Source organism: Hypanus sabinus, chromosome 25 (genome assembly GCF_030144855.1).
Source record: "Hypanus sabinus isolate sHypSab1 chromosome 25, sHypSab1.hap1, whole genome shotgun sequence".
Classification (NCBI taxonomy): domain Eukaryota; kingdom Metazoa; phylum Chordata; class Chondrichthyes; order Myliobatiformes; family Dasyatidae; genus Hypanus; species Hypanus sabinus.
The window spans coordinates 2,597,562-2,741,740 of NC_082730.1; the positions used below are offsets into that span (position 1 = coordinate 2,597,562).

The window sequence follows — 144,179 nt, forward strand, 5'->3', positions numbered from 1 at the left end:
GTGTCAGGGAGGTGAAGTATGTGCAGTAAAATTTACAACTGAGAAGGTGCTCAGGAGGCTGAACGGTCTGAGGGTGGATAAATCTCCTGGACCTGATGGAATGCACCCTTGGGGTCTGCAGGAAGTAGCTGGAGCGATTGTGAAGGCATGAACAATAATCTGTCAAGAATCGATAAATTCTGGCAATGTACAAGATGACTGGAAAATTGTAAATGTTACTCCACTATTTAAGAAGGGTGGACAGCAGCAGAAAGTACTTATAGATCTGTTAGCCTGAAGTTGTTGGAATCGATAGTTAGGGATGAGATTATGGAGTAACTGGAGGCATGTGACAAGATAGGCCAAAGGAAAATCCTTCCTGACTAACCTACTGCAATTTTTTGAGGAAATTCCAAGCAGGGTAGACAAAAGAGATGCAGTGGATGTGGAGTACTTGGATTTTCAGAAGGCATTTGACAAGGTGCCACACAGGAGGCTGCTTAGCAAGATAAGATCCCATGGAGTTACAGGGAAATTACTAGTATGGGTGGAGCATTGGTTGATCGGCAGAAAGCAGAGAGTGGGAATAAAGGGATCATATTCTGGTTGGCTGCTGGTTACCAGTGGAGTTCCACAGAGGTCGGTGTTGGGACCGCTGCTTTTTATGATGTATCTCAATGATTTAGACTATGGGATTTAGCGAATTGTGGCTGAATTTGCTGATGATTCAAAGATCAGTGGAGTGAGACTTAGATAGTTTAGGGGAATGGGCAAAGAAATGACAAATGAAATACAATGTTGGAAAGTGTAGGGTTATACACTTTGGTGGAAGAAATAAATGGGCAGACTATTATTTAGATAGGGAGAGAATTCAAAATGCAGAGATACAAAGGGACTTGGGAGTCCTTGTGCAGGATACCCTAAAGGTTAACCTCCAGGTTGAGTCAGTAGTGAAAAAGGCAAATACAATGTTGGCATTCATTTTTGGAGGTATAGAATATAAGAGCAGGGATGTGATGTTGAGGCTCCATAAGGCACTCATGAGACCACACCTGGAGTATTGTGTGCAGTTTTGAGCTCCTTATTTCAGCAAGGATATACCGACACTGGAGAGTGTTCAGAGAAGACTTACGAAAATGATTCCAGGAATGAAGGGCTTACCATATGAGGAATGTCTGGAAGCTCTTGGGCTGTATTCCCTGGAGTTCAGGAGAATGAGGTGGGATCTCATAGAAACATTCCAAATGTTAAAAGGCCTAATAGATTAAATACGGCAAAGTTATTTCCCATGGTAGGCGAGTCTAGGACAAGAGAGCACAACTTCAGGATTGAAGGACATCCATTTAGAACAGGAATGCAGAGAAAGTGCTTTAGTCAGGGTGTAGTAAATCCATGGAATTTGTTGCTATGAGCAGCTGGGGAGACCAAGACATTGGGTGTATTTAAGGCAGAGATAGGTTCTTGATTAGCCAGAGCATCAAGGATATGGGGAGAAGGCAGGGGAGTGGGGATGACTTGAAGAATTGGATCAGCCATGATTGAATGGCCTACTTCTGTTCCTAAATCTTATGGTCTTATGTCTTTATCTTTTACCATTAATATGAGTGGTCCCAGTGTCCCTTCCACGCACAAATGTGACCCAGTCAGATATGAATCTGGTCCAAGAGCAGCAGCCCTGGGACTGTTAGGTCAGACCCAGACTGGGACTGTGTGATGATCCAGAGTGAACCTGGTGCTGGACCTGGGTCTCACCCTCTCCCCACTGAGACATTCCACAGCTCACAGATCAGGGGTGTAAGCAGAAAGCTCAATGGTTCAACATTCAATGTTTAATTTTATATCAGGGAAGGTATACAGTACAGAACCTGAAATTACTACTCTTAACTGACATCCACATTACACAAGGAAACCTAAAGAATGAATGCCAGGAAACATTATAAACCAAAGGTCCCTCCTTTCCCCCCTCACATACCAGAAACAGAAAATCATCAGCCCTCCTCCGTCATATTTCTCCCACTTGTTCTAGCAGAAAGCATCAGCCCCACCACCGCACCACCCACCATGCAGGCGATAGCAAAGCCCTGAAAGAGATCATAAACTAGAGACCATCAGAAACCACTGTTCATCCAACCAGTTTGACCCCCACAGGCTCTCGTTCGCTCACTGGCAAGGGAGAGAGGTATCAGCCCTGCCACAGTGACAGAGGAGGCAAACAGCTTGCTCTTTCAAAGCTGGAGACTGTCACATTGCTTTATTTCAAGCACCCCTGACTCAAGCAAATCCATCCCCCTTCTCACTCCATCCTCCTCTCCCCTCACCCGTCTCTCCTTTTCCCTCATCCCTCTCACCCTCTAATCCTCTCTCCCCAAATGCATTATCCTCCCCGCTACTCCCATCTGCCCTAAGCCCCTATAAACTCCGTCCCATGCCCTTGCCTCTACACCTTTCTCCTCCTGTTACACCTCCCTTTACACCTCCCCTCTCCCCTCCCCTCACCCCACGCTCCCCACTCCCCCTGTTTCCCCTACTCCCCACTCCCACTTCTCCCTCACACCCTCCCCAACTCTACCCCATACTCCCTCTCCTCTGACCCCTATTCCCCTCTCTCCCTCTACACCCTTTCCTCTCCCCCACTTCCCCCTCTGCCCCACCAGTCTCCACCACACACCTTTCACCCTCTTCCTTCTCCCTCAGCCCTTTCCCTCCAGTCTTGTTTTCACCCTCCCATCCCCCATCCCTCTCCCCCATTCTCCACTCAACCCCCAACTCCCACACTCTCCCCCTCACTACCCCTCCCCATTCCCCCTCCTCTCCCTCTTCCCCCTCCTTTATACTCTCTCCCACAATGACTCCCACTCCACACTCTCCATCACTCACATCTCCAACAGTACCCCACTCTCCTCCTCTTCCCCCTACCCTCCCCTTTCCTCCTCTTCCCCTCTACCCCACTCTTCTCTTCTCTCTCCCAAACTCACCCCCTCTCTCCCTTCAACACCTCGCCCCTCTTCTTCCCCTTGTCCCCAACTTCTCTTTCCCCCTCTCCCCCACCACCCAACCCATCCATTTTCTTCCCCCTCTTTCACTCTCTGTCTACACCCTTCAGCCATCTCTACCCTCTCACCTCCTCCCAATCCTCCCTACCTCACTTCCCCCTTTCTGCTCACTCTCCCCTCTCAATCTCCCCCCACTCCCTCTCTCCTCTTGCTCCCTCTTACCATTCCTCTTTCCTCTCCTCTCCCATTGCCCATTCTACTCCTCTCCATCCCCAATGCTCCTTGCTCACTGTCCCCTTAACCACCCCCACTTGCAGTTTGAGATGGAGATACGGAAGTTAAGGCTCAAGAGTCAAGCTTCTGGCTCTAGGGAAACGTTTGTACTGTTTGTTGCCAGTCAGGAAGTTAAATTGGTCCCTCCATTTGATGAGGCTAGGGTTGACAAAGACTTCCAGCATTTTGATAAAGTTGCTCAGAGTTTATGGTGGCCAAAAGAGGGTTGGCCTCTTCGCTTACAGAGTGTAGTTAAGGGTTAAGCTCAACAAGTTTATTCTGTCTTATCAGTTGACGAAGTATCTGATTATCACATTGTGAAGCAGGCTGTGCTTAATGCCTATGAATTGGTTCCAGAAGCCTATAGACAAAGATTTTGAAATTTGAAGAAATCTGCGAACCGGACACATGTGGAATATGCTTATGAGAAGTCTATATGTTTTGAACGATGGTGCACATCTAAAAATGTGGATGGTGATTTAACAACTTGAAAGAGTTGGTTTTAATTGCAGAATTTAAAAGGTGTTTCCATAATGACATAAAGACATTTGGATGAGAAGGATGCTGCCATGTTGCAAGATGAGTTTGCCCTAACCCACAAGGTTAAGTTTACCCCCAGTAAAACCTTCCAAAAGAGTAGCATGGATATTCAGAGTAAACCAGAAATTAAATCTGGGTCTAGTGACAAAGGTGAAGATGAAGGAAAGCAGTTAAAGGAGAAGTATTCTGGTCTACCACTGTGCAGTAGCACACAGCTCAAATCACATTATCAAGTTCACCGATGACACGACCGTGGTGGATCTCATCAGCAAGGACGACAATTCAGCATACAGAGAGGAGGTGCAGCGACTAGCAGACTGGTGCAGAACCGAGAAAGACTTCAGGAGGGAACGGAGCAACCACTCCCTGCTGAACATCAACGGCTCCTCCATAGAGATCGTTAAGAGCACCAAATTTCTTGGTGTTCACCTGGTGGAGAGTATCACCTGGTCCCTCAACACCAGCTCCATTGCCAAGACAGCCCATCAGCTTCTCTACTTTCTGCGAAGGCTGAGAAAAGTCCATCTCCTAAGCCCCCCGCCCCCGATCCTCACCACATTCTACAGGGGTTGTATTGAGAGGATCCTGAGCAGCTGCATCACTGCCTGGTTCAGAAATTGCACTGTCTCAGATGACAGGACCCTGCAGCGGATAGTGAGGTCAGCTGTGAAGATCGTCAGGGTCTTTCTTCCTGTCATTACAGACATTTGCACCACATGCTGCATCCATAAAGCTAACAACATTCTGAAGGATCGCTTGCATCCCTCATACAAACTCTTATCCCTCCTGCCATCTAGCAAAAAATACCCAAACATTCGGCCTCTCATGACCAGATTGTGTAACAGTTTCTTCCCACAAGCCATCAGTCTCCTCAGAACCCAGAGTCTAGATTGACAGCAACTTATTCTCCTCTACTGTGACTATTGTCTTGGTTATTAATTATTGTACTGTCTTGCACTGTTTTGTGCACTTTATGTAGTCCTGTGTAGCTCTGTAGTCTACTGGAGTTTTGTGTTATTTTACATAGTCTCGTGTAGTTTTGTGTTGTTTCATGTAGCATCATGGTTCTGGAGGAACTTTGTTTCATTTTTATTGTGTACTCTACCAGCAGTTATGGTCAAAATGACAATAAAAGGGACTTGCCTTGGCTTACCGGTCACTACTGTAGGAAATCTGGTCATGTTATGGCTGAAGAAGAAGAAGGAAAAGGAGGCTGTCCCAGATGCCTCTGTCCAAAACTTTGAAACACCCATAAATCTAAAGGGTTCTGAACAGTCTGATGAAGGTCTGTCAGAGGCTGAGAGGTCTGACTGAGTTAGGAAAGAATTCGAACCTATTGTGTCAGATGGGTTTGTTGTAATAAATGAAAGGTCCACCCTGGTACCAGTGAAAATTCTTTGAGATACTGTGGCTTCTCAGTCACTTATATTAGACCGTGTTCTGCAGTTTAGTGATGAGACCGCCACTGGTGAGGTAAATCTTATTCGAGGTATTGGGAGTGATGCTGTTTCTGTACCTCTACACAAAGTAAAATTGAAGATGGAGTTAGTTTCAGGACCTGTTAAAAAGGACTATGACCCAGTCTGCCAGTGGATGGTGTTTCTTTGTTGTCGGGGAATGACTTAGCCGGTGGTAAAGTTGTTCCTGTAGTGCAGCTGACAACTATGCCCAGCGCTGAGGATCCAACAGTAGATTTTCACATTTATCCCTCCTGCACAGTAACTCGAAGCATGGCCAAGAATTCTAGCCAATGAAGAAAGGTCTGTGCAGCATAGTTCTGCTACCCATGGCAGCCAAAATAGAGATACAGAATTTGATGACTTGTCAGGGACTTTTCTACCTTCATTGTTTCAGCAAGATCCAGGTATTAAATCTGATGATAAAGATTTATCTCTGTCTAGGAAGGAGTTAATAGCAGAACAAAGCAAAAACCCTGAGATAGAAGCTTTAAGAGAAAAAGCTCTCTCAGATGATGAGATTAAGAAAATGCCATTTGGATAGCACTTCAAAGATAGAGTGTTAATGAGAAAGTTGTGACCACGTGATATTCTTGCCAGTGAAGAATGGGCAATTTTTCACCAGGTTGTAGTTCCTAAAATCTATAAGAATGAAATTATAACTTTGGCCCATAGTGTGCCCTGGGGTGGTCAACTAGGTATCAAAAAAACTGTGAACAAAGTTTTGAAACAATTCTTCTGGACTTGTCTGAGGAAAGATGTTACAACATTTTGCCAGACTTGTTATACTTTGTTAGATTTTGGGTAAACCTAATCAGGTCACTCCAGTGGCCCCACTGCAGCCTACTCCTGCATTTGGTGAAACTTTTTCCAAAGTTATTGTGGATTGTGTTGGCCCATTGCCAAAGACTAAAGCTGGCCATCAGTATTTGCTGACCATCAAGTGTACAGCACCTAGATTTCCAGAAGCCATACCTCTCAGGAATATAAAGCTAAAACTCTGTCAAAGACTCTCATAAAGTTTTACTCTATTTGGTTTGGCTAAATAAATCCAGTCTGATCAAAGAAGTAATTTCATGTTAGGATTATTTCAGCAGGTAGTTTATAAATTGTGAGCCAAACAGATTACCTCATCTACGTACCATTTAGAATTACAAGGGACCTTGGAAAGAATCCATTCTACCCTTAAGACCATGATTAAGCCATTCTGTATTGAAAACGAGAAGGATTGGGATGAGGGAATTTATTTGCTTCTATTTGCAGTAGGAGAATCAGTATAGGAATCCTTAGGCTTTAGCCCCTTTGAACATGTATTTGGACACCAGGTCCAAGGGCATTTGGCATTGGTAAAGGATCAGTGGGTTTACAAAGACATGCATATTAATTTGCCAGACTATGTTTTGAAATTCAAAGACAGATTACACAAGGTCTGTAGCTTAGCAAGGGAAAACTTAAAGGTTTCTCAGGACAAAATGAAAAGCTGGTATGATAAACAAGATTGTATGAGAAAATTCCAGGTGGCAGATAAGGCGCTGGCATTCTTTTATTGTGTTCACCCTCTCCAAACCCTACAAACACCTTTTTTCCAGACTGGATTCCACTTGCCATGTCTGTGCCTCCCTGTCATGACAATCAATATCTGGCTGCAGCCTGCAACTCCCTTCCGCAGGGCTGGGTACAGAAAGTCTTCACTCTGTTCCCCCAGTGGGCTCACTGTGTGATGTAGGAACTGTGGGCTGGGTCTCTCTCAGGGTTGGGAGCCAGGTGATGGCCCACATGGCCGGCTCCTGTAACTGTGATCCTCCCGGCTCTGATTCTGCAGTTACTGAGTTCACCTGCCGACTGTCTCCTCTTGTCTCCTCAGCTGGGACTGGGACTTCCCCTACACCTGTAAACAGAGCTCGGGGACACTCGGCCTCTTTACATCCTGGGATCCCAGTCGGACCGAACGTCGCTGAAGTTGTGTGGAGACGGTTATCACCCAGAAAGGAGATAGTGGCATATTCAAATAAGAACAGTGAATATTACAGATCTGAGGAGTACAAGCGACGGATAACTCTTCATCCCGGGAACTTCAGCCTGGAAATCCATGATCTACAGAGAGAGGACGCTGGTGATTATGAGGTGACCGTTACAGCAAGTTCAGGAGCACAGACTCAGAGAGTAATATGACTGGAGGTGGATGGTGAGTGAGACACCGCGGAAGGCCCGGGTTTCATTAGTTCCTGAAATGTCCTTAATTAAAGGGTGAGGGCAGATCCTTTGTGTTCTATCTCCTTTACTATAGCATTGGGGAGGGATAGGAGCAGACAAGTTAGGAAAGTGTTTAATTGGAGTAAGGGGAAATATGAAGCTAACAGGCAAGAACTTGGAAACTTAAATTGGGAACAGATGTTCTCAGGGAAATGTATGGTAGAAATGTGGCAAATGTTTAGAGGATATTGGCCTGTTCAGAGTCTGGCCCTGAGGATCAGAAGGTTAGGGAAGGAAGGAGGAAGGTAGTAGTGATTGGAGACTCTATAGTTAGGGGGGTCAGACAGACGACTCTGTGGACGCAGGAAAAAAACTCGGATGGTAGTTTGCCTCCCAGATGTCAGGGTTAGGGATGTTTCAGATCTTGTCCTAGATATCCTGCGGTGGGACGGAGAACAGCCAGAGGTCATGGTACATACTGGTACCAATGACATAGGTAGGAAAAGGGAAGAGGTCCTGAAAAAAGACTACAGGGAGTTAGAAAGGAAGTTGAGCAGCAGGACCACAAAGGTAGTAATCTCAGGATTACTGCCTGTGCCACCTGACAGTGAGTACAGTATAGGAATAGAGTGAGGTGGAGGATTATGTGTAGCTGAGGGATTAGAGCAGGGGACAGGGATTCAGATTTCTGGATCATTGGGACCTCTTTTGGGGCAGGAGTGACCTGTACAAAAAAGGACGGGTTGCTCTTGAATCCCAGGGGGACCAATCTCCTGGCAGGGAGGTTTGCTAAGACTACTGGGGCGAGTTTCAACTAGGATTGCTGGGGGGGGGGGGGGTGGGAACCAAACTGAAGGGACTGGAGGAGAGGAGGCTGGCTCAAAAATAGAGAAAACTTGGAAACAGTGCGAGAGGGAGGATAGGCAGGTGATAGAGAAGGGACGCGCTCAGACTGAAGGCTTGAGATGTGTCTATTTTAACTCAAGGAGTGTTGTGAACAAAGCGGATGAGCTTAGAGCATGGATCAGTACTTGGAGATATGATGTGGTGGCCTTTACAGAGACTTGGATAACTCAAAGACAGGATTAGTTACTTCAAGTGCCGGGTTTTAGATGTTTTAGAAAGGACAGGGAAGCAGGCAAAAGAGTTGGGGGCGTGGCACTGTTGATCAGAGATAGTGTCACAGCTGCAGAAAAGGTGGACGCCATGAAGAGATTATCTACAGTGTCTCTGTGGGTGCAGGTTAGGAACAGGAAGGGGTCAGTAACTTTACTGGATGTTCTTCACAGGCTGCCCAATAGTAACAGGGATATCGAGGAGCAGATAGGGAAACAGATCCTGGAAAGGTGTAATAATAACAGAGTTGATGTAATGTTAGATTTTAATTTCCCAAATATCGACTGGAATCTTCCTAGAGCAAGGAGTTTAGATGAGGTGGAGTTTGTTAGACAGACTTACTTTATTGATCCCGAGGGAAATTGGATATTGTTGCAGTCACACCAACCAAGAATAGGTAGAAATATAGCAATATAAAACCATAAATAATTAAATAATAATAATAAGTACATTATGCCAAGTGGAATTTAGTCCACAACCAGCCTGTTGGCTCAGGGTGTCTGACAGTCCAAGGGAGGAGTTGTAAAGTTTGATGGCCACAGTGTCTGTCTCTCTCTCTCTCTCTCTCTCTCTCTCTCTCTCTCTCTCTCTCTCTCTCTCTCTCTCTCTCTCTCTCTCTCCCTCTCTCTCCCTCTCTCTCCCCCTCTCTCCCCCTCTCTCCCCCTCTCTCCCCCTCTCTCCCCCTCTCTCCCCCTCTCTCCCCCTCTCTCCCCCTCTCTCCCCCTCTCTCCCCCCTCTCTCCCCCCTCTCTCCCCCCTCTCTCCCCCCTCTCTCCCCCCTCTCTCCCCCCTCTCTCCCCCCCTCTCTCCCCCCTCTCTCCCCCCTCTCTCTCTCTCTCATCCCCCCCTCTCTCTCTCTCTCTCTCATCCCCCCCCTCTCTCTCTCTCTCTCTCTCTCTCTCTCTCTCTCTCTCTCATCCCCTCCCCCCCCCCGCCCCAACGGTACACAAGCAACTGCCATGGCCTAAACTGAACTGAACTCTTCACCATTGTAAGACTGTATCCATTTACCTCTTGATTTGAAAGAGCCTAGTTTTGTTCCTATTTCCACACACACACATACATATCTATATCATTGCTAACCTGTTTAATATTTTTGCATTTTATAGTACTGTATTGCTTAGTTTACTAATATTTACTAATAAACACTATTAGCTTATAGTAATACCAGACTCCAAAATGTTTTCCATTTCTGCTGATTCTTAACCTGGACATGGGGTAAGTGACAAAATTGGGGCCCTTGTCCGGGATTTTGAACGACAAATTGGGGGGCTGTTTGAATTGATTGGGGTAAATTCCCTTATCTGTTTTGGGTTGCATGGAAAACAAAAGGAACAACAGCAGAAGTGGACATCGAGGGAGCCCACCTCGGGGGCATTAGAGGATGCCAGGAGAGTGGATCCGTTGAGTATTGCAAGAAAGTTGAATCTTTCGAAGGTGAAGATTTCAACTAGGTAGTCAAAGATGCTGAGAGCCATAGCCGAGTATTATGTATCTACGTGGGTGTTTCAAGTAGGGGAGTTGGAGTTGTTTCCTGAAAATAAACCCAGCGCGGTTGAGATTCGACTTCAGATGGAAAGATGAAGGATCGAGACTGAGGAGAGGAAAAGAACACAGCAGTATGAGTTTGAGTTACGAGTAAAAAAAACTGGAGGCTGAAAGACAGAGAGAAGAAGAGGCAGGAGATAGAGAGAGCAAGTAGAAAGACAGAGGCAGTTTGAGAGGGAGATGTGGCGGATAGGAGGACCAGTGATGGACTTTGATGATTTTTATAGCTTGAAAGAGCTGGTTGTAATTGAAGAATTTTAGAAGTGTGTTCGCGGTGTTGTAAGGGAATTCCGAGATGAAAAGGATGCCGCTACCTTGCAGGAGTCTGTTGAGTTGACAGATGAGGTTGTTTTAACTCAGAAGGTTGAGTATACTTCAGATGGGAGTTGCCCAGAGAGTAGCTGGGAGGATCAGGGGAACCTGGAATTTGAAACTGGGACTGGTATAGAGAGCCTAGAAGAGGCAGCTGTCCCGTTTGACTGTGTTCAGGTTGTTGAAGTATCTGTGAATTGCCAGGGTGCTGAACCTTGTGTTAAACTCAGTTAAGGTCTGGGATGTCTGACTTGGTTGAAAAGGAATGCAGTTTTTTTGTGTCAGATGAACTTGATTCTCAAAGTGAGGATTCTCAGCCGTTTGTGTTAGATGGTGTTCTAGAAGTTGGTGATGAGTTGAAAGCTGGTGATGGGAATTTCATGGACAATAGTAAGGAAGGAGCTGTGTCTGGATTTTTAAATAAGAATTGGAGAAGTTTGTCCTTGCAGGACAATGGTCTGTTGAAGAATGTGTCATGTTGTTAAACTCTATTTTAGAAGTTAAAAGACAAATCCAAGGTCATCAGGATGTTGTTCAAGATTGCAATGCAGAGGGAAAAGATTGTTTTGGGTTTGAAAAACCACTTGACTGTGTTACAATGGGGACAAATCAAATTAAAGACAATAGACAATAGGTGCAGAAGAAGACCATTTGGCCCTTCGAGCCTGCATCGCCATTCTGAGATCATGGCTGATCATCTACTATCAATACCCGGTTCCTGCCTTGTCCCCATATCCCTTGATTCCCCTATCCATAAGATACCTATCTGGCTCCTCCTTGAAAGCATCCAGAGAATTGGCCTCCACTGCCTTCTGAGGCAGTGCATTCCAGACCCCCACAACTCTCTAGGAGAAGAAGTTTTTCCTTAACTCTGTCCTAAATGACCTACCCCTTATTCTCAAACCATGCCCTCTGGTACTGGACTCTCCCAGCATCTGGAACATATTTCCTGCCTCTATCTTGTCCAATCCCTTAATAATCTTATATGTTTCAATCAGATCCCCTCTCAATCTCCTTAATTCCAGCGTGTACAAGCCCAGTCTCTAACCTCTCTGCATAAGACAGTCTGGACATCCCAGGAATTAACCTCGTGGATTACGCTGCACTTCCTCTATAGCCAGGATGTCCTGCCTTAACCCTGGAGACCAAAACTGTACACAATACTCCAGGTGTGGTCTCACCAGGGCCCTGTACAAATGCAAAAGGGCTTCCTTGCTCTTGTACTCAATTCCCTTTGTAATAAAGGCCAAAATTCCATTAGCCTTCTTCACTGCCTGCTGCACTTGCTCATTCACCTTCAGTGACTGATGAACAAGGACTCCTAGATATCTTTGTATTTCTCCCTTACCTAACTCTACACCATTCAGATAATAATCTGCCTTCCTGTTCTTACTCCCAAAGTGGGTAACGTCACATTTATTCACATTAAACATCATCTGCCAAGTATCTGCCCACTCACCCAGCCTATCCAAGTCACCCTGATTTCTCCTAACATCTTTATCACATGTCACACTACCACCCAGCTTAGTATCATCAGCAAACTTGATGTTATTCTCAATGCCTTCTTCTAAATCGTTGATGTAAATCGAAAACAGCTGTGGTCCCAATACCGAGCCCTGTGGCACCCCACTAGTCACCACCTGCCATTCCAAGAAACACCCATTCACCGTTACCCTTTGCTTTCTATCTGCCAACCAGTTTTCTCTCCGTGTCAATATCTTCCCCCCGATGCCATGAGCTCTGATTTTACCCACCAATCTCCTATGTGGGACCTTATCAAATGCCTTCTGAAAATCGAGGTACACTACATCCACTGGATCTCCCTTGTCTAACTTCCTGGTTATATCCTCAAAAATCTCCAATAGATTAGTCAGCAAACACGAGGAAATCTGCAGATGCTGGAAATTCAAACAACAACACACACAAAATGCTGGTAGAACACAGCAGGCTAGGCAGCATCTATAGGGAGAAGACGATAGATTAGTCAAGCATGATTTGCCCTTGGTAAATCCATGCTAGCTGGGTCCAATCCTATCATTGCTCTCTAGATATGCCACTATTTCATCTTTAATAATGGACTCGAGCATCTTCCCCACTACTGATGTTAGGCTGACAGGACAATAGTTCTCTGTTTTCTCCCTCCCTCCTTTCTTAAAAAGTGGGATAACATTAGCCATTCGCCAATCCTCAGGAACTGATCTTGAATCTAAGGAACATTGAAAAATGATTACCAATGCATCCACAATTTCCAGGGCCACCTCCTTTAGTACCCTAGGATGCAGACCATCTGGACCTGGGGATTTGTCAGCCTTCAGTCCCATCAGTCTACTCATCACCGTTTCCTTCCTAATGTCAATCTGTTTCATTTCCTCTGTTATCCTATGTCCTTGGCCCATCCATACATCTGGGAGATTGCTTGTGTCTTCCCTAGTGAAGACAGATCTAAAGTACTTATTAAATTCTTCTGCCATTTCACTGTTTCCCATAACAATTTCACCCAAATCATTCTTCAAGGGCCCAACATTGTTCTTAACTATCTTCTTTCTCTTCACATATCTAAAAAAGTTTTTGCTATTCTCCTTTATATTCCTGGCTAGCTTGCGTTCATACCTCATTTTTTCTCCCCGTATTGACTTTTTAGTTAAGTTCTGCTGTTCCTGAAATATTTCCCAATCATCTGTCCTCCCACTAACCTTAGCTCTATCATACTTCCTTTTTTTTTTAATGCTATGCAATCTCTGACTTCCTTTGTCAACCACTGTGGCCCCTATCCCCCCTTTGAATCCTTCCTTCTCCGGGGGATGAACTGATTTTTCATCTTGTGCATTTTTCCCAAGAATACCTGCCATTGCTGTTCCACTGTCTTTTCTGCTAGGATATCCATCCATTTAACTTTGGCCAGCACCTCCCTCATGGCTCCATAGTCTCCACTGTTCAACTGCAACACTGACACCTCCGATCTGCCCTTATCCTCCTTAAGTTGCAGGTAAAAACTTATCATATTATGGTCACTACCTCCTAATGGCTCCTTTACTTCAAGATCACTTATCAAATCCTGTTCATTACACAAGACTAAATCCAGAAATGCCTTGTCCCTGGTTGGCTCTCGTACAAGCTGTTCCAAGAATGCATCCCGGAGGCACTCTACAAACCCCCTATCCTGGGGTCCAGCACCAACCTGATTCTCCCAATTCACCTGCATGTTGAAATCCCCCATAACTACTGTGACATTACCTTTGCCACATGCCAATGTTAACTCCCTATTCAACTTGCACCCAAAATCCATGCTGCTGTTTGGTGACCTGTAGACAACACCCATTAGGGTCTTTTTGCCCTTACTGTTCCTCAGTTCTATCCACACAGACTCTACTTCTCCTGATCCTATGTCCCCCCTTGCAAAGGACTGAATCTCATTCCTCACCAACAGGGCCACCCCACCCCCTCTACCCACATTTCTGTCCCTACGATAGCACGTATACTCTTGTACATTCATTTCGCAGGTCTGACCTCCCTGCAGCCATGTCTTCGTTATCCCAACAACATCATAGTTACCCATTCGCACCTGAGCTTCAAGCTCATCCGCCTTATTTCTGATACTTCGTGCATTCAGATATAGAATTTTTAGCCCATTTCTCCTCTCTCTGTTTAAATCGCTGCCTGTTGTGCTTATCCCAGCTCCCCGAACTCCCATCGGGCTGTACGCCCCTTGAATTTTTTTGTCCTTCCTAAATTTACTTATTCTTTCTGCACATTTAACTCCATGTTCCGTCAGACCATTCCTCTGTACCTGTGTCCTCCTTATCACTTGTTCCGCCTCACCTTTCTCTACTACACAGTTCTGGAATATTAAGTCCCCACCTGTCCTTTATTCTTCATCGCGCTATCCTCTCTCGCATTCTGGATCCCTGCCCCCTGCAAATTTAGTTTAAACACCCCCCCACTGAGAAGCACAGAAGCACTAGCGAACTTTCCTGCAAGAATGTTAGTACCGCTCCAGTTCAGGTGTAAACCGTCCCGCCGGGCACATCCCACCTTCCCTGGAACAAAGCCCAATTATCTAAAAACCTGAACCTAAAGGTCGAAGAAGTGGAATCGATGGATTGTTTGGGAACTTTCAGAATGTAAACATGGTCTTCATAAGTTTAGTGATGGTGTTGAACTTGATAAACATTAAACTGGCTCCTATCCAAGGTGAAATTAAGTCAGCAGAACAGCTAACGAGCAAGCTCGTGGCTGGAACTCACACACAGATATTGATGCAGTTAGCAACAACAGGAGTTTAATTTATGGAAGTTTGTCAGAGACTTTTCTACTTTTTATATTACAGCAGGACTTGGAGAGTAAGGGGGATGACAAGGGTTTGTCCTTGTCGAGGGATGAATTTATTGCAGAGCAAAGTCGAAATTCTAAAAAGGCTGTGTTAAAGGAGACAGCTCTCACAGAAGAGGACGTTCAGAGAGAGTCAGTATGATGTTACCTTAGAGATGTAGTGTTATTGAGGAAGTGGAGACCCTCTACTGTGCCTGCAGATGAGGATTTGGCGATTGTACATCGAGTAGTTGTCCCAAAATTTTACAGGGCTGAGATTTTAAACGTGGCTCATAGTGTGTCTTTAGGTGGACTCTTTGAAGTGGAGAGGACAGTAAGTAGAACTGTGAAGGAATTCTAGTGGCCTAATTTAAGGAATAATGTTGTGAACTTGTGCAGGACTTGCCATACCTGTCAGGGTGCAGGAAAACCTAATCAGCTGATCCTAGCGGTACCACTTAGACCGATACCTGTTTTTGGTGAACCATTCTCCAGGGTCATAGTGGATTGTGTGGGCCCATTGCCAAAGACTGCAGCTGACTACAAGTATCTGTTAACTATCATGTGTGCTGTGTCTATGTTCTCCAGAGTAGTGACCCTCTGGAACATCAAAGCCAAAACTGTGGTAAAAATATTTATCAAATTTTCCACATTGGCAGGTCTACCTAAAGAAATTCAATCTGTCCAGTGTAGGAATTTTATGTTGAGAACATTCCAGGGATTGATTAAAGAATTGAGAGCTAAGCATATGGTGTCACTTTTGACCTTACTCAGACAGCAGTGGTCAGATCAGAATGTAAATGTGATTAAGTGTTATCATGACTCCAACCCTGCACCAATGAGTACTGTTATGACACAGAAGAGATTGTCGTGTCTAGTACTGGAATATCAAACCATCTTACTGAACTCCCTGTAGTTTTCACAAGACTCAGAAAGTCTCATGTTTTGAAAAACATTAATGGAAAAATTCAACATTTGCAGTCAAAGCAGTGAAAACAGCTGAAGAGCTTAATTAACAAATTTATTCCCTGATATTGACTTCAGGAGGGCACGGAGCGACCACTCCCCATTGAACATCAACGGCTCCTCGGTAGAGATTGTAAAGAGCACCAAATTTCTTGGTGTTCACCTGGTCCCTCAACACCAGCTCCATAGCAAAGAAAGCCCAGCAGCTTTATGCAAAGGCTGAGGAAAGTCCATCTCCCACCCCCCATCCTTATCACATTCCACAGAGCATCCTGATTGAGAGCATCCTGAGCAGCTGCATCACTGCCTGGTTCGGAAATTGCACCATCTCGGATCACAAGACCCTGCAGCAGATAGTGAAGTTAGCTGAGAGGATCATTAGGGTCTCTGTTCCCGCCATTACGGATATTTACACTACACTCTGCATCCGCAAAGGAAACAGCATTATGAAGGATCCCATGCACCCCTCATACAATCTCTTCTCCCTCCTGCCATCTGGGGAAAGGCTCCAAAGCATTCAGGTTCTCACAACCAGATTATGTAACAGTTACTTCCCCCAAACTATCAGACTCCTCAATACTCGTAGCCTGGACTGACACATTGCCCTACTGACCTGTTTATTTTTTATTGTAATGCCTGCACTGCTTTTGTGCACTTTATGCAGTCTTGTGTAGGTCTATAGTCTAGTGTAGCTTTCTCTGTGTTTTTTTTTATTATGTAGTTCAGTCTAGTTTTTTATACTGTGTCATGTAACACCATGGTCCTGAAAAACATTGTCTCATGTTTACTATGCACTGTACCAGCAGTTATGGTCGAAATGACAATAAAAATGACTTGATTTGACTTGACTTGATATTCTAAGACTGTGCACAATGGCGGTGCATGACATCATTGTAAAGTCAGCCCAACCAATTGGGCAGCATCCCTGCAGAATGAACTTGGAGTAAAGCAAGCTGGTGGACAAAGAAATTGACTACATGCTAACAGCCGGTATCATTAGGTGATCTACATCGGCATCCCCGTGTGTGATTGTCCCGAAACCGGATGGTAGCGTATGATTCTGTGCTGATTACAGGAAAGTAAATGCCATCACAAAGACCGATGATTACCCTGTCCCAAGGGTAAATGATTGCATTGATAGAGTGGGGAAGGCTAGGTACATCACGAAGACTGACTTGCTGAAAGGGTACTGGTGTATTCCTTTAACAGACAGGGCTCGAGAAATTTCAGCATTTGTTACACCCTCTGAATTGTATGAGTATAATGTTTGACCTTTCAGAATGAAAAATGCTCCAGGGACATTTCAGAGGATGATTGACTCAGTAATTAGAGGTTTAGAAAACACAGGGGCTTATATCGACGACTTAGTGGTCTGGAGTGACACGTGGGACGAGCACATTGTGGCTGTGAAAAAACTGTTCAAATGGCTGTCTGAAGCCAATCTAACAGTGAACCTCGCCAAAAGTGAGTTCGGCCATGCTACTGCCACGTATCTGGGGTATATGGTAGGTCAGAGGCAGCTGTCTCGGGTGAAAGAGAAGGTACAGGCTATTTCTGAAGTTCCCATCCCGACTGATAAGAGAGCTCTGCAAAGGTTTTTAGGAATGGTGGGGTATTATTGGAAGGTTTGTAAAAACTTTGCAGACATCACTCTTCCTCTCACCAAGCTCTTGAGAAAGAGTGAAAAATTTGTATGGAGTGACCCTTGCCAAGAAGCGTTTGAGAGGCTGAAAACAAAATTGTGTTACTATCCTGTGCAGAAAGCACCCGATTTTTCAAAACCCTTTTCTCTAGCAATAGATGCTAGTCATGAGGCTGCCAGGGCAGTGTTGCTACAGAAAGATGGGTACAAAATTGAACACCCCGTGGCTTATTTCTCTAGAAAGTTCAATGTACATCAGAGAAACTATTCCACTGTAGAGAAAGAATTACTATCATTTATTCTGGCATTACAGCATTTTGAGGTTTATATTTATCTGGCACAGAAGCCACTAATAGTTTATACCAACCACAATCCTTTGGTATTTCTGACTAACATGAAGGATAAGAACAGAAGGTTGCTAAATTGGAGTCTGATGTTACAAGAATATGATGTGAAGATCAAACATGTAAAGGGGACTGACAAGGTAATTGCCGATTGTTTATCTAGATGTTAAATTTGAAATTATATCTGTTTTACTTTGTTAATTGATGATTACTTATGTATTGGATTACACTCTCTAATGTACGTTTACATTTAAATTTTTACCCCCGTAAAAATTTCCTAAAATGTTGGGGGGGTGGGTGGTGTAATGAACAAACTGAGGTTGAGATGGGGTCCAGAGTTGGCCCTATGAACTGTGCTGCTATTGAGAGAGAGAGGGTGAGGCATCCAGCGCAGATGTGAGACAGAGAGACATGATTTAATGTTATAGATCCTCAGCTGATGATGTACCTTTGATCCAGGGACACTTTGCCGGCTAGTTAAAATTCCTGCAGAGACGGCAGGGTGGAGCCAGCTTGATGGAAGCTGGTGTCCAGCAAGTGGAGATAAAAAGCAGATCTGCTAGGACACAGGGAGACACACTATGGGACACTGAATGATCTTTGTGCACCCATGTGAAGATGGGGGTTTTGGAGGATCGATTTGGGGAAATCGATCAGTGGCTCACAGTGTGTAAAGGTGTGACCAGTGTGGAACTGTTCATGTGTCCACTCTCGCCTGGGTGACAGGTCCACCACTGAGGAACGGTCGTACTTAGTGTGGTCAAATTCTGTGACCACAACAGGAAGACAAAGGGAAGATCAATGGCAACGGCATCACCTCTCATCATCTCTCTCTCTCTCTCCAATGGTACACAAGCAATGGTACACAAGCAACTGCCACGGCCTAAACTGAACCATTGTAAGACTGTATCCATTTACCCCTAGATTTGAAAGAGCCTAGTTTTGTTCCTATTTCCACACACACATATATATCCATATCTATATCATTGCTAACCTTTTCCATATATTTGCATTTTAAAGTACTGTATTGCTTAATTTACTAATAAACACAATTAGTTACAGTAATACCAGACTACAATGTGTATTCCATTTCAGCTGGTTCTTAACCCAGTAACGGGGTATGTGACACCATAGTAAATTTGCTGATGACACAAAGGTTGAGAGTATTGTGGATAGTGTGGAGGGCTGTCAGAGGTTACAGCAGGACATTGATAGGATGCAAAACTGGGCTGAGAAGTGGCAGATGGAGTTCAAAATCTAGTCGATAAGAAAATAAAAATTTGTGAAAGGTTCAAAAGTCTAGGTAATGATAGAGATCAAGAAAATTATAAGACTAGCAGGAAGGAGCTTAAGAATGAAATTAGGAGAGCCAGAAGGGGCCAAGAGAAGGCTTTGGTGAGCAGGATTAAGGAAAAGGCCCAGACTCTGGAGCTTCCCAGGTTTTGCAACTCAACCCATTGACTACAATTTTGACCTATCATCAACCTCTCCTTGCAAGTAGTCTGACTCTACATTGCCTCCATTTGTAAACCAACTTCTCCATTCTCAGTGCTATCACTCCAGTTCCCATTCCCCTGCCAAATTAGCTTAATTCCCAGACAGAAGGCCTGAACAGATATTAGTCCTCATCCCTTTTGTACATGTCATATCATCTGTAGAAGAGATCCCAAATAAAACATGAGTTGCCTCTTTACCATTCTGTGATGTGTAGAAGCAATTCCGGTATGGTATGCTCCCACATACTCTACCATTCCTTATCCTTGTCTGCAAACCTGACGCGCCCTGGTGATGTGTTGTGGCATCTGGCGGGAGATGAGACTCAAAGTGAAGGTCTCTGTGCAGGGACCTGAGGTGGACAGTGTTGCACAATGTGGTCAGAATCAAATTCATTATTCATTCATTCATTATGTTCTGTGTCATCCAACATGGACGATCATGATCTTGACTATGATTGATCTGGGCAAATTTTCTACTGAAGGTATTTGCCGTTGCCACCTTCTGGCAGTGCCTTTACAAGATTGGTCACCCAACTATTGTCACTCCAGTTTAGAGATGATCTGCCTTGCATCAGTGGATCCATAAGCAGGACTTGTGATATGCACCAGCTACTCATACCAACATCTGCCACCAAACAGGTTTATCATCACTGACAAATGTTGTGAAGTCTGTTGCTTAGTGGTAGCGTTATAGTGCAAGGCTGCCATAAAACAACAATGACACTAAATTACCAGTAATAAATCATGACAAAGAGGAATAGCAAGGTTTTGTTACTGGGTCCATGGTTCAGATATCTGATGGTGTAGGGGAAGAATCTGTTCCTAAGTTAGAGTGTGGCTGTTCATAAAACCATATAAACATATAACAATTACAGCATGGAAACTGGCCATCTTGGCCCTTCTAGTCCATGCCAAAAGCTTAGTCTCACCTAGTCCTACCGACCTGCAGTCAGCCCAATACCCTCCATTCCTTTCCTGTCCATATACCTATACAATTTTTTTTAAATGACCAGATCGAACCTGTCCCTACCACTTCTACTGGAAACTCGTTCCACACAGCTACCACTCTCTGAGTAAAGAAGTTCTCCCTCGTGTTACCCATAAACTTTTGCCCTATAACTCTCAACTCATGTCATCTTCTTTGAATCTCCCCTACTCTTAATGGAAAAAGCATATCCACATCCACTGTGTCTTATCCCCCTCATAACTTCAAATACCTCTATCAAGTCCCCCCTCAACCTTCTACGCTCATAAGAATAAAGACCAAACTTGTTCAACCTTTCTTTGTAACTTAGGTGCTAAAACCCAGGTAACTAGTAAATCTCTTAGTAAATCTTCTCTGTACTCATCTATTTTGTTGACATCTTTCCTGTAATTTGTTGACCAGAACTGTACACAATACTCCAAATTTAGCCTCAACAATAACTTGTACAATTTAAACATTACATCCCAACTCCTATACTCAATTCTCCAATTTATAAAGGCCAGCATACCAAAAGCTTTCTTCACCATCCTATCCACATGAGATTCCACCTTTAGGGAACTATGCACCGTTATTCCTAGATCACTCGGTTCTACTGCATTCTTCAATCCCTACCATTTACCATGTATGTCTATTTTGATTAGTCCTACCAAAATGTAGCACCTCACACTTATCAGCATTAAACTCCATCTGCCATCTTTCAGCTCACTCTTCTAACTGGCTTAAATCTCTCTGCAAGCTTTGAAAACCTACTTCATTATCCACTACACCACCCATCTTAGTATCATCTGCATACTTACTAATCCAATTTACCACCCCATCATCCAGATCATTAATGTATATGACAAACAACATTGGACCCGGATCCCTGAGGCACACCACTAGTCACTGGCCTCCAATCTGACAAACAATTATCCACCACTACTCTCTGGCATCTCCCATCCAGCCACTGTTGAATCCATTTTACTATTTCAATATTAATACCTAACAATTGAACCTTCCTAACTAACCTTCCATGTGGAACCCTGTCAAAGGCCTTACTGAAGTCCATATAGACAACCTCTTTAAAAAATTCAGTAAGATTTGTCAAACATGAACTACCACGCACAAATCCATGTTGACTGTTCCTAATAAGAACCTGTCTATCCAGATAATTATATATACCATCTCTAAGAATGCTTTCCATTAATTTACCTACTACTGACATCAAACCTACAGGCTGTTAATTGCTAGGTTTACTCTTAGAACCCTTTTTAAACAATGGAACCACATGAACAATAGGCCAATCCTCCAGCACCATCCCCGCTTCTAATGACATTTGAAATATTTCTGTCAGAGCTGCTGCTATTTCAATACTAACTTCCCTCTAGGTCCTATGGAATATCCTGTCAGGAATCAGAGATTTATCCACTTTTATACTCTTTAAAAACGCCAGTACTTCCTCTTCTTTAATCATCATAGTTTCCATAACTACCCTACTTGTTTCCCTTTGCTTACTCAATTCAATATCCTTCTCCTTAGTAAATTCTGAAGAAAAGAAATTGTTCAAAATCTCCACCATCTCTTTTGGCTCCATACATAGCTGTCCACTCTGATTCTCTAAGGGACCAATTTTATCCCTCACTTTCCTTTTGCTATTAATCTAACTGTAGAAACCCTTTGGAATTATTTTCACCTTAATTGCCAAAGCAGCCTCATATCTTCTTTTAGCTTTTCTAAATTTTTTCTTAAGATTCTTTTTACATTCATTATATTCCTTGAGTACTTCATTTACTCCATGCTGCCTATATTTATTGCAGATATCTCTCTTATCCAAAGCAAGGTTCCAATATCCCTTGAAAACCATGGCTCTTTCAAACTTTTAAACTTTCCTTTCAACCTAACAAGAACATAAAGATTCTGTACCCCTCAAATTTCACCTTTAAATAACCTCCATTTCTCTATTACATCCTTCCCATAAAACAAATTGTCCCAATCTACTCCTTCTAAATCCTTTCGCATCTCCTCAAAGTTAGTCTTTCTGCAATCAAAAATCTCAACCCAGGGTCCAGTCCTATCCTTCTCCATAATTATATTGAAACTAATAGCATTGTGATCAATGGACTTGAAGTGTTCCCCCACACCTCCCTCCTTCATCTGACCTATCTCATCCCCTAACAGGAGATCCAACACTGCCCCTTCTGTAGTTGGTACATCTATGTATTGCTGCAGATCTGTCTATCCTGCACACATCTTACAGTCTCCAAACCATCCAGCCCATTTATAGAATCGGTTTCCCAGTCGATGTGAGGAAAATTAAAATGTCCCACAATCACAACCTTGTGCTTACTACGAGTATCTGCTATCTCCTTACAAATTTGCCCCTCCAATTCTCGCTCCCCATTAGGTGGTCTATAATACACCCCTATAAGTGTTACTACACCTTTCCCATTCCTCAGTTCCAACCAAATAGTCTCCCTAGACGAGATCTACAATCTATCCTACCAAAGCACCGCTGTAATATTTTCTCTGACAAGCAATGCAACGCCTCCCCCTCTTGCCCCTCCAATTCTATCACACCTGAAGCAATGAAGTCCAGGAACATTTAGTTGCCAGTTACACCCCTCCTGCAACCATGTTTCACTAATAGCTATAACATCATATTTCGAGGTATCAATCCATGCTCTTAGCTCATCCACCTTTCTTACAATGCTCCTAACATTAAAATAAATGCATTTAAGAAATTCTCCACCTCTGACTCTCTGTTTATCACTAATGCTGCAAACAACTTTACTATCTTCTTTTTCTTCCTTCTCCCCTACCTCTTCAATCTGAGTGCTCCCCTTCTCTATCATCTGCCTATCCTCCCTCACACACTGTCTACAAGCTTTCTCTATTTGCGAACTAACCTCCTCTGTCCTAGCCTCAATTTGATTCCCACCCCTAACCATTCTAATTTAATGTCTCCCCAGTAGCCTTAGCAAATCTCCCCACCAGGATATTTCTACCCCTAGGATTCAAGTTCAACTCGTACTTTTTTTACAGGTCACACCTGCCCCAAAGGAGCAGAGAGAGTTACTGGTAAGTATTCTAAGACACCGGATTTATGAGTCCTCTCTCACAGATCGTTAATGCATATCAGTAACAGTTGCCGAACCAGCACCAGCCCCTGTGGCAGACCACTCGCCACTGATTTCCAACCAGATTAACACCCATGTATACCAGCTGTCTGTTTTCTATTGGTTCACCAACCCTCTATCCATACTAACACATCACCTTCAAATCTGCATCCTTATCATATTGATAAATCCTTTATATTGCACCTCAGCGAACACCTTCTGGAAAGCCAAGTAAATAACGCCCAACTGTCCCCCTCGATCCACTGCGCTCGTTATATCCCCAAAGTACTCCAGTAAGTTTGTCAAACGGGACCTACCTTTCCAGAATCCATGTTGTGTCTGCCTAATGGATCCATTTCTTTCAGACGCTTCGCTCTTTCTTCTTCAATGATAGCTTCAAGCATTTTCCCAACTACAAATGTTGAATTAACTGGCCTATTGTTTCCTGCCTTTTGCCGATATTCTTGCTTTGAACAGTGGCGCGACATTCACCGTTTTCCAATCTGCCGGGACCTCCCCAGAGTCCAGAGAATTTTGGTAAATTATCACCAAAGCAGTTATTTCAGTACCCTGGGATGCATTCCATAAGCGGAGTTGTCCCACGTTTGCTCAGCACTACTGTTACGAGCCTGTGGACTGTGGCTTTGAGAGAGAGAGCTTAAGTGAGGCGCGACTGACGGACTCGCAGCTTGTTTTACTTTTAAGCAAGGACACTGACACTCTCAGTCGGAACCATCAGAAGGAGAGTCGGAAAGAGAGAGAGAGAGATGACCTAAACAAGGAAGCTAGTGGCCGAGGGTCAGTGTTTGGAACCCCAAAAGGTTGGGTTAATCAGCAGCACTGTACACTACGAATGTGTGGCTGACACTCTGTATAATCCGAAGAAGTGGATTCTGGAATATTCCCCCCACCCCCATCCCTCCCCATCGACCTCCCTCCAGGCATTTATCCCCGCAAACGGAAGAAGTGCTACACCTGCCCCCACACTTCTACTTCTTCCCTCACCACCATCCTAGGCCCCAGACAGTCATTTCAGGTGAGGCACCACTTCACCTGCGAGTCAACTTGGGTGATATACTGCATCCGGTGCTCCCAATGTGGCCATTTATACATTGGGGAGACCCGCCGCAGACTGGGAGACGATTTCGCTGAACACCGGCACTCAGTCCTCCAGCAGTGGTGGGATCTCCCTGTGGCCACACACTTCAATTCCACAGACCACTCCCACTCCGATATGTCTGTCCATGGCCTCCTCTACCGTCAAGATGAGGCCACACACAGGTTGATGGAGCAATACCTTATCTCCCGCCTAGATAGCCTCCTAATGCCAGCATGAACCTTCAACTCACAGACCTCCGTTGATACCCCTGCCCCCCTTACCCCATTCCTATCTATAATTTTAGTCTGGTTCTCTTTCTCTCTCTTTCCCCCCTCACTATAATCTCCCCCCAGCCCTACCTTTCTTTCTCTTTTATTTCCCATAATTCTCCACCTTCCCACAGCCTATCACTTCCCAGCTCTCCACTTTATCCTTCCCTCCACTTCTTATCCCCCCTCGACCATCCCATGTTACTTCACTCCTGATGAAGAGTTTCGGCCCGAAACGTCGACACTACCTCCTCCCAGAGATAATGTCTGGCCTGCTGAGTTCCGCCAGCATTTTGTGTTTTTATTTATTTCCAGCATTTGCAGATTCACTCGTGTTGCCTTTGGATTCTGTAATATCTTGTGGGATCACTTGATGTTTAATTCTTGCCTGGGTACATTGTGTAATTACCACTAGGAAACGATATTCTGTGGCAGATCACTTGGTAACAAACGTATGTGGATTTGGACGGATTCGACAGATAAGATCTCGGTGATCATTTGTGATTATTGACGAAGAACCTGCGGAGTGCTTCGTGATTAGCATCGCTCTCGTTCCAACGTGGATTACAAATATATTTCTACCTTACTGTGGATTACAGATCTCTCTCCATCATTAATCTCGAGGATTACTGAATTTACCTTAGTAATGAGCCATTTTATGACTTTCAACAATTATTCTTAAACTTTTATAGCTACACATATATACACATAACACTGTTAACTTTTATTTGTTCTATTAAGTTACAATATATTTGAGTAGATACTATTAAATATAGTGGTTTTAACATTGAAAGCGGACTCTGCAATCGCTTGCTGCTGGTTTATTTCTAAAATATTACAGTACTTAACACTACGTCTTTAGAGATAGAGCGTGCGGAGTGGGTGTAGCAGCAGGGAACAGGCAGAGAGAGCGATTAAAAAAAGGCTGTGGACAAAGATAAGGTAACGCAATTTGTCGTAACAGACCGAGAGCGTCGTCCAACTAAATTCCTGCGTTTCGGAAAGGGCTTGGCAGCTGTAACCGGAAAGCTCCCAACAGTCTCCAAAACAGCACTCAGTGTTTTGAAATTCTCTTCAGGATGGTCTGGTCCCTGCTCTGTGTTGCCGTCTGGATCGCCTGTGTGGGTAAGGTCAGATTGTGGTCACCGGTGGTTATGCGAGAACTGGGGGACTAGGTTGCACAACGGTAAGGGTGTGACTGTGGTCTGAGAAAGGAACTAGTGGTCTCTCCCTCCCTTCGCCTCTCATTCCACCCACTGTTCCCCATCTCTTCCTCGGCCACCAGCATCCCCCACCCCCCACGCCCCGAGCTCCAACAATCTCAGTCTCATTTTCTCTCCACCATTTGCAAGGTTTAGTTTCAGTGATCAGCTATACTTGTGGAACAGTGAGTGCGTGAGGTTTTCACTGCAGGCAGAAGACTTTTCTGCTCATTGTGGCATTCTCTGCCAGACCACCATTAAAAACAAACACAAAGCATCCTCTTCCCCTCCTCATTTTTACTGAGAAGCCTTGGATTTTCTGACTCACCCCTCTCTCGTGTTCAGGGAGCTCTGTGTCTCTCTCCATAACCTCAGTCTCTATCCTCCTCTTTCCCTTTCACTCTCTCGTCCTCCATGAGTAATCTAATGATGACAGTAATGATTTACAGGTAACTGTTGGGTTGGAGAGAAGTGTTGCAGATGGGGCAAACATTCTGAGAATAATCGTGCTGTGGGTGTCACTGCCTTTCCTTACTGATTGTGGTCTGCTAGTCAGGAGGTTAAAGATCTAGTTGCAAAGGGAGGCAGGCATCTTTACTGGATGTGGAGTCAAATGAGGGAACAGGGTGAAGAAGCCCTGTAGAAGGTGCAAGCATTGTTTTTGTGCACAGCAGTGAGGGGGAGAACTCCACCCAGCAGGGAGAAGGAGATGGTTTGTCCTGCTGGCCAGGGAGGCTGTGGGACTTTGAGGAAACTTGTAGGCGGTAGTGCTTTTCCCACGTGCTTTTTCGATCTCCTGGTATCGTTTTTCCAATGCCTTTTGTACCCCCATCCTGACTGCTGTTCTGTGGCCTGTACATGTCCCTTCGGGGTCTTGTAACCTTTGAAATTCTTCAACTCCACCCACAAAGGTTCTTCATCTTCAGATCCTTTTATCACTCTGTTTTATGGGTTCATTTCATTTTTTTTACCAACTCCTTCCTCTGCCCAGCCACCTGTCTTTTTGATGGGATCTATATCGTTGGATGTTTAGCTCTCAGCTCTGACCCTCTTACAGCCACATCTCCACTGTGTCCACAAGCTCGTACCCACCAGTTTTGATGATGGCAATACTTGGAGAGTCTATTTCTGGAGGGTCATACCATGAGGCTATGCATTTACAACTTATAAGTAATAGGGGATGATCACTTTGACGGATGTACTGTGCTGTAGGTCTCCAGTAATCAGCAGGAATTAGAGAAGTTACAAATAGCTGTATGAATAATAGGGTTGTTACAGATCCCTGATGGAGACTGGGACTTCCACAGTACCAGAGTATGGAATGGGATGGAATTAGTTTAGTGTGTCCGGTAAGGCCTTCTGAAGAAGTATGTAGATGATCCTCAAGATTCAAAGTAAATTTATTATCTCAGTATGTATATGTCACCATATACAACCCTGAGATTTGTTTTCTTGCGGGCATACTCAGTAAATCTAAGGAACATAACTGAATCTATGAAAAGATGACACCGAAACGATCAATGTGCAAAAGACAACAAACTGTGTAAAAATAGAAATAACAATAATAAGTAACGAAGCAATAAGTGTTCAGAACTTGAGATGAAAGGTCCAGGGCTGAAGAAACTGGAATCTGATAGGAGAGGAGAGTCGAGCATGGGAGAAAGGGAAGAAGGAAACATGCCAGACAGTCAGAGAAATTTACTGGCGCCGATTAGACTTAAACAAAGACACAGACCCCGGTATTCGGTTTAATTTCTTCAGTACGTGATGAAAGAGAGCCCACGAAGAGACTTCGCTAAAGCAAACACAAAGGTGGTCTTTTATGACAAAGTATGTGCAGTTCAGCAGTTTTCAAGGGTCAGGAGTTCCTGTTTAGACCTGATTGACATGGTTCAGGATGCGTCCATATATTACACAGAATTAGACAGAGGATCCCCACATGCACAGTCAATTTCCCATCAAATAGAGGAAACCAAGTCATCAGTCCAATAGCTCTTGGAGGCTGAAGGAACCTCCCCATTAATTATAAGAAGCTAAGTTATTAGTCATGTGGACTTGAGGTCTAAGGGTGCCTCCTTACAGACACCATCCCTGCATATCAGTTCTGCATTACCAACAGAACGTTCTACATCCGAGCTTATCAGTTTTTCATTGCTAACAGAACCTTCCATATCCGTCCATATCAGTTCTGTATTACAAACAGAACTTTCTGCATCCGAGCTTATCAGTTCTTAATTCCTAACGGAACGTATTGCTAATTAGTCTGACTAGGCATGCAGATCCCATTTGCTTCTTAACCTGCCCTGATACCCTCATGTTTTTGTTGATCCTTAACTCTGAGTTAATTTTCTTCCTGAGTTCCCTCCTTTTTGATCGTCAGATCATCTTTATTCCCCCTCACTTTCTGGATAGGGGGCTTCACAACGGGGGGGGGGGTCAGAGGCCACTTGTCTAAACAAGCGTCTTCATATTCAGGATCAAAGGGTTACAACTTCACATTTAGACACATCCCTGCCGGGGCTGGGATACCAGGGCACACGGACATTTAAAGATTCCTAACGCCACTACTATCAATAATAGTATACTAGTATTAACCCCATAATGCCCCACGATAATCACCACCATTCTAAGAGATTCCCAAAAGGCCACAACCCTCCGGGAGGATAATAGTTCTGAAATTCTTCTCCTACCTTACGTATTTCTTGCCTACTCTTCTGAATATGGCCCGCCATATGGGTTATGTTCTCGGTCTCACTGGGATACAGGTACAACGTTCATGTCCTATGATAGCACAGGTTCCGCATTTGTCAGCTAGTATGAAGTCCAGAGACATTCGATTTTGCGGGGCCGCTCTCCTGACGACTGCTCCCTCAGCAGTTAGTGCCTTCATCCGCTGCTGAGTTTCCTCCAGGGACAATGCGGTCTCGCTGTCTATCTATTCCATGGCTGAGGCCATTCGTGTCAATTCTTGAGCCGCTCTGCCTGCCCCGTACGTAGGAAACAATCAGCCAGAGCCTCTCAGCCCGGTGATAGCTCTCTTGATCCCGAGGTTGCGATGCAAGTTTAAGGGATTTAGATGCCTCAAAAAGGGAGCCACTTTGGCCAAATAACAGACCGTGCCCAGTTTCGGGGCAGCCGGGGAAAGACCCGGTAGCCGCAGGCAAAGTAAGTACCGTTATCGGGAATCATATAGAAAATGAGTGCCGTATTTCGAAACAATGAGTGGCATTTCCACTTCGATTTCGATGGGCCGCATCTCCCTCAGGTGTCCTGATTGTGATCTTGCTGCTAAAGAAGAAGAGGCTACCTCCAAGTGGGTGGCTGAAGTCAAGGCTTTGTAGACAGTGCCTGATACCAACTGAGATCGGTTTCCCCGACCCCAGGAGGTGGTTACGCTTTACACACAATTCTCCCACAGGGGTCCCGCTCAATACTCGGAATGGGGGAATGTGGGACACCTTATACCTAGGTTGCTAACATCCCTTAAATTTCTCCGAACTATATCCCTCGTGTGTCCATTCTTCCTTGTGTTTTGTCATATCTACGCTATAACCCTCTCCTTCCCAGTTATCCCACTCCTTCTCGGAATTGGTCCCGTTCTGTCGGAGGACCCATTCGACAGCTTTGTCCTCCTCGAGGGGAACATTCCCTTTGCTGTGCTGAGGAATGCGAGAGCATGTCTAGCGAACAGAAGCATTGAAATGCACCGCAACTTCATAACTAAGATATTAAAAGGTATTATGTAGTGGGGCCTTATTTACATATTAGGAAGTCTGTGCCTGAAAGAGTCCAAGCAATAATATAACAACTATTATTCTTTTGTGGGTCGCCACTCTGTCCTTCTCCGTGCCCGAGCTTGCACCGTGTCCCGTGAACCCAGCTGGGCTCTCCTCCTGCCTTTACTGCATCCTTGTCACCAGGAACACGTGCGAGGCCCCCTTCCACCCAGAGAACGAGAGTCTTTCTGAAGCGTTTTCACATACACATCGTCTACTGGTTTAAAGGGATGAATATTCTCTTCCCGGGTTGAGGTAATACAACTGCCACTCAGCCCTGAATCAATCTTATGGCTTCACCTGAAAATAACAATGTCAATAGTTTTCTCATCGGTCCCCACCGGAGGGGTGTGGGTACTTGTTAAGGGAGGTCCGGATCTGGCCGGCATTGGACTTCCCCTTAATTCTTTGAATGAGGTTAATTTCATTGTCTGATTTACTTGACCTCGCGTTAGGGAAGATGATACTCCTCAATGAAATCTAACGCTTGGTCCAATTCTTTGATTAGTTTACCTGCGAAATGAGTTCCTCGGTCACTATTAAATTGGCATGGTACCTCACATCTGGGAACAAACTCCTTCGTCAACATCTTAACCTCCGTTCGAGTATCATCCTTTGTGGTGTGAAAGGCCTCCACCCACTCGGAGAACGTATCCATTGTTACTAACAGGTATGTATTCCCCCACTGGCAGGCATGTGCACTATCTGCAGATAGACAAATGGTGCCTCCACGTGTAGCAAGTGATCAAATTTAGCAGGTGAATTTCCTCTATTCTTTGGTTGGCAGATTTCACTGCGTCGCCCAAACTGTCCCGCATTTATTGCCAGCCCTGGTGCAAACCACTATTGTTGTACCTGATGTATAATTCCTCCCCCTCCCCTTTCTACGTGACCTTTCCCTTGCACTGACCAAACAAGAGCATGCAGGAGATTTCTGAGGCACACCGGGTGATTGTCCGTATGTCTCCATACCCCTTCAGAGTCCCTGAAGCATTGCTTGTCCCTCCATCCCGACCTCCTTCTTTGGGCCCCATCTTAGGCAGCAATCAAATGCTGCAAAGTAGGAGCAGGAGATGTTGAACTGCATTGCACTTGCATGAGAACCCGCATCGCTTTTTCATCAGAGGCGGCCGTTTTAGCCGTGTATCGGCGTCCTCGTTACCTTGTGCTCTAGGGTCTGGAGTATTAGTGTGAGGTTCACACTTAATGACAGCGAGTTGTTTTCGTAACTGCACTGCTTCCAATAAATTCTCAATGAAGTGCGGGTGTTGTCTCGGCTTCCCCGATGATGTCATAACCCTCTGAGTTGCCTGAGTGACTCAAAGTCATGCACGACCACAAAAATATATCTCGGGTCCACATGAATATTTACCGTGTATCCCTCTGCCGGAATACGGAGCAAAGAGTTCAGCGCCTGAGCGGACGTTCCCTGGGAAGGGCTCCTGCCTCTAACGCCTCAAAACGAGTCACTCTTACATAGCCTGCCAGTACTGTGTGGTCATTCCAAGACGGGCCATCCGCAGAGAGTATCAAGACCAGGTTGTCGAGGAGCACTGTAAATATAACCATGCAACAATTACAGAACGGAAACAGGCCATCTCGGCCCTACTAGTCCACGCCGAACGCTTACTCTCACCTAGTCCCACATACCTTCATTCAGCCCATATCCTTCCATTCCTTTCCTGTCCATATAGCTATCCAATTTTTTTTTTAAATGACAAAATCGAACCTGCCTCTACCACTTCTACTGGAAACTTATTCCACACAGCTACCACTCTCTGAGTAAAGAAGTTCCCCCTCGTGTTACCCCCTAAACTTTTGCCCCTTAACTCTCAACTCATGTCCTCTTGTTTGAATCTCCCCTACTCTCAATGGAAAAGCCTATCCACGTCCACTCGATCTATCCCTCTCATAATTTTAAATACCTCTATCAAGTCCCCCCTCAACCTTCGACCCTCCAAAGAATAAAGACCTAACTTGTTCAACCTTTCTCTGTTGGGTAGGGGTGACATGACAGTTTCGACCACTTTTACACAGTCGTGAGATTCGGAGGATTCTGCCACAGGGACCAGTGTTGCCGGGTTGAGGGCCGGTGCTCTTTTTGAAGGTTAAATTTGATTTGCTGAGCAGCTTGCCTCCATACCCCGTTCGCCGGGCTGTGGTAAGGAGCTGTGCAGCTGCCGAGTTGAGAGTCAGCACAGAACAAGCGTGGTCTGGTACTAATGGTGCGGTCTATTCAACCATCACTGTTGTAGCTGACACTGCCCTCAGACCCCTGGCATTCCTCTGACCACTGGAGGAAGTAGTGTGGAATAGTCTGCCTCACACTGGCAAAAAGCCCTCCTCTTCGTTCCCCAACAGTTGGAATAGTTTACTGCAGTCTGGCAGTCCCAGGGCAGGAGTCTATATCAGGGCACCCTTCAATGCTTCATAAGCTCGCTCCATCTCCTCTGTCCACGATATAGTGTCGGGTCTGCTTGAGGTATGGCGATTCGCAGGGCAGCGTCATAGAGCCGATGCTCAGGGACCCAATGTCTGCGATAGTTCGTTATGTCCGAAAAGGCCACCATCTGCTTCTTGCTAGCCGGCCTGGGAGCCCGTATTCGAGCTGTTCTGCGCTCCAGCCCGCGCCGGTGCGCCTTGGTGTAGCACACACCCCAGGTATGTCACTGTGGATTGGCAGAGCAGCAACTTTGATCGGGATGCTCTGTGGCCTCGAGCTGCTCGGTGATTTAATAAAGTCAGAGTCGGTTCTACGATTATTCAATGTTTGTGACCGAACCGCAAATCATCTGCATTTTGTAACATCATGCTACTTAGGGCAGTAATAAATGTGCCGGATGATGACGGACAGCAGCTGTCTATGCTGCAGGGTTGTCTGTGTAGCCCTGAGGTAACCTTGTCCACGGGTTCTGTCTTCGCGCAGGGGTGTCGAGAAGAAGGCTGAACACAAATCGGCTACGGTGTACCAGCAGCTATAGACGGGAGAGAGGTCAACATCACATCGGTGTCTGGCACTACAAGTGAAATGGGCTGTGTATCTGATCTATAGCTCTCAAGTCCTGTACAAACCGCCACTCATCCGGTTTCCTGGCTTGGGAGTGGGTAATAACAGCGTATTGCAGAGGCTTCCTATTAGTCTGAGATCCCCTTTATGCAATAAGATTTCAATCAGTCGCTTACTCCCATTCATGGCTTCTGGAGATAAACTGTATTGCCTGATGAGGATAATTGGGCATTACGCCTGACGGAGTCCAGATGAGGCTCTGCGGACTTAACGATCCCCACATTATTCTCCTGTTGTGCCCACAACACCGGATCCACTTGACGAATACTGAGGTGCAGAAGGGGTCTTCATCTGATCATTGATGTCAATAGGGATTAGCCCATCTCTGATGGTGACTTCTTCTCTGTAGGCCGACTCATTCTTGTTTGAGATTAGGTCAATCAATGTAGCATCATTGGCAAATTTAATTAGCAGATTAGTGCTGTGAATGGTGACGCAGTCATGGATATACAAGGAGTAAAGGAGGGGACTCAGTACACAGCCCGGAGGGGCTCCTGTATTGAGAGTCAGAGGGCTGGAATGAGTGAGACCACTCTTACCATCTGCCAGCGATCAGGCAGGAAGTCCAGGATCCAGCAACACAAATCAAGGCCAAGGCCGAGGTCTCTGAGCTTCTTGTCAAGCCTGGATGGAATTATGGTGTTGAATGCTGAAATGCTGAATACAGATGCACTGGGCTGTCCGCACCACTCTCTGCAGAGTCCTCTGATTGAGGGAGGTACAGTTCCCATACCAGGCAGTGATGCAGCCAGTCAGTATGCTCTCAGTTGCACCCCTGTAGGAAGTTCTTCAGATCTGGAGGCCCATGCCAAACTTTCTCAACCCCTGAGGTGAAAGAGGTGCTGTTGTGCCTTTTTCACCACACAGCTGGTGTGTACAGGCCACATGAGGTCTTCTGTGATGTGGATGCTGACGAACTTGAAGCTGTTTACCCTCACAACCCCAGATCCATTGATGTCAATAGGGGTTAGCCCATCTCCATCCCTCCTGTAATCCACAACCAGTCCTTTTTTCTTGTGACATTGAGCAAGGGGTTACTTTCTTGACACCACTGTGACAGAGAGGTGACTTCTTCCCTGTTGGCCAACTTATTATTGTTTGAAATTATGCCAATCAATGTAGAGGCATCGGCAAATTTAATTAGCAGATTGGAGCTGTGAATGGTGACACAGTCATGGATATACAGAGAGTAGAGGACGGGACTCAGTACACAGCCCTGAGGGGCTCCTGTATTGAGAGTCAGAGGGGTGGAATGAGGGAGCCCAATCTTACCACATGCCAGCAATCTGACAGGAAGTCCAGGATCCAGTGACACAAAGCAGGGTCAAGACCAAGGTCTCTGAGCTTCTTGTCAAGCCTGGATATGGCGTTGAATGCTGAACTGTCCAAGAACAGCATTCTCACATAAGTGTCCTTCTTTTCCAGATGTGTAAATACGGTATGTAGAGTAGTGGCTATTGTGTCATCTGTCGATCGATTGTGTCGTAGGTGAATTGGATGAAAGTTTAACTGCCTAAGACAGTCGGGTTGTAGCCAAGGGTCCCAATGGGGGTATCTCTGCCTTCTGAGGGGTCTGGTTCTCTTCTTTCTTAGGTTTAACCTTTGGTGGCTGATGCTGTCTTGTCATCTCTTCCCATTTATTAAAACACCACATCCCAGTCTGGGATCCCAAATGTCCCAGTTCAGATCCCCATTTCCAGCTTCTGTTTAGACAGACAGATAGACATACTTTATTAATCCCAAAGGAATTTGGGTTTCGTTACAGCCACACCAACCAAGAATAGTGAAGAAATATAGCAATATAAAACCATAAATAATTAAATAATAAGTTAATCATACCAAGTGGAAATAAGTCCAGGACCAGCCCATTGGCACAGGGTGTCTGACACTCCGAGGGAGGAGTTGTAAAGTTTGATGGCCACAGGTAGGAATGACTTCCTGTGATGCTCAGTGTTACATCTCAGTGGAATGAGTCTCTGGCTGAATGTACTCCTGTGCCTAACCAGTACATTATGGAGTGGATGGGAGTCATTGTCCAAGATGGCATGCAACTTGGAAAGCATCCTCTTTTCAGACACCACTATCAGAGAGTCATGTTCCACCCCCACAACATCACTGTCCTTACAAATAAGTTTGTTGATTCTGTTGGTGTCTGCTACCGTCAGCCTGCTGCCCCAGCACACAACAGCAAACATGATAAAACTGGCCACCACAGCCTTGTTGAACATCCTCAGCATCGTCCGGCAGTTGTTAAAGGACCTCAGTCTCCTCAGGAATTAGAGACGGCTCTGACCCTTCTTGTAGACAGCCCCAGTGTTCTTTGACCATTCCAGTTTATTGTCCATTCCTATCCCCAGGTATTTGTAATCCTCCACTATGTCCACACTGATCCTTTAGATGGAAACAGAGGTCACTGGTGCCTTAGCCCTCCTCAGGTCCACCACCAGCTCCTTTGTCTTTTTCACATTAAGCTGCAGATGATTCTGCTCACACCATGTGACAAAGTTTCCCACCATAGCCCTGTACTCAGCCTCATCTCCCTTGCTGATGCATCCAACTATGGCAAATAGTGTTTCCAGGATGGAATTGCCTTTAGATCAATAGACCCACCGTACAGCCAATCACCATAACTTCAGCCACAAAAATCATGAGAGGCTGTTACAGAGTCAGAATCAAGTTTATTATCACAGGCATGAGTCGTGAAATTCGTTAACTTTGCAGCAGCAGTTCAATGTACTACATAATATAGAAAAATTAATTAATGTATATGTATATTCAATATATTAAAATTGTGCAAAAATAGAAACAGTAAAGAAAAACAGTAATAGAGGCAATGTGTAGTGTGACTACTAACAAGGAGAGGCTGAGAATAGGACAAAATTACAGTCAATAGGATGGGTTGCAAAACCTAGGAAGCTCCAGACACTGGGCCTCTGTACCTCCATCTGAAACTGGATGCTCAGCTTTCTAACCAGAAGACACAATCTGTGCAGATTGAAAATAACATCTGTACTTTGCTGACTATCAACACTGGCACATCTCCGGGATGCATGCTTAGTCTGCACCCATGAGGATATGGCCAGGCAAAGTTCAGCTGCCATCGATAGATTTGCTGATGGTACAACCGTTGTTGACAGAAACTCAGGTGGTGATGAGAGGGCGTACAGGAGCAGCTAGCTGAGTGGTGTTGCAGTAACTAATTTGCACTCAACATCTGTAAGACCAAAGAACTGATTGTGAACTTTAGGAAAGGTAAAACGAGGAAACAAACACTCCTCGGTGAGAGATCAGAAGTGAAGGCAGTGAGTAATTTCAAGTTCCTGGGTGCCAATATCTCTGAAGACCTAGCCTGAACTCAGAATATTGACGCAGTTATCATGAAGGCAAAGTAGCAGCTATATTTCATTTGGAGTTTGAGGAGATTTGTTTTGACACCGAAAAGTGTTGAAAATTTCTACAGCTGTCCTGTGAGAAGCTTTCTATACATATTATACATTCGTGCATACATTTAATGCAATTCATTTTTTTTCTCCCTATTATCTTGTTCTGCTGCCGCAATGTTAAATAATTTCACAACATATGCCGGTGATATTCTGATTATGATCAAGTAGTACATAAACCGCAACCAGTGAAGGAGCAGATAAAATGAGACGTTTAATTTGCAGGCTAGGTTGCTAGTAAGAAAGACAAATGCAATGTTTGCAATCATTTTGTGAGAACCAGAATATAAAATCAACAAGGTAATGCTGACGCTTTATGGTCAGACCACATTTGCTGGCCTGTGAGCAGTTTTGGTCCCGTGGTCTAATAAAAGATGCGTTGGCATTTGAGAGGGTCCAGAGGGGGTTCATGAGAATTATCTCGGCAATGAAAAGGTTCTTCCAGGGTTGAAACTCTCACCACTATGGGGCAATTGATTGTGCAGTTTATTTTCATCACTTCCGTTTCATCTACATTTGGTCTTAGACCCAACATGGTGGAGTTAGCAGTCAAGAGTGCTGATTTTTCTTGCATCTGTTGGTTCAATCTAGAAAATAGGGCAATGTCCTCTGCAAATTCTCAGTCATAAAGTTGCTGCCTCAAAGTCCACTGGATTCCATTTCATTTTTCACTTGTTTTCACTTGAGGGGTGATTTGATAGAGGTGTATAAAATTATGATGGGTATAGATAAAGTGAATGCAAGCAGGCTTTTTCCACTGAGGCCAGGAGAGAAAAAAAGTCAGAATTCATGTGTTAAGGGTGAAGGGGAAAAGTTTAAAGGGAACGTTGGGGGGGGGGCTTCTTTATGCAGAGAGTGGTGGGAGTGTGGAATGAGCTGCCAGATGAAGTGGTGAATGCAGGCTTACTTTTGACATTTAAGAAAAATCTGGACAGGTATATGGATGAGAGGAGTTTGGAGGGATCTGGCCCAGGTGCAGGTCAGTGGGACTAGACAGAAAAATGGTTTGGCACAGCCAAGAAGGGCCAAAAGGCCTGTTTCCGTGCAGTAATGTTTTGTGGTTCTATGGTTGTCTGTTTCATTATCCTCTCTGTTGCCAATAGGAAGAGGAAAGGAGCCAAACATCCCAGCTGCACGCCAGTGTTGACATTGAAGCTTTCTTCCAGTTTTCCCACTTGTACGAGTTTGCATGACATGTTGTTGTTGGAGTTCCTAAATATATTGAAAAACTTCTGCGGTATTCCATAATGTTTCATAAGTTTCCATATGGTGATTCTGTCTGCTATCAAAGGCTTTATTGTAGTGATGAAATTTGATGTAGAGAGAAGTATTCCATTGTTCTCAAAGGTTGACGCTCACCTTTCTTTGGAAGTTTAATTCAGTAAACACACAGGGGAGAGATGTGGAGGCTGAAATTAGATGATGGGAACATGCCAGGTCCACCCTCTAGAGGGCGACGGAGATGGGAGTTCATTGGTAGCCTATGCTTCCCTGGGAGCTAAGGGCCCAAGAAGATGAAGGAGTTGATAATTGATTGCTCTGGGCCTGTACATTTAGAGAATGACGGGGGTTTGTGTGGTGCAATCTCATTGAAATGTATTGAAAGATGCTGCAGATGGTTCTAAATTTAGTCAGCTCCATCTTGGGTTCTAGCTGACAAAATAACCAGGTATTCTTCAAGGAGCAGTGTTTCAGAAAGGCAGCATCCATCATTAAGGACCTCCAGCACCCAAGGTATGCTCTATTTTCACTGTTACCATCAGGTAGGAGATACAGAAGCCTGAAGGCATGGACTTAGTGATTCAGCAACAGCTCTTCCTCTCTGCCATCCGAATCCTAAATGGACATTGAACCGTCAGACTCTACCTCACTTTTTAAATATACATTATTTCTGTTTTTGCACTATTTTAATCAATTCAATATACGTATACTGTAAATTGATGTAATTCCTTATGTAATGCGCTGTGAGGTTTCACTGCTAAAGTAATGGCTTCTTTGTAATGTTCACTGCTGAAGTAGCGGTTTCTCAGTAGCAGGCAATATTTGGGCTATGACTAGAGATAACATGATGCATGTTAGCCAATAGAGATTGTTGCTGTGTCTTGTGAGAGTGGAAAGATTTGTTTTGCGGTCTTTTGTCGAGGAGAGATGAAGAGGGAAGACGTGTGTGGAGAGATCTGGTAGACCACCAGACGGTGTGGACTGGGATCTGAGGGTCCGAAGGTCGGCGACACACAGAGGAGACCGATGGTGGAAGAAGGACTACTGAGTGAGCTCCAACGTGACTTTGACTTGTCTTGGGCCCTTTTTTATTTTCATTACTAACCCTATATTCATATTAAGATTCATAATGCTAAATCATTTAATTGCATATGGTGTATTGTCTGATATTTTGCGTTGTGGGTTTGTAAATGGGGGTGCATTACACAGCATCACACAAATATGATTACCCAGTTTGGCAGGGCTGAAGGCTGTTTCCCCTAGACAAACATGAGCTGGGTGAGCCTGAGGGTTACAACAGTGGGGGCTACGTCCTGGATTGATTCCATTGGATACTGTGTGATTGCCCTGTTTAAATCTGTGCTGGTATGGATGCTGCTGGGGTACAGTAGTGGTGTGCCTCTTTGGGGTTGCTGGTAATTAATGCATCCGTACTGAGTGGGGTGAATATTCATATCCCGGATTAACTGTTAATTTGATTTTTGAGTATGGTTAAAGTTGCTGGAAAAGTTGAAATCGTTGCGTGAAGATTTGATAAAATAGCGGGCTCAGAGCTTGCTTTAGTTCAGACTGGCACTGACGATGGCGGGACTGCCAGCGTCTATCGGTGACCCAGCTGAGGCGGGGCCGTGGCCCGTCCATTCTGTCAGGGAGGAAGAGAAGGGAGCCCAGCAGGCTGGGTCACAAGCTGAGTTACCCACAGTTGGGGGCGGAGATTTCAGAGACAGGGTTCTATCGTTTCTGAGGAGTGGTCAGATTAGGAAAGTTTAATTAGTCCCCGTCCCCCGGTGAAGAGTGAGGGTTTTGAGTTGGCATCAGCCCTCACCTCCCTGGTGAATAAGTGGCGCAGTGGACAGGCAGGGGGTCCCCGCCGGAAGATAAGAATTTTCTCTGGAATAACGCCCTCACCCGAGGGAGAAGAGGAGTATGAGATGAGGGTGGAGCAGAGCTCTCAGTTGTGAGGTGAGTGGCGGTGCTCTGATGACGAAAAATGACAGAGATTAATTGAAAGTTTGAAGGGGTTGGCAGCTGATGTCGTAAGAGCAGTGACAGTTAACCAACCCTCTGCTCCCCTTGCTAAGTATCCAGACACATTAGAGAGCACATTTGGTACAACAGGAAACCCCCTGTAGCTCATAGGGGAATTTCAAACATGCGTCAGGAGAGGGGGAGAAGCTTTCAGTGTATCTTTTTCGGCTAGAGAGACAGCTAATTTGTTTGTGGCACTGAGGGGAGGGGGTTCATTCAGGCGGCTGAGGTGGGTAAGTTAAGGATGGACAGATAGCCAAGAGCGCCCAGCCCTAGGACATGATCGCTTGGGGTCTCCGGCAGTCCCGTAAAACGCGTCCCCTCCCTCATTCGTTCAGCTGATCAGAGAGGTGTGGGAGGAGGAGAACTCGTTAGGGCCACAAGAGGACTCCATCAGCAGGGTGCAGTCCTCCGTAGTAGCCCCTTGTGGTGAAGTGACTGGGGCCCCCCGAACCAGGGAACTGGTAAAGGAGGCGGTGGCAGAGGTGAGAACTGAGATATCCCTGGAGTTAACAGTGGGTGTGTTCCTTCCATATGATAGGACCGGTAGAGGGGGCCATCCCTAAGGTGGCTGGGGTTCCTGCAAGAAGATAAAGAGCCAGTAGCATCTTCTATACCTGTGGGGAAGAGGAACGCTTCCAACAGGGATGTGAGCGGTAGGAAGCCCCTCGAAGAGCGAGCCCCTGAGTATCCAAGTGGGGAGAGGTGTCGGGAAACATGGAGGAGACCCAGTGAGGGAATGACCTGGTGTCTCTGGGGGAACACGTTCCCAGCAATGTATCAAGGAATTCCCAAAAGCGAAAGACCCTATTCCTGAAGACTTACTGGGACCCGTCTCCAGTGTGTCGCTACAGATAGAGGGAATATATAACCATATAACAATTACAGCACGGAAACAGGCCATCTCAGCCCTTCTAGTCCGTGACGAATGCTTACTCTCACCTAATCCCACCAACCTGCACTCAGCCCATAACCCTTCATTCCTTTCCTGTCCATATACCTATCCAATTTTTTTTTAATGACAATACCGAACTGCCTCTACCACTTCTACTGGAAGATCATCCCACACAGCTACCACTCTCTGAGTAAAGAAGTTCCCTACTTTTGCCCCCTAACTTTCAACTCATGACCTCTTGTTTGAATCTCCCCTAATCTCAATGGCAAAAGCCTTTCTACGTCAACTCTGTCTATCCCCCTCATAATTTTTGATACCTCTATCAAGTCCACTCTAAACTTTCTATGCCTCAAAGAGTAAAGACCTAACTTGCTCAACCTTTCTCTGTAACTTGGGTGCTGAAGCCCAGATAACATTCTAGCAAATCTTCTCTGTACTGTCTCTATTTTGTTGACATCTTTCCTATTTTTCTGTGACCAGAACTGTGCACAATACTCCAAATTTGGCCTCACCAGTGCCTTGTACAATTTTAACATTACATCCCAATTCCTGTGCTGAATGCTCTGATTTATAAAGGCCAGCATACAAAAAGCTTTCTTCACCACCCTATCCACATGAGATTCCACCTTCAGGGAAATATGCACCATTATTCCTCGATCACTCATGTTGTACTGCATTCTAAACTCCATCTGCCATCTTTCAGCCCACTCTTCTAACTGGCCTAAATCTCTCTGCAAGCTTTGAAAACTTATTTCATTAACCACAACACCACCTATCTTAGTATCATCTGCATACTTACTAATCCAATTTATCACCCCATCATCCAGATCCTTAATGTAAATGACAAACAACTTTGGACCCAGTACAGATCCCTGAGGCACACCACTAGTCACCGGCCTCCAACCTGACAAGCAGTTATCCACCACTACTCTCTGCCATCTTCCATCCAGCCACTGTTGAATCTATTTTACTACTTCAATATTAATACCTAACGTTTGAACCTTCCTAACTAAACTTCCGTGTGGAACCTTGTCAAAGGCCTTTCTGAAGTCCATATAGACAACATCCACTGCTTTACCCTCTTCAACTTTCCTAGTAACCTCTTCAAAAAATCCAAAAAGACTTGACAAACACGACGTTACACGCACAAATCCATGTTGACCATTCCTATTCAGACCCTGTCTATCCAGATAATTATATATACCATCTCTAAGAATACTTTCCATTAATTTACCCACCACTGACGTCAAACTTACAGGCTGATAATTGCTAGGTTTTCTCTTAGAGCCCTTTTTAAACAATGGAATCACACAAGCAATGCACCAATTCTCCGGCACTATCCCCATTTCTAATGACATTTGAAATATTTCTGTCAGAGCCGCTGCTATTTCTACACTAACTTCCCTCAAGGTCCTAGGGAATATCCTGTCAGGATCCAGAGACTTATCCACTTTTACATTCTTTAAAAGCCCCAGTACTTCCTCTTCTTTAATCATCATAGTTTCCATAACTACCCTACTTGTTTCCCTTTGCTTACGCAATTCAATATCCTTCTCCTTAGTGAATACTGAAGAAAATAAATTGTTCAAAATCTCCACCATCTCTTTTGGCTCCACACATAGCTGTCCACTTTGATTCTCTAAGGGACCAATTTTATCCCTCACTATCCTTTTGCTATTAATATAACTGTAGAAACCCTTTGGATTTATTTTCACCTTACTTGCCAAAGCAACGTCATATCTTCTTGATGAAGGGTCTCCGCCCGAAATGTCGACGTGCTTCTCCCTAGAGATGCTGCCTGGCCTGCTGTGTTCCAACAGCATTTTGTGTGTGTTGTTGTTTGAATTTCCAGCATCTGCAGATTTCCTCGTGTTTACTCATTTCTTGTTTTAGCTTTTGTAATTTCTTTCTTAAAGTTCTGTTTACATTCTTTATATTCCTCGAGCACCTCATTTACTCCATGCTGCCTATACCTATTGTAGATCTCTCTCTTTTTCTGAACCAAGTTTCCAAAATCTCTTGAAAACCATGACTGTCTCAAACTTTTAACTTTTCCTTACAACCTAACAGGAACATAAAGATTCTGTACCCTCAAAATTTCACCTTTAAATGACCTCCATTTCTCTATTACATCCTTCTCATAAAACAAATTGTTCCAATCCACTCTTTCTAAATCCTTTCACATCTCTTCAAAGTTAGCCTTTCTCCAATCAAAAATCTCAACCCTGTGTTCAGACCTATCCTTTTCCATAATTATATTGAAACTAATGGCATTGTGATCACTGGACCCGAAGTGCTCCCCAACACATACCTCTATCACCTGACATCTCATTCCCTAACAGGAGATCCAACACTGCCCCTTCTCTAGTTGGTACCTCTCCATATTGCTGCAAAAAAACTATCCTGCACACATTTTACAAACTACAAACCATCCAGCCCTTTTACAGAATGGGCTTCCCAGTCTATGTGTGGAAAATTAAAATCTCCCACAATCACAACCCTATGCTGACTGTAAATATCATCTATTTCCTTACAAATTTGCTCCTCCAATTCTCACTCCCCATTAGATGGTCTATAATACACCCCTATAAGTGTTACTGCACCTTTCCCATTCCTCAATTCCACCCAAATAGCCTCCCTAGACGAGCTCTACAATCTATCCTGCAAAGCACCGCTGTAATATTTTCCCTGACAAGCAACGCAACACCTCCCCCTCTTTCCCCTCTGATTGTATCACACTTGAAGCAACGAAATCCAGGAATACTTAGTTGCCAATCACACCCCTCCTGCAAACCTGTTTCACTATTAGCTACAACATCATATTTCCAGGTATCAATCCATGCTTTAAGCTCATCCACCTTTCTTACAATGCTCCTAGCATTAAAATAAATGCATTTAAGAAATTCTCCACCTCTTACTCTCTGTTTATCCCTAACAGTGCAAACAATTTTATTATCTTCTTTTTCTTCATTCTCCCCTACATCTTCTGTCTGAGTGCTCCCCTTCTCTATCTCCTACCTATCCTCCCTCATACACTGTCTACAAGCTTTCTCTATTTGTCAACTAACCTCCTCTCTCCTAGTCTCTTCAATTTGATTCCCAACCCCAACCATTCTAGTTTAAAGCTGTACACTAAATGGCTTTATACACAAATACACTAAAACCATACTCAACAACAGGTCGCAGGTCACATTACTGTATGGTTCATTTTACAACCAGTATCTGAAGCATTTACCCTTGAGACCATTTAGTTCATTGGAGATTTGGGGTCTCAGTGTTGGTGATTATCCCTATGATGGTTATTTGGCAGTGAAACCGGAGTTTTTGAATGGAGTGACTGAGGTTCTTGATACATTGGTGCTGATTTGTCCGGACCCTGTTGAGTTGGGCAACGTTTCAATTCCGCTGGGGACCACCACCTTTCTTGTGAGGAGTCTCATGGGGGTCTGTGAGGAGAAGGCTGGCGAGAGCTGTTTGGGGACATTGTCTCTGCACCCGGGGTATCGGGCAGCTTTTGAGAAAGTGCGTGGCAGCATTGGGCAAGATACTGAATTTAAACGAGGGACTGTGTGGTTCACCCAGTCGAAGCCTAGGGTGGTACAACCCGAGGAAGCAGTGAGGGTGATGGGGACATCCAGATTTCCCAGAGTGCCTGAGGGCGAAGCTCTCTTAGCAGACGCTCCGGAAGACCATGAGAGGGAGTCGGGATTTCCTGCTGGTGTAGTGGTGAGGCTCGAACTGCAGAAGCCCTCGGTTGATCAGGCGAACAGGATGGCAATGATCATCAGGTACACTACAAAGAGGGTGGTCACCTTCAAGTGGGGGGATGCCCCTGGCGCATTTGTTTCCAGTGACGGTAATGTCTAGTAACCCTGTGAGGTGCGCCAGAGAGAAACTATTGGAAAAGTGGGAAAAGTTGGCAGCTGAGTCATTGAACTTCGAGGACTCCCCTGTGCCACTGTGTTGGAAAGGGAGGCTGGTAGAGAAGATGTTGAAGCTGGAAGGTGTCTTCCATTTGCGAGTTTGATGTGTGTTGTTCCAAGAGCACTTGTCACATCATCTGGGTGACCGTGGACACCCCGTTCAGAGAGAGGTTGTGGCGACTGGCCCCTGCAGATGTGGAAGACGTGCAGCAGCATTTTGTGTAAGTTAAAGGAAACTGCGATCATCACTGAGTCCTGAAGCCCCTATGTGTCCTCAATAGTAGTGGCCCAGAAGAAGAATGGGAAGGCATGCTTGTGTGTGGACTATAGGACTCTGAAAACATGCACCGTCCCTGACCAATATGCATTCTCGAGGGTCGAGGGCGCGTTGGCCTGTCTGAGTTGTGCGAAGGGGTTTAATATGCTGGATTTAAGCAGTGGATATTACCAGATCCCAATAAGTGAGGCCGACAAAGAGAATACGGCATTTACATGTCTCCTGGGATTCTTCCAGTTCGAAAGGATGCCCCAGGGCATATTGGGAGCCACTGTGATATTCCAGAGGGTCATGGAGAAGACGATGGGGGATATGAACTTGCTTAAGGTGTTGGTGTATTTGGATGACCTCATAGTATTTGGATTCACCTTGGAAGAACTTGAAGTGAGGCTGCTGAAGGTGCTCGGCTGCTTGAAAGCTGAAGGGTTAAAACTTTCCCTGGACAACCTCCAGTTTTGCAAAACATCTGTTAGCTATGTTGGACACCTAATATCATGAATTGGAGTAGCTACAGACCCGGCTAAGATAGAAGCGGTGACCACTTGACTAAGGCCCCAGACTGTGAGCGCTCTGCATTCGTTCCTTGGGTTCTGTGGTTATTATCAGAGATTTGTGAAGGGCTTTGTCAAAGTGACTCATCCCTTGTATCAGCTTCTGTGTGGTTACCCTCCTTTGGGGAAGAAAGGGAGGAGGAAAAGGACAGGAGGGTGGAAAATATCCAAACCCACTGGAGCCCTTTGGACAGAGGTGGGATGTAAAATGTGAGGAGGCTTTTCAGTCACTGAAGGAGTTGCTGACCCAGGTGCTGGTGCCGGTGCTGGCTTTTGCGGACCCCCGAATACCATATGTACTGTGCACAGATGCCAGCCGAGACGGTTTAGGGGGCATCCTGTATCAGGATGAGAGCACTGGGTTGAGCCCTGTGGCGTTTGTCAGCCAGAGTTTGTTGCCCTCCGAGAGAAACTATCCCATGCACAAATTGGAATTCCTGGCGTTGAAATGGGCAGTGGTGGATAAGCTGAGTGACTACCTCTACGGGGCCAAGTTTGAGGTGAGCATGGGCAACAACCCGCTAACTTATATTCTGACATCGGTGAAACTGGATGCCATGGGCCATTGATGATTGGCAGCGTTGCCTGCCTATGATTTCAGCCTGAAGTACCAGCTGGGGAGCTAGAACGTTGATGCAGATGCTTTGTCCCGACAGGTGCATGAGGGACTAGACACGGACGAGGAGTGGGAGGGTGTTCCTGCCCCTGAGGTGAAGGCCATGTATCAGTTTGCCATTGCCATGAAGGCCGAGTGTAATGAGAGGCCGGATCGAGCAGTGGATCAATTGGGGGCTTCTGATGATGTTATGTCCCAAGTTTACGGTAACCTGGCTGCTCTGAAGACGAATCAGCTGCCAGAATTGAGTTCTGGGCAGGTGGCAGCTGCTCAGCGAGATCGGTACTATTTGGGCAGCAGTAGAAAAGGAAGACATGGCTCAGGCAGAGAAGACGAAACACCCTTTGGTGCCTCAATACTGAAAGAATGGCCTCGGTTGGAGTTGTAGAACTGGTTCTGATACCGGGTCACATCAGCCCCTGACCGACCTCGGCGTTGCCAGCTGGTTCTGCTTGAGAAGTATTGGAGGACTTTATTGAAGTCACTTCATGATGATTCTGGACATCTGGGGGTGGAAAAGATTTATGGATTGCTCAGAGACCGGTTTTACTGGCCCTGAATGAAGTCAGAGCTTGAAAAATACTGCAAGTTGTGCATTCACTGCACTCGGCGAAAGACACGGCCTATGTCAGCCCCTCCTTTGTACCACTTGCAGAGTGCAGGGCCCCTGGACCTGGTGTGTATGGATTTCCTGTCCATAGAACCCGATACCAGCAACACGGTGAATGTCTTAGTCATCACGAACCACTGCACCAGATATGCTCAGGCTTTTCCTACCAAGGACCAGAGGGTGTCTACAGTGGCAAAAGTGTTAAGGGAGAAGTACTCCATTCATTGTGGCTTTCCCAGGTGGATCCATTGTGATCAGGGACGAGATTTCAAGAGCACACTCATCCATGAGTTACTGGGCATGTTCGGAGTTGAGAAGTTGAGGACTATGCCCTATGAGTTATGATCAGAAAGTGAGGTTCTCCCAACTCCTGCTGGAAGACCGAATCCTCATTTGGGGACACCTGGAAAGCACAAGTTGGCTGACCACCGGGCGGCCACACCCTATGTGGTGGAGAGACAAATGTCGAACCCACCAGTTTTCTGGGTGAAGCCAGAGGAGGGGAATGGGCCTGTCAAGATTCTTCATCGGAACCACATGTTGCCCTTGGGACTAGAGATGCAGGTAGACCCAGAGCTCAACTTGGAGCCTACACCTAGTAAGAGGACTCTGTGAAAACATGGGGTGACTGCAGGGCCCAGAGCGGGAAAGGCTGGGCCGGGCCCCACCCATGAGAGGGAAACTGATTCAGAGGAGGATGATCTGGATGTGTGGTACATGCTTCCTTTCTCTAACTCCCCCTTGATTGAGGAAGAGACTCCTGGACCTTCTCCCACTGCATCCAATGAAGTGGCAGGGGAGGGGGGTTACAGCAGGACCCCAAAAGAGAGGAAGCGGGGCCTGGACACGGGACAGAGGGCTCCAAGTTGTAGGGGGGGCCTGCGTGATAGACTGAGGGAGGATTCTCCAAGCAGACCCGAAGTATCCCCAATAGCGTCTGAGCCTGAAGAGTTTGGTGAGGAGGTACGGAGGTCTCAGAGAATTAGGAGACCACTAGTTAGGTTGGCCTATGTAGCACCTGGAGAACAGGGCGTGATCTTTACTGTTTTGAGGAGCAATGTCACTGCCTTTTGTACCTGGATTGGGCTTTGTGTTTTGCAGGAAGGTCTGGCAAATTATCTCAACGTCATGAGGACATGACTAAATTTGGTGGGGTAAGTTGTAAGTTTTCACTGCTAATGTCATAGCTTCTTTGTAATGTTCACTGCTGAGGTAATGGTTTCTCTGTAGCAGCAATGTTTGGGTTATGGCTGGAGATAACAGGATACATGCTAGCCAGGAAAGAGATTGTTGCTGTGTCTTGTGAGTGTGGAAAGATTTGTTTTGCGGTCTTTTGTCGAGCAGAGATGAAGAGGGAAGACGTGTGTGGAGAGATCTGGTAGACCACTAGACGGTGTGGACTGGGATCTGAGAGTCCGAAGGTTGGCGACACACAGAGGAGACCGATGGAAGAAGAAGAAGGACTACTGAGTGAGCTCCAACGTGACTTTGACTTGACTTGGGCCCTTTTTTTTATTTTCAATATTAACCCTATGTTCATATTAAGGTTCATAAAGTTCAATCATTTAATTGCATATTTTGTGTTGTGGGCTTGTAAATGGGGGTACATTACATAGCATCCACACAAATGTGATTACCCAGTTTGGCAGGGCCAAAGGCTGTTTCCCTAGACAAACACGAACTGGGCAAGCCTGAGGGTTACATTCATTTATTATTATTATTATTATTATTATTATTATTAGTAGTAGTAGTAGTATTAGTAGTAGTAGTAGTAGTAGTAGTATTATTATTATTATTATTATTTCTCCTCTAGATTATGTATTGCATTGAACTGCTAGTGCTAAGTTAACAAATTTCATGACACATGCCAGTGAAAATAAACCTGATTCTGATTTTGTTTCTGAATATTGAAAGAATTGAATAGATGGATGTGGAGAGGATGTTTCATATGGGGGCGGGTGTCTTTGAACACAGGGCACAGACTCAAAACACAATGATGTACCTTTGAAACATAAATTCTCCTTCTTTTTCCCCTTCACCCATTGCCCTCTGTTCTCTCTTGGCAGATACCTTCCTCTCCAGCTCTTTTCCTTTGTCTGATGAAGGGTCTCGGCCCGAAACTTAGACTATTTACTCTTTTCCCTAGATGCTGCCTGGCCTGATGGGTTCCTCCAGCATTTTGTGAGCGTTGCTCAGATTTCCAGCATCTGCAGATTTTCTCATCTTTACCTTTCCCCACACACATGACTTCACACCCCATCTTCGAGCTAGTTCTCCTTCCCCTCCCCCCATAGAAAGCTAGAACCAAAGATACTATGTTCATTAAAAGTTAACAAATAGGTGATAATTCAAACATAAACTCAGAAAGAAAGCTAAAACCACATGGAAAAGGACAATTAAAAAACAAAATTTGTAGAAGTTAATCCAACAACGTCACTGTAAAGAATCAGTTGTCAGGGTCAGCCGAGAGGATCAGTGCCACGGTCGACCTCTACAAAGGGACAGTGCGGACGAGTTTCATTCTGTTTATGACCTGTACACTGGGTGTGGGTGAAGGGACAATGTATTTTTTATTTTATTTTCACTTTTTTTTATTGATTTTCCAGTGAAAAAAAATATACAAATCAGAGGAGAATTTTTGGCAAACACATAATACAAAAGACGTATAATCAGCAAAAAAAGTATATATTGTCAAAATCAGATAAGTATAATGTTACACTGTTCTATATATAATACAAACTCCTCTTAACAAATCATAAAAAAAGATTGGAAATTTTATTATATAAAAAGAAAAAAAAACAGTAAACTAAACTAAAACAAAAAAAAAGAAAAGAAACTTTGGGCAGTTCGAGGATAAAATTAGAAGAAAGAAGAAGAAAGGAAACATCCTTCCAGTCACCTCTGAACCTTCGTGGATAAGGAGAAATTTTCCCTACAGAAAATAAAGAAAAATAGATAAATAAAAAATAAATTAAATCATATTAAAATATTTAATAAAGGGTCACCAGTCTTGCTCAAAATTAAAAGATGTGTCAAATGCCTGGCTTCTAATTTTCTCCAGACTTAAACATGACATAATGGAGGAGAGCCAGTTAAAAACACTAGGCAGATCAGAATCTTTCCAGTATAGCAAGATAGCACTCCTAGCCAGTAAAGTTGAAAAGGCATGTTGAGCAGAAGCAGAAACTCTACCTGTTTCCTCTGGAATAATCCTAAAAATTGCCGTGAGTGAATTGGGTTTTACATCCACACCTATAATTTTGGATAATATTCTAAACACATCCCTCCAAAAAGCCAAATTTGATGAGTAGACCAAGGGATAATTTGGTAGAAAATCAGGTAAAAAAATCCTAACCTGTATCTAAAAATATGTGCACTAGAGATATCATATTTATCCATTAACTGCAAAAAAGACATTAAACAATCCCGTAAAAACAAATCTAAAAAAGTTTTTATTCCCTTAGTTTTCCATGTTAAAAAAGCCTTATCCAGAATTGATGGCTTAAAAAAAATAGAATAAATGTTACTGGCAAGCAAAAAGTTATTCAATTAAAAAATCTATGAAACTGAAACCAAATTTTTAAAGTATGTTTAACAATAGGATTGAGAGCTTGTCTACCTATTCTGGAGAATGAAAATGGAAGGGGAGCTCCTAATAAAGAAGCTAAAGAAAACACCATTAATGAATTCTCCTCCAAATGTAACCATGAAGGGCGATCCTGGTTATCTATATCATGAATCCAAAAAGTAATATAATGAATATTAATTGCCCAATAATAAAATGTGAAGTTTGGTAAAACTAGACCTCCATCTTTTTTTTGATTTTTGCAATAAAGGTTTATTCGCTCTAGAGCTTTTGTTATTCCAAATGTATGACACAATCATAGAATCTATTTTATCAAAAAATATTTTTCGAGCAAAAGAAGGAACTGCTTGAAATGTATGTAAAAATTTCTGTAAAATAACCATTTGTAAAGTATTTATTCGACCAATCAATGACATAGACATAGGCGACCATTTTGAAAGTGTTTTTTGAGTATATTCAATTCGAGGGGACAAATTATACTTATATAGGTATTTAAAATTTTTAGTAATTTTAATACCAAGGTAAGTGAAATGGTTTTTAGCAATATTAAGTATTTGATCATAATAATCAGAATAATTATTAATAGGAAATAATTCACTTTTATGTAAGTTAAGATTATATCCAGAGAAAATACCAAATTCCGTAAATATAAATAGCATAAAAAGAATAGATTTCCTAGGGTTTGAAATGTAAACTAATAAATCATCCGCATATAATGAAACCTTGCATAATTTATCCCCTCTCTTAATACCCTGCACATAATTGGAATCCCTGAGTGATAGCAAGTGGTTCTAAAACCAAATTAAATAATAAAGGACTAAGAGGACAACACTGACAGGTTCCTCTACATAATTTAAAATAAGGAGGCTTCTGGTTATTAGCTATAACCACAGACCCAGGGCATGATAAATCAATTTAATACGGGAAATAAATCCTGGACCAGAATTAAACCTCTTCAAAACCTGAAACAAATAAGGCCACTCCACCCTATCAAAAGCTTTCTCTGCATCCACAGATACAATAGAATTTGGATTCTGTGACTGAGGGGGAATAAATGATATTTAACAATCTTCGAATATTAAAATGTGAATACCTATTTTTAATAAATCCTGTTTGATCATTTGAGATAACATTAGGCAAAATATTCTCAAATCTATTAGCTAGAATCTTAGAGAGAATTTTAAAATCTACATTCAATAAAGAGATAGGTCTATAGGATGCACATTCCAGTGGGTCTTTTCCTTTTTTAGGAATCAATGATATTAATGCCTCATAAGATGTTTTTGGAAGGGTCCCAGAGGATATAGAATTGGTAAATGTTTGACGAAGAGGTGGTTTAAGCATTTCATGAAAAGTCTTGTAAAATTCTACCATATAACCATCAGGTCCCAGAGCTTTCCCTAATTGCATAGAGAATATAGCCTTGGTTATCTCTTCTTGTTTGATAGGGGCATCTAATATATCAACATCTTGAGTCGAAATTTGAGGTACATTTAACTTTTGCAAAAATCTGTTCATAATAATAATATTATCAGAGAATTTAGATTTATAAAGATTAGAATAGAAATCCATAAATATCTTATTAATTTCATAAGGATCTAAGGTTTCAATTCTATCTGGTCTATGAATTTTTGAAATCTGTCTCTGACCATCCCATCCTTTAACTGACCCGCCAAAAGTTTAGCAGATTTTTTCCCATGTATATAAAATAATTTTTTAGTTTAACAATTTGCTGTTAATTGGGAAAGGTCAGAAGCAAATCATACTGTGATTGAAGTTTGACCCTTTCTTTATATAGGTCTTCAGCAGGTTTAACTGAATACACTTTATCTATCTCTCTAATTTTATTAATAAGCACTGACAATTCCACTTTTGTTTTCTTTCTCAAAGCTGCTGAATATGAAATTATCTGTCCCCTAAGAAAAGATTTCAACATGTCCCATATAACCAGGTTTGACATTCCTTCAGTTGTATTAGATTCAAAAAACATAGGGATTTGTTCCTTAATAAAACTAACAAAAGCTGGATCCTGTAACGATAAGGGGTTCAATCTCTGCCGTGACATTTTCAAAAAGCTATCCGAAAACTTCAGGGTTAACTTTAAAGGTGCGTGATCTGACAACGCAATGATGTCATACACACACTCAACGATGGAGTTTAGCAAACGTGTATCTAAAAAAAAGTCATCAATTCGAGAATACTTATGATGAGCGTGTGAGAAAAAAGAGAAATCTTTGTCGTTGGGGTGTTTATATCTCCAGATATCGACCAGGCCATATTCTAGTAAAAAATTAATACACACCACTGCTTTATTGGGAAGCGACGGATTGGTTGATGACCTGTCAATCGCTAGATTCAGATAACAATTAAAGTCACTGCCCATGATCAACTTATATTCATTCAAATTCAGTAGCTGAAATAAAAGTTTCTTAGACAAATCAGAATTATCTACATTAGGTGCATATACACACACCAGAGCTACCTTTTGCTCACTTAATAAACCAGTAACAATTAAGTGTCTTCCAATTGAATCAATAATAGTATTAAAGTGTACAAAAGGGATTTTGGGGCTAAGAAAAATAGATACACTACTTACTTTATTAGTTGACAACGAATGATACAAAGATCCTTTCTAAAATTTGAAAAATCTGTCCTCATCCTGTTACTGTATATGATTTTCTTTTGCAAAAATAATATCTGTGTTGTGTTTTTAATTTCTTAAAAATCTTTTTACGCTTAATGGGGTGATTCACACCATTCCAATTCCAAGATATTATATTAACTTTATTAACATCCATGTTTAAAATTTGATTTAATATTTTATAAAAGAACTATTTCGCAAGCACAGATTGAACCAAAAGGCACAGGTACAACTAGAAGGAGTGATGTATTTGCAAGAAAAAAATCCATCAAAAGAACTGCCCAAACTAGAAAACAAACTATTCTAATAGCCTCCCCGACTTCCCAAAAAGAAAGAAAGACAGTAACCAATAGGCTGCCCAAATGCTAAACTAATAACCCCTGACCCTATTTTCCATTTTGCAGCTACATATATTAATTTAAAGTAAAAATCCCACCCAAGATAGCCATAATAAAAGGAACAAACAAAATTCAACTTCTACAATGTTATGTCTAACAGTAATAAAAACATAAACGGCCACGGCCATCTTAAAATCAGCTAAAGCATCAATAACATATTCAAAGAAAAATAAATCTGAGAAAATAATATTACAAAGTTCTTTCTCTCAAAAAAGAAAAAAAGAATAAATGGGTGTATATATATATAGCAAAACTAAAACTATATTAGTATTGAGACAAACAAAAGATGTAAAAAGATTAATACACAACAGGTCCTGTACAGACCATTACAGGATAATACTGTAAGAGTTCCCTACAAAACAATTATGTATATACTAATTATTAATAAGTAAAAAAAAAGTTTAATCAGCCACGTCCCATACCAGAGACTAAAAAAGTATAGAATAAACTTAATTCAGGAGACCCATAAACATCTCATACATCAGAACACGTCAGAATTACCTATTGAGTAATCGGCTTAACTTTAAGAATTTTTATGTACTCCATCCCCCCTGGGGAGAGTAGATTCTCAGTGACTGAGAACATTTAGGAAAAATTATCAGCTGTGCTGGATAGCGAAGGGAGGGGTATAAATTGAATTTATACATTTCACTCATGACTTCTCGGTATTTCCTTCTTTCGGCAAAGATCTCAGGGGGATAATCTTCATTTATACGAATCTCTGTCGATTTAAGGATTATCTTTCATTTTTTTCTGGCTTTTCGAAGTATGGCTTCTTTGGTTGGATAGTAATGCAGACAAAGTACAATTGGTCGAGGATGTAATTCAGATGAACGCTGAGAAAATGGACTCTATCAACTATAGGGCTAGCTTCCAGGGTCTCACTAAAAAAGTGCCAATAACATATCTGAGAAGAACTTTAACAGATCGCCAGCTTCAGCATTTTCAGGCAGTTCTAGGATACGCAAATTTCTTCGATGCCCTCTGCTATCTAAATCAACCATTTTTTTTCTTCGTTTTAGATGGTTCTGAGGTAATTTCATTATTTTCTTTTCCATTGAAGATTTCTTCATTCCTTGATCTTTAATAGTTTGCCTGAATAGATCATGTTTGTTCTCAATTCAATTAATAAGCGTCTGAAGTTGAAAGGCCAAATTTTTCAGAGAATCTTGAACAATAGAGATACATTTTTCAAGCTTCCCACTGGAGTCCATCAGCTTATCAATCTTAGTGTTAATCCATCCAAATTCTGACTTCATGTCTTGTATTAAAGAAAATATTCCTGCTAAAGTAAAAGGTTCCTCCACTTTCTTGATTTGTTCAGTTTGCTCCATTTCAGGAAAAGTCTTGCTGCTTCTCAGTTCAATACCAGAACAACTTCTTTCGGCCATTGTAATTAAATCATAAATCCTTCAGTAGAAGTAATAAATCATCAAACTTAAAAGAAGTCTGTCAGTGGGATATAAAGTATTTAAAAAAGTGGAGCCGCTGAAGATGCGGCTTACTCCATGCGCTACAAAATGGCGAATCTGGGACAGTGTAGATGGTGGTTTCCTGTATTTCCTCATTGTGTTCACACCCTCAAGCACCACAGCCACCTTTTCTGAAGACTGGATCCAATTTGCCATTCCTTCCTCAGGGCAGGGTGTAGAGAGTGTTCCCCCAGTGGGCTCACTGTGTGATGTAGGAACTGTGTGCCAGGTCTCTCTCAGGGTTGGGAGCCAGATGATGGGCCGCATGGTCTGCTCTTGTAACTGTGATCCTGCTGACTGTCTCCTCTTCTCTCCTCAGCTGGGACTGGGGCTTCCCCTACAACTGTGAATGGAGCTCAGGGAGGCTGGGTCTCCCTACCTGCTAAGATCCCGGCTGGACCAGACATTGCTGAGGTTGTGTGGAGACTGTTATCACCCAGAAAGAAGCTAGTGACATATTCAAACAAGAACATTGAGTATTACGGACCTGAGGAATACAAGCGACGGATAACTTTTCATCCCGGGGACTTCAGCCTGGAAATCCGTGATCTACAGAAACAGGACGCTGGTGATTATGAGCTGACCGTTACAGCACGTTCAGGAGAACAGACTCAGAGAGCAAAGCGACTGCAGGTTGATGGTGAGTGAGACCTTGCAGAGGGGCCCGGGTTTCATCAGTTCCTGAAACACCCCCAATTAATGGGTGAGAGCAGATCCTGCAAGTTCCCTGTTTACTGAACCCCACAGACTGCCCATGTCCACATCTGGGCTCACGGTCCCAATGTAGTGTGGCTGATTCAGTGTGAGGCTGGAGGACACACTCACCACATCCTGCAGGCTGGACCAGAGGCTGTGAAGCATTGAACTGTCAATGGAGAACCTCGTGTGTCCGAGGCTGGAGGAGATTGGCAGATGGGGAAGGGGGCAATGGGAGATGGGCCGAAGGAGTGGGAGGGACTGGTGGATGGCTGAACAGTCTATACCTGTGGGTCAGTTACACAGAGCCTTCTGTATCCCCAGTTCAAAGCCCGAGTCTGTTATATTCAAGAATCCTTGTTGTCTTGTCTATTTCCCAGGAGGTCAGCAAGGTGTTTATTCCTCAGTCTTCATGCTGTGCTGTTCTGAATGAGACCCTGTGTATTCATTACACTGAATATAGTGTCCCAGTGAGTGACACAGTACACGGACACAACGGCACACTCACACACAGCAATATGGTTCCTGACTCACTCTAACAGTAATATAACATTCACAATAATCTCACTCAGCAATGTCTGGCTGAGAAATCCCATCCACCCCAGGTTTAACAAGTTCCCATTGGAGGGAGGAGAACGTCGGAACGTGGGGAATGGAACATCATGGAACAGATCCTCAGCTCATGATGTGCTGCCAAACTCATTGCTAATGGAACCCAGTTAAGCTAATCCCTTCTGACTGTTCATGCTCCATATGCCTTTATTCTCGACACATTCAGGTGCTCCTCAAAAATCTCTCTGGCCTTTGCCTCTACCACCACCCCTGGCAGCCCATTTCAGTCACCCACCACTCTCTGTGTAAAGAAAATCTTGTCCCGCATATCTCCTTTGAATTTACCCGTCACTGTAAATGCACCATCTCTGGTATTAGACACATTTTACTTGATTTTCTTTTATTTAATGAGATACAGCAGGAAATAAACCCTTCCGGGTCTTTGAGCTGTGCTGCCCAGCTATCCTCCAATTTAACTCCAGCCTAATCACAGGACAATTTATAATGATCAACTAACCTACCAATTGGAATGTCTCTGGACTGTGGGAGGAAGCCAGAGCACGCAGAGGAATCCCACGTGATCACAGGGAGACCAGACAAACTCATTACGGGCCGTGGGAATTCAATCTGGTTCACTGGCACTGTAAAGCATTGTGCTAACAACTACACCATCGTGCCACTTCCTGGGAAAAATACTGTCTGTCTGCTTCATCTGTGTCCTTATAAATGTCATAAGTTTGTATCACCTTCGACACTCAAAGCAAACAACCCAAATTTGTCCAACCATTTCTTGCCATACATACCCTGTAATCCAGTCACCCTGATGGTAAATGTCTGTTCCCTCTTCTAAGCCTCCACCTTCTTCCTTTAACGGGGTGATTACCGTACTCCAGATGCTGCCTAGTCAGAGTTTTTAAAGATATAACATAACTTCCTGAGTTTTGAACTCAGTGTCTCAATGATGAGGGCAAGCATGCAAAGTCCCTTCTTTACCACCCAATCAACATGCAGCCACACTTCCACACCCATGTCTGCATCTGATCCACGTCCAATTTCATCTATTGGCACTCGTCTGCACCATCCACAACTCCAGCAATTTTTATCTCATATACAAATATGCTAATCCTCCCATCTGTATTTCTGTCCAAGGATCAGTTTGAGGGCTTTTGCCCCCTGAAGCCTACTCCCAACTCATTGAAACCAGGGTTGGTCTGACCTCAATCTCAGCTCCACCTTCCTGCCTGTTCCCACCTTCTCCATGACACCCCTCCAGATCAAAACTCTATCTCAGCCTTGAATACACTGATTCAGCCTCCACAGCTCTCTGGGGGAGAAAATTCCATAGATTACTGAACCTTGGAGATGTTCATCTCCATCTGAAATTATGGTCCCTTATTCAGAAACTTTACCTTTTTTCGAGATCCCACAGGAGGGGGAAACACCCTCCCTACACTCACCTCTCTGATTCCTGTTCCAATCACTGAGTCACCTGCTGACTGCCTCCTCTTGTCTCCTCAGACCCAGTGGGGACTGTGAAAGGAGCTTGGGGACAGAGGGTCTCCTTACCTGCTGGGATCACATCCGGGCTGGACATTTCTCATTTGGTGTGGAGATCAGTTGGAACCAGAATAACAGAATATGCAAATAGCACCATTTTCTACTTTGGTCCTGAGGAGTACAAGCGACGGATAACTCTTCATCCCGAGAACTTCAGTCTAGAAATCAGTGATCTACGGAGAGAGGACGCTAAAGATTATGAGGTGACTGTTACAGCAAGCTCAGGAGCACAGACTCAGAAGGGAATGCGACTGGAGGTGTTCGGTGAGTGAGACGTTACGGAGGGGCCCGGGTTTCATCAGTTCCTGAAACACCCCTAATTAATGCGTTAAGGCTGATCACATGTGTTTCCTTATTTTCTGAACCCCACTGACTGCCCATGTCCAAAGCTGGGCTCATGATCCCAGTGTAGTGAGGCTGAGTCAGTGTGAGGCTGGACAGCACACTCACCACATCCTGGAGACTGGACCAGAGGCTGTGAAGCATGGAACTGTCAATGGAGAGCCTCGTGTTTCTGAGGCTGGAAGAGATGAGCAGATGGGGAACAGGGAATGAGAGATGGGCCGAAGGTGTGGGAGGGGCTGATGATTGGGACAAACAGTCCATATCTGTGGGTCACAGTTACACACTGTATCCCCAGGTCTATAGCCTGGTCTGTCATGTTCAGAGATCCCAGTTTCCCAGGGCACTGCTTGTTAATTGCCCAGTATGAGGTCTGAGCTCAGCAAAGTGCTTATTCCTCAGTCTTCATGCTGTGCTCTGCTGAGTGAGACCCTGTGTGTTCATTACACCGAATATAGTGTCCCAGTGAGTGATACAGTACATGGACACAACAGCACACTCACACACAGCAACATGGTTCCTGACTCACTCAAATAGTAATATAACATTCACAATAACCTTAATCTAACTCCAGCCTAATCTATTTTATTAACCTACCAATTAACCTACCAATCAGAACGTCTTTGGACTGTGGGAGGAAACCAGAGCACGCAGAGGAATCCCACGTGGTCACGGGGAGAATGTACAAACTCCTTACGGCAGTGGGAATTCAATCGATTTGCTGGCACTGTAAAGCGTTGTGCTAACCACTACGCTATCATGCCATCCCTGGGAAGAATACTGGCTGTCATCTGTGTCCTTAAAAATGTCAAAAGCTTCTATCACCTCTGACACTCAGAGGAAACAACCCAAATTTGTCCAAACTTTTCTTCCAACACATGCCCCCTGTAATCCAGTCACCCAGTTGGTAAATGTCTGTTCCCTCTGCAAAGCCTCCACATTCTTCCTTTAACGGGCGGGCTGGAAATGAATGCAATCATCCAGATGTAGACTAATCAGAGTTTTTAACGGAGTACCATAACTTCCTGACTTTTCAACTCAGTGTCTCGACTGAAGAGGGCAAGCACGTAAAGTTCCTTCTTTACCACCCGAACAACATGCAGCCACGTTTCCCCACCCATGTCTGCATCTGATCCATGTCCAAATTCATCTACTGGCACTCCTCTGCACCATCCACACCACCACCAATCTTTATCTCATCTACAAATATGCTAACCCTCCCATCTGTATTTCTGCCCAAGGAACATTAGTGGCCTTTTGGCCCCTCAAACCTACTCCCCTCTCACTGAAATCAGGGCTTGTCTGACCTTGATCTCAGCTCCATTTTCGTGCCTGTTCCTACCATCTCCCTGACTCCGCTCCAGATCAAAACTCTATCTCAGCCTTGACTACACTGACTCAGCCTCCACAGCTCTCTGGGGGAGATAATTCCATACAATTCTGACCCTTGCAGAAGGGAAATCATTCCTCATTGCCGCCTGAAATGATGGTCCCTTATTCTGAAACTGTGCCCTTGTTCAAGATTCCTCTGGAGGGGGATACACCCTACCAACACTCAACTCACTCCGACTCCTGCTCCAGTCACTGAGTCACCTGCTGACTGCCTTCTCTTGTCTCCTCAGACTGGGCGAAGACTGTGAAAGGAACTTGGGGAATGAAGGTCTTCTTACCTGTTGGGTTCACACCTTGGCAGGGTGTTTCTCAGGTGGTGTGGAGATCAAACAAAACCAGAATAGCAGAGAGTGTAAGTGGCAACATTTCCTACTTCGGTCCTGAGGAGTACAAGCGACGGATAACTCTTCATCCCGAGAACTTCAGCCTGGAAATCTGTGATCTACGGAGGCAGGATGCTGGTGAATATGAGGTGGAAACTGCTGTGGTTTCTGGAGCTAATTATAAGGCGAAATTGCAACTGGAGGTGGACGGTGAGTGAGACACTGTGGAGGGGACTGAGTTTCACCAGTTCCTGAAACATCCCTAATTAATGGATGACAGCATATCCTGGCCATTCCACTCTTTACTGAACCCCTCTGACTGATTGTCCGTGTCCAAGACATTCATTCTTGGGGACAGAGATGGAGAGTTTGGGAGTGTTGGTTGGAGTAGCCTGTCTGAGTATCTGCAGTGACATTGACAGGTACACATAGCGGCCACTGTGTACCAGTGGTGGAGCTGAAATTCCCCCGGAGGATGAGATAATTGTCATTGTCGATGGAGAACCAAAGAGTGGTCCCCTTGCAAAAGAATCATGATTGCATCACCCTCATCTACAGAGGGGTTTGATCCTGGGAGTCTCCCCAGTCCCTTCCCTTCGGGATGGTGTCCTCCTTTGGACTGTGGCCGTGACAGGGGAGGAAGGTGGCACCCTCCCGTAGTCAAGTCCGGCAACACAATGTGGGTCCTTGGCCCTAAAGAAGCCAACTTTCCCTACCAGGTGGTCCCTGCACTCAGGGCACCTCCACCTTTGGAGGAAGGGCACCTCCTTCTCCTTCCTCGAGGGATGCAGAGATTCTATCAGAGGTGAAATATCCACTTCTACCTCTTCCCCCTATCTGGCTCCCTCAGTTAGAGTTGGTGGTCTCCCTGGGATCAGGCCAGGGTTAAGGACAGGAACAGACCTGAGAAAACCACATTGTTGGTGGATGCCAGTGTTGTACCTGATATTCCTCTTTGTCACGGTTTTTATTTGTAATTTAGTGTAATTGTTGTTTCATGGCAACAGTACACACCGTGCACTATACTGATACCACTGTCTCCCAAGGACAAAGTTCTGGTCTGTCATGTTCAGTGATCCCAGTTGTCCCATCTGTTTCCCAGGCCACTGCTTGATAATTCCCCAGACTGAGGTCTGAGCTCAGCAAAGTGTTTATTCCTCAGCCTTCATGCTGTGCTGTGGTGAGTGAGACCCTGTGTATTCATTACACTGAATATAGTGTCCCAGTGAGTGACACAGTACACGGACACAACAGCACACTCACACACAGCAGTATGGTTCCTGACTTACTTTAACCATAACGTAGCATTCAAAATAATCTCACTCAGCAACATCTGGCTATGAAATCTTCACCCCGGGTTTAACGGGTTCCCATTGGAGGGAGGAGAATGTCAGAACGTGGGGAATGGAACATCATGGAACAGATCCTCAGCTCATGATGTGCTGCCAAACTCATTGCTAATGGAACCCAGTTAAGCTAATCCCTTCTGACTGTTCGTGCTCCATATGCCTTTATTCTCTCCACATTCATGTGTGTATGTGACAGCCCCTCAAAAATCTCCCTGGCCTTTGCCTCTTCCACCACTCCCGGCAGCCCATTTCAGTCACCCACCACTCTCTGTGTAAAGAAAATCTTGTCCCGCATATCTCCTCTGAATTTACACCTGTCACTGTAAATGCACAATCTCTGGTATTAGACACATTTTATTTGATTTTTTTATTTTATCGAGATACAGCAGGAATAAACCTTTCAGGGCCTTTGAGCTGTGCTGCCCAGCGATCCCCCAGTTTAATCCCAGCCCAATCACAGGACAATTTATAACGACCAATTAACCTATCAATCAGAATGTCTTTGGACTGTGAGAGGAAACCAGAGCATGAACAGGAATCCCATGTGGTCACGGGGAGAATGTACAAACTCCTTACAGGCAGCGGGAATTCAATCTGGTTCACTGGCACTGTAAAGCGTTGTGCTAACCACTACACTATCATGCCATCCCTGGGAAAAATACTGGCTGTCTACTTCATCTGTGTCCTTAAAAATGTTATAAACTTGTATCAGGTCTATCGCCAACCTCCGACACTCAGAGCAAACAACCCAAATTTGTCCAAACTTTTCTTCCCACACATGCTCTGTAATCCAGGCAGCCTGATGGTAAATGTCTGTTCCCTCTGCAAAGACCCCACATTCTTCCTTTAATGGGGTGGCTGGAATTGATTGCAATAGCCCAGATGCAGCCTAATCAGAGTTTTTAATACTTCCTGACTTTTGAACTCAGTGTCTCGACTGATGAGGGCAAGCATGCAACGTCCCTTCTTTACCATCCAATCAACATGCAACCACATTTCCCCACCCATGTCTGCATCTGATCAATGTCCAATTGCATCTACTGGCACTCCTCTGCACCATCCACAACACCAACAATCTTTATCTCACCTACAAACATGCTAACCCTCACATCTGTATTTCGGTCTGAGGATTAGTTTGAGGGCTTTAGTCCCCTGAAGCCTTCTCCCCACTCATTGAAACCAGGGTTGGTCTGACCTCGATCTCAGGTCCAACTTCCTGCCTGTTCCCACCTTCTCCCTGACTCCTCTCCAGATCAAAACTCTATCTCAGCCTTGACTACACTGACTCAGCCTCCACAGCTCTCTGGGGGAGAAAATTCCATAGATTCCTGACCCTTGGAGATGGGAAATCGTTGCTCATCTCTGTCTGAAATTATGGTCCCATATTCTGAAATTGTGCCCTTGTTTGAGATCCACAGGAGGGGAAACACCCTCCCTACTCCGAGGACACTGGTGATTATGAGGTGACTGTTACAGCAAGTTCAGGAGCACAGACTCAGAAGGGAATGAGACTGGAGGTGTTCGGTGAGTGAGACGTTACGGAGGGGCCCGGGTTTCATCAGTTCCTGAAACACCCCTAATTGATGTGTTAAGGCAGATCATGCGTGTTTCCTTAGTTTCTGAACCCCACTGACTGCCCATGTCCAAAGCTGGGCTCATGGTCCCAGTGTAGTGAGGCTGAGTCAGTGTGAGGCTGGACGACACACTCACCACATCCTGGAGACTGGACCAGAGGCTGTTAAGCATGGAACTGTCAATGTGGAGCCTCTTGTGTCCGAGGCTAGAGGAGATCAGCAGATGGGCCAGAGGGGTGCGAGGGACTGGTGAATGGGCCGAATAGTCTATACCTGTGGGTCAGTTACACAGGGCCTTCTGTAACCCCAGTTCAAAGGCCTGGTCTGTCATGTTCAGGGATCACCATTGTTCTATCTTTTTCCCAGGACACTGCTTGTTAATTGCCCAGACTGAGGTCTGAGCTCAGCAAGGTGTTTATTCCTCAGACTTCATGCTGTGCTGTGCTGAGTGAGACCCTGTGTATTCATTACACTGAATATAGTGTCCCAGTGAGTGACACAGTACACGGACACAACAGCACACTCACACACAGCAATATGGTTCCTGACTCACTGTAACGGTAATATAACATTCACAATAATCTCATTCAGCCATGTCCGGCTGAGAAATCCCCTCCACCCCAGGTTTAACGGGTTCCCATTGGAGGGGGGAGAATGTCAGAACATGGGGAATGGAACATCATGGAACAGATCCTCAGCTCATGATGTGCTGCCAAACTCATTGCTAATGGAACCCAGTTAGGCTAATCCCTTCTGACTGTTCATGCTCCATATGCCTTCATTCTCTCCACATTCATGTGTGTAAATGATTCCAATACTCCAGATGCAGCCTAATCAGAGTTTTTAAAGATGTAGCATAACTTCCTGACTTCTGAAAGTGTCTAGATTGAAGAGGGCAAGCATGTAAAGTCCCTTCTTTACCACCTAATCAATATGCAGCCACATTTCACCACCCATGTCTGCATCTGATCCACGTCCAACTGAATCTATTGGCATTCCTCTACACCACCCACACCACCACCAATCTTTATCTCAACTACCAATGTGCCAACCCACCCATCTACATTTCTGTCCAAGGAACAGATAGAGGCCTTTTGCACACCTTGAGCCTAGTCCCCACTCACTGAAATCATGGTTGGTCTGACCTTGATCTCAGCTCCACATTCCAGCCTGTTCCCACCCTCTCCCCGATTCTAAGGTGAGAGAGTGTCTGGAAGTGTACGGTAGGTGAGACACTGCAGAAGGACCCAGGTTTCACCAGTTCCAGAAACATCCCTAATTAATGGGTGATGGTAGATCCTGGCCATTCCACTCTTTACTGAACCCCACTGGCAGCTTGTCTGTGTCCAAGACATTCATTCCTGGGAACAGAGAGTGAAAGTTTAGGAGTGTTGGTTGGAGTAGACTGTCTGAATCTCTGCAGTGACACTGACAGGTGCACATCGCAGTCACTGTGTACCAGTGGTGGAGCTGAAATTTCCCCAGAGGATGAGATAATTGCCATAGTCAATACAGATGAAAAGAGTGGTCCCCTTGCAATACAATCAAGAGACCACATCACCTTGCCATCATTCCAGCGTGGTATAATCCAGTGATTAGAGACCAGAGCGTGGTTGTGAAATACTCAGAAAGAGTACAGATGATAATGGGAGGTGAGAATTGCACAGAATAGGACTGACGGTAATGGGTGTGTGAGAGAGTGATTGGAAAACGGACTGATGGTAATGGGTGTGTGTGAGAGGTGATTGGAAAACGGACTGATGGTAATGGGTGTGTGTGAGAGGTGATTGGAAAGGGGACTGATGGTAATGGGTGGGTGAGAGGTGATTGGAAAGGGGACTGATGGTAATGGGTGTGTGTGAGAGATGATTGGAAAGGGGACTGACAGTAATGGGTGTGTGTGAGAGGTGATTGGAAAGGGGACTGACAGTAATGGGTGTGTGTGAGAGAGTGATTGGAAAGGGGACTGACGGCATGGTGTGTGTGAGAGGTGATTGGAAAGGGGACTGACAGTAATGGGTGTGTGTGAGAGAGTGATTGGAAAGGGGACTGACGGCATGGTGTGTGTGAGAGGTGATTGGAAAGGGGACTGATGGTAATGGGTGTGTGTGAGAGGTGATTGGAAAGGGGACTGATGGTAATGGGTGGGTGAGAGGTGATTGGAAAGGGGACTGATGGTAATGGGTGTGTGTGAGAGATGATTGGAAAGGGGACTGACAGTAATGGGTGTGTGTGAGAGGTGATTGGAAAGGGGACTGACAGTAATGGGTGTGTGTGAGAGAGTGATTGGAAAGGGGACTGACGGCATGGTGTGTGTGAGAGGTGATTGGAAAGGGGACTGATGGTAATGGGTGTGTGTGAGAGGTGATTGGAAAGGGGACTGACGGCATGGTGTGTGTGAGAGGTGATTGGAAAGGGGACTGACGGCATGGTGTGTGTGAGAGGTGATTGGAAAGGGGACTGATGGTAATGGGTGTGTGTGAGAGGTGATTGGAAAGGGGACTGACGGCATGGTGTGTGAGAGGTGATTGGAAAGGGGACTGATGATAATGGGTGTGTGAGAGAGTGATTGGAAAGGGGACTGACGGCATGGTGTGTGTGAGAGGTGATTGGAAAGGGGACTGACGGCATGGTGTGTGTGAGAGGTGATTGGAAAGGGGACTGATGGTAATGGGTGTGTGTGAGAGGTGATTGGAAAGGGGACTGACGGCATGGTGTGTGTGAGAGGTGATTGGAAAGGGGACTGATGATAATGGGTGTGTGAGAGAGTGATTGGAAAGGGGACTGACTGCATGGTGTGTGTGAGAGGTGATTGGAAAGGGGACTGATGGTAATGGGTGTGTGTGAGAGGTGATTGGAAAGGGGACTGACGGCATGGTGTGTGTGAGAGGTGATTGGAAAGGGGACTGATGGTAATGGGTGTGTGTGAGAGGTGATTGGAAAGGGGACTGATGGTAATGGGTGTGAGAGGTGATTGGAAAGGGGACTGATGGTAATGGGTGTGTGTGAGAGGTGATTGGAAAGGGGACTGACAGTAATGGGTGTGTGAGAGAGGTTATTGGAAAGGGGACTGATGGTAATGGGTGTGTGTGAGAGGTGATTGGAAAGGGGACTGACAGTAATGGGTGTGTGTGAGAGGTGATTGGAAAGGGGTAAGATGGTAATGGGTGTGTGTGAGAGGTGATTGGAAAGGGGACTGATGGTATGGTGTGTGTGAGAGGTGATTGGAAAGGGGACTGACAGTAATGGGTGTGTGTGAGAGGTGATTGGAAAGGGGACTGACAGTAATGGGTGTGTGAGAGAGGTTATTGGAAAGGGGACTGACAGTAATGGGTGTGTGTGAGAGGTGATTGGAAAGGGGACTGATGGTAATGGGTGTGAGAGGTGATTGGAAAGGGGACTGACAGTAATGGGTGTGTGTGAGAGGTGATTGGAAAGGGGACTGATGGTAATGGGTGTGAGAGGTGATTGGAAAGGGGACTGACAGTAATGGGTGTGTGTGAGAGGTGATTGGAAAGGGGACTGACGGGAATGGGTGTGTGTGAGAGGTGATTGGAAATGGGACTGACCGTAATGGGTGTGTGTGAGAGGTGATTGGAAAGGGGACTGATGGTAATGGGTGGGTGAGAGGTGATTGGAAAGGGGACTGATGGTAATGGGTGTGTGTGAGAGATGATTGGAAAGGGGACTGACAATAATGGGTGTGTGTGAGAGGTGATTGGAAAGGGGACTGATGGTAATGGGTGTGTGTGAGAGGTGATTGGAAAGGGGACTGACAGTAATGGGTGTGTGTGAGAGGTGATTGGAAAGGGGACTGATGTTAATGGGTGTGTGTGAGAGGTGATTGGAAAGGGGACTGATGGTAATGGGTGGGTGAGAGGTGATTGGAAAGGGGACTGATGGTAATGGGTGTGTGTGAGAGATGATTGGAAAGGGGACTGACAGTAATGGGTGTGTGTGAGAGAGTGATTGGAAAGGGGACTGACGGCATGGTGTGTGTGAGAGGTGATTGGAAAGGGGACTGATGGTAATGGGTGTGTGTGAGAGGTGATTGGAAAGGGGACTGACGGCATGGTGTGTGTGAGAGGTGATTGGAAAGGGGACTGACGGCATGGTGTGTGTGAGAGGTGATTGGAAAGGGGACTGATGGTAATGGGTGTGTGTGAGAGGTGATTGGAAAGGGGACTGACGGCATGGTGTGTGTGAGAGGTGATTGGAAAGGGGACTGATGATAATGGGTGTGTGAGAGAGTGATTGGAAAGGGGACTGACGGCATGGTGTGTGTGAGAGGTGATTGGAAAGGGGACTGACGGCATGGTGTGTGTGAGAGGTGATTGGAAAGGGGACTGATGGTAATGGGTGTGTGTGAGAGGTGATTGGAAAGGGGACTGACGGCATGGTGTGTGTGAGAGGTGATTGGAAAGGGGACTGATGATAATGGGTGTGTGAGAGAGTGATTGGAAAGGGGACTGACGGCATGGTGTGTGTGAGAGGTGATTGGAAAGGGGACTGATGGTAATGGGTGTGTGTGAGAGGTGATTGGAAAGGGGACTGACGGCATGGTGTGTGTGAGAGGTGATTGGAAAGGGGACTGATGGTAATGGGTGTGTGTGAGAGGTGATTGGAAAGGGGACTGATGGTAATGGGTGTGAGAGGTGATTGGAAAGGGGACTGATGGTAATGGGTGTGTGTGAGAGGTGATTGGAAAGGGGACTGACAGTAATGGGTGTGTGAGAGAGGTTATTGGAAAGGGGACTGATGGTAATGGGTGTGTGTGAGAGGTGATTGGAAAGGGGACTGACAGTAATGGGTGTGTGTGAGAGGTGATTGGAAAGGGGACTGATGGTAATGGGTGTGTGTGAGAGGTGATTGGAAAGGGGACTGATGGTATGGTGTGTGTGAGAGGTGATTGGAAAGGGGACTGACAGTAATGGGTGTGTGTGAGAGGTGATTGGAAAGGGGACTGACAGTAATGGGTGTGTGAGAGAGGTTATTGGAAAGGGGACTGACAGTAATGGGTGTGTGTGAGAGGTGATTGGAAAGGGGACTGATGGTAATGGGTGTGAGAGGTGATTGGAAAGGGGACTGACAGTAATGGGTGTGTGTGAGAGGTGATTGGAAAGGGGACTGATGGTAATGGGTGTGAGAGGTGATTGGAAAGGGGACTGACAGTAATGGGTGTGTGTGAGAGGTGATTGGAAAGGGGACTGACGGGAATGGGTGTGTGTGAGAGGTGATTGGAAATGGGACTGACCGTAATGGGTGTGTGTGAGAGGTGATTGGAAAGGGGACTGATGGTAATGGGTGGGTGATAGGTGATTGGAAAGGGGACTGATGGTAATGGGTGTGTGTGAGAGATGATTGGAAAGGGGACTGACAGTAATGGGTGTGTGTGAGAGGTGATTGGAAAGGGGACTGATGGTAATGGGTGTGTGTGAGAGGTGATTGGAAAGGGGACTGATGGTAATGGGTGTGTGAGAGAGGTTATTGGAAAGGGGACTGACGGTAATGGGTGTGTGAGAGAGGTTATTGGAAAGGGGACTGACGGTAATGGGTGTGTGTGAGAGGTGATTGGAAAGGGGACTGACAGTAATGGGTGTGTGAGAGAGTGATTGGAAAGGGGACTGACGGTAATGGGTGTGTGAGAGGTGATTGGAAAGGGGACTGACAGTAATGAGTGTGTGTGAGAGGTGATTGGAAAGGGGACTGACGGTAATGGGTGTGTGAGAGGTGATTGGAAAGGGGACTGACAGTAATGAGTGTGTGTGAGAGGTGATTGGAAAGGGGACTGACAGTAATGGGTGTGTGTGAGAGGTGATTGGAAAGGGCTGACAGTAATGGGTGGGTGAGAGAGGTGATTGGAAAACGGACTGATGGTAATGGGTGTGTGTGAGAGGTGATTGGAAAGGGGACTGATGATAATGGGTGTGTGTGAGAGGTGATTGGAAAGGGGACTGACGGTAATGGGTGTGTGAGAGGTGATTGGAAAGGGGACTGACAGTAATGGGTGTGTGAGAGGTGATTGGAAAGGGGACTGACAGTAATGAGTGTGTGTGAGAGGTGATTGGAAAGGGGACTGACAGTAATGGGTGTGTGTGAGAGGTGATTGGAAAGGGCTGACAGTAATGGGTGGGTGAGAGAGGTGATTGGAAAACGGACTGATGGTAATGGGTGTGTGTGAGAGGTGATTGGAAAGGGGACTGATGATAATGGGTGTGTGTGAGAGGTGATTGGAAAGGGGACTGACAGTAATGGGTGTGTGTGAGAGTTTTGGGAAGGAGACTGATGGTAATGGGTGTGTGAGAGGTGATTGGAAAGGGGACTGACGGTGATGGGTGTGTTTGGGAAGGAGACTGATGGTAATGGGTGTGTGTGAGAGGTGATTGGAAAGGGGACTGATGATAATGGGTGTGTGTGAGAGGTGATTGGAAAGGGGACTGACGGTAATGGGTGTGTGAGAGGTGATTGGAAAGGGGACTGACAGTAATGAGTGTGTGTGAGAGGTGATTGGAAAGGGGACTGACAGTAATGGGTGTGTGTGAGAGGTGATTGGAAAGGGCTGACAGTAATGGGTGGGTGAGAGAGGTGATTGGAAAACGGACTGATGGTAATGGGTGTGTGTGAGAGGTGATTGGAAAGGGGACTGATGATAATGGGTGTGTGTGAGAGGTGATTGGAAAGGGGACTGACAGTAATGGGTGTGTGTGAGAGGTTTGGGAAGGAGACTGATGGTAATGGGTGTGTGAGAGGTGATTGGAAAGGGGACTGACGGTGATGGGTGTGTTTGGGAAGGAGACTGATGGTAATGGGTGTGTGTGAGAGGTGATTGGAAAGGGGACTGACGGTAATGGGTGTGTGTGAGAGGTGATTGGAAAGGGGACTGACAGTAATGGGTGTGTGAGAGAGTGATTGGAAAGGGGACTGACGGTAATGGGTGTGTGAGAGGTGATTGGAAAGGGGACTGACAGTAATGAGTGTGTGTGAGAGTGATTGGAAAGGGGACTGATGGTAATGGGTGTGTGTGAGAGGTGATTGGAAAGGGGACTGACGGCATGGTGTGTGAGAGGTGATTGGAAAGGGGACTGATGATAATGGGTGTGTGAGAGAGTGATTGGAAAGGGGACTGACGGCATGGTGTGTGTGAGAGGTGATTGGAAAGGGGACTGACGGCATGGTGTGTGTGAGAGGTGATTGGAAAGGGGACTGATGGTAATGGGTGTGTGTGAGAGGTGATTGGAAAGGGGACTGACGGCATGGTGTGTGTGAGAGGTGATTGGAAAGGGGACTGATGATAATGGGTGTGTGAGAGAGTGATTGGAAAGGGGACTGACTGCATGGTGTGTGTGAGAGGTGATTGGAAAGGGGACTGATGGTAATGGGTGTGTGTGAGAGGTGATTGGAAAGGGGACTGACGGCATGGTGTGTGTGAGAGGTGATTGGAAAGGGGACTGATGGTAATGGGTGTGTGTGAGAGGTGATTGGAAAGGGGACTGATGGTAATGGGTGTGAGAGGTGATTGGAAAGGGGACTGATGGTAATGGGTGTGTGTGAGAGGTGATTGGAAAGGGGACTGACCGTAATGGGTGTGTGAGAGAGGTTATTGGAAAGGGGACTGATGGTAATGGGTGTGTGTGAGAGGTGATTGGAAAGGGGACTGACAGTAATGGGTGTGTGTGAGAGGTGATTGGAAAGGGGTAAGATGGTAATGGGTGTGTGTGAGAGGTGATTGGAAAGGGGACTGATGGTATGGTGTGTGTGAGAGGTGATTGGAAAGGGGACTGACAGTAATGGGTGTGTGTGAGAGGTGATTGGAAAGGGGACTGACAGTAATGGGTGTGTGAGAGAGGTTATTGGAAAGGGGACTGACAGTAATGGGTGTGTGTGAGAGGTGATTGGAAAGGGGACTGATGGTAATGGGTGTGAGAGGTGATTGGAAAGGGGACTGACAGTAATGGGTGTGTGTGAGAGGTGATTGGAAAGGGGACTGATGGTAATGGGTGTGAGAGGTGATTGGAAAGGGGACTGACAGTAATGGGTGTGTGTGAGAGGTGATTGGAAAGGGGACTGACGGGAATGGGTGTGTGTGAGAGGTGATTGGAAATGGGACTGACCGTAATGGGTGTGTGTGAGAGGTGATTGGAAAGGGGACTGATGGTAATGGGTGGGTGAGAGGTGATTGGAAAGGGGACTGATGGTAATGGGTGTGTGTGAGAGATGATTGGAAAGGGGACTGACAATAATGGGTGTGTGTGAGAGGTGATTGGAAAGGGGACTGATGGTAATGGGTGTGTGTGAGAGGTGATTGGAAAGGGGACTGACAGTAATGGGTGTGTGTGAGAGGTGATTGGAAAGGGGACTGATGTTAATGGGTGTGTGTGAGAGGTGATTGGAAAGGGGACTGATGGTAATGGGTGGGTGAGAGGTGATTGGAAAGGGGACTGATGGTAATGGGTGTGTGTGAGAGATGATTGGAAAGGGGACTGACAGTAATGGGTGTGTGTGAGAGAGTGATTGGAAAGGGGACTGACGGCATGGTGTGTGTGAGAGGTGATTGGAAAGGGGACTGATGGTAATGGGTGTGTGTGAGAGGTGATTGGAAAGGGGACTGACGGCATGGTGTGTGTGAGAGGTGATTGGAAAGGGGACTGACGGCATGGTGTGTGTGAGAGGTGATTGGAAAGGGGACTGATGGTAATGGGTGTGTGTGAGAGGTGATTGGAAAGGGGACTGACGGCATGGTGTGTGTGAGAGGTGATTGGAAAGGGGACTGATGATAATGGGTGTGTGAGAGAGTGATTGGAAAGGGGACTGACGGCATGGTGTGTGTGAGAGGTGATTGGAAAGGGGACTGACGGCATGGTGTGTGTGAGAGGTGATTGGAAAGGGGACTGATGGTAATGGGTGTGTGTGAGAGGTGATTGGAAAGGGGACTGACGGCATGGTGTGTGTGAGAGGTGATTGGAAAGGGGACTGATGATAATGGGTGTGTGAGAGAGTGATTGGAAAGGGGACTGACGGCATGGTGTGTGTGAGAGGTGATTGGAAAGGGGACTGATGATAATGGGTGTGTGTGAGAGGTGATTGGAAAGGGGACTGACGGCATGGTGTGTGTGAGAGGTGATTGGAAAGGGGACTGATGGTAATGGGTGTGTGTGAGAGGTGATTGGAAAGGGGACTGATGGTAATGGGTGTGAGAGGTGATTGGAAAGGGGACTGATGGTAATGGGTGTGTGTGAGAGGTGATTGGAAAGGGGACTGACAGTAATGGGTGTGTGAGAGAGGTTATTGGAAAGGGGACTGATGGTAATGGGTGTGTGTGAGAGGTGATTGGAAAGGGGACTGACAGTAATGGGTGTGTGTGAGAGGTGATTGGAAAGGGGACTGATGGTAATGGGTGTGTGTGAGAGGTGATTGGAAAGGGGACTGATGGTATGGTGTGTGTGAGAGGTGATTGGAAAGGGGACTGACAGTAATGGGTGTGTGTGAGAGGTGATTGGAAAGGGGACTGACAGTAATGGGTGTGTGAGAGAGGTTATTGGAAAGGGGACTGACAGTAATGGGTGTGTGTGAGAGGTGATTGGAAAGGGGACTGATGGTAATGGGTGTGAGAGGTGATTGGAAAGGGGACTGACAGTAATGGGTGTGTGTGAGAGGTGATTGGAAAGGGGACTGATGGTAATGGGTGTGAGAGGTGATTGGAAAGGGGACTGACAGTAATGGGTGTGTGTGAGAGGTGATTGGAAAGGGGACTGACGGGAATGGGTGTGTGTGAGAGGTGATTGGAAATGGGACTGACCGTAATGGGTGTGTGTGAGAGGTGATTGGAAAGGGGACTGATGGTAATGGGTGGGTGATAGGTGATTGGAAAGGGGACTGATGGTAATGGGTGTGTGTGAGAGATGATTGGAAAGGGGACTGACAGTAATGGGTGTGTGTGAGAGGTGATTGGAAAGGGGACTGATGGTAATGGGTGTGTGTGAGAGGTGATTGGAAAGGGGACTGATGGTAATGGGTGTGTGAGAGAGGTTATTGGAAAGGGGACTGACGGTAATGGGTGTGTGAGAGAGGTTATTGGAAAGGGGACTGACGGTAATGGGTGTGTGTGAGAGGTGATTGGAAAGGGGACTGACAGTAATGGGTGTGTGAGAGAGTGATTGGAAAGGGGACTGACGGTAATGGGTGTGTGAGAGGTGATTGGAAAGGGGACTGACAGTAATGAGTGTGTGTGAGAGGTGATTGGAAAGGGGACTGACGGTAATGGGTGTGTGAGAGGTGATTGGAAAGGGGACTGACAGTAATGAGTGTGTGTGAGAGGTGATTGGAAAGGGGACTGACAGTAATGGGTGTGTGTGAGAGGTGATTGGAAAGGGCTGACAGTAATGGGTGGGTGAGAGAGGTGATTGGAAAACGGACTGATGGTAATGGGTGTGTGTGAGAGGTGATTGGAAAGGGGACTGATGATAATGGGTGTGTGTGAGAGGTGATTGGAAAGGGGACTGACGGTAATGGGTGTGTGAGAGGTGATTGGAAAGGGGACTGACAGTAATGGGTGTGTGAGAGGTGATTGGAAAGGGGACTGACAGTAATGAGTGTGTGTGAGAGGTGATTGGAAAGGGGACTGACAGTAATGGGTGTGTGTGAGAGGTGATTGGAAAGGGCTGACAGTAATGGGTGGGTGAGAGAGGTGATTGGAAAACGGACTGATGGTAATGGGTGTGTGTGAGAGGTGATTGGAAAGGGGACTGATGATAATGGGTGTGTGTGAGAGGTGATTGGAAAGGGGACTGACAGTAATGGGTGTGTGTGAGAGTTTTGGGAAGGAGACTGATGGTAATGGGTGTGTGAGAGGTGATTGGAAAGGGGACTGACGGTGATGGGTGTGTTTGGGAAGGAGACTGATGGTAATGGGTGTGTGTGAGAGGTGATTGGAAAGGGGACTGATGATAATGGGTGTGTGTGAGAGGTGATTGGAAAGGGGACTGACGGTAATGGGTGTGTGAGAGGTGATTGGAAAGGGGACTGACAGTAATGAGTGTGTGTGAGAGGTGATTGGAAAGGGGACTGACAGTAATGGGTGTGTGTGAGAGGTGATTGGAAAGGGCTGACAGTAATGGGTGGGTGAGAGAGGTGATTGGAAAACGGACTGATGGTAATGGGTGTGTGTGAGAGGTGATTGGAAAGGGGACTGATGATAATGGGTGTGTGTGAGAGGTGATTGGAAAGGGGACTGACAGTAATGGGTGTGTGTGAGAGGTTTGGGAAGGAGACTGATGGTAATGGGTGTGTGAGAGGTGATTGGAAAGGGGACTGACGGTGATGGGTGTGTTTGGGAAGGAGACTGATGGTAATGGGTGTGTGTGAGAGGTGATTGGAAAGGGGACTGACGGTAATGGGTGTGTGTGAGAGGTGATTGGAAAGGGGACTGACAGTAATGGGTGTGTGAGAGAGTGATTGGAAAGGGGACTGACGGTAATGGGTGTGTGAGAGGTGATTGGAAAGGGGACTGACAGTAATGAGTGTGTGTGAGAGGTGATTGGAAAGGGGACTGACGGTAATGGGTGTGTGAGAGGTGATTGGAAAGGGGACTGACAGTAATGAGTGTGTGTGAGAGGTGATTGGAAAGGGGACTGACAGTAATGGGTGTGTGTGAGAGGTGATTGGAAAGGGGACTGATGGTAATGGGTGTGAGAGGTGATTGGAAAGGGGACTGATGGTAATGGGTGTGTGTGAGAGGTGATTGGAAAGGGGACTGACAGTAATGGGTGTGTGAGAGAGGTTATTGGAAAGGGGACTGATGGTAATGGGTGTGTGTGAGAGGTGATTGGAAAGGGGACTGACAGTAATGGGTGTGTGTGAGAGGTGATTGGAAAGGGGTCTGATGGTAATGGGTGTGTGTGAGAGGTGATTGGAAAGGGGACTGATGGTATGGTGTGTGTGAGAGGTGATTGGAAAGGGGACTGATGGTATGGTGTGTGTGAGAGGTGATTGGAAAGGGGACTGACAGTAATGGGTGTGTGTGAGAGGTGATTGGAAAGGGGACTGACAGTAATGGGTGTGTGAGAGAGGTTATTGGAAAGGGGACTGACAGTAATGGGTGTGTGTGAGAGGTGATTGGAAAGGGGACTGATGGTAATGGGTGTGAGAGGTGATTGGAAAGGGGACTGACAGTAATGGGTGTGTGTGAGAGGTGATTGGAAAGGGGACTGATGGTAATGGGTGTGAGAGGTGATTGGAAAGGGGACTGACAGTAATGGGTGTGTGTGAGAGGTGATTGGAAAGGGGACTGACGGGAATGGGTGTGTGTGAGAGGTGATTGGAAATGGGACTGACCGTAATGGGTGTGTGTGAGAGGTGATTGGAAAGGGGACTGATGGTAATGGGTGGGTGAGAGGTGATTGGAAAGGGGACTGATGGTAATGGGTGTGTGTGAGAGATGATTGGAAAGGGGACTGACAGTAATGGGTGTGTGTGAGAGGTGATTGGAAAGGGGACTGATGGTAATGGGTGTGTGTGAGAGGTGATTGGAAAGGGGACTGACAGTAATGGGTGTGTGTGAGAGGTGATTGGAAAGGGGACTGATGGTAATGGGTGTGTGTGAGAGGTGATTGGAAAGGGGACTGATGGTAATGGGTGGGTGAGAGGTGATTGGAAAGGGGACTGATGGTAATGGGTGTGTGTGAGAGATGATTGGAAAGGGGACTGACAGTAATGGGTGTGTGTGAGAGAGTGATTGGAAAGGGGACTGACGGCATGGTGTGTGTGAGAGGTGATTGGAAAGGGGACTGATGGTAATGGGTGTGTGTGAGAGGTGATTGGAAAGGGGACTGACGGCATGGTGTGTGTGAGAGGTGATTGGAAAGGGGACTGACGGCATGGTGTGTGTGAGAGGTGATTGGAAAGGGGACTGATGGTAATGGGTGTGTGTGAGAGGTGATTGGAAAGGGGACTGACGGCATGGTGTGTGTGAGAGGTGATTGGAAAGGGGACTGATGATAATGGGTGTGTGAGAGAGTGATTGGAAAGGGGACTGACGGCATGGTGTGTGTGAGAGGTGATTGGAAAGGGGACTGACGGCATGGTGTGTGTGAGAGGTGATTGGAAAGGGGACTGATGGTAATGGGTGTGTGTGAGAGGTGATTGGAAAGGGGACTGACGGCATGGTGTGTGTGAGAGGTGATTGGAAAGGGGACTGATGATAATGGGTGTGTGAGAGAGTGATTGGAAAGGGGACTGACGGCATGGTGTGTGTGAGAGGTGATTGGAAAGGGGACTGATGGTAATGGGTTTGTGTGAGAGGTGATTGGAAAGGGGACTGACGGCATGGTGTGTGTGAGAGGTGATTGGAAAGGGGACTGATGGTAATGGGTGTGTGTGAGAGGTGATTGGAAAGGGGACTGATGGTAATGGGTGTGAGAGGTGATTGGAAAGGGGACTGATGGTAATGGGTGTGTGTGAGAGGTGATTGGAAAGGGGACTGACAGTAATGGGTGTGTGAGAGAGGTTATTGGAAAGGGGACTGATGGTAATGGGTGTGTGTGAGAGGTGATTGGAAAGGGGACTGACAGTAATGGGTGTGTGTGAGAGGTGATTGGAAAGGGGACTGATGGTAATGGGTGTGTGTGAGAGGTGATTGGAAAGGGGACTGATGGTATGGTGTGTGTGAGAGGTGATTGGAAAGGGGACTGACAGTAATGGGTGTGTGTGAGAGGTGATTGGAAAGGGGACTGACAGTAATGGGTGTGTGAGAGAGGTTATTGGAAAGGGGACTGACAGTAATGGGTGTGTGTGAGAGGTGATTGGAAAGGGGACTGATGGTAATGGGTGTGAGAGGTGATTGGAAAGGGGACTGACAGTAATGGGTGTGTGTGAGAGGTGATTGGAAAGGGGACTGATGGTAATGGGTGTGAGAGGTGATTGGAAAGGGGACTGACAGTAATGGGTGTGTGTGAGAGGTGATTGGAAAGGGGACTGACGGGAATGGGTGTGTGTGAGAGGTGATTGGAAATGGGACTGACCGTAATGGGTGTGTGTGAGAGGTGATTGGAAAGGGGACTGATGGTAATGGGTGGGTGAGAGGTGATTGGAAAGGGGACTGATGGTAATGGGTGTGTGTGAGAGATGATTGGAAAGGGGACTGACAGTAATGGGTGTGTGTGAGAGGTGATTGGAAAGGGGACTGATGGTAATGGGTGTGTGTGAGAGGTGATTGGAAAGGGGACTGATGGTAATGGGTGTGTGAGAGAGGTTATTGGAAAGGGGACTGACGGTAATGGGTGTGTGAGAGAGGTTATTGGAAAGGGGACTGACGGTAATGGGTGTGTGTGAGAGGTGATTGGAAAGGGGACTGACAGTAATGGGTGTGTGAGAGAGTGATTGGAAAGGGGACTGACGGTAATGGGTGTGTGAGAGGTGATTGGAAAGGGGACTGACAGTAATGAGTGTGTGTGAGAGGTGATTGGAAAGGGGACTGACGGTAATGGGTGTGTGAGAGGTGATTGGAAAGGGGACTGACAGTAATGAGTGTGTGTGAGAGGTGATTGGAAAGGGGACTGACAGTAATGGGTGTGTGTGAGAGGTGATTGGAAAGGGCTGACAGTAATGGGTGGGTGAGAGAGGTGATTGGAAAACGGACTGATGGTAATGGGTGTGTGTGAGAGGTGATTGGAAAGGGGACTGATGATAATGGGTGTGTGTGAGAGGTGATTGGAAAGGGGACTGACGGTAATGGGTGTGTGAGAGGTGATTGGAAAGGGGACTGACAGTAATGGGTGTGTGAGAGGTGATTGGAAAGGGGACTGACAGTAATGAGTGTGTGTGAGAGGTGATTGGAAAGGGGACTGACAGTAATGGGTGTGTGTGAGAGGTGATTGGAAAGGGCTGACAGTAATGGGTGGGTGAGAGAGGTGATTGGAAAACGGACTGATGGTAATGGGTGTGTGTGAGAGGTGATTGGAAAGGGGACTGATGATAATGGGTGTGTGTGAGAGGTGATTGGAAAGGGGACTGACAGTAATGGGTGTGTGTGAGAGGTTTGGGAAGGAGACTGATGGTACTGGGTGTGTGAGAGGTGATTGGAAAGGGGACTGACGGTGATGGGTGTGTTTGGGAAGGAGACTGATGGTAATGGGTGTGTGTGAGAGGTGATTGGAAAGGGGACTGATGATAATGGGTGTGTGTGAGAGGTGATTGGAAAGGGGACTGACGGTAATGGGTGTGTGAGAGGTGATTGGAAAGGGGACTGACAGTAATGAGTGTGTGTGAGAGGTGATTGGAAAGGGGACTGACAGTAATGGGTGTGTGTGAGAGGTGATTGGAAAGGGCTGACAGTAATGGGTGGGTGAGAGAGGTGATTGGAAAACGGACTGATGGTAATGGGTGTGTGTGAGAGGTGATTGGAAAGGGGACTGATGATAATGGGTGTGTGTGAGAGGTGATTGGAAAGGGGACTGACAGTAATGGGTGTGTGTGAGAGGTTTGGGAAGGAGACTGATGGTAATGGGTGTGTGAGAGGTGATTGGAAAGGGGACTGACGGTGATGGGTGTGTTTGGGAAGGAGACTGATGGTAATGGGTGTGTGTGAGAGGTGATTGGAAAGGGGACTGACGGTAATGGGTGTGTGTGAGAGGTGATTGGAAAGGGGACTGACAGTAATGGGTGTGTGAGAGAGTGATTGGAAAGGGGACTGACGGTAATGGGTGTGTGAGAGGTGATTGGAAAGGGGACTGACAGTAATGAGTGTGTGTGAGAGGTGATTGGAAAGGGGAATGACGGTAATGGGTGTGTGAGAGGTGATTGGAAAGGGGACTGACAGTAATGAGTGTGTGTGAGAGGTGATTGGAAAGGGGACTGACAGTAATGGGTGTGTGTGAGAGGTGATTGGAAAGGGCTGACAGTAATGGGTGGGTGAGAGAGGTGATTGGAAAACGGACTGATGGTAATGGGTGTGTGTGAGAGGTGATTGGAAAGGGGACTGATGATAATGGGTGTGTGTGAGAGGTGATTGGAAAGGGGACTGACGGTAATGGGTGTGTGAGAGGTGATTGGAAAGGGGACTGACAGTAATGGGTGTGTGAGAGGTGATTGGAAAGGGGACTGACAGTAATGGGTGTGTGTGAGAGGTGATTGGAAAGGGCTGACAGTAATGGGTGGGTGAGAGAGGTGATTGGAAAACGGACTGATGGTAATGGGTGTGTGTGAGAGGTGATTGGAAAGGGGACTGATGATAATGGGTGTGTGTGAGAGGTGATTGGAAAGGGGACTGACAGTAATGGGTGTGTGTGAGAGGTTTGGGAAGGAGACTGATGGTAATGGGTGTGTGAGAGGTGATTGGAAAGGGGACTGACGGTGATGGGTGTGTTTGGGAAGGAGACTGATGGTAATGGGTGTGTGTGAGAGGTGATTGGAAAGGGGACTGACGGTAATGGGTGTGTGTGAGAGGTGATTGGAAAGGGGACTGACGGTAATGGGTGTGTGTGAGAGGTGATTGGAAAGGGGACTGATGGTAATGGGTGTTTGTGAGAGGTGATTAGAAAGGGGACTGACAGTAATGGGTGGGTGAGAGAGGTGATTGGAAAGGGGACTGATGGTAATGGGTGGGTGAGAGAGGTGATTGGAAAGGGGACTGATGATAATGGGTGGGTGAGAGAGGTGATTGGAAAGGGGACTGATGGTAATGGGTGGGTGAGAGAGGTGATTGGAAAGGGGACTGATGATAATGGGTGGGTGAGAGAGTTGATTAGAAAGGGGACTGACGGTAATGGGTGGGTGTGAGAGGTGATTGGAAAGGGGACTGATGGTAATGGGTGGGTGAGAGAGGTGATTGGAAAGGGGACTGATGATAATGGGTGGGTGAGAGAGGTGATTAGAAAGGGGACTGACAGTAATGGGTGGGTGAGAGAGGTGATTGGAAAGGGGACTGATGGTAATGGGTATGTGTGAGAGTGATTGGAAAGGGGACTGATGGTAATGGGTGGGTGAGAGAGGTGATTGGAAAGGAGACTGACAGTAATGGGTGTGTGTGAGAGGTGATTGGAAAGGGGACTGACAGTAATGGGTGTGTGTGAGAGGTGATTGGAAAGGGGACTGGTGGTAATGGGTGTTTGTGAGAGGTGATTAGAAAGGGGACTGACAGTAATGGGTGGGTGAGAGAGGTGATTGGAAAGGGGACTGATGGTAATGGGTATGTGTGAGAGTGATTGGAAAGGGGACTGATGGTAATGGGTGGGTGAGAGAGGTGATTGGAAAGGGGACTGATGATAATGGGTGGGTGAGAGAGGTGATTGGAAAGGGGACTGACGATAATGGGTGTGTGTGAGAGGTTTGGGAAGGAGACTGATGGTAATGGGTGTGTGAGAGGTGATTGGAAAGGGGACTGACGGTAATGGGTGTGTGTGAGAGGTGATTGGAAAGGGGACTGATGGTAATGGGTGGGTGAGAGAGGTGATTGGAAAGGGGACTGACAGTAATGGGTGTGTGTGAGAGGTGATTGGAAAGGGGACTGACAGTAATGGGTGTGTGTGAGAGGTGTTTGGAAAGGGGACTGACGGTAATGGGTGTGTGAGAGAGGTGATTGGAAAGGAGACTGATGGTAATGGGTGGGTGAGAGAGGTGATTGGAAAGGGGACTGATGGTAATGGGTGTGTGTGAGAGGTGATTGGAAAGGAGACTGATGGTAATGGGTGGGTGAGAGAGGTGATTGGAAAGGGGACTGATGGTAATGGGTGTGTGTGAGAGGTGATTGGAAAGGGGACTGATGATAATGGGTGTGTGTGAGAGGTGATTGGAAAGGGGACTGACGGTAATGGGTGTGTGTGAGAGGTGATTGGAAAGGGGACTGATGGTAATGGGTGTGTGTGAGAGGTGATTGGAAAGGGGACTGATGATAATGGGTGTGTGTGAGAGGTGATTGGAAAGGGGACTGACGGTAATGGGTGTGTGTGAGAGGTTTGGGAAGGAGACTGATGGTAATGGGTGTGTGAGAGGTGATTGGAAAGGGGACTGATGGTAATGGGTGTGTGTGAGAGGTGTTTGGAAAGGGGACTGACGATAATGGGTGTGTGTGAGAGGCTTGGGAAGGAGACTGATGGTAATGGGTGTGTGAGAGGTGATTGGAAAGGGGACTGATGGTAATGGGTGTGTGTGAGAGGTGATTGGAAAGGGGACTGATGGTAATGGGTGGGTGAGAGAGGTGATTGGAAAGGGGACTGATGGTAATAGGTGTGTGTGAGAGGTGTTTGGAAAGGGGACTGACGGTAATGGGTGTGTGTGAGAGGTGATTGGAAAGGGGACTGACGGTAATGGGTGTGTGTGAGAGGTTTGGGAAGGAGACTGATGGTAATGGGTATGTGAGAGGTGATTGGAAAGGGGACTGATGGTGATGGGTGTGTGTGAGAGGTTTGGGAAGGAGACTGATGGTAATGGGTGTGTGAGAGGTCATTTGAAAGGGGTCTGATCATAATGGGAGTGTGAGGAATGTACTCGAGGAAGAAATCGGAAGCCCCAGAGAAGACGTACAGAGATTCCTTATGGAACGGTTCCAGAAATGAACTCTGAACTGAAGGCACACCCGAGCTGATACAGTGTCAAACTAACTGCCCCAAAATCCTTCATATTCTACTCACAAACTCTCAATATGCAGGTTCCCTCATCAATTCCTTCCAATTCCAATCCCTCTGCCACAGAAGTATCTCCTCAACAACTGGACCCAGCTGACACTGAGAGTTGAGCAGCTGCTTCACAACCACTCAATCATGGGCTGTGTGGCTTGGTCCTGACAGAAGAGATGAACATGATCCTTCCCCTCGTCTCAGCATGGCTATAAAGTGGGGGAGCTCCTCTGTCTCCTCTCCAAGTCCCCCTGGAACCGGATGTCCTGGACAGAGGCTGTTAAAGTGCCACTGTTGAATCTGACTTGTGAAGGCAGCAAACTGAACTCCACTCAAACCAGGTTCTGGTCTGAACTCAACACTGGCCCGATGATAATACACTTGCCATGGTTGATAGACTCAGAAGAACAGATCATTCTTGATACAAGTGCAGGTGCACAATGCTGGGCCTGGGGGTGTATGCATTCACAGTGCAATGGCACACTGTCCAGACACGGTAAGTGAAGCAAATGGCCCAGCACAAGCTCCTTGTGTTTTAACATCTCTGGATGGAAAGTTGTGGCCAACAAGAATCATCACCCTATGGGAAGTGGAGCTGAGGTGACTCATGTAGAGAATCTCCAACCCTTGCCACTCCAGAAACCAGATAGATCTGTCTTCCAGATTGGTGTGAGTTTTGTGCAGTAAGTCAAGCATGTATCTGTCCTCCCTGAGGACCAAGTGAAGATGGAAAGTGTGGAAAGATCCTCTCCTGCATTGATGTGTAGGTAGTTGTGGTGGTCTGCATCGCAAGAGTATACTAGATCCCTTCACCAGTCCCCTCAGAAGTTCTTTAAATCGGCGCTCTCCCGTCAATCTTTCCCAGCCACTTGCACTCTGTCCCCTTCTTTCTGTGGATGACATGAACAGACTGCACAAGCAGATACAACCAGTGGCCACCCCAGGACTCCTTCAGGAACTTCCAAATGTCCCCTAGGGGTACATGTTGTCACACAGTGCTGCAACGAGTTAATCCACCATCTCAATAGTTTCCAGTACTCCTACCAACCCCTACCATAACTCATGTTTCCAGGTGCTCAGGTCATGTTGCAACTCTACAAATCTCTGGTGAGACCACACTTGGAGTATTGTGTTCAGTTCTGGTCACCTCATTATAGGAAGGATATGGAAGCTATGGAGAGGGTGCAGAGGAGATTTACCAGGATGTTGCCTGGATTGGAAAACAAGTCATATGAAGCAAGGTTAGCAGAGCTGGGACTTTTCTCTTTGGAGCGTAGAAGGATGAGAGGGGGCTGGATAGAGGTCTACAAGATTATGAGAGAGATAGATAGGGTGGATAGCCAGTACCTGTTTCACAGGACACCAATAGCAAACACCAGAGGGCATATGTACAAAAGTAAAGGAGGGAAGTTTAGGGGAGACATCGGGGTAAGTTTTTTACACAGAGGGTTGTGAGTGCCTGGAATGACTTGCCAGGGATGATGGTGGAGGCTAAAACATTAGGGAGTTTAAGAGCCTCTTGGACAGGCACATGGATGAAAGGAAAATAGAGGGTTACGGGTAGTGTGGATTTAGTACTTTTCTTTGAGGAATATATGGGTTGGCACAACATCAAGAGCCGAAGGGTCTATACTGTGCTGTAGTATTCTCGTGTCTAGTGTCTAAGCCTACTGATGTTCGAACGGAGGACACAAGTTGTATGGTCCACACCCACCTCTGCATCCAGGTCACCCACTCAGGAACAGGCCAAGGAGGATTCCCACCCACAGATCACTGCCACTCCCTTCTACGGAAGGGGCTGGAGTCCTAGGAGTCCCAGTGGATCTAGTGGCAGTGAGATCACGCTCACTTTTTCCCAAAAATACAGGGCTCCTGAGGGTCCACTGGCTGGCACATCCCACTCCCTTTTGAATAACCATTTATACGGGAAGAAGGTGCTCCACTGGGTCCACTGGCTGGAAGATCCCACTCCGATTCAGACAACCCTTTATACTGGAAGTGGGTACTCCTGTGGGTCCACTGGCTGGGAGATCCCACTCACTTTCAGCTAATCCTTTATACGGGAAGTGGGTACTCCTGTGGGTCCACTGGCTGGGAGATCCAGCTCACTTTCAGCTAATCCTTTATACAGGAAGTGGGTACTCCTGTGGGTCCACTGGCTGGGAGATCCAGCTCACTTTTGGACAGCCCTTTGTACAGGGGGCTCCTATGGGTCCAGGAGCGGGAAGAACCCAATTACTTTTGGATGACCTTTTACACGGGTGGGGTGCTCCAGTGGGCACAGTGACAGTGGCAGGACTGGGGACTATAGACCCCACCTGTACTTTCCCTGAAATCTGAGTGGGAGGTGTTCATGACTCGGTGGGGAGCTGACAGTGAATCGCACAGTCCCCATACACAACCGCTGAAAACTCTTCATCGGACTAAATCAACTTGGGCTCAGCAACTGGGGCGGGAGGGAGTTTACCCATGTTAATGAACAAAAGTGCATTTTGTTTCAGTTCCCACTACAGTTGATAAACTGTTCCTAGCAATCTGCCAGCCACTGCTCCCATAGCAGTCAAATACCACAGTCGAAGCTTGTAAATCATCATCCTTTCACAAAGAAAACCACTAGAGTGCACTGGAATCCAAACTCTTCCCATTTCCCAGTGTTGCCTTCAGCTGTTCTTTTCCAGTTTTCTTCCCCGAATCCCAGCTCAACAAGACAGCTCCTCTCTGTTCCGATCTCAGGAGTGTGTGGGACAGTGCAGAATGAACAAGGTTCTGTGTTCCACTCGTGACTTCTGGTTAAGGTGGCACTGGTGAACCTCTGTGGCTTCTGGTTGCCAGCTAACGAAACAATGACAGCAACTAAATACTTTGTTAACCACACTTCTTCTGGCAAACAATCATCACAATAGTCTGTAACTTCCCTTTAGCTGGAGGCAATTCGATCTGGTAGAACCGAGGCAAGGCAGGCCCATTGCTGAGAGCGTGAAAAACATGAAAGATCGGGCACAGGCCAAATCGAAACCACGGGGTCCAGGCGCCAGACATGACTGAGCACGATCTATGGGTGGAGATTTACAGACAAAATCAATGCTACAGGGTCAGGCACCGGACACAACCCAGCATGATCCTCGGATGGAGATTTACAGGTCGAATTGAAGTGATGAAGCGTATCCAAGAGGCAGAGCCTGTTGTTCAGATGGAGATTTAACCAGAGAGCCAGATAGAAAAGGCGAGATTTGGGCTGCCTCAGATCGCTGCTCAACCCGATGTTGGGATGGAGAGTTAGGCGCCGAGCCAGATTGGAAACGTCAGGCTGTCAGAAAGGTCTGGGTGACGGGGCCTGAGGTGAAGTACGGGCCAACTAAGATCGCTGCCCCACCAAGTTTACATGGCTCTACACTAAAGTGTGGGACTCTCTTGCAGATCTCAGTTCAAAAGCACGATTGGCTTACAGTTACTGTTTGCGTGATGGATTGCTTCTCTTGCACATTGAGTATTCAATGGTCTTTTTTCATATCTGTGGGGTTGATTTTGTCTTTGTTTCGTGGCTGCCTGTCAGGAGATGAATCTCAAGGTTCTATAATGTATGCATATTTTGATAACAAAATGTACTTTCAACTTTGAACTTTAATTGGGGATAGAGTCAGGGATATAGGACAATGGGGGAGAGGGGTGACTGTCGGATGATGTGAGGGAGTTGGATTAACATCAATTGAGATACAGTCAGCAATACAGGACACTGTGGTTACCAAGTGACAGTGTGAAGGATCTTGTTTAACATCATTGGAGATCCAGGTGCTGACATTGTTGGCTGTGATATAAGGGGAGTGATGTGAGGATGATTGGAACTAGGAGTGTGAGAATGGGGTTAATTCTGTAATCTTTTCTCTCCACCCCCTCCCCCTTCATGATGGGAGAGTTTTCTCTGGCCTGTGGTGAGAGGGAGAAGATCCATCGATTCCTTGTTACTGGAAGTGTGAGAATGGGATTAATCACAGAATCTTTTCTCCTTCCCAGATCCCAATGACAAACCGTCACACACTGTTTTGATCATTGCCGTTGTCGTGATACTCATTCTGATCCTTCTGTGTTGCGGTGTACTCTACAGAAAGCGGGATGATCTTCGCTCACACTGGGACAAATGTATGGGAAAGAAATCTGGTACATCTGACGGTAGGTGTCTCTCCCCACCCCCCCAGTACCAGTTTACAGATCGTCACATACTGGTTGTACAATTCCTATTGTGATACTCAGTGTGATTATTGCGTGTGTTATGCTGCATATAATCCAGGGTCATCTCTGCTCTGTACACTCTGGCATCTCACTCATGCAAGTACACTCAGATGGGAAAGGCATCAAAAAGGGATACATGTGGTGATGGGGAGGAAGAGGGGAGGAGCTTTGGGAATGTGGAGGTGTGGGGGAGGGAGCAGAGAGGAGGAAGGGAGGGTCTGGGGGTGTAGGGAGGAGGAGGGGCGGGTCTGTGGGAGCAGGGAGGAGGAGGAGTGGAGGGGCTGAGGGAGCAGATTGGAGGGATGTATGTGTTGATCAGGAAAGGCACTGATGGGGCCTCCTCACCTCTGCTCTCTGTCCCGCAGAGCCGGCAGTGACACATTCTTTGAACAGTTGATCTGGTGGAGAACACAGCTCATAGACACTCACTCCGTCGGGACAGTGTGTGTTCGATACTGGGGAACGGTGCCCACCCATGGCACAGACTGAGAGCATCGAAGCATCCCACTGGCACCACTGTCCCTGTTCCACAATCCCGGTGAGGGGGGAATCACTTTAAACACCCGAGGGTTCTGCAGTGACCTCTGGTGACCCCACCCCTGGATCTGGTCAGTCTCCCAGACTGAGGTTTATAACTGAACCTGTGCTGTGCTTTGTGTTACTGACGGGATCTCCAGTGATCTTCCTACAGCCTTTCCTGGGATATCCACCCAGTTCTTGTGCCCCATTTAACCATTAACATCCTGGAGGAAATTCCTGAAATTAAAATCAACCAAAGAGCCCATGGGCAATCCAGAGAGACCCGCACCCAGGAGGTCTGACTTGGCGAAGAGTCCTGGGACTCCTCTCCCCATACTCCAGGGCTGGGGAAGGGTTACATATTGCAAATAGTTTATTGATGATATTTTATGTTCTCGGTCAAAATGAACCAGTTAAGGTTTCACCAGAGAAATCACAGTCTGAGAGCCTATTGATGGGTGTTTCAGGCAGTGGGCACATTACTCAGCTGTGCACTGTCACACATCGAGTGTCTCAGGCAGCGTCTGTGGAGAGAGACAAAGAGTTAATGTTTCACACCCTTCATCTGAATCGCTCTCCACACACACTGCCTTACCTGCCCAGGGCCTTCAACATTTCCAGCTTTTGCTTCAGATGTTCACTCTCTGCTCTAAATTTGTAAATGTACAGTAACATTAAAGAACCATTCTAAAACCAGTCTTTGGGGTACTGCAAGTCCATGTCTTTACTGATGCTTTGCTGCATGCTTGAGTGCTCGGTGGGGGGGGGGGGGGGTGCCAATGTTTTTTTGCTGATGGGGTAAGGAGTGATCGATGATTTGCTGCTGTTTATGCGTGGGAGGGGGAAGATGACGAGGGTGTTGTGTTCTAACATTTAACTGTCACTCATTCTTTGTGGGGCACTCTGTTTTCATGGATGGATGCGAAGGAAAAGAATTTCAGGATGTATGTTGTATACATTTCTCTGACAATAAATGTACCTATTGAAAGATATTGTAACCTAAAAAAATATTCTGTTGTTGGATATCCATGAAGCTGTAAGGAGTTACAGAGTGGGGGAGGGGTCCAGGGACCAGAGTGGGTTACAAAAATAGGGAGGATGGTTCAGTCCTTACAGGTGTTGTTGGAGTTGACCTCACCCAGGTGTGGACAGTGTTCCATCACACTTCTGAGTTGCAGATCGGGGAGAGGCATTGGGGTGTGAGGAGGTGAGTCGCTCCCCACAGGATCCCCGGTCTCTGACTTGCTGCTGTAGACACGGTGTTGATGTGACTGGTCCAGTTGAGTTTCTGGTCAGTTGTGATGCCAGTGTGTTCATGGTGGGAACTGGACAATGGGGATATCAAGGGGAGGTGGTCAGACGCTCTCTTGTTGGAGATGGTCACTGCCTGGTACTTGTGTGGTGTGAATGTCACCTGTCACTTCTCAGCCTGTGTCTGACTGTTGTCCTGGGCATACTGCATGCAGAAAGGGGCTGCTTCACCTGCTGACGTGGGAATAGAACTGAATATTGTGCACTCACCAGTGAACATCCCCACTTCTGACCTCCATTGACCCTCATTGCACAATAAAGTCACCCCAGTCCCACTCTCAAACAATATCCCAACTCACACAACCGCTGGATCCCAACAACACCTGATCCCCAAACAATTCTGCACTTCAATCAACAACCCTACTGAAAATATAAACCAATATAACTAAATCCCTCAACCCCAAAATGACAATCCCACCAAAAAACCACACTCAAGATCAATCAACATCCGATCACAATGACATGAACACCTCAGGCCAACCAAAAATCCACACCCAGCAACAATATTCCTCATCCAAGCAACACTTGAACCCAACAATGATAACTTATTTATACATCACACTTTGTGCATACCATGTAGTTCCAAGTGTTTTACAACGAGATAAAGTGCAAACATAAAAATAAATGACAAAAAGATGTTAGTTAACAGTGAGTTTAAATAAATAGGTTTGAAAGTGTTAGTGAGACTGCATCCCTTTTCATTGTAGGTACTGAGTTCCACAGATAGGGAAAGTACTGTAAAAAAAAAGATCTACCATTTTTCATTTAAGTTCAAGAGACCAGCTGAAGAAGACCTGAGAGCTCAAGCAGAATTATAAAACAAAAGCAATTCTGGCATACTCTGGTCCCAGTCCATTAAGCGCATTAAAAACAAGTGTGATAGAATTTTAAAATCAATTCTAAAAGATACAAGATCCAATGCAAATATTTAGGATTGGAGTGATATGCTCCCTCATCCTGGTTTTAGTTGAAAGACCAGCAGCAGCATTCTGAGTAAGCTGAAGTTTATCAATAGATAACATTGGATCGCCAGTAAAAATTGCATTGCAGTAAACTAGTCTATTTAATTTAAGGGTGTGAACTAGTTTTGTTGCATCATTACAAGGCAGAAATAGATATCCCTTTGCAATGTTTCTAAGTGTAGCAATGTTGCTCTGGTCGCTTCCTTTATGTGGGATTGAATCTTTAAATTTGAATCAAGCAAGACTCCTAGGTTTGTTACTTCTGATTTTTCAAGGGGAGGCAAGTTCCCAAGTTTATCAAGAAGTTTATCTCTTTTGACTCTGGGACCCACCAGAAGTATTTCAATTTTATCTTCATTTTGTTTCAGGAAATCATTGCTCATCCTTTTGTTTATTGCAGCCGTACCAGAAGTCAGAGAAGATAGAGTGCTATCATTAGGCTTGACTGAGAGATACATTGTGGAAATCAAATTTATGCTCTCTAATGATGTCTCCTGAGGGGAACGTGTATAAGGATACTAGTAGGGAACCAAAGCAGCTTCCTTCAGCACCAAAAGCTACATCATATCTCTTAGAGAAATTGTCTCTAAGACAGACAATAAATTTTCTTTCTGAGATACATTAAACCAATTAAGGGCAACACCAGTGAGGTCAACCCAGTTCTCAAGGTGATCTAGGAGAATGTTGTGGTCAATTGGGTTGAAGGCAGCACTTAAAGTAGATTGAGCTGAATTAGAACTGAGACCCTTTTGGCATCAGTGCTATGCTATCAGGTCACTGACAATTTTGGTGAGGGCTGACTCCATGCAATGGTTTGCATGGAATCCTCTCTAGAATATTGTTCTCATTTAGAAAGTTGCTGAGTTAGTTGCAAATGACTTCCAAATGACAATCGACACCCTCATCCCAAAAAACAATCCACCAACAAGAAATGTTGGTGCCAAGATAGAGGTGAATTTGAGGTTTCTGTAGAGATCTCTCTCTTTATTAGAACACAGGTAGACCAGAGAGAATGAACTCAGGGAAGTGGCTTGTCCCTCTTGTACAATGTGGGAAATCGGGCTGATCTCCAGTGTCCCTAGCGATTATATCTGCAAGAAGTGCACCTGGGTGCAGCTTTTCACAGGCTACGTTAGGGAAATAGAGCTGGAACTGGATGAACTGTGGATCATTCAGGGGACAGAAAAGTTGCTTGATTAAGTGTTACAGGGAGGCAGTCATACCTAAGTTGCAGGATGCAGGTAACTGGGTGACCGTAAGGACAGTGAAAGAGAACAGTATTGAGGACAGCTGATGGGACGTTACATTGAAGTTGTATAAGACATTGCTGAGGCCAATTTTGCTGTATTGTGTGAAGTTTTTGTCACCTACATATAGGAAAGATGTAACTAAGGTTGAAAGTGTACAGAGGAAATTTACAGGGTTGATGCTGGGTCTGAAGGACTTGAGTTATAAGGAAAGACTGAACATGTTTTGCTTCATTAGAACATAGAAGATTGAGAGGAGATTTGATAGAGATATACAAAATTATGGGGGGTATAGATAGAGCCAATGCAAGCAAGCTTTTTCCACTGGGTTATGGGTTAAAAGTGAAAGATGTAAAGTTTAAGGGGAACATGGAGAAAAACCTCTTCACTCCAAGGGTAATGAGAGTGTGGAATGGGCTGCCAGCACAAATGGTGCATGTGATTTCTATTTCAATCTTAAGTGATGTTTGGATAGGTACAATGGAGTAGAGGTATGGAGGGTTCTGGTCCCATTGTAGGGTGATGGGAGTAGGCAGTTTAAATGGATTGGCATGGACAAGATGGGCTGAAGGGTCTGTGTCTGTGCTGTATGTTTCTTTGATTCAATGAATAATCAGTACAGAGTTGTTGTGGCTGTTCCCTTCAATAAAAAACATGCAGTTTTGGATACTATTGGACACTGTTGCAGAGGAATGTCACAGCAGTCTGGTTTCTGGCATTGTCTGGTTCTGTGGCTCAGCAGGGAAGGCTGAAGAAGAGGTGAGCAGCAGTGATAAGAGGATTCACTGTTTAAGGGGACAAAAGAGATTCTGTGAATGAAATCATGACAAATAGATATGATGTTACTTTCCAGGTGCCAGGGTCAGAGACATCCCTGAGTCCATATCACTCTTAATGGGAAAGGTGAGCAGCCAGAAGTTATGATCCAGATTGGAACCAATTACACAGGCAGAAAGGGTGACAAGCCTCTACAAAGAGCTTTCAGGGAGTCAGGTTCACAGTTAAAGGACAAGAACCTGAAGGGATTACTCTCTCTGTACCATGTGCGGGTGAGGCCGGAAATAGGGAGTTAGTGCACATTTTGGTAGGAATAATCAAAATATGACATACATGGTAAATGGTACGGCATTGAGGGATACAGTAGGACAGAGTGATCTAGGAATAATGGTGCATAGTTCCCTGAAGGTGGAATCTTATATGGATAGGGTGGTGAAGTAAGCTTTTGGTATGTTGGCCTTTATAAATCAGAGCATTGAGTATAGGAGCTGGGATGGAATGTTAAAATTGTACAAGGCATTGGTGAAGCCAAATTTGGAGTATTGTTTACAGTTTTGGTCACCAAATTATAGGAAAGATATCAACAAAGAGAGAGTATAGAGGAGATTTACTAGAATGTTACTTGGATTTCAGCACCTAAGTTTTAGAGAAAGGTTGAACAAGTTAGGTCTTTATTCTTTGGAGCGTAGAAGGTTGGGGGGACTTGATTTAAAATTTAAATAAAAATTAAAATTTGAAATTATGAGGGGGATAGATAGAGTTGACGTGGATAGGCTTTTTCCATTGAGAGTAGGGGAGATTCAAACAAAAGGACATGAGTTGAGAGTTGGGGGCAAAAGTTTAGGGGTAACACGAGGGGGAATTTCTTTACTCAGAGAGTGGTAGCTGTGTGGAATGAGCTTCCAGTAGAAGTAGCAGAGGCAGGTTTGATTTTGTCATTTAAAAAAATAATGGATAGGTATATGGACAGGAAATGAATGGAGGGTTATGGGCTGAGTGCAGGTAGGTGGGACCAGGTGAGAGTAAGCATTTGGCACAGACTAGAAGGGCTGAGATGGCCTGTTTCTGTGCTGTAATTGTTATATGGTTGCATGCACTGTAACATGTGGCTAAGGACATGGTGCAGGGGAAAACTTCAGATTTTTGGATCATTGGATTCGCTTCCAAAGTTCAAAGTAAACTTGTTCTGAAAATCCATAGATGTCCCGTGAATCATTTACTTGTGGGCATATGTAGTAAATCCAAGAAATAAAACAGAATCAATGAAAGACTGCACCCAACAGGGTAGACAAACTTCAATGTGTGAAAGACAACAAGTTATGTAAATACAGAAGGAATGAATGAATGAATAAATAAATAGATAGATAGATAGATAGATAGATAGATAAATAAATAAATAAGCAAGCAATAAATGTCAATAACATGAGGTGAAGAGTCCTTGAAAGTAAGCCGATATGTTGTGGGAACAGCCCAGTGATGGGCGAGTAAAGTTCACCCCTCTGGTTCAAGAGCCTGATATTGGAGGGGCAATAACTGTTTCTGAACTTTGTGGTGGGGGCTTGCTGGCAGCTGTGAAAAGAGAGCATGGTCTGGATTTTGAGGGTCCTTGGTGGATGCTGCTTTCTTGCTTCAGCACTCCATGTAGATGTGTTCAATGGTGGGGAGGGCTGAAGTCAATAATCAGTCCCTGGGTCTTGCTGACATTGACTGAGCAGTTGTTATGGCACCATTCATCCAGATTTTCAATCTCCTTCCTATATGAATGTATCGAGCTGCAGCTCCTTCGGGACTGTGTTAAGGAACTCGAGCTGTAACCTGATGACTTTCAGCTCCTACAGGAGTAAGAGGAAGTGATAGACAGGAGCTATAGGGAAATAGCCACCCTTAAGTTGCAGAAGGCAGTTCCCTAGGTGACTGTCAGGAGAGGAAAAGGGTCTATGATAGAATTCACCCTGCACTTTGAGAAGAAGCTAAAATTAGATATATCAGTGTCGATGGGAGTAATCCAGTTCCCAGTAATATTCCTCGAGGTCACCTTTTTGTGCCACACAAAATCGGTCAGAGGTCCTCAAACGGGGGCATGCATCCAAGATAACAGCTTGTGCCCTGGGATTTCACACACCCTAGATTTCATATCAATAGGGACGTTAAGTCATTATCCTGAGACATTTGTGCCGGTTCCAAAGATTCCATTCTGCTCCTCAGGGTCTTATCCGTCCCGTCCCGCTCCTGGTTCCATCTTTCGCTGAATTTTTTTTTACCACTGGTTTGTCCACCACACTCTTTTCCTGTTATTTTAGTCCTGGTTGATTGATTTTCACAAGTCCTGTAGACATTTCCCTTCACTAAATTGCAGCAGGTGTTTTGGATACATAAATGTCCTTCTGATATTGATTCTCACAGGGGTCCATAATTTGTGTCCAAGTTTTGGCAGGCATTTTGTAAAATTATTGAAGCTACTTCTCACCTCACTTCGGGTTTTCACACACAAACAACTGGTCAGATCAAGAGGACTAACCAAGACTTCGAACGGACTCTTCACTGCCTTGTTTCTGATAACCAAACCTCTTGTAGTAACCACTTAATTTGGGCAGAGATAGTTCATAACCACCTTCACCATTCTTCGACAGACATGTCTCCTTTCGAATGCCAGTTTGGGTTTCAGCCTGCTCTATTTCCAGCACAGGAAGTGGAAGTTGGTGTTCCCTTTGCTAAACAGTTTATTGAACTCTGTTGACAGCGATGGCCTCAAGTCAAGTGGTACTTTGTCCTGTTGTGGCGAGGCCGCAGGTCCATGCCGACAGAAGCAGGCGTTCTTTTTGCGTGGGTCAGTGGGTTTGGCTCTCCACTCAAGACCAAATCCTCCCTTCAAGCTAAAATCCGGAAGCTAGCTCCTTGCTTCATTAGACTTATTGAATTGTGAAGAGGATCAATCCTGTAACATAGGTGAGGAAATCTGCAGATGCTGGAAATCCAAGCAACACACATAAAGTGCTGGAGGAACTCAATAAGCCAGGCAGCATCTGGGCATCTATGGAAAAGTGAAAAAAAGGTCCACTTTTCAGACCAAGACCTTTCATCAGGACTGAAAAAAAAGATGGGATTAGAGCAAGAAGGTGGGGGGGCGGGTATGTTGGAGACGAGGAATACTACAAGGTGGTAGGCGACAGGTGAAACCGGGAGGGAGGGGGGAAGTAAAGATCTGGGAAGTTGATAGGTGAAAAAGATAAAGGACTGGAGAAAGGGGAATCTGATAGGAGATGGTAGAATACAATGGAAGAAAGAAAAGGGGAGGTAAATTGCAGGTAAGGGGATAAGGTGAGAGTGGGAAATGGGAATGGGAATAGGAATGGTGAAGTAGGGGTGGGTGGTAATTACTGGTAGTTGAGAAATCTGTGTTCATGCCATCGGGTTGAGGGCTACCCATATGGAATATAAGGTGTTGCTCCTCCAACCTGAATGTGGCCTCATGCCAGCAGTAGAGGAGGCCATGGACTGACATCATCATCATATGAACCCTTAGTGCCTAGGTGGCACATGGGGCCTCGTGGACAGACATACCAGAATGGTAATGGGAAGGAGAATTGAAATGAGTGGCCACAAGGAGATCCTGCTCTTTCTGGTGGATGGAGCGTAGGTGCTCAGTGAAGTGATCTCCCAATCTATGTTGAGACTCACTGATTATCAGGAGGCCACATGGAGCACCAGATACAGTAGATGACCCCAACAGACTCACAGGTTGAGTGTTGTCTCACCTGAAAGGACACTTGGGGATCTGAATGGTAGTAAGGAAGGAGGTTTAGGGACAGATATGGCACTTATTCTGCTTGGAAAGGTAAATACCAGGAGGGAGGTCAGTGGGAGGGATTAATTGACAAGGGAGTCACGTAGGGAAAGATCGCTGCAGGAAGTGGAAAGTGAGTGGAGGGGACTAGGGAACGATGTGCTCAGTGGTAAGATGTTGTTTGAGATGGCAGAAGTTATGGAGAATTTTGTGATGGACAGTGAGGCTACTGGTAGGCGAGGATGAGGAGTCCTATTCCTGGTGCGGTGGCAGAAGGATGGGGGTGAGAGCAAATGTGTGCAAAATGACAGAGATGTGGATGAGAGCACTTGTGATGGTGGAGGAAGGAAATCCTCTTTCCTTGAAGAAGGGTTATCTGCTTCACAGAACTACCTGGACTATAACTCTTCCCAGTCTATCTCTTCTAAACCCATCCCCTTCTCTTAGTTTCACCATCTACACCATATTTGCTCTCAGTCTGAGGCTTTTCTTCCAAGAAATATGCTGTTCACCACCAACACTGCCCTCATCACCTCTCCTCTACTTCTCACACCCCAGCAGAGACAGGGTTCCTTTTGGACTCATTGCCACCCCAGTTGCCTCTGTATCCAGTACACAATTCTCTATAACTTCCAACATCTCCAATGGGATCCCACCACCAAGTACATCTTTCCCTCTACCCCGCTTTCTGCTTCCCACAGGGATTGTTCCCTATGCGACTTCTTCGTGCATTCAGCTCTCTCCACCGATCCCCCTCCTGGTACTTATCCTTGCAAGTGGAATAAGTTCCACACCTGTCCACTGCCTTCCATAGTCCTTTCAGGTGAGGCTACACTTTACTGTTAGCCTGCTGGGATCATTTAATGTATCTGGTGTGGCCTCCTGTATATCAGTGAGAGCCAGCATAGATTGAGAGACTGCTTCAAGAAGCACCTATGCTCCATCTGCCAGAAAAAAGCAGGATTGCCTGGTGGCCACCGATTTCATTTCTACTTCCCATTCTCATTCCAACATGTCAGTCCATGGCCTCCTGTATGTTGCAATGAGGCCACACTCAGGTTGGAGGAGTAACACCTTATATTTCGTCTGGGTAGCCTCCAACCTGATGGCACAAACACTGATTTCTCAAACTTCTGGTATTTGCCCCACCTGCTTCAACATTCCCAATTCTTTTTTTCCTATCTCACCTCAATTCCTGATCTGCCAACCTCAGGTGCTCCTCCCCCTTCCTATTCTTTCATGGTCTTCTACCCTCTTCTATCAGAATCCCCCTTCTCCAGTCCTTTATCTCTTCCATCTATCAGCTTCCCAGCTCTTTACTTTATCCCTCCCTCTCTCCCAGTTTCACCTATTGTCGGGGCGATGAAGCAGGGATCCAATCGCAGACTCAATACTGTGAACACAGTGATAATAATTGAGTAACAAATCCTGAGGTGCAAACAAAGTCAGCGTCAAGGTCCAGGCAGGGATCAAAATATCCAGAGAAATCCAAAAACCAGAATCGGGTAACAGGCAGAGTCAATATTCAGACAAAGTACAGATATGAATGCTGGAAAGGCTCAGGAAAATTCACTGGCTCAATCTGGCAACAAACAGGTGAAAACACAGGAATGAAACACACTGAGCAATAAACAGAGAGGCAGATGATAGGTGGAGCACAATGAAACACGGGTGGCAGCAATACAGTAATAATGAGAAACAGGTGAGAGACGGAGTACTCAATGATACAGAGGCTGGAGTAGAGCAGGAGCGGGGACAGAAGCACACAGCAATACAAAACCACAGACTGACAGCTAGGGGGAAAAACACAAAATATCACAGTTCAACTGGAGGTACGGACACCTATCACCTACTACCTTGTACTTCTCCTACCACGCCCCCCCCCCACAATGTAGCCCTAACCTCCCTTTTCCTTCCACAGCTGATAAAGCATCTCAGTCCAAGACATCAACAGTTTTCTCTTTTCCATGGATGTGTCTGGCTTGCTGAATGCCTCCTGAATTTTGGTTTGGTGATGTATAGATTACAGTCTACTAGGGCACTTTGAATATATCCCTCCTTTCACATCTCTAAGCTTAAACCCCTATTAGCTGCTACTACTAAGCTTGCCCCTCCTCCTAGATCATAAACAAATCACCAGATTACATTATCCACAAACTGCTCAAGGGGCAGTTCCAGTAGATAGTTCTTTGGGAGCTGTATGGTTCCAAGGAAAGGAGTTGGGTTCCAATCCAAGATATTTTGGATCCTGATCTCATTGTTGAATTTTCATTGGCTTCACCCCGATCACCCTTAGCTGCCTGGAATTCACTTCAGAATGGTGGTAGTGGTGGTGGGGAGGTGGGTGTGGTTCTGTCATAACCATGGGTCATTTTTTAAAAAGAGATTTCTTTTTCTCAGTTAGTACGTTTTTTTCTTTCACTGTCATTTCCACACTCCCTGTCTCTCCCCCCTCTTTCCCAAGTAGAAAAAAGAGCCAGCTTGCATTCAAACAATGTGTAACCATGATAGTTTTATGTACTTCTCTAAAATCTCATTTTTTTCTCTTATGCTCAGCAAATAATATCCCAAACTATTCAAACTTTCTCTTTAACCGGTTGTCAAATACCTTAAGTGCAACTAACTTGTACATTTTCTCTGTACGACTTAAACCTTATTGATACATTTCCAGTCAGTAGATGACTAGAAATGTGCATATTGCTCTGAATTTTGTCTCACCAATACTTTACACAATGCAACATATTATTCCAACTCCTGCAGTCAACTTTTGATTCTTGAAAGCAAATGTGACAAAATCTATCTCTCCAGGCTTATTTAGATGTGATGCGACCTTTAAGGAATTGTGCATTTGCATTTCCAAATCAATTTTCTCTACAGCACTCCTCTGTGCTGTACAGTTCAGTGTATATCATACCCTGGTTTGCTCTCGCAATGTGCAGCATTTCACACTTCTCTGCCATTTTCAGCTGAATCTTCCAATTGGTCCATATTCTGCTGAAAGTATTGATAGCCTTCCTCCATCATCAGTACACACCAAGGCACAAATCCATGGTCTATTGAGACTAATGGAGGCCTACATCTACTACAGTCTTGGTGTCATCCGGAAGTTTTGTGGTCTAGTTATCCAAATCCTTCAAACAGATGAGAAATTTCAACAGATATAGTGTGGATCCCGGTGGTCCTCCAAAAGTCACACTTCTCCAGTCACAGAGGTAACCATCTACTACCACTCTCCAGATTCCTGTTGAGACTGACTTATTCTGTTGTCACATTGTCGGTGATGGAGAAAAAAAATAAGAGCCTTCCTGTTTTCATCTTGACTAGCTTATTTATGCTCAGTCAATAGGTAAATTTAAAGTTAGAGAAACTCTACAATAGACATCCTGAAATTATCTTTCTTTGCAGATGTCCAGGAAAACAGAGGAGTGACCCAAAGAATGAAAGACAGTTATAAAGTTAGAATCCCAATGCCCCTGCTCCCCCCTCTCCTCCAGCAAAAAAAGCATCAGCACCCACTACTGAGCACTCAAGCGTGCAGCAAAGCATCAATAAAGACACAGACTTGCAGTACCCCAAAAATTACAAGTTCTTTCTCTCAGTCATTTGATATACCACAGGCTTTATCTCTTCCTAGTAAGGGAAAAAGAGATGTCCTGTTACACAGCGAGAGGGGAGACATAACAAGCAATTCACTTAGTTATGACGTTAAGAGTCTGTTGCTTCGCTTTTCCCAGCTCTGCGCACCAGAGAGTTGGCATCAGCACGTCCCCAGAGCCAGGTAAATCCGGAACCTTGAAGGCGCACTTGCCTTTCAGGCCACTTCCTTGGGATATCAAAACACGGCCAGTTGTGAGGTCCTGAAAGCGTGTCCAGCCATATTATACAAAGAAACAATTTCCATTACTTCTGTCAGACACGCACTGTCTTAGCTCAGCCCATGTACTGACAATTGGCTGGCTATCCGATGACCTAGTGTTTCCCGACTACAGAAGAGTCCTGGTCAAAAACTAACTGCATGTGCTATCTATTAAAATTGTGCATCAGATATCAGACAGAATGTGAAGCCATAGGTTGTTAGATCTAATATTTTTCTATAGTCAAAACTCATTTCACCAGATGCCATGCTAGCCTATTTCCTAAAATAAAAGCTGATAGTTTGAGGTGTGTGTGTGTGTGTGTGTGTGTGTGTGTGTGTGTGTGTGTGTGTGTGTGTGTGTGTGTGTGTGTGTATGTGTGTGTAAAGAGACCAAGACAGAAAGAGGATGAAAAAGAGAAACGGAGAAACACAAAGAGAAAGAGAGACTGATAAAGAAGAAGAAAGCTTTGGTAGTTATAAGTGGTCACTTTGAGTTTGGTGGCAGATGCCAAAAAGGATTGTGATTGAGACTGCAGTGGTTACCGTCCTGTAATACCTCAAGAGAAAACCGAGCTTTAGACTAGGATAGTAGTCTTTAAGGAAAGATTAAAACCTGTGACACACAGTGCAAACACTGTTCCTCTAAGATGCATGGTATGCGGCCATGTGGTAACTTCAATTCTCCCGCTTACCTAGCATTTGTTTGCGCGAAGCTGGAATTTTCTTTTATGTAATGATAATATAATTTTGAAATCTTAGATATAATTATGAAATGTAATTATTTATGTGTTAATGAATGAAATGCATACATTTTCTAAATAATAAACATACTACAACCTTTACTTTGAAACAGTTTAGAGCTTCAAGTATCGACATAGTCAGTTACAAGTTAGAATACTGCTACAAATTGTAACAACAGACACAGAATGGAAGTTAGTGTCTCATTGTTAATAAAACCCTTAGCCCACTGAATGACAACACCATTTAAATGTTTAGGAAACGTGAAGGATTTTCTTTGTCATACTGTATTTCATGATACACTTCAATAAATAAATAAAATAAGAAATATGAGATGTTTCAGTTTTAGTTCTAAGTATTCAGAGTATGCATATTGCCAAAGGAAAAAGAATCTCTTAAGGTTGTTTTCAGGGCATGTAATATTTTCCTGCTCAGAGCAATGGTTGGTCTGCTGCAGCTGCAAATAAAATAATAGATGTATCACTGGAGGTGTCTCCAAATGTGTCACTTACTGGGAATGGCAGTGACTGATCAGATAGATGCTTTACTTGACCTAACAATGAGACATTTTCCTATGATTTATCTGAAAGCGGGGAGTGCAGAACTGGGCTAAGAAGTGGCAGATGGAGCTCAACCCAGATAAGTGCAAAGGGGTTTATTTCGGTAGGTCAAATTTGAAGACAGAATATATTATTAATGGTAAGACTCTTGGTGGTGTGGAGGATCAGTGAGATCTTGGAGGCCGTGTCCATAGGCCACTCAAAGCTGCTGCATGAGAGAACTCTACTGGCAGTTGATGGAGTAGCAGTGTTTTTATTACCGCTCCTACTCTATTCAATTTACTGTTTCCAACTTGTTTTGGAAAACCTACTTTTAAAAGCAATATTGTTTTCCGATGAGGGGTTCCAAACCTACTGAGAAAGGGGACCTCCTACAACTTTGGAATCTATTACGGAGGCACTTTGGAAGCATAAAAATGAATTTTCAGAGGAATTGAAATTCCAGCAACTCAGTGCTGAATTTAAACAAATGGATGTAAAAATTGGATTCTATTCAAAAAAGTTTAAGTGAACATGATAAACGGATAAAAGAGAATGGAGACACTTTGATGATGTTGGATGCGAAGATTGACGACCTGGAAAAGACCTGTGATAAACAGTCAAAGGTTAATGAAAAATTGAGACAGAAGATTATCGACTTACAAAATAGAAACAGAAGAAATAATGTACAAATTCTGGGTTCTAAAGAGTTAATGGAAAACAATCAGCCTTCAGAATTTTTTGCAAACCTTTTGGCTAACTTATTTCCGAATATTTTTAAATCTCCACCTAAAATGGACTGAACTCATGGTTTACCAGTATCGAGACATTCTCCTGAAGAACAACTCCATTCAGTGATAATCCGTCTTCACGACTTTCAAACAAAGGAACTGTCACTGTCCAGTCCATGAAATCCGTATTCCAGTTCATGGTCCGGTCCATGTTGCTTATTCCAGGTTTTCCGGGTTTCCCCAGTTTCTGTTGGAGCAGCGAATTCTTGTTTGGACTGTTCTCATAAATAGCTTCAGGATTCAGCCTCTGATGGCTGGATTGTTCCTGTCCAAGCCTCTTGTCTGTATCCCTTCTCTTCACCTTCCTGCCTGGATCCTTGCCTTGCCTCACCTCGCCTCGCCTCTGCCTGGAGCCTCGCCTCAATTCGCCTCTGCCTGGAGCCTTGCCTTGCCCTGCCTTGCCTTGCCTCTGCCTGGAACCTTGTCTCGCCTCACCTCGCCTCGCTTCACCTCTGCCTGGAGCCTTGCCTTGCCTCACCTTGCCTCGCCTCGCCTCTGCCTGGGGCCTTACCTTGCCTCACCTCACCTCGCCTCACCTTTGCCTGCAGCCCTGCCTTGCCTCGCCTCTGCCTGGAGCCCTGCCTCACCTTGCCTCACCTGTGTCTGGAGCCTCACCCTGTTTGGAATTGTCCGTCTCTGTCCACACCTTCGCTAGGTACGTCCGGCCGTTTTGCCGCTATCTAGCATTGGGAACTGTTTTGTCGTGTTCAACGTTCTGTGTAATGAGTCCCAGCCCTACATTCTGTACCCAAGGAGTGGTCCCAGCTTTGTGATCTGTGTGATGAGTCCCAGCCCTACGTCCTGTACCCAAGGAGGGGTCCGGGCTCTGTGTTCTGTGTGATGAGTCCAGCCCTACGTCCTGTACCCTAGGATAGGTCCTGGTCCTGGGATTCCCTCGCCCTGTCCAGGAGTCTCTTGTCCCGTCCTGTGCCTCTACTCGTCCTGTAGCCTCGTCTTGTCCTCACCTGGTTCTCGAGTCCGACCCAGGTTCTGGGTCCTTGTCCAGTCTCTGGCTCGGAGTCCAAGCCCAGTCTTCTAGTTCCCAGTTCCATGTCCTGGTTCTGCTTTCCTGGTCAAGTCCTAGGCCAGGCCCGGAATCCTTGTCTTGTCCAGGGCCGGTGTCATGTCCACTGTCCTTTCTTCCCCATTTTCCTTGCTTGCTTCTCATGCCTAGTCCTGTTCCTGGTACTTCAGTGTCTGTGTCTTGCATTTGGGTCCACTCCCAGCGCCCTCAATTATGACAGGAACGTAAAACTCGTGAATCTCATCGGAAAGGTATGATTGATTATGAAGGCCGGAAGATCAGAATTGTGGAGGATTTTACACCTGATGTGTTGAATGAATGCTTCAAGATTAAAAAAGATTATGTCCAAATTATATAATAAAGATTTTAAACCATACATTTGTTAACCCGCTCACCTTAGAATCATTTTGAAACATGACTCTCAGAAATGGTCCCGTTTGACTCAAGAGGTGCAGGATTTTTTAATTTCCGAATCAGTATCAGAAGTTTAACTGTTCAATATTCCCTACATAAATCTATGTTGTGTCTGCCTGATGGATCCTGGTTTTAAAACCAGCAGTCTAACTGTTCATTACTTTCTTTTATGAATAATTGTTTTTTTTTACTTTTGCTATAACTTCATATCTAATATTTTTGTACTGTTATTTCTTTGCTTATGTGACGAGGTGTCTTCATTATGGACTGTGTCTTTAAAAAGAGAGAGAGTTTGTGTACACTGATTCAGAGGACAGGAGTAGCTCGTGAGTCGCTATGGTGATGGAAGGGTAGCGCTATATAATGGACAGCTGGTGTTCAGCATGTTTGGGATATATACAAGGTCAGCTGGCTTTTCAGAAAGACACGCGGAAGACACAGACAGAAACACAGAAGAAATAGACACTGGATGAGCATCGAGAGCCCACAAAAGGGTGAGTTTTGCTCGCAGTGTGAAAAAGAGGTGACCGGTAGAAGGCTATTGGCGTGTTTAACACCTGCCAGGGTTGTTAGATTTACCGCGTGAAGATGGTGCCCTTTATTGTGGTCACAGTCGGTGACTTTAACAGGACTTCAGAGGACAATGGAAAGATCAACAGCATTGGCTTACTTGGAGGAGAAATCACCTCTCTGTCTCACCTCAATTCTACTGAACTCAATATCACGAACTGAACTGACTTCATACCTATACCATTGTAAGACTGTATCATTTACCACCCGAGCTTGAAGAAGTTTGAGGTTTTATATTTACACACTTATGTATGCATAAACCCTGCTAACCTGTTTGATTTATCTGGTTTTATATTACTATATTACATAAATACTAATAAAATAGTCTTTTGTTAATAGCAAAACCAGACTCCAATTGTCTTCCATTTTTGCTGGTTCTTTTAACCCGTTACTAGGTACATAACAAAATTGGGGCCTGCGTCTGGGATATGAAGTAAATTGGGGGCTTGTTGGTTGAGTGATTATCACTCTTATTGGCTACTTTCTCTTTGATTGGCTCATGTGTGGAAAGCAGCAGAAATAGAAGTTACGGTTTTTCTGGCATCACCAGACCCTGTGGCTTTGAACAAAGCTAGAAAGGATGAATTGCGGGACATTGTTGAAGAGTTGAAACTTATGGGGATAAAAAAGAGTACGTCAAAGGTAGAACTTCAAAGGATAATAGTTGAATACTATATCTCTACGAAGCAATTTGATGAAGAGAAGTTAAAGGGGTTTCCTGTAGGTAAAGAGGAGATCCAGTTATGATTGGAACAACTGAAGTTCGATAGACTTAAATTGGAGATTGAGGATAAAGAAAGACAAAGGCAGTATGATGCTAGAGAGGCAGGTAGGCAGAGAGAACAGGCAGAAAAATAGTGTTCGAGTGGGAGAAATGTCAGCGAGAGGATCAAGTGCCTGGCCATGGTGATGAGTTGTTTTGGAAAACATTGACAATAAAATTCATCATTTAGAGGCTGAACAGCATTAGCAATTATCAATACATGCTGACAAATGGCATCATTAGACCACCTACCTCAAACTGGGTATAGCCCTGTGTTATTGTGCCTAATCCAGATGGTAACTTGAGATTTTGTACTGATTACAGGAAAGTTAATGCAGTGACCAAGACAGATGCTTATCCCATCCTGAGAGTGGATGACTGTATTGATAGGTGGGAAAGGCTAAATACCTTATGAAAATTGACTTGTTTAAGGCTTACTGGTGTGTTCCCTTGACAGAAAGGGCTAGAAAAATTACTCCGTTTGTGACACCATCTGGAAAATACGAGTATGTTTTACCCTTTGGAATGAAAAATGTGCTGGGGACATTCCAAAGAGTGATTAATTCTGTGATTTGAGGTTCAGAAAATACAAGTGCTTATACTGATGATTTGGTTGTATGGAATGACATGAGGGAAGAGCATATCTCGGCAGTAGAGAAGCTGTTTGACAGGCTGTCCAAGGCCAAGCTTACCGTCAAACTCACTAAAAGTGAACTTGGCCACAGCACTGTTACTTTTCTTGGCTATATAGTAGGCCAGGGTCAACTGGCTTCTGTGCAGACCAAGGCCCAGGCTATCGTGAAGGTTCCTGTTTCAATGGGCAAGAAAGCTTTAAGAAAGTTTCTAGGAATGGTTGGGTATTGCCATAAGTTTTGTAAAAACTTTGTGGATATTGTTCTCCCCCTAATGAAATTACTAGGGAAGAGTGAAAGATTTGTATGGAGTGACCTGTGCCAGGAAGCATTTGAATGCCTGAAAACCATTCTGTGTTATCAACCTGTGCTCAAAGCACCTGATTTTAATAAACCATTTTCTATAGCAGTAGACACTAGTGATGAAGCTGCCGTGGCAGTATTGCTACAAAAGGGTCATGATTACATTAAATGTCCTGTAGCTTATTTCTCAAAGAAATTTAATACACACTAGAGAAATCACTCCACTGTTGAAAAGGAGTTGCTATCTCTCATTTTAGTTCTGCAACATTTTGATATCTATATATGTCCTGCGCAGAAACCACTCGTGGTTTACACTGACCATAATCCATTAGTGTTTCTGAGTAAAATGAAGGATAAGAATAGAAGGTTACTAAACTGGAGAGTGATCTTGCAAGAATATGACATGGAAATAAGACATGAGGAAGGTACTGACAACACTATAGCAGACTGTTTGTCCAGCTGTTAAGTCAAACTTTGTATACGCTTTTTCTATGTTACCTGATAATTACACATGTATTGCTTCAAGCTGCATAATCGATAGTTAGACAAAAATTTTGCTCCTTGTTTAAATTTTTTCCCAAAAGGAGGGATGTGTGATGACATCCTAAGGTTTATTCATTATCGACTGTGCCTTTAAAAAGAGAAAGAGTGTGTACACTGATTCAGAGAGAGGACCGAGCAGCTCTTGAGTCACTATGGTGATGGAAGGGCGGAGCTATATAATGGACTGCTGGCTTTCAGCATGTTTGGTTTATACACAAGGTCAACTGGCTTTTCAGACAGACACAGAGAGGACACAGACAGAAATACAGATGAAATAGACACCCGATCAGCATTGAGTGCCCACGAAAGGGTGGGTTTTGCTCACAGTGTGGGAAAGAGGTGACAAGTGGAAGGCTATAGCTGTGTTTAACCCTTGCCTGGGTTAATAGTTTTACCGCGTGAAGATGGTGCCCTTTTGTGTGGTCACAGTCTGTGACGAACAGGACTTCGATGGATAATGGAAAGATCGACGGCTTCAGCTTACCTGGAGAAGAAATCTCCTCTCTCTCTCCTTAATGCTACTCAACTCAATGCTGACTTCATACCTATATGATCGTAAGACTGTATCATTTACCACCTGAGCTTGAAGAAGTTTGGGGTTTTATACTTACACACTTATATATGTATAAACTGTGCTAACCTGTTTGAGTTATCTGGTTTTAAATTGCTATCTTACATAGATACTAATAAAATAGTGTTTCATTAATAACAAAACCAGACTGCAGGTGTGTTCCATTTCTGCTGGTTCTTTTAACCCGTTACAGGGTACGTAACACAGAAAATTTAGGATTTAACGTTACTAAGTTTTTATTGTGTTAACACTTTCCAGGTTAATATGTACTGTTTCTTAGGCCTCTTTAATATTTTATGCTATATTTTTCATGAGGTTTTATTAATAAGTTTAATTTTGCTCTGTCTTTTGTTGTGTCTTGTTGGAATGCAGTCAGCCTTGAACATTTTTTGGAGCTCAGCCAGTACATTGTTCTGGGAGGCAATGGGTAGTTTTACCTGTTGACTGCCCTTTGGTTGACTTTCTCTCTTTGGGTGGGGGGTGCACTTCTATTTTTCTATCAGCTGTTTCGTTCTCTTAGATTCATTTGTTGCTTGGTTACTGTTTCTTAATATATATTCCTGTGTCATGGTCCACTCCGTGAATTCTGTGTTCTGGCTCATGGTCTGGTCCGTGAACTTCAGACTCCAGGTCTTCCAGCTGTCCCTCGTCTCATTTGGTGTTAATTGTAGGCACCTAATTCTCATCTTGGAGACAGGAATGTAAGTGGCCCTGGGTTAGAATGTAGGTGCTGGTTCGTCTTGTCAGTATCCTGTCCTTGTCTCTGTGGGGTTTGTCTCGTCATTATCCTGTCCTTGCCTTGGTGTGGGTTTGTTCCATCAGTATCCTGTCCTCACAGGCCGTCCTTGCTGTTACCCTACGGTGGGATCTGTCCCTCTTGGTCCTTGCCTCTGTTGGGTAAGTTAGGCCATCATTGTCATTACCCTGAGGCAGGACTGTTCCCTTACGACCTTCTGAAGCCCTGTCAGCTACTTATGCCTGGAGCCCTGCTCTGCAACCTGTGTCTGGAGCCTCTGCCTCGCTTCACCTTTCCTTGCCTCACCTGGCCTGTATCTGGAGCCTCGCCCTCTTTGGAAATGTCTGTCTGTGTCCACACCTTTGCTAGGTTGGTCCAGCCATTTTGCCGCTATCTAGTGATGGGAACTGCCTCTCCGAGTCCATGCATTCACTAGGTAGGTCTGGCCGTTTTGCCGCTACCTAGCTTTGAGAACTGTCTCGTCATGTTCAGCGTTCTGTGTAATGAGTCCCAGACCTACATCCTGTACCCTAGGAAGTGTCCTGGCTCAGTTTTTCCATGTTCCTGTCTCTTCTTTGACCAAGGCTCTGTGTTCTGCTTTCCTGTTCTCCCTTGATCAAGGCTCTGTGTTCTCGTCATATCCATGTGCCTCGCCCAGCACAGGAGTGCCTTGCCCAGCCCGGTGCTGTGATTCCCTCATCCTGTGGTGGGGTTTCCTTGTCCCATCCAGGAGTCTCTTGTCCCGTCCTGTTCCTCTCCTCATCCTGCAGCCATGTCTTGTCCTCGCCTGGTTCTGGAGTCCGAGCCCAAGTCAAGACCCAAGTTCTGGTTCCTTGACCATCCTCTGGCTCGGAGTCCAAGCCCAGGCACCTAGATCCCAGTTCCATGTCCTGGTTCTGCTATCCTCGTCCAGTCCTAGACCAGGCCCATAATCCTTGTCTCGTCCGGGGCCTGTGTTATGTCAATCATCCTTTCTTCCTCACTACCCTTGCTTCCTTCTCATGCCTAGTTCTGTTTCTGGTAGTTCAGTGTCTGCGTCTTGCATTTGGGTGCACCCCCAACACCCACTAAATGACATCCTGTGGTTTTTATTCTAACTTCTCTTTCAAGTAATATTTAATATGGATCATGCTATTAATTTACTTAATTTACTTTGTTTTAATGTAGAAGGATTAAAGAATCCTGGGGAATGTAATAAGATATCTAATTATATTAAGAAATTGAATGTCTCAATTATTTTTACAAGAAACACATGCTTGTAAATGTGATAATTTATGTCCTATTAGCTATTGGAAAGACTTAAATTTCCATTCCTCCTTTCAGGCTAGGAAGTTACATACTCCGTGGATATCTTGCGACATTCTTATGACCATGATGTAATTGAGTATCTGGTGAGCATGATGTAATGGTCTTTTGATGCTGGGTGATGTAATTTCCCACCAGTGTGAGGTCACATGATGTCATTTTCATGCCAGTGGGAGGTCATGTAATTGCCTGTTCCAACAGGTATAAAACGGGAAAGCCTTGCTGTGACGCAGGTTAGTTTGTTGTTTAATTCACCAGTTAATCTGTTATACTGCCTATTCGTCTTATGACGCAGTTTTTGTTTTAAAGTGGAGTTTTATATTCTACCTTAAGTTTCAAAGGTTATTGCCGACAATCTCGCCAAATGCTACCAGTTTTGGTTTCTTCCTTTGCAATCCCGTCAGAGAGTGAAGATTTACCGAAGTACAGGAACCTGAAGGATCGAGTAAAGTTGGTGTCGTCAGCCTTAATACAGGGTCAATCTGATTGAATCTTCATTCAGGAAGTAGTAACCTGCATCCGAGATAGCCTCTGCATTGTGAAAGCAGAAATGGTTGGGCACAGTGTTATTGGCCAAGGAAAAGATCAGTTCCTTTAAGCCATTTTTATTTCCTTTGTTGTTAATCTTTCAGGCAAGGCATATTTCGGCTAGGATCAGCAGTAACGTCACATCATCAAGGAATTCGTAACTTCAGGAAAGTCTCTCCTAATTGACTGTATAAATCATTTGGACTTTCGCATTTATTGCTTTAAGAACTGTTCGAGTTGCCATATAGCAGTTAACTTCCAGTTAACTTAGTCATTTGTTTTCATTTGTTGTTGAGCTAAGTTTAAATAAATGTTTCTTTGTTTATAAAAAAAATCTGTCTCAATTCTAAATTCATTGTTGCTGGATTGTAACAAAGGCCAGAGGATTTCAAGTCTTATAGACAAATCAATTTCTTTCATTGAACACAATGTAGTTTCTGACACCAATGGGTGTTTTGTTATAATCTCAGGGAAATTAGAGAATAAATCAATGGTTTTTGTTAATTTGTATGCCCAGAATATTGATGATCCAGTTCTTTTTTGAACACTTTTCTTTTGCTTTTACCAGATTTAAGTCTGTATTCTGTGGTTTTAGAAGGAGACTTCAACTGTTGTTTGGATTCTGTTTTAGATCTTTTAAACAGTTGACTTTTAGTAGATCTGCCTCCTTTATCCAATCTTTTTAAATGAAATGTGATATTTTTGATGCTTGTGTCATGGTCTGATCCATGAAATCCACATTCTGGTTCATGGTCCAGTCTAGTTCCTTATTCCAGGTTTTCCAGTTTTCCCCAGTTTCTGTTAACGCAGCTGATTCCTGTTTGAGCTGGCTTCATAAATGGCTTCAAGATTCAGCCTCTGGCTGCTGGATTGTTCCTGTCCAAATCCACCTGTCTGTATCCCTTCCCTTCAACTTCCCTCTGGAGCCTTACATCGCCTTACCTCACCTGGAGCCTTGCCTAGCCTTGCCTTCACCGCTGTCAGGTTCAACCACCGGAGCAAAATAAGGAAGTGTCTTTCGTTGTTTTGAACTGCCTCTGTGTCCATGCCTTCACTAGGTAAGTCCGGCCATTTGTCACTATATAGTGTTAGGAACTGTCTTTGTTTCTTTACCACGCTAGGTAGGTCCAGCCGTTTGCCGCTACCTAGTGTTGGGAACCATCTTTGTGTCCTCGCTGTCGCTAGGTAGGTCCAGCCATCTGCAGCTACCATGTGTAGTCTTCTCCATGTGCCTCACCCAGCCTAGGAGTACCTTGTCCAACTTGGTGATGGGATTCCTTCGTCATGTGCTGGGGTTCCTTTGTCCTGTCCAGGAGCCTTTCATCCAGTCCTGTTGCCTCTCCTCATTCTGTAGCCACATCTTGTCCTCGCTGGGTTCTGGAGTCTGAGCCAGAGTCAAGACCGAGGTCCTGAGTCCTTGCCCTGTCTCTGGCTCGCAGTCAAGACCAAAGCCTCGAAGAACCCTATCCTCATCGTGTTCTCATCGAGGTCCCACTTTGAGCCCGAGTTAAGACCCAGGTTCTGGGTCCTTGTTCATTCTCTGGCTCGGAGTCCCAACCCAGGCTCCTAGTTCCCAGTTCCATGTCACGGTTCCGCTATCCTAGTCAAGTCCTAGCTCAGGCCCGGAATCCTTCTCTCGTCCAGGGCCTTTGTCATGTCCACCGTCCTTTCTTCCTCACTTTCCCTGCTTCCTTTTCATGCCTACTCCTGTTCCTAGTAGTTTAGTGTCTGTGTCTTGCATTTGGGTCCACTCCCAATAACCCCCATATGATAATTCGGTGCTTTTTCCATCCAACAGATAAAGAGTACTCACTTTTTTCTCATGTTCATCATACTTATTCCAGGATTGATTATTTTTTTTTATTGATAGTCAATTCATTACATTGGTTCAATCTTGTGAGTATAAATAAATTGCTATTTCAGATCATCCTCCTTATTTTTTATCTTTAAATCTTCTTGGTGTCTCCAACATAAACAGATTTTGGAGTTTTAATCCAATTATGTTATCTGATAAGGATTTTTTTAATATTTGGAGAGACAAATTACTCCTTTTTCTAAGAGAATACAGTAGAAGATGTTTCTAGTCTTATTTTATGGGATGCTTTTCAGGTCTGTATTAGAGGACAAATTATTTCTTTTACCACAAGGGTTAAGAAAAAAAGCTAATAAGGCGAGAAATGAATTAGCTAATTAGTTGAAAAAAGTAGAACAAAAATACGCATTGGTTCCAGATCCTGTTTTATACAAAAGACATGTTGAAATTAAAAGTAAATATGATCTTCTTTTAACTTATCCAACTGAAACTCAACTTCTAAAAGATAAAAGTCATTTTTATGTTCATGGAGATAAAACAGGTGAACTATTGGCTAAGCAATTAAATACCTTTATAATTAAATGCCAAATTAAAGAAATTTGTAAAGCTAGTTGTGATAAAACATCTGATCATTTAGAAATAAATGATACTTTTAGTGAATTCTATTCTTAACTTTAAAGTTCTGATCCTCCTATAGATAATACTGCAATGAATAATTTCTTAGATTGATTAAATATTCTTACACTTTCTGATAATAATCGAAAATAGCTCAGTCAACCTATTTCTTATGAGGAAATTACCGAGGTTGTTCTCTCTTTGCACTTGGGGAAGGCCCCAGGTCCTGATGGATTTTCTGGAGAGTTTTATAAGGCAATTTCCTCTTTGCTTTTGCCTCACTTACATTCAGCCATTTCAGACTCTTTTAATTTAGGTAGGTTGCCACTATCTTTTAATTCAGATTCAGATTCAGATTCAGTTCATTGTCATTTAGAAGCCGCAAATGCAATGCAGTTAAAAAATGAGACAACGTTCCTCCAGAATGATATCACAGAAGCATATGACAAAACAGACTACACCAGAAAATCCACATAACGTTTGGCAATCCCCAATCCAGAGTCCAGAGAGGCTGCTGCATATTAATATCATGCTACTGTCTTAGCGTGTTCCCCGGAAAGGAGCTCCAAATCCACTAGACAAACAAGACCAAAAACCTGCAAGACCTGCACAAAACCACATAATTACAACATCTGGTTAAGACAGAGCAAGCAATAGCATAACTGATTTAAAACAAAAAAAAACAGACTATGGGCACAGTAAAAATAGTACAAAGATGTTAAAGGACTGTAAGTTCAAAAGAAATCACCACACAGTTTCCACAAGTCCCCAGGGTCCCGACAGCCTTGCCATCCCAGGCCGGTCATAGAAGGGAATACCCCCGATATGGACTTCCATGGCACACCCCAACTCAGCCTCGCAGATGCAGCCCATAACAAAAGCTCCATTGAACTCAGCCTTGCAGACAGAGCACACACCAAAAGTGACCTGATCGCAGCGGACTCTGAATCTGTTGAACATCTGAGCCGTCGACCATCCACTCAAGCACAGCTTCTCCGAGAACCATCCTCTGCCGAGCGTATTTAGACGGCCCCGCCAACAGCCATCGGCAACGCGACCCCAAGGACTGGGGGCCTGTTCTTCCCAGCAGAGTCCCAGACCTCACAGCAGCAGCAGCAATGAAAAAGTTCTTCCTGGAGATTTCCCGATGTTTCGCCATGCTCCCACGTCTGTTTTCAATCAATTATGATTGCGCACGGCACCCCACTTCACAAATAACAGATAATCAGCTCCAGAGTGGCCGCTGCAAGCTGTGTTGCACCGCCATCTTGGAATTACATTTTTAATGAAGCCTCTATTTCGCTTATTCTTAAAAAAGAATAAGGATCCAACTGAACGTTCTTCTTAGACCAATTTCCTTACTTAATGTTGATACTAAAACTTTATCTTAACTTTTGGCTTGTAGGATTGTGAAATATTTTGCCATCTATTATTTCTGATGACCAGACTGGATTTATCAAAAATCGATACTGCCATTTTAATATTCGTTGTTTATTGCTCTTTCTAAAGAGATATCATAATGTGTGATATCCTTAGGTGCTGAGAAAGCCTTTGGTAGGGTTGAATTGAATTATTTATTTAAAACTTCAGAAAAATTTAACGTTGGGCCCAATTTTATTCAATGGATTGAATTACTTTATCTCTCTCCCTCCACTCAGGTCCTTACTAACTCTCAGAATTCTAACCCTTTTAAACTTCAATGTGGAACTAGACAAGGTTGTCCTTTGAGTACTTTGCTTTTTGGTTTGGTCTTAGAACCTTCAGCTACTGTTTTCAAGGAATCTAATGATATCACTGTTATTTTAACGAGGGGTATTACCCACAAAGTTTTGTTTTATGCTGATGACCTTTAACTCTACATTTCTAATGTGGAGTCTTCTTTACCTTCCGTACTTTCTTTACTCTCCTGCTTTAGTCAGTTTTCAGGATATAATCTTAACATTCATAAGAGTGAATAATTTGGTATTAGTTAATACTAACCTTCCTTTTAAAATTGTAAGAAATCAATTTACTTATTTGGGCTGAGTATAATTACCAGGAATTATAATTTCCTTTTAAAAAAATTTTTTACACTTCTGAATTATGTTAAGAAGGCACTATCAAATTAGTCACCACTTTGTTTATCGTTGATTGGCCGAATTAGTTCTATTAAAATGAATATTTTGCCTAAATTTTTATGTTTCTTTGAGGCCACACCTGTCTATATTCCTAAATCCATTTTCGATTCTCTGGATTCTATTATATCTTCTTAGATATGGAAAAATAAGATCTCTCAATTAAATAAAGTTCATCTTCAAAAAGCTAAAATGAACAGAGGCTTAGCCTTAACCAATTTTAGTTTTTATTACTGGGCAGTCAATATAGAGAACCTTATGTTTTGGTTATATTATATTACTTGAGAGGACTGTCTGGCCTGGGTTTCTTTAGAAGCTAAAGCTGTTAATAAGTTTTCTAAATTTAACTGATAATTTTGAAGTGAAACACACCTTAAGGATTTGGATACAATTTAGAAAATATTTTGGTTTACTGAGGTTTTCACTTTCAAGTCCCAATTTTTTCTTACTATTTTTTAAAACCTTCTAAGACTGATGTAGTTTTTAAAGAGTGGAATAGATTGGGTATTAAATGTTTTCAGGATTTGTTCGTTGGAGATAGTCTCCATTTGAACTGTCAGCTAAGTATAGCCTACCCAAAACCCACTTGTTTCGATACTTACAAATTAGAGACTTCTTGCGTTCTCAAGTACATACATTTCCTAATAGTCCAGATAAGAATTTACTTGATACAATTTTTAATTTGAAACCCTTCCATAAAGGATCTCTATTCTTCCATAAATAATGTTTATGGTAAGTTGTTGGGAATGAGAAATATTCCTTCAGACAAAATTAAAATCACTGGGAACAAGATTTACAGATTCCAGTTTCTGAGGATACTTCGAATGAAATTTTTAAATTGGATAACACCTCATCGTTATGAGTCCGTCATACCCTTCTACAATTTGAAGTGGTGCAGAGGGCCCACATGACTGAAGATAAGCTGTCTCGTTTATATTCTGATATATCTCCCTATTGTGATAGATGTAACAATTGAGAAGCTTCACTAATTCATAGGTTTTGGACTTACCGAAGTGTTCCAAACTTTTTCGGTGCTTTTTAAAGTAAATTTTAAACGTAATCCTTTGACTGTCAGTTTTGGTATTGTTGGAGGAAATTATATTATTTTGGAGACACATGTCTGGCACATTTTGGCTTTTATTTCTCTGATAGCCAGGAGGGCATTTTTGCTTAAGTGGAAGGATGCTACTCCGCCTACTCATCCTCATTGGGTAAATGAGTCACTACCACACGCCCCGATCTGAAGACAGTCATCCTGCCCCCCATGGCACCAGCCAGTGGTAGGACTGTACGGGATGCCATCACCTTCCTGGAGAGACTGGAATATATGCAGAGGGGGGCATCCGCACGGGGCCGTGAGACCGAGGCAAGGGCTCCAAACACTATCCCTCCCCACTTTACTTGCAGGCAGCAGTACACAGACCTGCTGCGTGCAGGGGTGGACTGTGACAGCATAGATGGCACCCCACCCCAACCTATATGCCCCGTGGAAGGAGCATTGCAGGTGCAAAACTAGCTACAGTAAGACCACCATCCACACTGCCACCAAACCCGACGCAGGGGGTGCCCCCACCCCCCAGATTACCCGGCCAGACCATGCCCATACAAACCTATCCTCTGCACCTCCCTTTCCTGAAACTGCCTCACCTGCCCTCAAGGCAGAACTAGAGAGTTCCTGAGACAGGAAATGTCCCACCTCCACCACCAAGGCACCTCACCACCTTTCCCCGCCCCCCTCCATAGGATGGCCAGCCCCCCCCCCCCTCCCGCGCATTTGCTCTCTCGCTCTCTCCCGCCTGGGGAACCTGAGGCCACATGTACCTGTCATAATACTTTGAGGAAAGGGAATACTCAGAGGTGGATGGCTCTTGTTGAGTAAATACAATCCTTCCCATGCTAAACCAGGTATGTGTAGCCTATCTACTCGATTACAACTGAAATATTACATTACAATAAACATTCTTATAAATCTGCTCTGCTCGCTCTCCAGTGAGATAAAGTCTCTACTGAAATGTGGAGACAAGAGATTCGCATAATATACCAGATGAGGCATCATCAATGCTTCAGAACTTCAATCGTCTTATTTTCTGCCCCCGAATAATGAAGGGCAATCCCCGTCTTCCCTCTTCGGCACATTATCTAAATATATTACAATGCTCAGGAATCTTTGCAGTTGTACAGATAGAGCACTCATCTATTTGGCGCTCCCGGTCATCCACGGTATATTTCCTACCGTCATTTAACCTCCTATCCTGTAAGCTTATCACGCCAGCTTCCGTAATGTTGCACTTTCAGACTTACAGTGTGGATTACATCTCAACTAACACATGTAGATAACTATTGTCACGCTGCATAAATCAAGCGAATCAACTTACCCAGGGTACCAAGGATTGCCAGGCACCTATTGAAATAGAATTCGATCTGTAGGATCACAGGCGTATTCATTATTGACGATGTTCTGCTAGTTCTGCACAGGGAGCTCCCAATTTGAATCGTGTTGTGAACAGTCCCTTATATATCCCGGATGTCACTCCGTTGCTCGTAATTTTCTTTGGTGTCAACAATTTGAATTGATTTAATCAAGCAGTGCCAATGACGTCACATTTTCCCTCAGTGCCAAGGAATTCCCAAGGATATAATCCAATTTGGGACAAATAATACAGAGTGCTATACTTCTGCCAATAACACATTTCTGGTGTTCCCTTTCAGTTTTTGCAAGCAGCTTCTAGCGACATTGGATAATTTCAGTTGGATTGAAACAAGCCGAACTTCAGCTTCCATTTTATTTTTTTTAAGTGTTCATACAGATCGACACATTCGGAGATTCCCTTTCATTTATCTCTTCCATTCGTTGAAGATCAACACCGTGTTCCATTTCGTGAGTGTTATGTAACAGTTCACTCCTCAGCATCAGATTTCCATCATGCTTTCTAATAAGCCCTATATGCAATTCCGGAACCTTTGTCCCACTCTTTCAGTTATAGCCAAATATGTTCTTACAAAAGGAAGACTGGATGGACTAGGTCTGCTTTTCCTCCAGCGGGATATTTTAATAGGGGTTATGACAGAGGTTAGCCGCTGAGATCAGCATCAGACTTCGAGGCGGATTGTCCTGATCTGGAATTCAGCCGGCTGCTTGCCCGCTTTCCATCCGTCCTGGGTTGAGCGTCGAGCTGGCATATCGGCCTTGTCATAAGAAACAGTCAAAATGTTTCGGAAAACGCAAAAAGAAAATTGCCGCGTGATGCACCAACAGGGACAATAATAACAAATGGACAATACTAACAACCAGGTTATTGTAATTTTTTGAGTTATAGATAATATAAACTGCAAAATATGTTTACATTTCTCAAAGGTAGATATGGATGTATGGTGGTCGAAAATAGATTTCGATGGGATCACAGAGAGTTTTTACCATCCAGAAAGTAGTGAGCGTAGAACATACAATGCACGTGAGAGTGAATGAAGCAAACATTGTTGACAGCATGAAATTAGCTTCTAAGACACCATATGAATGGCATAGTAACAGCAGCCTACAATTGATGCTGGCAGATAGGATACTGGAATCGATCTGGTGGGCCAATTACGATCTCTTAAAAATATATTAATCTCTGTATCCAAAATACCATTCGTTAATGCTGGCCTAATAGCTTGGGGGGAGAATCCAGCTCCACCCTCGAACAAAAATAAACAAAAATTGCAAGAGACTTTTAGCATTGTGGAATTTATGAATTTGTGGGGATAGAGATTAAATAAACATAAAACAGCTGTAGAAACAGCTGTCTCAACCACAAACACCACCGAAGAATCCGTTTGCTCTCGGAGGTGGGCAGTGGAAGTACATCGGCAATCACGCACCTGAGAATGTATTTCAGAATTAGGTTTCCTTCGTGGTTTTATTTAAATCCCCTCTGTTTCAGTTTCTGTTTACATATTTTGACTGAAACATACTAACAGTAACGCTCACTGCCTATGTTAGTACACTTTCTGGGGTAGAAGATTACAATTTAGCATGGTGTTGTGAGGCAGTGATTTTAATTTAGTATTAAGTTACTGCCTTTGAGTTGCAGTGACGGCGTTAGCTTTTAGTTTGAGAAGTTTAGTTCTTAGCTCGTAAATAGTCCTGTAGCCATTGCGTTCATTATTTTCCCTTGACTGTAGGATTATCAGACCGGGGATCAGAAATAGGTCATTAGGCCTATCGAGTCTACACTGCAATGTCATCAGGTATCAGTGTCTCTGTAAGCCCTAAACTCTGCCCTTCTCTCCATAAACTTCGAATGAAGAACCTATCAATGTCCGCCTTAAGTATATCTAATGACTTTGACTGTACTGCCTTTCGTGGCAGAAAATTCCACTGATTCACCACTATCCTGGGAAAGAAAACTTCCATGTCTCTGTTCTAAACCGATATCCCTAAATTCTGAGGCACTGCCCTCCTGTCCTAAATCCGCCTCGATAGGAAACAACATTTTCACCTCCACTCTTTCAATGACTGATACGTTTCAATGAGACCTACAACCCCACCCCCTCATTCTGCTTAAAACCATCGAGTACAGCCCCAGAGCCATCAAAATAGCCTTACCTAATAATCCTTTCATTCCCAGAAAGGATTACTAGTTTAGTGGATGAAGATCAGTTCAGAGGGATACTTCTGCTCTTGTACAGGATTTCCATGAGTTTGGCAGCCATGTCCAGAAAATAGTTAGACCCATGAAGCATGTTTGGGTTCACTGTGATGAAGTTGCTGTTTAAGAATATGGAGAATTTGCACAAATGGAGTGCACAGGGTGCTGATGAGGTCAGACCTGTAATATGAAGCCCAACATTGCTCCCATTATCTAAGAAGTTACAGAAACATTCTGGATCATCTGAAAGAGATGCTTGGTCTGAGACAGTCCCCACCTCCTCCACCCCAAAAAGAGACTCGATATTTTGACCCTGTGTTTGCTTTACTTTAGAACGATTGAAATAGCTGTCTCTTCTCATATCAGGTTCCAGTTACTTGCTGTGTTTATCTCTCCCTCTCAATGAAAAAGAATAGTCTCGTGCTTTTGTTTCAGTTTTCTATAGCCCTCCTCATTTCAGGTTTTGACTTGTCCAAATATACTCTCCAACTAACTCTCTTTAATTCATACCCAATACCCTCGTATTTTCCACCACTCCAGGTTCATACACTCAGACAAGGTCAATGCTTATTCTTCTGTATAGGTATCTTAAATCACTGTCCACTGCTTTCTAACTGTAAGTTCAATCACGTGACCTGGCTCCTTGTTCAACAACACGCTATCCGCGTGTTGATGATCTACATATCGATTTAAGAAACTCTTCTGGATGCACTTAACCATTTCTGCCCAATCTAAGCTTTCTTCACTATTGATGACCGAGTCTGCATCAGCGAAGATGAACTCACGTACTCAATATCCCTGTTGTTTTCACATCTTTTCTTAACTCGCCTGCATATATGGTCCTCCTGTTTGGTTATCTATAATATAATCCCACAAAAGACCGTGCCTTTATTCTTTTTTAGTTATACCCATAAATACTCAGTGGATGAGCCTTCCATTTGGTCCACTGTGAGTGTATCTGTGGTACTGCCCTTAGTAACAACTCAGCACTCTTTTACCCCTTTCTTTCTTTTCTAAAACTTGTAAGCGCTGGAGGATTAATCAGCAGTCTTGTCCCTCTCTATTACATCCCTGTTTTGGCCTGAGCATAACGGTAGCATGATTTTCGCTTCAACTTCCGCCCTCACCACAATACTCTGAGCATTACTATATCAACTGGTCCCACTTCAAGCTCTACTACCCACTGTGTCTTTAACTTGCTTCTGCCTATTCCTACTGGTCATGATATCGACAGTCTTCTTCATCCCCCCGCTTTCTGGTGTAGTGTTCTGGTTCGCTGAAGCATTTGCAAGATATTAAAACACATTTAATAATATATATATATACATCTTCAGACACATCAAATCACATAGAAGACGTTCCAGCCATGGATTGCTAATAAAGTAATTTTAAAAACTGGACTACGCAACTTAAAGTAAATACCAGAACTTCAGCACAAAATTTACAACAGATTAATACATTTTTTTTCGAATTCAGCAAAGGATGTGGACAGAATTAGAAACGAGCCTGAAATTGGCCTGTGGAATGATATCAGCGGAATAATAAAAATCATCACCCATACTGTAATAACATCAGTGGAGTTATGCAAAGGGCAAAATAAACTGGCATGGACAAAAACACATCCTTCCGTGAGAGGAGAGGAATTGTAAAGACTGATAGGCAAATGACGAGATACAATTCCATATTCGTGTCCTGGTGAAAGGAACAAAAAATCATCATATTTTATCAGGTATAAATAAAATAAAATCTAAATATAGCACCACGTAATAGAGAAGCTAATGAAAGGTAAAACAGAGAATTCTGAGACTTATTAGTCTGCTTCTCACTTTATGTGAGGAGACTACAAAGGAGAGTGATGCACTGGGTGTCATCATCTAACAACATAAGGCTGCTGGGCTGTCGGTGAAGATTGTCTTGTGGCAAGTATCACCTTCTGCCATTTGGAAAATGGAAAAAGGAATCTATGGAGGAAGAAGCGATAATTTGCAGAAACTGGAAATCTAAGCAACACACATAAAATGCTGAAGGAACTCAGCAAGCCAAGCCGCATAACAATGTATGTTAGCAGAAATCTATAGATCTGTTTGATCAATATTGGTTGTCAGGATCCCATTGACTGTCCACATCCTACTCTGCGTGAGTTACAAGGGTGAGAGATCGCTTTTGGATATACAGTGCCAGGAAAGGAGAAACATGAGCATGTTAAGCATCCTACTTGAAGTAGGGTATACAATAAAGAATGGGACACTGAGATGCCTCGAACACAGTGACACAAATAAATGGGTAAACATGAATCTCTTATTTGGAAATCGCATTTTCCAATTTAATTTGTTTACAACAAACGCATCCAGTAGAGTACGTGAGGAGGTTTTGCAATTTCCGTCTTCAATTAAAGTATCACGTAGGTCGTTGTGGAAAATGATAGGTGGTCTGATAAAATGGATCGCAGCGTGAAGATAAATCTCTATCAGAGGAGGTCGAAAGCACTCCTTCCCTCTGCTCGCCTTCAAGTCACCCTAGGACGAGGTGTAGCAACTAATTAGACCATCTGCTCCAACCCCGATCAAGATCAAGTGAAGTCATGGGAGTAAGTTGAGGAATGGCTGGAAGCTGCAAGTCTTGGTTATGCGAATACTGACGTAAGGCAGACCATCTCTGAAGAGTATTTGTAATGGATTGCGCCATCCCTCTTATAAAGAGACTTCCCAGAAGGAAGCAAATGTAAACCACCTCTCTAGAATAATTTGCCAAAACCGTCATGGTCAACAACCTGACCGCCCACGCCTTTCAATGGATGAATGAAATATAATGCCAAACGGCAGTGTTGAATGGTACTGTCCTGCTCAGGTGGGCAGGCTGCAATCTGCTATAAAAATATAACAGGCCCGTGCTTCCGTACTCGTTCTTCAGAATTTGCATTAAAGATTTGGTTGAGAGCCACAGCTGGTAAAAATAGATTTTTTTTCCGTACATGACTGGCAATTGAACAGTGACGAGGCGGATGGCGCCTTTATTGAAATCAGAATGAAAGCTTAGTGCTTCTTTTTAGGGATCTGCTTTTTTGAGTATGTACGAATTGAATAGCACTTGGGAAATATTTTTATTCAAATTTAAAGGGGTGTCGCTGTACTGACGTCACAGATCGCTAATACAAACGCCAAAAATTCAGATTGTATGCTAAGACTTATTGGTGTATTTTTTAAACAGTTCGATTTTGGAGTCCATGTCCACGACTCACTAAAAGTGGCTGCTGATGTTGGTTTAAAACTGGAGGTGCTGAAGAAGTTGCTTCTGAGAAAGGCCGTGTATCATAATCTCAGGCCAGCGTATTTAAAAAATAAGAGGTGATGCAGATACTTTGTAATTGTATTGTCATCCAGGAAACTCGATGGACACAGGGGTGGGGAGGGGACTGTGTCACGTTAACTGCTGGTAAAGACAGTAAAGACAGTAGAAAATGGAACACGCCGTGTAGTTCTTCATGGAGAAGAGCCAGCGTCATCCCTTGTAATTTGCTGAACATGTCCCTGCTAAATACTGGAAGAAGCAACAAATAACGCTCTCCTAATGCTCTCCATAATTTTCCGTAATTGACTGATGAAGCAGTGAAAAATCATCTGAGATTGCCTGCCGTGGTTGACCAATTAAAAAAATAGCACGTCGGCAGAAAAGATTGCCACAACGTTTTTAGTCACGTTTGGCTCCGTAGAACTGTTCTGAAGTTAGTGGTAGTTTAGACCATGAATAGGTGAACAACATTGTTTACAACCCAGTTTTTCCCCCTTTCCCACAGCTAATTTATTTCTCTTACTAGACGACGTCATACATCTCGCATCCCACAGTACCCGAGAAAATAAGCCTGTACAGACATGCCAGCTGCGCTAGTGTGTGCAGCTCACACAACACGTCGGGAATTGAAAGGAAATGTGGTTATCTGCGATAAGAGTGATGGATTTAAGCAACAACTATTGCGAAACAGTTTTGTAAAATATTGGATTCCCGGAAGGTATTAGGAAAGAAGTATATTTTTCTTCACGATGTAGCTCCAGATGTAAAACCCTAACTCTAAAAATCGAGGTTAACTTGCAGGCATGCCTTAAAAGAATGGCTATGGCGCTAGCCCGGTTTATCACTCACAGTAAGTTTGTTGTGTTCACTGGCATTTAACTATAGACGATAACCGAAGACAGAAGGTAGAACAAACACGAGGAGATCTGCAGATGCTGGAAATTCAAACAACAACACGCACAAAATGCTTGTGGAACACAGCAGGCCAGGCAGCATCTATAGGGAGAAGCGCTGTCGACGTTTCGGGCCGAGACCCTTCGTCGAAACGTCGACAGCGCTTCTCCCTATAGATGCTGCCTGGCCTGCTGTGTTCCACAAGCATTTTGTGACAGAAGGTAGAACAGTCGGAACTGGAAATAAAGGTTGATTCAGTAAAGCCAAGCAACTATAACAATGTGGAAACTTCACAGAACATGCCAAACCCAGAGAACGATTAGAGAATAAGTCATACGAGCAGAATTAGGCCATTTAGCCCATCGAGGCTGCTCCGGCATTCAGTCATGGCTGATCCTTCCCCAACCTACTCAGCCCACTCCCCGGACTTCCCGTAACCTTTGATGCCATGTCCAATCAAGAACGTATCAAGCTGTACCTGAAATATACCAAACGACCTGGCCTGCACAGATGCCAATGGAAATAAGTTTCACAAGTTCATCACATTCTGCCTGAAGACGTTCCTCTGCTTCTCTGTTTTAAATGGACTCTATTCCGAGGCTGTGCCCTATCGTCCAAGTCTCTCCCAGCATGGGAAACAACATTTCCACATCTACCATGTCAAGGATTTTCAATATTCGAAAGGCTTCAATTAGATCCCGCTCACCCTTCTGAATTCCAGCGATTTCAGACCCAGAGCTATCAAACGTTCCTCATATGATAATCCTTTCATTCCCGGTATCCTTGTGAACCTCCTCTGCATTCTCTGCAATGCCAGAACATCTTTTATTAGATGAGGAGCCCAAAACCGTTTGCGATACTCAGGGTGAGACCTCACCCTTGCCTAATAAAGCCTCAGCACCATATCCACGCCCCTGTATTCTAGACCTCTTGAAATGAATGCTAACATTGCATTTGCCTTCCTCACCACCGACTCAACCTGCAAGCTAACCTTTAGGGTCTTCTGCACAAAGACTCCCAAGTCCCTTTGCATCTCAGATTTTTAAATTTTCTCCCCATTTAGAAAGTAGTCTGCACATTTATTTCTTCTACCAAAGTGCATTACCATGCATTCTCCAGCATTGTATTTCATTTGCCATTTTCTTGCCCGTTTTCCTAATCTGTCTAAGTCCTTCTGCAACCTACCTGTTTCCTCAACAGGACATACCCCTTCACCAATCTTCGTATCATCAGTAAACCTGGCAACAAAGCTAACTTTTCCATCATCTAAATTACTGATATAAAACATAATAATAATTAGTGCCAACACCGACCCCTGCGAAGCAACATTAATCACTCGCAGCCAACCATAAAACAATCATTTTATTCCCACTGGCTGCCTCCTACCAATGAATCAACGCTCTAACCAAGCCAGTAACGTTCTTGTAATACTAGGGGCTATTAAACTGGTAAGCAACCTCATGTGTTGCACCTTGTCAAAGGCCTTCTAAAAGTCAATTATACAATATCATCTGTGTCCACTTAATCTATCCCACTTGTAACCTCCTCCAGGAATTCGTCAGACATCATTCCCCCTAAGGAAACCATGCCAATTTTGACGTATCTTGTCCTTCGTCACCAAGTTCTCCACATGCTCATAATTAACAATTGATTCAACTTCTTCCCAGCCACTGAGGTCATGCTAACTGGTCTATAGCTTCCTTTGTGCTGCCTTCCTCCATTCCTAATTTCTACCTCTTCCCTTCTTCTCTCTTTTCCTCTTCCGATTCTAGTTACACTTTCATGCAGCCTCTTTTCAATTGACAGATTCTTCTCTGGTTCCCCTCCTTTTTTCTTCAACCTGCTTTTCGAATTTTCCTTGTTCATACTCCCATCCACCCACCTTCCCCCTCACCTCACCTGCCAACTTGTAGTCCTTTCTCTTTCCCAACCTTTTCATTCTGTCTTCTGCCCTTTCCTTTCCAATTCTGATGAAGGGTCTGATTCCGAAACATCCACGGTTCTCATTTGCTTCCAGAGATTTTGTCAGACCTGCTAATTTCCTCCAGCACTTTGTGTGTGTTACCCACAATTTCCAGCATCTGCTGAATTGCTTTTGAATATTTTTAAGCCTTTTTTTTTACTGGGAAAAGTGATTTGTTCTTCTTGTTCACCTGACCTAAATTCACCTTCAAGTACTGTTGATTATACATTCTTATTTACCTCACCAGTCATCAAAAGCCCTGAATGCCCATAATTTAATAAGATAAGCTAATTAGGAACTGAATATCATCTGTAACAGTGTCTTTTCTCTCTAATGCAATATTGCCTCTCAAGTTGAATATAACAATCCACAATACAAGAAATTCTCTAGTAACCTAAAATGAAACCCCTTTGCTAAGAATCCCTAATATTATAACGGCAATTTTCATCACTCAGTCAATAATACAATTGCCTTGGGGCACGGTTCCAGAACAACTTGATGATCACTCATCAACTCCTAACCAACCAATTCATCACCAGCACCTGAGAAGGAAAATACCATGTGATAACCAACCCTTCAAGTCAGTATTTGCAGCAATTGAGAGGAAAATTGAAGAGCGTGTGCTGCCATATACACTGTACTATTGATGGGTCATATCTTTCTGTCAGGCTTCCCGCCATCTTGCTCTGCTGCTGCCTGCCATATCGCTGCCTGCGCGAGAGCTGCTGCAGCCTCTTCATCAAGATGCACGTGTTACAAAGTAGTCTCCAGCCAAGCTTTGTCTATTTTAATGGAAATTTCCCTCTGCAAATGCAGCACGCCGTGATGCAGTTTTTGCCTTCGTTACGGTTCCTACTGCTGCTGCACTATCTGAATGCCTACACCATCGCATAAACTGCACTCAGAACTGTTTCCGACGCTCTGACTCGGGAGTTTAGTTTTTCTGTGAAGCTGTGTATGTTTTGTGTACCTCTCGTCCGTAATGTTATTCACTGCCTGCGACTGTTCGGCTGTTGTTTGGCCAGCAACATTCTCCACTTTTAATTCTACTACTCTCTTTGCGCGTGAAATGGAAAGTACACAATTGGGCACTAGCCCAAACATAACACAACTGAATACACGAGTGGGCATATATCTTCGAAGCTCTGGCCACTTTATCGGGGCAGCAAGCTCATTACAGTTGACACATAAAATGCTGGTGGACCTCGGCAGGCCAGGCAGAGTTTCCTCCAGCGTTTTGTCTGTGTTGCTGGAATTAGTAGCATCTGCAGATTTTCTTTTTTCGTGTCATTAAAATTGAGTTGGAGTAAAACTGAAAAGGAACCAGAAGAAATCCGTAAATACTTAATCCAGCGAAATAATGGTGATTTTCCTCTGAGGTTGGGTGGGACTACAAATAGAGTCCGCGGGATAAAGGGGAATGGTGAAAGGTTTAAGAGGAACAAGAGGGAAAACGTCCTCAATACAAGGGTCGTGAATGTCTAGAACGAGATAACAGCACATGCGCTGCATGTGAACTCGATTTCAACGTTTAAGAGAAGTTTGGCGAGGTTTATGGATGCTCGGGGTATAGAGGGCTAAGTTCCCGTCTGTGTTCTAATGACTTCCCCTTAAGGAAAAGAACCACCAATTTCTAAATCTTGCAGATGTTACAAGAGCTTCAGGATTGTAACCGCCAGGTTTAGTAACAGGAACTACCCCTCAGCCATCAGGATTTTGAACAACGAATTTGAGAGATTTTGAACCTCACACAAGTTCACTTACCCCATCTTTGAAATGTTCCCAGAACAAATGGATTCATTTTCAAGGAATCTTTATCTCATACTCTCGAAATTTATCGCTTATTTATTTACATTATCGAATCTTCCTTTTGCATTTGCACAGTTCATTGTATTCTGTACTCTGGTCTGGTGACCGGCCGTTCACTGATCCTGTTACAGTTACTCTTCTAGAGATTTGTTGAGTATGCCCACAAGAAAATGAATCTCGGGTTTTATGCGTTGACATATCTGTACTTCCATAACAGCATTAACTTTCTACTTTGAATGCAAGGATATTGTTGCAAAACCCCCATATGTACGTAGCCTTGTGGCTAAATGAAGTTATATTAACAGAGGTGCTGTCATCGTCGAATTTATGGATGGCGTCTAGCCTGCCTTTATTTATACAGATATGAATGTGGAGAGATATTCATGGTTTAAACACAATACACCTCCTTGTTCAACAGCGAGACGAACGGTTCCTGCGTATCTGCAATATCTGTGGTCTCTGTGTCAGGAAGTGAAGGGTCCAGTTGCAGAAAGTGATTCAGAAGCCCAGATTTTGAAGGATGTTGATTGATACTGAGGGGTGATTAGTGTTTATAGCTGACTTCTGTTTGATGAATAGCAGCCTGGCGTATGTTTTGCTGCTTTTTAATATTCTCGAGACCAGAGCGGAGTTACACTGGGATCGTCTTCTCGGCAGACGGGTTGTGGCAGTGTCGAAATTGCATCTGATCCGGGTATTGCTCACAGAGCAGTTAGTACTATCCAGGAACAAACTGTTAAAACACTTCATTGAAGATGCGCATGGGCGATAGTCATTCAGAAATCTCACCCTGTTACCCTTAGGCACGAGTATGATTGCTACGGTTTTGAAAGAGCTAGAATCCTCAGAACACCGCGATCAGACTGAAGCTGTAGCTGATCAGTTGGTTAGCTGGTGTCTGCAGTGCTGAATGAGTTTACCCATCTTGAAGGACGGACTGACATCGGTCTCCGAGCCAGTGATCACAGGGATGTCTGATTCTGTCCGCATTCTACAAGTGTAGATGCTGTCCGGATTCTCCCTTTCAGTGCGAGCATAAAAGGCGGTGCGATCATTCGGAGATTTGCATAAATGATATTTATGCTTTCCGATCTCGCTACAAAGAGCATCATCATCGAACCAAGGATGAATTGTTTTTGTGTCTTATTAGAGAATATCATAGACTCATATATCACTTATATTTCACCACATACCGTCCATTTGGTTCTCAATTGCTAAATCAGATAGGTGTCTGTTAACCGCCTTCTCAATAATCATTTTTGCGACGTTCTCATCAGATAGCAATAACCTCCCGTAAAAGTAATTATTTGTTTATTGTCTGCTGTCATGATGAATGTTTAATTTACATGCCCTCCATCTGCACATTTCTGCTTGTAAATTCTCCCCGAATTTGAAATCAGGCAGTCAAGTACTCCAACCTGTCGCAATACTTCGTCACTACTGAATTAATTGGATAAACATCACCGAGGATCTCACATGATCTGTACATACTGGCTGTGGCACTGAAAAAGGCACAACAGCACCACTTTCACTTTAGTCAGTTGAAAAACTCTGATGTGGGCCCCCAAATCCTAAGAACTTTCTACGGGGCACAATTGAGAGTATCCTGACTGGCAGCATCACTGCCTGCTATGGGAACTGTAGTTCCCGCAATCAGAGGACAGCTACAAAGACAAGTGTGTAAGAAGGGCCCGAAAGTTCTTTGGAGACCCGAACACAAACTTTTCCAGCTTCTACCATCCGGGAAACGGTATAGAACCAGGAAAGCCAGGACCAACTGTATCTACTTCTAAGCACCTTAAAAGTGTGTCCTCTCATATTAGCCATTTCAACCCTGGGAAAAAGCCTCTGACTATCCACATGATCAATGCCTCTCATCATCTTATACACCTCTATCAGGTCACCTCTCATCCTCCGTCGCTCCAAGAAGAAGAAGCCAAGTACACTCAACCTATTCTCATAAGGCATGCACCCAATCCAGGCAACATCCTTGTAAATCTCCTCTGCACCATGTCTATGGATTCCACATTCTTCCTATAGTGAGGCGACCAGATCTGAGCACAGTACTCCAAGTGGGGTCTGCCCAGGGCCCTATATAGCTGCAACATTACCTCTCGGCTCCTAAATTCAATCCCACGATTGAAGGCCTTCTTAACAACAGAGCCAACATGTGCAGCAACTTTGAGTGTCCTATGGACTCAGACCCCAAGATCCCTCTGATGTTCCACACTGCTAAGAATCTTACCAGTAATACTATATTTTGACATCATATTTGAACTCCATCTGACACTTCTCAGCCCAGCTTTGCATCCTATCAATGTCCCGCTGTAACCTCTGACAGCCCACCAAACTATCCACAACACCGCTAATCTTTATGTCATCAGCAAATTTACTAACTCATCCCTCCACTTCTTCATCCAGGTCATTTATAAGACTCACCAAGCATAAGAGTCCCAAAACAGATCCCTGAGGCGCACCACTGATGTCCAACATCCATGCAGAATATGACCTGTCGACAACGACTCTTTGCCTTCTGTGGGCAAGCCAGTTCTGGATCCACAAAACAATGTCCCCTTGGATCCCATGCCTCCTTACTTTCTCAGTAAGCCTTGCATGAGGTACCTTATCAAATGCCTTGCTGAAGTCCATATACACTACATCTACTACTCTTCATTCATCAATGTGTTTAGTTACATCCTCAAAAAGTGAATCAGGCTGGTAAGGCACGACCTGCTCTGGACAAATCTATGCTGACTACTCCTAATCAAACCTCTCCAAATGTTCATAAATCCTGCCTCTCAGGATTTTCTCCAACAACTTACCGACCACTGAGGTAAGACTCACTGGTCTGTAATTTCTTGGGTTATGTCAACTCCCTTTTTTGAATAAAGAAACAACATCTGCAACCTTTTAATCATCCGGAACCTCTCCCGCCCCATCGATGATGCAAAGATCATCGCCAGAGGCTCAGCATCTCCTCTCTCGCCTCCCAGAGTAGCCTGGGGTACATTTCGTCCGGTCCCGGCGACTTATCCAAATTGATGCTTTCCAAAAGCTCCAGCACATCCTCTTTCTTTATATCTGCATGCTCAAGCTTTCCAGCGTGCTACAAGTGATCACAACAATGAGTAAGATCCTTTTTCATAGTGAATACTGAAGTAAAGTATTCATTAAGTACCTCTGCTATTTCCTCCGGTTCCATACACACTTTCCCACTGTCACACTTGATATGTCCTACTCTTTCCCCTCTTATCCACTTGCTTTTCACATACTTGTAGAATGCCTTGGGGTTTTCCTTAATTCTGCAAGTCAAGGCGTTCAAATGGCCCCTTCTGGCTCTCTATATTTCGTTTTTAGGCTCCTTCCTAATGGTCTTATAATCTTCTAGATCTCTAACATTACCAAGCTCTCTGAACGTTTTGTAAGCCTTTCTTTTCTTCTTGACTGGATTTATTACATGCTTTGCACACCACGGTTCTTGTAATCTACCATAACTTCCCTGTCTCATTGGAGCGTACCTGTACAGGACTCTAATCAAATATACCCTGAATATTTGCCACACTTCTTCTGTACTTTTTCCTGAGAACATCTGTTTCCAATTTAAGCTTCCAATTTCCTGCCTGATAGCCTCATAATTCACCTTAGTCCAATTAAACGCTTTTCTAACTTTTCTGTGCCTATCTCTCTCCAATGCTTTTGTAGAGGAGATAGAATTATGATCACTATCTCCAAAGTGCTCTCCCACTGAGAGATCTGACACCAGACCAGGTTCATTTCCCAAAACCAAATCAAATACAGCCTCTCCCCTTGTAGGCCTATCTACATACTGTGTCAAGAAACCTTCCTGAACACACCTAACAAATTCCACCCCACCTAAACTCGCTCTAGGGAGATGCCGATCGATGTATGGGAAATTAAAATCTCCCATCACGACAACTATGATATTATTACACCTTTCCAGGATCTGTTTCCCTATCTGCTCCTCGATCTCCTTGTTACTATTGGGCGCCCTATAAAAAAACACCCAGCAAAGTTTTTGACCCTTTCCTGCTTCTAACCTCCACCCACAGAGACTCCGTAGACAATCCCTCCATGGCGTCAACCTTTTCTGCAGCCGTGACGTTATCTCTGATCAGCATTGCCACGCCTCTACCTCTTCTGCCTCCCTCCCTATCCTTTCTGAAACATCTAAAACAGGCAATTGAAGTAACCAATCCTGTCCTTGAGCTATCCAAGTCTCTGTAATGGCCACCACATCATATCACCAAGTACTGATCCATGCTCTAAGCTATTGCACTTGGTTCACAACACTCATTGCGTTAAAATAAGCACATCTCAAGCCTTCGGTCTGAGCGTGTCCCTTCTCTATCACTTGCCTATCCTTCCTCTCACATTGTCCACAGCTTCCTCTATTTTTGAGATAACCTTCACTTCCCCAGTCTCTTCAGTTCGGTTCCCAACCCCCCAACAATTCTACTGCCTTCCTCTTCCTGGACCCCCAACATCCGACACCAAAGACAGAAAACTTACACACATACTTCCTACTTTGTCTCGTTACCACCTAAGACCGTTGAGCCAAAGCCTACCATTCTGCTGCCTCTCACTCCGCTGCCCGTTGGATATGGCTGCCTTCTTTTTAAACCTTTGGTGCAGTACTGGCTGACGTCACGCGCCTGCGCAGTCTCTCCTCTATTTAACCCGAGTAGTAAAATCTCCCTTCGCTACTAAAAATCAGCAGTTCACTGGCAGCCTTCTTGCTCCGAATAATCCAAACTTCCAGAAATGAAAATCGTATAGAGCATCTCATATCTTCTCAGAATGATCTTCAGCCTCAGGATTGCAGGTGACACCAGTTTTCAACAATAGTCCGTCAGAAACCCTTTGACAGTTGTGACGTCAATGCCAATCTCTTCAGACAAACGGTTTTATCCACCGAATTTAACGAGATTGTCGAATAACCCAGCGCATAAAGACCAGGAAAAGCTTTGGAATTGCTTAACGTCATTGAACCACAAAAACAAAGAAACACCTCAAATTAAGTCAGAGCTTTAATCACATAAATGTCTTCAAATCTTTCAGCTTCGCCCGGAAATGAACTATTGCAACAGAGTGCAAAAAGAAATCTCAGGATGACAGAAAACTGCAAAGCAGTTTTGCAAACTAGGCACGTTAATCTAGTCCAAGTTACACAATGCAAAATAAAATAACGCCAAGTCTCAGATTCAGGAATACTTAAATGGTTTTCTTTCGTCAGGATATCGACGCATCTACCATCCTCGAAATACTCTTAATATTTCAAAGCGCTCTGTAGTCTCGAATTATCCCATGAGTTTACACCAATGAACTACTTCAAAATATCAGACCAAAAGAAATTAAAGAAACGTAGCTACTCAGCTACTGAGGTCTCGTCCACTTATAATACGGGTGGAAGTGGGAAACAGGAAAGGAACAATCTCTTATTGGTCGTGTTCTATAACCTCCCCATGGGAACAAAGACATTGAGAAGCTCGTCGTGAGGAAGAATTTGGAATGGAATGTAACCCTCACCGGGCTCGTATGGAAATGACTCAGGAGCCGGCTCTGCTAACAGCCACGAGACTTCGTGGTAAGAAGCCCACCTTTCATGAACAAAATACCTGTAGGGTCGGTATGATTTGGGAATCAGCCAGACAGGAATGCCGTGATGTTCCGTCTAATGAAACCTCGACTTGAGTGAATGCTGTGTAAATACTGCCCATACGCCATTGTCGGTCGGCAAGAATGAACAGCCTACATCGCATAAAGTTATAAAGAAAGTATATTTACACATATTCAGCTTCATCGTACATTTAGGAGGGGAAATAAAAGGAAAAGGGGACCGATTACTGTTAACTCAATCCAAATGTGCATCTCATCTTGAAGTTGCCCCTTTTTTACTCACGCTCTGGATTCACCGTCTGCCTGAACGCAAACTGCAGCTTCCGAACGTTGCTCAAAATCCACCTCGAATAAACGTGCGCTCTCTTGGGACGTGCGGCCTTCAGTCTTGGAGCCATTCGTCTGCATAAAACACTTCGTGCAAGTGGGTTACTCCTTCTCACGGCACCTTCAGCCACCTTCCCTCCTCCCGTCCTGTCCGCAGTTCCCACCAAAAGATCCCGCGAAAATCCTGTCCGTCACGAAATCTCACTCCGCCCAGTTCTCTCTAGATCCTTTCCCCAATGCCACCATTCTAATTAGCTGACGCAGCTTTTCTAAATTGAACATCATAGCTCCTTATCTTTTCTCTGGTTCAGAAGCTGTATGTTGTTTTGACTTTCATTAGTCGGGAGACTGAGATCAAGAGCAACGAGGGAATGCTGCAAAGTTATAAAATTACAGTTAGGCGGCACTTGGAGTATTGCTCAGACCTGACCGTCTCATTATAAGAACAGCGTCGAAGGTTTAGAAAGGGTGCAGTGGAGGTATACATTAGTGGGAGGGGAGATAATGAGAAGTTCTGAGGGATGGGATTGCTGATCGCCTGGAAAAGCATGGACTGATCAGAAATAACCAATAGGACTTTGTCAGATTCAAGATTTTCCCTGCACAATCAAATAGATCATTTGGAGAAGGCAATAAAGAATTGATCATGGCACTGCATTCTGCACCAAAGCAGTGTGATCCATCTTGCATGTTGTGTAAAATCATTGCTTCAAAAGAAGAGGCAGTGGATCCAGGTTTTCCTGATTGGATGCCGGTAATCAGTGATACTACGTACAGACTTAATCATTTGAAATGATTTGAATATGGATGTAAGGGATCACATCAGTAAATTCTCAGCTATCATGAAGGATGTTGGAGTTGTTGATTGTGGCTTGGAGGATGCTCCTGAGTTACAGCCTCATTGTTGGAGAAATGGAATGAGAAATGGGTGACAGGATTTATTCATTACGAAGATGACACTTTGCATTTTGGAATATTGCAGAGGCGAGAGAAGATATTTTTAATAGTAAGGTTTTAGGAAATTGTCGGAAAGATGAGGACAATGTGTGCAAGTACAAAGGTTCTTCGATGTGGTTGCTCAGGTAGACACATTGTTAAAGTAGCCAATCGGTTGTTAGATATTAGAACAAAATGGTTGTGCACTAAACTTATCAATGTAATGTTCTAGTTACGATTTCTACTGTAATGTGTAGATATTTCATTTTCGCAGTTTTCTGCAAAAGCATAGTGCTGGAGCCGATGCAGACCATAATTTTAGAATCAGAATAAGGCTATTCGCCCCAACGAGTCTGTTCTGCTATTCAACCATGACCGACGTTGGTTCAACCCCCTTCTGCCGACATTTAACTGGATTATTGCCTGGACGGAGCTTTTTAGGTATAAAGAGAGCCAAGGTAGGATTTGTTTGTTTTTCTTGGAGTGAAGAAGGGCAACATGGCCATAAATGTGTTAGGAGGATCTGGCCTTCTAACCTTCTAGCTGGCCCTGGGCCGCACTTCTATAACTTCACAACCTCGAGTTAAAATACACTTACTGTGTTACATCTCTTCTCATTTGATTCCACGTTTTGCTGAACGGGGTGTCGGGGTGCATACCTGTAATATATAACATACACCATATAGATACAAAAACAGATACACTCACGTCATATATACGTTTTTGCCATGACCAATACGCCAGTAACACACATGAACACATTCATAGAAAGAATAACATTTAAGTTTATTAAATTTAATGCATAGAAGTTTATTTGTGTTACGTTTGATGTTCGTGGAGCACTCATAGCCAACATGGTGCATTTGTTTGTGATTTGGCGGTTCCGGGTTCATTTCGGCAAAGCCATGGTGTTGACCCGGGCTGATATTAGTCGTGTGGGACAGAAACTACACATGCGCAGTGTGCAGCAGGGACATGGCATGGACAATTAGGGGTCGGGAGGGGGACGAATGGTTAAAATGTACTTAACATGACAAATAAATACAACAGACATTATGGTTAGACATTAGTTTTTGTAAATGCAATATGCAGTAGATAATAATTTTCTTGTGTATTAATTGATTCCTGCCTCCGTGGTATACGCAAGTGACCTCAATATTCCAAGTGAATGTCTATGAAATTTAAGTATATACACTGTATGCCTCCATAAACAATCCACAGATTCAGTTTCCTGCGGGGATGCTCAAAATATAAGACCATAATACCACAAGATCTAGGAGCAGATGTAGGCCATTCGGCCCAGGGACTCTGCTCTGCCATTCAATCATGGGCTGATCCAATTCTTCCATTCATCCCCAATACCTTGTTTTCACCCCATATCCTTTGATGTCCTGGCTAATCAAGAACCTATCTATCTCTCCCTTAAGTACATTCAATGACTTGGCTTCCATAGCCGCACGTGGCAACAAATTCCACAGATTCACCATGCTCTGTCTAAAGTAATTTCTCCGCATCTCAGTTCCGAAAGAACGTCCTTCAATCCTGAAGTCGTGCCCTCACGCCTTCTCAGTCACTCCCACTGTCTGCACTACTAACCTAAGACAACCAGTCCCAATCACGCCCATGGTCCACTTTTCCAGTCGGTCCTGTCCCTTCAATTCAATCCCAATGTCCAAATATGCAGAATATATCAATAACCATACAAAGGTCAATGGAAGTCGGCACCAACAAGATATTCAATCAGTGTGCAAAAGATAAGAAACTACAAATACAAATGAGAGAATTAAAATAGCTAATAAATAAGCAAGAAATGTTGATAACAGGAGATCAAGAGTCCTTAAAAATGAATCTATAGATTTTAGGAGCTTTGCATTGATGGGTCAAGTGAAGTTGAGTGAATTTATCACCTTTTGTTCCAGAACTCATGGCTGAAGGATAATAAATTTCTGAACCAAGTAGTGTGAATTACTCGGCTCCTGTACATCCTTCCTGATGGCAGCAGCAAGATCTCATGGTCTGTAAGGTGGTGATCCCCGATAATAGGACCTGTTTCCCTGTAACGCTCTACGTAGATGAGTTCAATGGCGGGGTGGGCTTTACCCATGATGGACTGAGTCGTATCCACTAGATTTTGTACTATTTTACTTTCCAGCGCATTGGTGTTTCCGTACCAGGCTGTGAGGCAGGGAATCATTGCTTATTGATTGCCTATTGATCAATGAAACTAAAAGACCAAAAGTCGTCCGCAGTACCCTGCATGTGTGGTTGGAGATAAGCGCCAGTTGCAGTGGGTGCTTATCATTGTGATTCAGGTTGAGTAAGCAGTTTATCGTCGTTTGATCTGTGTAAATGATATATTGTGTTTCTGTGTAAATATCTAATTATCATATTTATTGTACAATTGTTTTACTCAAGGGAACATATATTTTCACATTTGGGAACTTTGTGTGAAAAGCTGGGAGTATTTACAAAATCACCTCAACCGACTACTGCGGTGGAGCCACGTCAAACGACGTAGAATCCATACAACGTTTTTACGTCACGCATTCCAAACATTTACACTCCCAGTGGGACTCACTCCCTCCCACTCACTCCCAGCGACTGCACTCCTACTGGGACATCGCCCTTCTAACTACCACCATTCCATCTGAATGCGACAGGAGTTACTCTTTGTCCCTTTTAATGATGAACGTCTCCTGTCAGCGGATTTTACACATAGTTGAAATGGGGGAAGTTCTCTGAGGCAAGGGCAAGGACTACAGAGATAGAGAGGGGTGTAATACCCTGGAAAAGGTTTCACTACTAATGTAATGGTCTTTTTGTAGCAGCAGTGTTTAGGTTATGGTGGAAGGTAACAGGTGCTTTGGAACGTGAGCCGTCCGATGAGGGGAGTGTTTTTCCTTGCTGTGTGCCTGACGCACCGAGGTGATCAGGGTCTTTTGTTCGATGAAAGATGGAGAAAGAAGACGCCAGAAAGAAGTCGTAGACACCAGAAAGGAGTGGACTTGGAGTAGGGCCGGGAGAAATCGATGAAGGACCAGCGGGAGGGAAATTGTCAGCTCCAATTTGTGCACATTAGAGAGTTTCATTAAAATGGGCCATTTCCTTTCTATTTTTTCTTTACCAAACCTTTAGTCAAATTAATAATTATAAAGCTGAATCGTTTAATTACATATGGCTTACGGCCTGATATTTCGCGGTGCTGTTTTGTAACAGGGGAACATATCAAGCAGCATCCACAAAAACACGGAGTTTTGCACCTGAAATTTCACACAGTTGGCGGGGCCAGAGATTGTCTTCCCTAGACTAACGCCGCCGACCGAACCTGAGAGTTTCTGGGGGATATACAGACAAGGGTAAACGGGAATGCAAAGTTAGGGAGGGAAGTTTTAGTGAGAGAGAGGCATAGAAGACGGAAGGGTTTACAGAGACTGGGGACTGTGAGGAAGGTGGGGTGTCAAACAGACTGGGAAGGGTGTAGCGGAGGGAGAAATGCAGAGGGTGGTGGAGGGGGAGGCTGGGTTAGTCACAGAGACGGGGAAGTGTAGGAATGAATTGAGCCCATAAAGATAGAGAGCATTTATGGAGGGGGAGGAAATCACAGACATTGTGAAGGAAAGGATTATAGAGATGGGAATGGTAGGTGTGAGGTCATTTAGACGAGAGGTGATATAGGGAATAGAGAGGATCACGGAGACTTGGAGGGTTGGAGTGGGGGAGAGAATTGTGAAGGTCAGAGGGAGGGATGCAGAGGAAGGAGAGGTTCATGAGGACAGCGAAGGGCTCAGGTTATGGAGAGTATCAGAGACAGGGAGGGCGAGGCTGAACACCTTGGGCTCCTTATCTAATAGTCTTTCTGAATTGGATAGGTTTAAGTGGAGGTTCACAAAGATGTTTCCAGAAATGAATGGTTTATCCTCTGGGGGACGTTTGATGGCTCTTGGCTTTTACTTGCTGGCATTTGGAAGGATCAGGGGGTATCTCACTGAAATATTTTGAACGTTGAAAGGCCGAGATAGAATAGATATCAAATGGCTGTTTCCCATGGAGGGGAAGTCAAGGACAAGAGGGCACAACTTTGGGGCAGAGGGGTGTACACTTAAAACAGAGACGCAAAGAAATTTCTTCAGCCAGAGGGTGGTGAGTTTGAGAAATGTGTAGAGCTCAGGTCACGGGGTGTATTTAAGGTGGAGATTCATAGGTTTTTGATTGGTCACAACATCGAAGGTTATGGGAAGAAGCACAGGGAATGGGGCTGAGGGAGGGAAAAAGGATCAGCCATGATTGAAAGGCGGACCAAATGGCCTAATGCTGCTACCATGTCTTATGGTTGAAGCCAATGTATTCCAGAGGCGTCTCTGGGTTTCACGCAGATTGGTAAGGGTGACCACAACATCTGGAACAGAGCGACGTGATGGGATCAGTGGGGAAGATGGTGTCTGAGATCCAATTAGTCTACCTTCAACCCAAACCCCCCCTCCATTTTCCCCACATTGTTCTTCTCCTCTCCTTTCCCCCTCTCTCACTCCTGTTCACTCTACCCTCTGCCTTCTATGGGCAAGCTAATTCTGAATCCAAATAGCCTATTTGCCATGGACCCATGCATCTTTATCTTCTGGATGAGCCGCCTCTGATTGACCCTGTCAATCACCACATATCCACAGTTCTGCCTTCACCAATCACCCTCGCCACCTCACTAGAAAACACAATCGAATTAGTTAGTCACGACTTGTCCCACACAGAAACATTCGTCCATGGTTTTATGCATCGTCATAAATCCTATCCGTCGGATTTTTCTCCAACAAATTCCCTACCAATATAATGAAAGTCGAGGACCTATTGTTTCCCACGTTTATCCATGGTTCTATTCTTGAATAATGGAGCAACATTAGCTACTCGCTAGTTCACTGATCCCTCCACCACCTTGTTCATGTTGATTTGTCAGCTCCTATGGCGTCATCAACTCTACGAGTCAACTGTGAGATTTGCTGAGAAGGCAACATAGTAGACAGAATTTAGTTGCCATCATAGGGGTTCAACCTGTATCTGACTACATATGTCGAAATTCAGCACAACTATCTTATTTGGGATGTGCACCTTCCCTGAACCATTTCGCAATCTTTTCCTCTTCAGGCAGTTGATGAAAAAAACATCTGTATCATTTCATACTCACTGCCTTTACTACCGCACTACTTTTTATGTATTTTTATTTCTACACTATTTATCTAATTTAACCATTAAATATATATAGTTATTGTAATTGACAGTTTTTTCCTCTATTATTACCTATTGCATTGGACTGCTGCTGCAAAGACAACAAATTTCATGCCAAATGCCGGTGATACTAAACCTGGTTCTGATTCAGATTCAAACCTTCCATGTCCACTTCCCTGGTCTTTATTGGGACAAGTCGTGACATGGCAGTTAAACCTATTTATTTGATGTTGTCATCCTAACCTGAGTCGCCAGGACTCACTGAGAGACAATGTTATGTCCATCCAGTAATTGCATGGAGTTTGGATGGTGGCGCTATCTTGGAGGACTGTCCCATATCGGGGTGTTTCCCAAGGAGGAGCGTCACTGGCAGCACCGCCGCTAGAGGTCCCTGCTCAGTTTTCTGCTGCTGCTTCACTTTATCTTGAATCTCCATGAAATGTACTTTAATTCAATTAAACTTAATACATAGTTTTCTTTTTCACTCGGGTCACTTCAGTTAACGCGAAGACTTGGTCTTTGGACAGTTTACTGTCTCCATCATACTGTTTTTGTATTTTATCAGTTTTGTTTTTCCACTTATTCAGTTAACTTTTCCATTTGCTCTGTTAACTTGCGTATTCAATTTTCCAACTCAATGTGTATTTGTTACTTCAACTGCAATAAGATCGCTGACGGCTAATGTCCATCGAGATTTCATCTTTCCGTCAGGCAAACCCTGAATTTTACCCCTTGTCATTTTAATATGGTCCAGCTGTCACATTTCATTCGACTCAATGTTGATAGTATATTTCATCCGGATTTCTTTATTTTTCCTTGTGAAACTTAAATACTTTGTTCAGGTATGAACTCAAACCTTATTCAGCCGTTCCCACGTGACAAATGGAGATCCGGCTCCCCCGTTTTTTCTGCAGTGTACCCTCTACTGCTAAGGATGAATCCACACTCATGTCGGAGGAGCAACACTTCGATATTTTGTCTGGGTAGCCTTCAACCTGATGGCATGAGCATCGATTTCTCAAGATTCCATTAATTGCCGCCTCCTCTTCTCCTTCTCCACTCCCCATTCTTGTTTCCCTCTCGCACCTTCTTTTCCAACTTGCATATTATCATCCGATTCCAACCTTCTGCAGTCCTTTATCTCTTTCAGAAAACACCTCCCCAGCTCTTCTTGACTACATCCACTTCCCCTCCCCCTTCCAGTTTCACCTTTCACCTTCTCCCACCTGCTTATTCTAATGTTTCCCCTCCTTTGGAGTCCCGAAGAATGATTTCGGCCCATAACTCTTTTCTGTAGATGCTGAGTTCCGCCGGCATTTTGTCTGTGCTGCTTTGGATCTCCAACATCTGCAAATTTTCTCGTGTTTCTCCTGTTTTGAAGATTCCTTTAACTTTGCCCTACGTGACATAGTAAACACCCCAACAGTCTTCCCTTCAACACACATTTCTTGAGTATACACAGGAGCTGCAGCATTACAGTAAGCAAAATCACTGTACATGTGTTTCTAAAAGGCAACACCCTCTCGACTCGTCTACGTCTCCCACTTGCATGGGCATAAAATATTTGTTTAATTATTCTGTCATTTTATTATTCCCTTGCTTTAGCCCAGTTATTTCCCCCCCCCCCTTTGACAGATGAAGAAACAGACGGGGTGGGGAGGTGGAGGGAGTGGAGTTGTAGGGAAGGGCCGGTGTGAGAGGACCAGACCGGAGGAAGGGTATCTCGCCAATAAACCTTCTTCCTAGGACCCTTTCACCCGCGAACACGGCAAACCGAAGGGTCCGCGCCAGCTCAATGGCGTCGCGTCACAGTCTGGTCAGTGGCTGCTATCAGTCGTTCCAATCAGGGAGTGTGGTATTCTAGCAGCCAATTAGTGAACGCGGCAGCCAGGCGACGGACATTCGGATATGTGGTAATAACCATGTCCAGTTGAATTGTTCCACAACTACTTCGGCCAATCCTAGAGCGTGGGTCCATGGGCTGTCCAATCAGACCACAGCACCCCACGAGCTAACTTTTGCTGCCACGTTTCTAAGATCCAAAATAGGGATGGGGAGTGAAGTGTTGAGGGCACAGTAGGGAGGGAAAGGGGGAAGAAAGGTGGAAGCAATGGAAGAGGGTGAGAGAAGGAAGACAACACGCAAATGGGTGCTCCTGTGGGTCAATATCTGTCTTCAGTCTCTACTCCCCAAACCCAAAGTCACCTGGTAATCTTTGCTGCCTCTGCCTCTGAGGGAAGGAGGTGGGAGGCAGAGGGTGCCATATGGGTGTTAGTCATTGAAAGAATGGGATGTATGAAGCCTCAAAGATCCAGCCCTCTCTAACACTGTCCAATGTCACTGGACATCACACAGCATCCTGGTCAACCTCACCAACAACCCATGCCCTGCACCTGGGCCAAACACTTCCTCAGTTATCCAACTCCCCATGCCTCCCTCCCTAGTTCATTCCCATAAGCTACCTTCCTACGTTATCATTTCGAACCAGTCTATCCCTTCCTCATTCCCCGGAGTCTCCCCACTGACTCCAAACACCCCATCCCCCATTCTGCTATTGACCACTCCCTCAATCATCACCTCTTTCTCTACTCTTTTTCCTTCCAAACTTTCCTCCCCGTCCTTTACCCCTGCACTATCTGCAAAACCCCTCCCCTTGCCCCTATACCCACCACTTTGTCCAACTTACTCCTTTCCCTCATCCCTATTCTTTCCACCACACGTGCTTCCTCCCCCTTCACTAACCACACTCCACCGTTCCCTTCCCACACTCCACTGTTCCCGTTCCACACTCCACCATTCCCATTCCACAGTCCACCATTCCCTTTCCACACTCGACAGTTCCTTTTTCCATTCTTCCTCGTCCCTCTGGCCTGTCCCAATCTCATTTCTACCTGTTTTACTCCTCCATTCTTTCACTCGTCCACCAACCCTCCCCTTTCAATTCTGTGCTGCCCTTAACTCCACCCCATGTTTCTACCACACCACACACACACACCTTCCCTACCACACTCCTTCAAAACCTCAACCATCTCTCCCTGCTCATCCCAACCTCTTTATCCATTACACAACCTCTCTTCCATTTCCCTCTTTCAAACTTCTGTTCCCCCTCCCCTAACCCCAAGCCCCTCCCTTTCATCCATTATCCCCTATCATTCCCCACCACATCACCTGTCCACCCACGATAGTGTAACAGTTGTTGCAAAGCTTGGAGCATCACAGTTCAGTGGTCAAATCCAGTGTTCTCCCCATGGATCCCACCCATCTCTCTGTAATCCCCTCCGACCCCTGTACCCATCTATCTCTCAGTAATAGCCTATGGCCCCTATATCTGTCCTATCTCTATGAAACCCCTTCTGGCCCCTATGCTTATCCATCTCTCTGGAAACCCTCCAGACCCTACACCCATCCATCTTTCTGTTACACCTTCTGGCCCAAAAACATCTCCATCTCTCTGTAACTCCCTCCAGCCCCAATATTCATTCATTTCTCAGTAACTCCCCTTTTGGTGCAGACAGCAACCTATCTCTCGGTAAACCCCTAGAGTCCATCCACCCATCCATCTCTCTGTAAACCCCTACAGTCCTTCCACCCATCCATCTCTCTGTAAACCCTTACAGTCCTTCCACCCATCCATCGCTCCGTAAACCCCTCCAGTCCTTCCACCTATCCATCTCTCTGTAACACATTCTGGCCCCTGCACCCATCCACATCTTAGTAAACCTGCTGCAGCCCAACAACATCCAACAGAATGGTTTTGGGTAAAAACTGTATAAGAATTTATTATAAAGTACACATACTGAAGCAGTAAATATAAAACAATTGTACAAGCTGGAGATCTCCAGCAAAATCAGGAAATGCTGGAAGCCCGAGACAGGTCAGGCAACATCAGTGAAGAGAGACATGTGTGACCAGAAACACTAACTCTCCACAGATGTTGTTCAAGCCAGTAAATCTGACAATGCACAGCTTAAAATGTGCCCTCTGACCAATACCCCATCACCAGGCTGTCTGGCTGAAAGACTGAGCGTGATTTCACTGGTGAAGCCTTCACCAGTTCATATTGGCTGGGAGTGCACAATATTAACAATAAACCATTTGCAGTGTGTGGCCGTCCACAGACCCAGAATCTTGAGAGAGGCTTCACTGGACCCTTCACTACATCCGACATCCTGGGTTTTGCACAGGTTCCACCCTCAGCTCCAACCTCTGGGACTTTCCTTCAGGATGGCAATGAGAATTGGGAGGGATGTCCCGGGAGGAATTGTGGGATGGGAACAGGAAGTTACAGTGTGGGGGCCGATGTACATTGTGAACCTCAGTGTGACTGATCAGCTGGGGCTGACAAGTTTATCGAAGGGAAAACAGCTAACTGAAGGTGTTATATTTGAATGCACGCTGCATGCAAAATAAGATAGACGGTCTTGTAGCACAGTTAGAGATTGACAGGTATGATGTTGCGGGCATCACTGAGTCATGGGAAAGAAAATTATTGTTGAGAGCTTAATATCCATTAATACACATTGTATTGAAATGATAGGCAGGTAGGCAGAGGGTGTAGCAAGTCCCTGTTGATAAAATTAAATCATATCCTTGGAAAGAGGTGACATAGGATTGGAAGATCATTGGATAATTAGAAGGAGATATAAAGCAGGAATACAGGGAACATTTCTGATTGGCTGCTGCTGACAAGTTGTGTTCCACAGGGTTCGGTGTTGGGACTTATTCTTTTCACGTTGTGTATCAATGATTTGGGTGATGGAGTTGATGGATTTGTACACAAGTTTGTGGATGATATGAAGATAGCTGGAGGGGCAGATTGTGTTGCAGAGGCAGAGGGGCTGCAGACAGACTTGGACAGCTGAGGAGATGAGGCAAAGAAGTGCCAGGTGGAACATCGTGTCGGGAGCTAAATGGTCATGCACTTTGGGAGGAGGAATAAAACAGTAGACTATTTTCTAAACAGGTAGAAAATTCATAAATCCAAAGTGCAAAGGGAATACAACCACAAACAAGAGTAACTCTGCAGATGCTGGAGATCCAAGGAACTCATCTATGGAAAAGAGTACAGTTGATGTTTCAGGCCAGAACCCTCGGTGCATGTGATTCCTTGTGCAGGATTCTCTAAAGGTTAACTTGTAGTTTAAGTTGGTGGTGAGGAAGGCAAATGCAATGTTATCATTGATTTTCAGAGAAATAGAATATAAAAACAAGGGTGTAATGCTGAGGTTGGTGATGCCTCATTTGCAGTATTGTCAACAGTCTGAGGCACTTTTCTATGAAAAGATGTGCTGACATTGGAGAGGATTCAGAGGATGTTCATAACATGATTCTAGATTTGTAAGTCTTATCATATGAGCAGCATTTGTAGCTCTGGACCAGTACTCACTGAAGTTTAGAAGAATGAGGGAGGACCTCATTTTAACCTATTGAATGTTGAAAGTACTAGATAGCCTGGATGTGGAGAGGATGTTTCTGATTGTGGGAGAATATTCGAACAGAGGTCACAATGTCAAAATAGAAAGACGTCTAATTGAAATGGAGATGAGGAGGGATTTCTTTAGCCAGAGGTTGTTGCATCTGTGGAATTTGTTACATCTGCCAGCTTTGGAGGCCAGATCACTGAGTGTATTTAAGGCTGAGGTTGATGAATTCTTGATAAGTCATGGCATGGAAGATTTTGTGGATAAGATAGAAGAATGGGATTGAGAGGGAAATGGACCAAACTTGATCAAATAATGGATCTGACTCAATGGGCTGAATGGCCTGATTCTGCACCAATGTCTTGTGGTCTTATGTACTTTACCCAGGTAGAGAAAAAAGGTGAGAACATGAATGGAGCATTCTGTGATGATGGAGTGGGCGGACTACCTGCGGATGTGTGGGGATGCTGGGGAATGATGTAGGCACAGGGTTTCGGGTGGGACACAGGAGAGAATACTGAGGGAGGACAAGAAAGTTGTAGATGCTCAGGACTAGAGTCAGGAGGAAAGGTGGCCAGGGTTAGATCTGAGCAGCAGGGAGAAAAAGGAGGGACAGACAGGCGGACGAGTAGTGGACACAGGTCCGTGTGCAGTAGAGAGGATCCCAGATCAGGGAGTGGGGTTACCACCAGTCACTGCCGAACCCACAGTATATAAAGCAAATTGAATTGTTGAACACAGGCAGGGGTTCCAGTAGTGGGGAGGACCCCTACACACACCCTCTGTGATTGCAGGACCAGGAGGGGGTGGGCATCATATCCCAGTAATTGGGTTTGGAGGAGGTATCTGTGATCTGGGTTCTATTCCGTAGCATTAGTTGCAGGCTCCTTTATTGATTCTTCAAAGTCTGGCTCTCCACTTGGCCTGTGGGATAGAGAGAAGAGTTGAGGGTTTCCAGTCATGATACTGATACCTGGTCTTCTCTACAGAATCTCCCAGTGACCCTCAACCCAACATATGTTCATTTGGTCCCTACTCATCCTCTGCAATGTCACCTGCACAGCCACAAATCACAACACCCCGACTCCCTTCCTCATTCTCATCTTCACTGACATGTCCAGTAAACCTCACTTTTGTTGTTCTGCCTCTACATTTTACACTGGTCAATATCCCCAAAACATCACACCCACACAAGTCAATGTCTCCCCATCATATATCACAATTGGGTGTGTGGAGGACAGTAAATCCCAGTGATTGGGTGTGTAGGGAATATTGTACACCAATAACTAGTTATGAGAGATACAGAGTACTCCATTTTCCATATGTGTGGGGGATAAGGTACCCCAGTGACTGTGTTTGTGGGGATAGGGTACCCCAGTGACTGTGTTTGTGGGGACAGTGTGACCCACTGACTGGTTGTGTGGGGACAGTGTATCCCAGTGACCGTGTTGCAGGGATGGTGTACCGCAGTGACTGGGTGTGTGGGGGACAATGTAACCCCGTGACCGGATGTGTGGATGACAGTGTCCCTCAGTAACTGGATGTCTGGGGACAGTGTACCCAAGTTACTGGATGCTGGGGGGGGGGCAGTGTACCCCAGTGATTGGGTGTGTGAGGTCAATGTGCCCCAAGTGACTGGGTGTGTAGAGGCAGTGTACCCAAGTGACTGGGTTGTGTGGGGGACAGTCTACTTCAGTGACTTCAGCCATGTGTATCCTGGTGGCTGGGTGTGTGGGACAGGGTATCACAGTGTCTGGGTGTGTGGGGGCCGTGTATCTCAGTGACTGGATTGGGTGTGGTGGAGTGTGGTAGTCGCAGTGTACCCAAGTGACTGGCTGTGTGGTGACAGTGTACCCCACTGACTGGGTGTGTGTGGAGTGTGTACCCCAGAAACTTTGTGTGTGGAGGACAGTGTATCCCAGTGACAGGGTGTATGGGGGCCGTGTATCCCAGTGACTGGATGTGTGAGGGAGGTAGTGTACACCATTGACTGGGTGTGTGGGGACAGTGTACCCCAGCAACTGGGTGCATGGGGTTCTGTGAACCCAGTGAAAGGGAGTATGTGTATGTGTGTGGGAACCTGTACCCCAGTGAATAGGTGTGTGGGAACAGGGTACCCCAGTGACTGGGTATGTGGGGGACAGTGTACCCTGGGAATTGTGCGTGCAGTGGACAGTGTACCCTGCTGACTGGTGTGTGGTTGTCGGTGTACCCCAGCGAGAATAAGTGTGGGGAATAGTGAACCCCAGAGTCTGGGTGTGTGGGGTCAGTGTGTCCCTGTGACTGGATCTGGGGAGGGTCAGTGTATCCCAGTGACTGGTGTGCAGGGGACTCTGCACTAATGACTGGGTGAGTGGAGACAATGTACCCCAGTGACTGGCTGTGAGGGTGGGTCAGTGTATCCTAGTGACTGGTGCAAGGGACGGTGTACGCCAGTGATTTAGTGTGTGGGGGATGCTGTTCCCCAGAGATTTGGTGGGTGGGGGACGAGGTACCCAGTGATTTGGTGGGAGGGGGAAGGGGTACCCCAGTGATTTGGTGGGTGGGGGATGGGGTACCCCATTGATTTGGTGAGTGGGGGACGGTGTACCCCAGTGATTTGGTGTGTGGGGGGATGGGGTACCCCAGTGATTTGGTGTGTGGGGGACGGGGTACCCCAGTGATTTGCTGGGTG

At 44.8% G+C, this 144,179-nt stretch overlaps 1 protein-coding gene across 10 annotated transcripts; it reads left to right on the forward strand.

Annotated features, from left to right (window-relative positions):
* The first annotated feature begins 25,618 nt into the window (after window positions 1-25,618).
* On the forward strand, window positions 25,619-107,132 carry LOC132380936 (T-lymphocyte surface antigen Ly-9-like). 10 transcript variants are annotated; one of them, XR_009507878.1, is made up of 7 exons: window positions 25,619-25,739; window positions 54,637-54,957; window positions 57,084-57,386; window positions 59,087-59,389; window positions 84,719-84,874; window positions 106,338-106,405; window positions 106,952-107,014. XR_009507878.1 is itself a non-coding variant. In XM_059949911.1 (7 exons), the coding sequence occupies exons 1-6, from the start codon at window positions 25,694-25,696 to the stop codon at window positions 106,392-106,394; spliced, it is 1,095 nt and encodes a 364-aa protein (XP_059805894.1). In that variant the 5' UTR covers window positions 25,619-25,693; the 3' UTR covers window positions 106,395-106,405; window positions 106,952-107,044. The 10 variants fall into 10 exon arrangements, 9 of the variants coding, with proteins under 9 accessions (XP_059805894.1, XP_059805895.1, XP_059805891.1 ...); XM_059949911.1 differs by having other exon boundaries at window positions 84,810-84,874; window positions 106,952-107,044; XM_059949912.1 differs by lacking the exon at window positions 106,338-106,405 and having other exon boundaries at window positions 84,810-84,874; window positions 106,952-107,132.
* The last annotated feature ends 37,047 nt before the right edge of the window (window positions 107,133-144,179 follow it).

Coding starts and splice junctions, on each gene's coding strand:
- LOC132380936 (XM_059949905.1), top strand. CDS start 25,694: ATGGTCTGGTCCCTGCTCTGTGTTGCCGTCTGGATCGCCTGTGTGG. Junction 25,740..54,636: donor CGTCTGGATCGCCTGTGTGG/GTAAGGTCAGAT, acceptor TTCTCTCCTCAG/CTGGGACTGGGGCTTCCCCT. Junction 84,875..96,939: donor GAAATCTGGTACATCTGACG/GTAGGTGTCTCT, acceptor CTTTCTTTGCAG/ATGTCCAGGAAAACAGAGGA.